Source organism: Cupressus sempervirens, chromosome 3 (genome assembly GCF_028749045.1).
Source record: "Cupressus sempervirens isolate cs-2001-9-10 chromosome 3, ASM2874904v1, whole genome shotgun sequence".
In the NCBI taxonomy this organism is placed as follows: Eukaryota; Viridiplantae; Streptophyta; class Pinopsida; order Cupressales; family Cupressaceae; genus Cupressus; species Cupressus sempervirens.
In genome coordinates, this window is record NC_143120.1 from 1,121,439,242 (window position 1) to 1,121,583,420 (window position 144,179).

Genomic DNA, 144,179 nt, shown 5'->3' on the forward strand with positions numbered 1-144,179 from the left:
ATTTAGTAGTATGGCACAATCAAGATGTGTATTGAATACATAGCACTAAACAAGATATATCATCAAGAATAGGTATTTGATTTCTAAGATTTAAGAGCTTATTAATGGTTAAGATTGATCTATGATCACGATAACACCAAATCCATGTGAGAGATGAAGACATACATAAGATAGCATTCATATGGCATTTTGGGCACTTCAAATTATTTAACATGTTTTTCAACTTACATATGCTTGAGCCACTTTCCAATCACATATGAATTAGAATTTCACTAATCAATTTAAAAATTATATTTTTATTTCTTTTAAGACTTATCAATTCGTAGCAAAACATGGAACGAACACTCAAAGCATTTATAAATAGCCCTAACAATATTAGAGCAACAAAGTCTCTTTGTGAAGGAACCGAAGAATTAAGTTTGGGATTACAAAGCTTTTGTAAAAATGGACTATGTCATTAGTGTTCAAGGCATTAGAATAGTGTAGGAGCATCGAGGTTCATAAGTGGCCCTGTACTGCCCAAAAATGTTTCTCAGCGTTATTTGGGTTTTATAATACTAGATTTTTGACGGTTTTGTTTTAGATTATGTTTTCCAGTTCCATTTTATTCAAGAACTTCACCGAGTAGAGGAGCCAAAAGATATCTCAGGTATACCTACTTCAAATCTAGTAGAAATTGGAAAACTATTAGACGAACTCATGGGTAACTTAAGATTTTAAAACCAAGAACCAAATTGGTGTTCGAGGAGTTCAAGAAACCTTCAGCAGCTCTGATTTTTATTTTCATCCTTTGAGAGTATATTCTCTTGCTTTTATTCTCTTTTCTTTTCTTTTTAAAAAAGGTGCATGTTTTGTTTACTGAATTCGTTGCTTATGGCTTCCATAATTTAAGAGAGACTAAAATGAGTAAGAATTCTAGGGCCATGTGGCTGTGTTATGAAAGTAAAAGATCACAAGAAGATAAACTATGAAATAAAAACTACCAACAACATGATGTTAAGATCTCTTAGATTTTTTATGTACGGATTATTCCAGCTCATGAAGATTGTGTTCCCGTACACTGAGCTGCTATTCATGAAAGATGGATTACAGTTATTGACCTGATAAAGAGCATAATTTATTGTCCAAAAGCTATAAGTGATACGAAAAGTTCTTACTCCAAAAGCTATAACTAATAAGAAAACCTCTTGAATGTATGTGTGCGGAATTTTGAATCCATGTTTAACCAACCATAAGCGACCTCAGCTGATGGAAGCGTTTAAGTCTTACGCGTCACTAACAAATAAGAATGGGATGTCATATATACTGCGTTTCATTATGGTAGAAAGAGCACTCATAAACACTGTTTTACAAGGTAAAAAGTTGTTTTTAAAGTTTTGTCCTAGAAACTTAAAAATATATTATTAAAACACACTTAGGTAGTTATTAATAAGATAAGTGATTTATCCATAATCAATTGTCTTTCGAGCCCAAGCGGAGTAATCCTCTCTCTTTCAGGCTAGCAACCGATTCCTGAATGGCCTTCTCTATAGGAGTGAACAAAAGTCCCAAGTCGATAAGTTTTTTAGCTGCATCTTTACATCTCAATAATCCTGGTTGAGTTTCTTCTGTGAACCTGCAATGCAAATGTTGAAAAATATATAATTATGCCTACTTAATTATTTATTTCAATACCACGCATTTACTACTTTACCTTTGTCATAAATAATGTGAAAAGGTACTTCAATAAAATGATGGGGTCAATTTTCCACAGCTCATGAATTAGAATTATTCGAGTTAAAATTACGTGTGCTTATTTGATTGGCATTTAAAATCACATCCAGTGATTCATGATGGAAGAAGAATAAAAATGAATTGCAAAAGGAACCTTATAAGGGAGGGAGAGCACAAATTAGAAAAAGGAGAACAAACTAGAATAAAAATTTAATAATCACCATTCTTAAGATAAATAAAAAAACTAAAATGGAACAACATATTTAAATGAACAAAATCTGGAAAAGTAATGTGAAAAATTGTTATAATTATTAATACAAATGTATGTCTATGTTTGTTTAAAGTCATTTATAAAATTAAACATTACAGCTTAGTTAATAGATTAAATAATGAGATTGTTTATATTTTGAATCTCCTCTTAATTTAAACATTGTTACCCAAACATTTTACAGATAGTTTAATTATGTTAATTAATTAGAAAGAGAGAGATTAATCTTTAAAAAAAAATCAAACTTTCTCTCTCCCCGTACTTTTCTCTCTCCACGTACTAAAACTTTTAGAGAAAAGTACAGGGTTTGAGTTGGAGTTTGATTCCCCTTTTCACAACCCTCTCTCTTCACGTACTTTTCTCTCTCTACATACTCAAACCTCTTAGAGAGAAGTATATGGTTTGAGTTTGGGTTTGGGTTTTCTCTCTCTCTTCCAACTTTGCTCTCTCCACGTACTAGCCATACTCTCTCTCCCCGTACTCAAACTATTTGCCCTAATCTTAACCTGGAGGTTTCAAGAACCCAACCCGAACTCTTATTTTCAAGAGAATAGAATGTCATTCATAGTGCAGGAGAAGAAAATGGTTAATGAGTGCATTCATAACACATGCAGGCTGCATCATTTTGACAGGATTGCTGAAATCAACGAGCTACCGTAATTAATGTTTTCAAGACATTCATGAAGCAAAGTTGTTGATAATACCATTATCACAACATATTTGACTGAACTGGAAAGCCAAATGAATTCTTTTGTTGCACGATCCTGTTGTTGGAATTCCTGTGACAGAGATGATCAACAGATTGCACTCAAGGAAGGATAGAATGCCAATGAAGAAGTTGAGGGTATACCAGTGATGTATAAAATAGAAAATCTGGAACAGTAATGGCAGATTGGACACAAGGATATCTCCTTAGGCTACGTTGCATATCAACCTGCCACCTTGATTGATATATTCGCAACCTTTAAATTTCCTCACAAATAAACAGGTTTCAAATACACCAAAAAGCCAAAGCGTGGACTATTTTTGAAAATCAGAGGAAACACATCCAAAGCCTTATTCCAGCCCACAAAGATACTACACGGTGTTAAGAAATTGACAATTCTTTCTTCTGATGAGTTCAGTATTTCAATCGTGTGAAGGTTTGAATATTAACTCGGCGAGAATGACAAAGCACGTGAATTGTTTGACAGAATGCCAAACCTGAATATGTCCATAATCATCTGGTGTAAACTTTTAAGTATCCACCATAAAACTAGGTCTCCCTTCATATGTGATGTCTGTGCCATGGTAAGCACATTTGTAGAGCCCAGATCAAGCATGGTGACAAGACAAAGAGTATCAATGGAAAGACCTGGTTGATGGTCTTGGGTTTAGATGAAATGCGGAAATGGAAAATGGCTAAGGCTCTAACCCATGTCATCTTTGGTTCCTATAATGGTTTTCTACATAATAGAAAGGATAAATGGATCATCTGAGCCGAATGTTTGATCCCATGTGAGTAGAACCGTTTGAAATGCCAACTGGTCATGATTTATTCATGGGATATCTGACAATTGTGCGACATAATGCTTCTACACTTTATGAAGGAAATTCATTCCCCCAAATGAGTGGACAATGAAGACGCAATCCAACATAAGGGAATCATATGTGAACCGCTATCAATGGTACCAACCCAACATGTGTAATAAGTTATGAGAGTGGTAATCAAAAGTGATAAAGAATTCCTCAAGCAATACCGTTGACATCACAGAGAAAGAACTAAAGTAATTGAAAGAATGCTTCAATAAGATGTGGCCTGGGCCATGATAAAAGCTTTCGAACATCACAATAGAATATTCATACAATTTTGTATCAATTATGGCAGTTGTAGCTCGTATAGTGGCAACTGACAGTACAGTATTGCAACCAATGCCATGACATAGATGGACAACAATATTTGATGTGACCAAAATGGGTGGAGTGGCAGAGGATGCTAACACCATCGTGGCTATTGGCAGACATTGTTCTATGGCTAGTCGTGAAATCATCTATGGTACTGTGCATTATTGGATAGAATTATTTCAAGGAAATGAGGACTTGTAATATACAAATATCAATTCAAAATTACCTTGTCTAATCTATTCGGAAGAATGTCTCATAAGGTTAATTATGAGCTATGAGTATGATTCTAGACTCCTGTGTTCCTCCAGTCATTCAAGGTTTAATGAGGAGATCAATTTAATGGCTCCAATGACATGCAGTTTAAGGTTAAAGTGAAAGAGTGCATATGAATCACCGTCGAACTACAGAACAAATATTCAGTCATCTATTGCAATTGAAAGTGTCATAGTTGACATGTAATCAAAATATAGAAGCATATGGGAGAGCACACACGCAGTCAATATGCATAGCATAGACATGAACTTTAGTATCGATAGAGGTACCATCTTTCCTACCCAAGTCATAGTGGAAGCACTCAAATGATGTTTAGGGAGCCGTTGGAGGACCTTTATAAAGAACTACATTTGAAAAAGCTCAAGAAAGTAATTATGATCAGTGTTTGATCAAATTCTACCACGCAGCAAGTACTTAAATGAGCTCATCCAAGGAATCATCCAATATGATTAATGTCATAGAAGACTACCTCAGTAAAATCAACATTGTGGTCTCTTCTCTGAAGTAGAATTTTAATTACCTTACAGTGAAAAGTGACCTATGTCACTTATTGTAACTGCAGTTAGGATCTAGAGTTTTAGTGATACAAGTTAGAGTTAGAGTTAGTTACTTCAAATGCATGCCAAATTCAAAACTCTAACTTTTGAGGTAGTTACGAACCCGAAAAGTTGGTTAATCTAGGATTGGCTATAAATTCCTAAATCTCAATGTAATAAGGGACTTTTTGGACTTGGATACAGGGAACACTTATGCTCTGATCACAAAGCAATTTTTGGAAAGTGTGTACACTTGTTGTTTTTGTGTAATCAGTTACTTCTTTCTTTCTTGGTGCAAGAAATAAAAGGAAGTATATTTGGCGTTCTCTCTCCAAGGAATCTGAATTGTTAAAGTGTTGATTCATCTATGATTACTTTCATAGTATGATGTGAGTATTTGTGGATGGTTGAATAAGCATTGTGTTGGTGAAAGTTCTCATGCGTAGTCCTTGATAGCTCTCATTAATAGTTTACATCATTTTTATGAAAACGTTGAAGGCGTGTGGTGCATTCGCTATCAATGGTTTTCTTTTTTATTTCCTAAGTTCTTCTCATCTTTATTGAAAAATCACATATTTTTATCTTACGAGGGAGCTGCCCCTCTAAACGCAGAGGAAGGCCAGATATCAAAGGCCTATCCAACTGTTGTGAATGGTTTGCCACACATTCCATTGGGCAAATTCTACTATGACAAATCTGTTTACCACCAAACATCAAAGAAAGCATTGATGAATTCAAACACGTCCCCGTCCCCTAAAACATCCCCGATCCGGAAACTCCGTAGAGCATAAGATTACAACAAAGTAGAGTTGGCATGCGCTTCCATCAGTAGTTGTCAAACTGAACGTAGTGGAGTAGAAAGAGCATGCAGTAGGATTGTACTTCTTCAGCACTGCAGCCAATATGTGATTCACAATTCATCTAGTCCAAAAAGTGACCTGTGTTGTATTTACACTGATTTCTAATTTGGAAAGTTTTCGGTAGGTCTTACAGTTCAGTTGCAATAGAAAATTGTGAAAATTTTGTAGACATTGGAACTTCGTACATTTTCTTTACTTTTTTGTTTTTAGCTCTCAATAGAATCTATTTCTAAATTTCAAAGAATGAAAATATCAAGATGCTAATGAAAATAAGTGGATTGGCTACTCTGTACAAGTTCTCATAATTATTGCATAAAAGAAGCAACAGGTAAATTGTGCATACAGAACCTGAATAGTTTTTGGGGTTTCAAGTTTAATTTGTACTTGTGCTAAGCTATCCATTCCACCGAAGACGAAGGAGGAAAAAATGGCACCTTAATATAGTCAGTAATTTGAATAACATATCTATACACAAGGAAGCTTTTATTCCTATATAACTGTGAACAAGAGGACTAGCAAATAATAGACATGCTAGATATTTCACATGACATTAGCATATTTGCTAAACGGTCCCATTAGATTGTAAGAAAATGATGTCAAGGAGAGAAAAGAAACCTTGGTGATTTACAATTTCCAACTAGAGTACATATGGATGCTCACAAACTTAGCAAGAATGACAATCCCCATGGTCAAGCATTCAATAAATAAGATGAATATGGGATATTTCCTCATCACATCACAGGCTTATACAGGTGTTCTTGAAATCCTATATGGTCACTGAGGCTGAATTGACAGAAATTTTGTGACCAGCATATTTGTGTTCTCTGCAGTAAGTGGTTGATTTAAAATTAAATTGAACTCAGAATCACTTGGTTCACACAGGTATTGAGAAGACTAGATTATTTATTAACAAGATTGACACTTTCTTATCAGAATTATGTATCTTAAGTGATATAATTACTTGTGTCCACTAATGGAAAAAGGTTAGTAATACCTGTAGACAGGATATTCAGGACAGATCTTCGTTACCACCTCTGCAAAATCACTATAATGAATTATGCCATTGGTGCAAAGATGACGACCGGATGCTGATGGTGTTTCATATAACAAAACATGTGCCTTTGCCACATCTTCCACATGAACACATCCTAACCAGTAATTTGACTGAGTATCTTGTGAGCCTGCACAAAAGAAAAATGTTAAGTTCAATACCCATCTATGGTGTATGTCAATGCCAAACTATCAAGCAATCAATAGCTACATTCCATAGACACTTGCTACTAGTTTATAGGGAAGATACATCTCCACTCGATATTGGGAAGTTAAAAATTTTAGAAATATCTTTTCTTTGATTGTAAAAGCTACTTTTGAGTTGGTTTTAAAGAGAATTTTGACCCACTAAACAGCAGGTCAGGTGTTGCGTTTTCTCACTTACACATGTTCTCCTTGTGATCACAATACTCATTTGATCTAAATATCTTTTAATCAAGAATAGTTTATGATGCAATTTTCAAAATACAATAATAATAAAAGGTGTAGTTGGAATAAAGTAACTATTATGTTAGTACTTGTTAAAGCTAGTCGGGTTTGGGTAGTTAGGTGGTGAGGACATGCATCAGTTGGTTTCCAACTAACCGACCCTTCTATAAATATTTGGAACATTGGTATTGTACTCATGTTGTTTTTTGGTATTAATAAAGAAATCATTTCCTTGCCTACTGGTACTGTGGTATAAATGGTATGTGCTAGGTTTACTTCTTATGTATCGATTGAACCATTTTGTGTGATTAGCATATCTCTGTATTTGTGAAACTTGAGTGATATTCCCACTCTAAAAGGGCTTCCATTTGATAGTTGGAAAAAGAACCTGTCAAACAGATTCAGTCATAGATGATAGGTCCTCAATACAGCATCCCAACATGCACATGGCATGTCCTATATTCAGGTCTTAGCTAGTGCAGAGAAAATAGAATGCTACTAGAGGCAAGCTAAGAAACCCAAGCACCAATGTAGCTCAAGAGAGGGGTATTAAGAGAGAAGGGAAAGGGAGGCAGAAGCCTCAAAAAGGGTAGTGGAGAAATAAGTTACACCTGAACTGTAATAAGGAGGCTGTCAAAAAGATCCAGTCACAAACAAGTTTGTTAGCTCAAAGGTTGAACAACCCTACATGCACATGGGAGAGGCTAGGTCAAGTCTTAGCCGACCCATGGAAAATAGTACTTGCATTGTGAGATGTCTTCGGTAAAAAGGCTGACTTCAACCAACATTTCTTCCTCCAAAAGAAATAAACATCAAAATAGTACTAGGGTAAAAGGATCTTAGATTATGGAATGGAACTGTAGTGACATAAATTGTAAGCACTTACAATTTCGGTCCTTAGTTAGACCCTATCTTGGTGTCCAAGGGCCTCCATGCCCGTTATGCTTGATCACAACTCGATTTTGCACACATTTTCGGAATACTTGTATCAAAATTGACCCCCAATTAAAATTTAAGTCTTTTTAACCTCATAAAGGGAAAACTTGAGACATATGGGGTGGCCCAATCTGTCCCATACTTGGGAAAATTTGAATTGGAGCTCGATCTTTTAATTTTGGGAGGAATTTCAAATTTTGGTAGGCCCCCCTTCAACTTTTGAGCCCTGAAATGGCTAATAGAGGTACAAATACAAAGCTAACTCCCTCAATTCGGGGAACAATAAATTAAGGAAATCAATCCTCAAGCAAGCATCCATGCAATTCAAGTATTGGAGTAATGTCTAGATCCTAGCACGTGTGAAGGCATTCACGTTCTTCCCATCCTAGATCCAAGGTCAAGACTACATCAAGACAATTTTCATACATCTTCATGAGCGATTCAACACTCATGGAGGTATAACATCTTGTCAAGCCTCTGCTACTAAGAACACACTTTTTCCTCTATGCAGTTTCAGTTCAATTTCAAGATTAATTCATATACAAGGGTGTGACTGAGGCAAACCCCTTTCTCCCAATATCTTCCCTGTTTTCTGTGTGCAGGTGATGGGTGACAGAGTTTCAAATCTAGTTACAAAAAGGTATAACAGTCTACTTCTAATCCCTGGCATTTTCATCTCCATTTGGCAGAGCAGGGGTGACTATTGCAAGAAAGGGTGACTCTACTTTTCCCCCTACGCTCCAGCTTGTCCTGACACATAGATCCAGCTGGAACTTTGTGTGCAGGTTAGTGGCTTCATCTATTTCTCAGATTTGGTTCCAAAATTTGCATATTAGTTTGTTATCTATCTGGATCAACAAATTTGTCATCATTGTATCCTATTTCCCTCATTCTTTCATTCCCAAATACATCAATCAATCCATTTTTTAGTGGAGAAAACCCTACGACCATTCAGCACATGAGTTTTCTGAAGTCTAGTAGGTACCTTCTCCTTCTTAATGTAATGCAAAAGAAAGGGATTGAATTTGGGGTGTGAAGTTCCTAGTTCAATATATATCCTAGAGAACATCCTCATCGCATTAATATTCCTATCTCCCTTTTTCACCTTACATTTTGGTGTATCCGAGATCATTATATTTCCATTCTGATTTGATCTCTACACCTAATTCGTATGCATTGCATCTATATTGTCAAGTTTAATGAATTTACATATCTTATGTTGTATGAACTTGATAAATAGTCGCATTGTCTTTATCTCTACATTTCGGATCTGATTTTACATGTTTATAATTTACTTCATGGAATATTTAAATGATCAATTGCTTGCTAGTTTGCATTATTTAGACCATAGTTTGCAAACTCTACAAGTACTCTAAGAGTTGCTGACTACTCTCAATTATTTTTGCTAGCTGAATAATCTCAAGTATAACTCTTGCATCCTTATAGATGTTAAAAAATGTAGGTAAAATGGTTGATGCGGGTAAAATAATAGTTAAGATGCATTTTTCACATGATGTTAGTGCTATAGAACTATGCATTTTCTCTATCGAGATGTCAATTTCTAATTTAATACATTCTGTAATTGAATTCTGCAAAACATATGTTTCTTTTAAAAAAATCAATTTTTAGCTTTTAGCACTTTCTAAGTTGCCAAGTTGAAAATTTTAGGCTTGTATAGTACTCTAAGTCTGAGTTTGCAAACTATGATTTAGACATCTCTTTCTTTCATTGCTTTGTATGACTATCATAACCTTGGGCCCTGCATATAGAATTTGTTTGCCCTGTAGGGTAACAAATTAATGTTTAAAAAGTATATAGTAACAAAAAGAAACATAATACAACACAAAGTATCAGAGAACTCACAAATCTTTCTTCATTAGCATCAGTTAGTGTTTACAATTATCTATACCAAATGTACTCATAATGCAAACACAATTATTGCTCCACAATAATGATTTCTCTCGAACTTAAGTACATGCCATATATAAGTGGCAAAAGGGTGTGACTACCAACCATTGTGACCACCCCAAACTGCCTACCCCTTTGACTAACAAACAATTACTAAATTCATGATTACTCAAAAACATCATCTCCTGCCAAAAGAAATTTGTCCCCTAACGACACACAACTAAATGGGACAACGAAAATCTACCCCAACTATACAAAAGAAAACAACTTAAGAAGTAGAAGGGGGCCAAGGAAGCGTCCCTAGGGAATGTGTTGTAGATGGTGTAGAGGACACAATTCGTGCTCTCAACTCATGCCCCTACTTCGTCCTAAGGACAACCTCTCTTAGCATGCATTTGTAGCTCTTGTGCATCCTTCCCCATGTAGGCATCTTCCTGAATCCCCTTACTCTTATTGTCAATCTCCTCAAGAGATGCCTTGAGCCGACTCTCCAAAGTGGCTATCTGCTCGTAGTGTTGCTTTTCCAAAGTAGCTGTAATAACCCTGCTTGGTTATGGCTTCAAATAACATCAACTTTCTTTCACAATTCAATAGTTTGGTTTTTCGACAAACATTTGGCATGTAACTCTTAGACCACCTTAATTTATATTTCAACCTTGTGAATTTTATCAATGAATTTCGCAATATAATAATAACATCCTACTTTCAAATGCTAGCCAATACTATGCCCAAAAAGATAGAATTACAATAGTGGAGCAAATACCAAACTATTGCTATGCTGCAACTATAATATTGAATTATCAATTAGCTGTAAATTCCACAACATACATAGCTAATACACGACATAACAGCATTTATTGATTATATTCAATAATGAACCTGAGGGTGATAATCGCAACCTCCCAAATATTGCCAATCAAGCAGCCAGCACTCAGAATTCAGAATTACAAATGTCCCAGGTTGCAGTAAATTCCAACGCCTCCAAACTCCTCAAATTCTAGGCCCCCATTGCAAAGATAGCAGACTGTAAGCACCAAACCGAAAATCGCATCATGTAATAAAGCCCAACTGTTTGTTGTATCATAATCGCAGGTGGTGGCAGATGAGAGGGACGTCCAGAATGTGTGTTAGTTGCAGCTCCAAGGTCTGCTATCTCTAGCTACAGCACACCCCAATCCTCCATGTCAAAGCTGGAACAGAAAAACGGCATCCAAGTGTTATCAGCAAGCAAAGGGATTGACGTCAGATGTCAATCAGAATTCGCAGGTGGCATACACGATTTGCTGGGTGGAAAACCAATGCCTTACTAGCCACAGCCAATGCCCAAACCAAATTCGTGAATGATATTCGCTGTCCAGCTGAATTCAGTGCCACACGTGAATCCAAGGTTACAAACGCAGCCAGCAATATTCATAAACAATGGCACCTTAAATGCTAAGTGTCGTACTTCAATCTAAGCTAATACCCTGCAACAATTGTCTCCTTAACCACAGTTATCACAGCTAGAGATTATCTAACAAATATTAGATCCACTATACTTCAGCAATGGAATTAAAACACTTCTCAAATACAGTGATGAACAATAGAGAAGTTAGGCAATCTTAGCTATATCTCAGCAGCTAAATTACAGGTGTGATTCACAGAATTTTCAACCCTCATACATTAGCAAGGGCATACAGTTAAGAACCCAAGAAAAGCCACAAAGGCACAAAATCAAATATATAATCAAACGTGCTTTTTCCTGATGAAAGACCTCTCATTTATAAGCTTTTTGTTGGCAAAAGTTTTCATAAAATTCCACTTCAGAAAATGTGGAAGTTTCCCAAAAGAACTCAACACTAGAAACTTTCCAACTTGCTTTTTAGAAATATCTCTTTAAGCCATTATTATAATAATATAAAAAGTATTATAACAATGCAGCTCAATGAATAAATAAATAAGAGCTCATGTAATTATTAACTTGATCAACTGCAGGTGACGACCAACTGCCAAGCCATCCACTGCACTGCTAAAAATAGCAACTACTCATAATAGACTTACTAAAAATAGTAAACAATCAACTGAGACCCCCAAAACACCTTGTCAGCTCACGAGGGATGCTATGATGAGCTAACTCAATCAACTACACAAACTGGCCAAAAACGGGGACATTATAGTAGCCATCACAACCCTGTGCTATGCCTCTAGATCTTCCATCTGATTTTGTCGTTGTGCTAGCAAGTCTCATCTCCGGTCCAACTTTGTTTCTACCTCAATCGAGTGGCCAATTCCTCCTAAGCTATTAAATGGTCGCTCGCTTAGACTTAATCACTACTCTAAAGTGCTCAACCCACGAAAGCTCATTGTACATATGTTTAAAGATTTGATCTACCTGTCAAAGGAACCCATGAACCTGACTTGAACCGTTGAACATAGGTACTCTCCATTCCGCCAACATACCTAGTGCCTCTGGAGTAGGCCATCCTTTGAGCACCATATGTTACTCAAACTCTCGTGTGCATCTTCCTATTACAAACTCCAACAAATATGTCACAAATTCATCCACCTTCCCAAGGGCCTCTACCTCTACTAAGGCTGGAACCTTTCGTGCTCCAACCTTTGCAATGCTTTGTACACTCAACTCTATCTCCCATAGGAAAACCTTTATGGCACTTGCCTCATCCTAAGAGGGAGGTGCCAATCACTGCAACAGTTGTGGTTGTGAGACCCTATTCTCTAATGCCTCGCCCTGCAACATGGCCTCCTCCCAAGGCACATCCTCCACACCTCCTACACCTACAGCTTGCATCTTAGGAATATCTATCTCTAAGGGTTACTCACCTCCTTCATTGAGATCCACAATCTCTAAAAGCTCTTGCCTATGTGGCACAAAAATGGGAGGCCCAATAGGTGCCATGGGTGTAATCTCAAACTATGTAAGCCATGAGTCCAGTATAGTTTCCTTGGGGCCCTTGGACCCTATTGTATTCCCCTCATAGCTCCGCCAATCCATCCCTGACCGCCATTCGCACTGACTGGGCTACCCACTCAATCGCCTCATAGGGCCTGTCCACTAACACCGCAGCCTCAACTCTCTCGACTGATGGTCGTAGTCCAACGTATTATGCTCCTACTAGTATTGGCTTCGGTTCTGATTTTAGAGCTAGTACGACCATACCCATATTAATTGGGCACCTCAACTCTCCAAATGTGCGTACCAAAATTATTGTTGTGGTAACAAATAATGGAGGCGGCATCAATGAAGCTACTTCTGAAAGAAGTGATCAAGTAAACAAAACTTGCATAGGAGCACCACTCAAGGATGTGGGTGTGACCTTGCCTGCAGCTATTGGAGAATATAAAATCTCTCCCTCAAACACCTGGCTCTTTTTGTTAACCAACTAGTGGCTACCTCCACTCACTCCAGACATCTCACTAGAATCCTCCCTGCCACTGTCCACATCCTCCTACAACTTAGACTATAATACCACCTGACACTTTCGTTTGAATCATGTCAGCACACCACCTATGTCAAAATGTCGCCAATATAGAATAGATGGTTCACCAGGAGCCATGCTACCTTGCGGCTTCACCTTCAACTCGTTGCATGGTATCTATATATGGGTGGTGTCTAAGAACCCAATGGCATAGTGGGGCATGAGGAATGTCTTATTTTGAAGCATCATAAAATCATACATCTTCTCAGCCAACAAGGATGCCTAGTTGTAAATGATACCATTCTTGATGATCTTCATCAAGATAATCTGTGAGCACAAAGTCAACACTCTACTAGAACTCGTAGGCGTACTCTCGCCACATCCATGAAACAATGCCACTTGCCAAGTTCAATGAAGGATTTCTTAATTTCGCGGTTCTTAGAGGTGTTGGTTATGGGATCCATAACTCTCTAGAAATCATTTTGATCAGCTTCTTTTTCTCCTTTGTGGTCATGATTTTTCCCTTTAGATAAATCTTCCACTGTTTCCTTCTTGGAACATCAAAAACCCTCAATGAAGGATTTCTTAATTTCGTGGTTCTTAGAGGTGTTGGTTATGGGATCCATAACTCTCTGGAAATCATTTTGATCAGCTTCTTTTTCTCCTTTGTGGTCATCATTTTTTCCTTTAGATCAATCTTTCACTCTTTCCTTCTTGGAACATCAAAAGCCCTCGTGAAATCCACTGTTGAAAAATAATCTTAAGGTTGTGCCCAACGTAGCTCTTGCAACTATGTCTGTCAAAGGTATCCACCATCATTTGAAGGACACCCTCACAATCCCTAATGCAAAAGACTAGCATCTACATTTCCAATGCACCTCTGCACACTTCATATGCAACTTCACAATGTCATTCTCAAGTATCTCTTGCCACCAATTCCTACACTTTGACCCATTTAAGCCTTCAAATACAACATTTTTTTTCTTAATATTATCCTTCTGGACTTGGGCTTACATCTGTACATTTAACCTCACCTCTTCCTTCTTTCCTAATTTCATATGTGTTCTTCCTACAACTTTTACACCTGATTACAGTACTCTTGCATCCTTGTTCATATCGAAAGAACTACTCAATGGTGATGTTGATTGCAACTATGTTTTCCAATTCTTCTTTGTTCCTAAATACATGAAACCATTTTTTTCGTTTTATGCAAGCAATTGGAAATAAAATAAATTATTCCAATGGTTATATGTGAATCGCCTCCTTGTGGGTTTGGTACGATTGCCTTCACTAGATGGGTAATGCAACCCTTGCAAAAGAAATTCTCTATAGTCATTGTTCACTAGTTATACTTGCATGGTTGAGCTGAATTACTCTATTCTTTCATTGTGTGCAATAAATTAGGGCCACTCTTCATTCACACAGTTTTAAAAAATTGTTTATAGGATACCAGCGTGGCGTATGGTTTGTTGCAATTCTCTTTTTCCTCCACTAGGATCTCTTCCTAGATCCAACAGCTTTGTGATTACAATTCACGGTCTGGTGTTTTGTCCTTTGAATATATTGTTGGGTTTTCCAATGCCTCCAGCAATCAGTTTTATTAATATTGCTTCTGGCATCTATTCGATGACCTTGGGTATGGACAAAGCCTTCATATGTGTTTACTTTGCACTTGATCTTTTGGTATCACCGTAGGCTTGTTGAGTTTTCCCCATTGTAGGCTCTATGTTTTCCTCTTCTATGGTCATGCGGTAAGGCAACTTGCTTTAGTCTCCTCCTGATGGCAGGATCCTTCACTATAGGCTCTACTTTCTTACACTTCATCCACCATATGTTTGCTTTCCTTGGCCTTTGTCATAGGCTTGTTCTTCCCCTACATTATCGTCTTCTGTTCCTTATTGTAGTCATTTGAATACACTATGTGCTTGCATTTTGATGCATTTCATTCCTACTTCACTATATGATGCACAAACTCACCATTTTAAACATGTTGTAGGGACATGATATATTCCACCATAGGGAGTCTTCTGTTGGTCGGTCATTGTCCTTGTCTGCATCCCCTACTTTGATGATTTTATATGTTTGAAGTGTCAATTCCATCACACAATATTATATTTGCATGTTTCACCCCACCGTATGGTTTGGTCTTCTCTATGGGAGTTCTTTTGCAGTCCGTACAGTGATCTGTTTTCATATGGTGCCATTGTTCAACAAGCTACTCATATAGTGACCCGCTGCACAGTGGTGAGTTTTTATTTTATTTTTTAAAATTATTATATATTTTATCCTTTACACAACATTCTCTGCTAGACCAAGTATTCCCTCCTCTCGTCTCTGTCATTCACGAGGCTTCAACTTCAACCCATTCACCTTTTGGAACCTCTTGCCCATCCAATGTTCGCAACTTGATTGCTCCATTCTCTGTCGCTTATGCACTTTGTAGGGACCCAAGCATCTAACTTTAAATTTTATAAGTTTTATTTCGTTCCAACCATTAGACTTCAATACAATTTGTCCCAAAGTGAACTCCATTCGCCTCAAATACTTATCATGCCACACTTTTCTCCAATGTGACATCATCCAACTTATTTAGAATGTATAGTCTTTCTCTTAGGCTTTCCATGTCCCCTAATCTATTCTCAATGACTATCTTAAGGCTCGACACCATGTATTCAACAGGTACAATAGCTTCTTGGCCATACATCAGCAGAAATGGTTTCTTCCCTGTGGTTAATTTGTAGGTTGTACAGTAAGTGTACAATACCGAAGGTAGCTTCTCCTCTCTATCCTCCTATTCTAGCCTACATGACTTACAGATTACTAACATCAAAATCTTGTTCATCGCTTCCGCTTGCCCATTTGGTCTTGGGTAGTAGGACTAGACAAGGAATAAAAATTTTAAGCTTTGTGGTCAACAATCTTATAACATGGTTCCCAAAATGGCTCCCTCAATCACTTGCCAACTGTATTGGGATGTTAGACTATGTAATGATTAGTTCATAAATTAGTTTTATCATATTGAGTGTTGAATTGTCAAGTAGGGCCCACTCTACTACCTATTTGGTGAGATATTTTGTTGCCACTACAATATATCTACATACACTCAATTGACCTTCAGTGGTCCAATGAAATCTAGTCCCCATCATTCAAATTATTCCTGTGCATGTGAAGGGTTCAAAGGCATGACGTCCCTCTTTAAAGGTTTCCTAGTGTTTGGCAAGTATCATAACCTACGATCTATTCCTTGGTGTCACATCCCCTTTTCCCGAGGCTTAACCAACAACTAGCATATCATCAAAATACATGTCATATGAAAGAGATTAACGGTTACATGTTCATATGAAAGAGATTGACGATTATAATCAGTTTAACTGAAATATCATATCTAACAATTGAAGGCATAGTTAAATTGAGGATTTTAAGTTTGCAATACCCTAAATTCCGAAACCGAAATCTGCCTAGGGCATCATCTGCAAAACCCAAGTCAGTCCACATATACCACTTAAGGCACAAACAAATATACCACTGTATCGTAATAACCAATACCATTTAGGGAAACAAAACCATTGTAACATTCCCTTTTTACCATTACTAATTATGACAATTAAATGTAAATATAAGATATGTTTATATTCATATTCACGTGAATGAAGCACAGTTACAACAATCATCAAGTAAGCATATCTCATGCATGCAGTTACATTTCATGTTCAATTGAAAAATCAACTGATTTAATTAATTTCTAAGCATTAAAGGGAATAACTGATTAAACAATATTAACCATCTATCATATCTTCAACTTGAAATTTCAAATTCATAAAACTTGAATATCTATTACCAGAAGATATTTGAATGCAGATTATATATTTGTCATGTGCAAGCCTTGGCATCTAGTGGAGAGGAGAAGCATTGTCAAGGGCTTAACCTCCCAACTGTGGACCCTTAAATATCCCCACACAATCTCATCTGAGAAAGGCCCTCCCTGCCCAGGAATAGACATGGGACACCCTGTCCAGTCATTGAGCATTTTAATACTAAAGTATCAACCCATTGCTTGATTGGACTACAAGATCTAAACATTGGACTACCATGAGTTGACTCAATTTAAACTCTTTTTATTACTGGCTTATTTGTTACTGATTGTTCTTTCTCTTATCATACAGGGATGTACTCGTGGTTTAATGAATATCAAAACACACCCTTCTTCTCGACCATGCTGGTCTCCCCAGATGAATGTCTAGGGTGATTTTCCTTAACATTATATATTCACAGCCATGCATGTTGTCCAACCTGGGTCTGTGGCTTCACCAAAAGACTCATAATATTTGACTTTCATAAGAGTACTGAAACATTTATTCACAGCCAATGCATTATGCCTGACTTGGGCATATGGCTTAGTAAAGATTCAAATTGATTTGAAAATTATTTACTGGTTCTTGATAGTGCTGACCCTTATCTCAGAGACATGGAAAATGCCTCTGCATCAGCTTGCACTAAAATGAATTCTTCTCAAAACAAAGTTCTGATATGAAATCATTATTCTGATATAAAATCAATATTTTATTTTATAACATGCTCTGTGATACTTAACCTTGTGTTCAGCCACCACGGGGAAAATAAAATACTTCTTTTGCTTAAATTTTGAAAGAATATTAAAATGCATGACTAGGTTAATGTCACCGCCTCTAGGTGAATGTGGTTGTTGTGCAAAATAGGCCCCCTACACTTGTAGACAATGGACTCCCAATAATAGAGCTTCACTCTTGGCTCACAACACTTAAAGAAAAATCAAACCTGCAATGAATCTGTCATTGGTTATGTGGCAATTAGCACAAAGTAAACTAGGAAATGGTGGTTGCAGTCAGTGTCTTTGGTATAATGCTAGCCGCATTCATGATTTTATAATGTGATCATATAATAGGTAACAATTAAAGGTAACCATAGAGCTATACAGCGGTGGAAGCATATATCACAAAGTTGTATGGTGGTGGAAGCTTATATCACAAAGCTATCATGACCGAGAATGGTTGCAATAACAGAGCTTCAATGCTTGGTAAGGACTAATATGTTATTGAGGGTGTCCTAGGTAATGAACTCGCTGCCTATATGATTTCTTTGACCCCATGCTCAGTTATTGCAAGGAAAAGAAAGGGTGGCGGAGAGTTACAAAGGAAACAAAGAGGCATCAGCTTGAGTGGTAAACATATAATATTTAATTTGGCCACCACAGTGACATAAGGTCCAATGAGACAGTTAACAAGGTGACCGCTCATGAAAAAAATTAAGGCCACAGCCAAGGTGGAAAAAAATAATAATAGCTTTACCCACTTGATGTTTTGATATAAGGACATCGTCGTACTTACCTATACTCATAGGTGTACATACACATGCATATATGTGTCAATCCTAAACATAAGTATCTTATGTATACATTCAAAATAGGTGTATACATCTTAATTGACTTACGCATATATACATATATATGCATGTGCATGTATAAATATATATAGGTACCATGGTGTCATTATATTAAAACATGCTTTGCACAACAGAAGGTTCTCGATTTATTAAGGTAACTAATTTGCTAATGCTTAGTGATTCTCCTTTATTATTTAATGTTTAAGATAATTTGTTAGCCTATAGTTATCCAATGTACACTCTTGCTTGCCTAGCCATTTACCCTTAGCAATGGTGGTTCAAGACTCGTACCTATTTGCCTAATGATAGGTAGTGCCCCTGTGCCCATGATGCAGGAGCATCCTGGGTTTCTTGCAAATCCTACACTCTTTGTTCATTTTTCCCTGTTGGTGCCGAGTGATCTTTTGGGTGCCGAGTTCCTGTTGGTGCCGAGTGATCCTTTGGGTGCCAAGTGATTTCCTTTGGGTGCCGAGTTTGTAGTTGCTATCGAGTGATTCCTTTGGATGCCGAGCTCATGTGGATGCCGAGTTGTCTGTGTCTGGTTCCAATTTGGGCCGACTCTACTTGCATTTAATTCTATTAGGTAGCTAATATTTGTAAAGAACCGACTTATAGCCTTTCTATGTTCTAGAATCTTTTGTAAGCCGTTTTGGCAAGTATAAATAGAGTGTTTAAGCTTAGAATTAGGGCAGATCAGCTAGTGGAGGAATCCCTAGAGAAAAGGGAGGAAGATGCGAACTTTGAGGATCGAATTTGAATGGTAATTCTGATTGTTATTGGCCATAACCCAAAAGGCCTTACAGTTGGGCATGTATGAAAATGTTTTGATGAATCAATAAAAGTATTTCTCTTCTTGAGGTTGGTAATGACAAAGTGACAGCAGAAATTGTAGAATTGATTGATGAGTACAATGATATTGTTGCTGATGATATTCCTTATGGTTTACCTCCAGTAAGAAGTATAAGTCATTGTATGGATCTGATTCCTGGAGCTAGTTTGCCAAACAAAGCATCATATAGCTTGACACGTACAGAGAATGAAGAACTTAACAGACAAGTGCATGAGTTGTTGCAAAAAGGTTTGATCAGAGAATGCTTTAGTCCATATGCTGTACTTGTTGTATTAGCACCTAAAAAGAATGGAGAATGGAGAATGTGTATTGATTCCAAAGCCATTAACAAGATAACAGTGAAATATAGGTTTCCTATGTCGAGGATGGATGACATAATGGATTGTTTGAGTAGAGCAAAGTTTTTTACCAAGATTGATTTGAAGAGTGGCTATCATCAAATCAGAATCAGAGAAGGTGATGAATGGAAGATTGCTTTCAAAACAAAAGATGGTTTGTATGAATGGTTGGTTATGCCTTTTGGTTTGACTAATGCACCTAATACTTTCATGAGGTTGATGAATGAAGTTCTGAAAAGATTCTTGGGTAAGTTTGTGATTGTTTATTTGGATGATATTCTGATATTCAGTAAGACTAAGGAAGAACATCTTGAGCATATTAGACAAGTATTGCAGAGGTCGAAAGAGTAAAAGTTGCTGATTAATCCAAAAAAGTGTTCTTTCATGCAAGAGGAAATTGTGTATTTAGGATTTGTGATTTCAGCTGATGGTTTGAAGATGGATCCTGAAAAGGTTAAAGCAATTTTGGAATGGCCTACACCTGAGAATGTGGGTGAGGTAAGATCATTTCATGGTTTGGCTAGTTTATATAGAAAGTTTATAAAAACTTTTAGTTCTGTTTGTAATGCTATGACTGAGACAATGAGGGGAGATAAAAAGGACTTCAAGTGGACGCATGGAGCTGATAAGAGTTTTGAGACTTTGAAACAAAAGGTTGTTGAATTACCTATATTGGCTTTAGCTAATTTCAACAAAGTATTTCAAGTTGAATATGATGCAAGTGGTAATGCAATAGGAGTTGTATTAAGTCAAGAAGGTAAGCCTGTTGCTTTCTTTAGTGAAAAGTTGAATGATGCTAAAAAGAAATATTGTGTATGATCAAGAATTTTATGCTATTGTTCAAGCTTTGAAGAAGTGGTGACATTTTTTGATTCCTAAGGAGTTTGTGTTGTATACTAATCATAAAGCTTTACAATACTTGGAAAGTCAACATAAATTGAATCAGAGACATATGAAGTGGGTTGAGTACTTGTAGAATTTCACATTTGTTATTAAGCATAAGAGTGGAGTTACTAATAGAGTTGTTGATGCATTCAATAGAAGATGTTCTTTGTTGACTAAAATGAAAGTTAAAGTTCTTGGTTTTGATGAAATGAAAGAGTTGTATGATGCTGATCCTAATTTTTCTAAGACGTAGAGAGAGTGTAGAACACCAAATCTAACAGATTACATAAGTATGATGAGTACTTCATTCAAGAAGGTATGTTGTTCAAAGGTATTCAGTTGTGTATTCTTAGAAGTTCTATGAGGTCGAATCTAATTAAGGAAAAGCATGGTGGTGGATTAGCTGGACATTTTGGAATTGATAAGACATTGAGTTTGTTAAAAGAGAAGTATTATTGGCCACAAATGTATGAGGATGTTCAGAAATTTGTAAAGAGTTGTGGAGTTTGTCAAGTTGCAAAAAGGGTGAGTCAAAATACTGGTTTGTATACACCTATTACTATTCTTAAGAAACCTTGGACTGACATTAGTATGGATTTTATTCTTGGATTGCCAAAGATAGTGAAAGGGTATGATTCCATATTTGTTGTAGTGGACAAATTTTCTAAGATGGCTCATTTCATACCATGTAAGAAGACATCAGAAGCTGAGCATGTTGCTGAACTTTTCTTTAAAGAGATTGTGAGATTGCATGGATTACTAAGAAGTATTATTTTTGACAAAGATAATAAGTTTGTTGGTTATTTTTGGAAGACTTTGTGGAAGAAGATGGGTACTGAGATGAAGTTTAGTTCTACATTCCATCCACAGACGATGGACAAACAGAGGTTGTGAATAGAAGCGTGGGTAATTTGCTAAGATGTTTAGTTGGGAATAAGCCAAGTAATTGGGAGATGGTATTGGCACAAGCTAAATTTGCATATAACAATTCTGTGAATAGGAGTACAGGGAAGACACCTTTTGAGATTGTTACTAGAATGCATCCTAGAGGTATATTAGATTTGAGAGATGTTGCTGGTGAAGAAAAGAAAAGCATTGCAGGAGAAGAATTTGCTGATTTTATGGAGTCTTTGCATAAGGAAGTAAAGTTGAGGTTGGAACAAAGTAATCAGAAGTATAAGGAGAATGTTGATCAGTCTAGAAGACAGCATGATTTTCAAGTTGGTGATGAGGTGATGATTCATCTGAAGAAAGGAAGATTCCCAATTGGAACATACAGTACGCTGAAAATGAAGAAATTTGGACCTTGTAAGATTTTGAAAAAATTTGACAATGGTAATCCGTATGAAGTTGAGTTACCTGATAACATGGATATATCTCCTATATTCAATATTTCTAATTTGTATAAGTATCATGAGTCAGAGGATGAAGTTGTTGTATCAGATGATTATCCTAAGAAGCAGATTGAAGAAGTTGAACAGATATTGGATCAGAGAATTAGTAAGAGTACAAGAGGGAAAGATTACTATGAGTATTTGGTGAAATGGAAAAATAGGCCAATTGAAGATGCTACATGGATTTCTCAATCTGAGTTGGATTCAGGTTAGGTTGTGATGCTTGCATGATTCAAGAGAATCATTTTCTCTAGCGCCGATTGTTTGATGCAAGAGCATCCTGGGTTTCTTGCAAATCTTGCACTCTTTGTTCATTTTTGCCTGTTGGTGCCGAGTTCCTATTGGTGCCGAGTGATCCTTTGGGTGTCGAGTTCCTGTTGGTGTCGAGTGATCCTTTGCATGCCGAGTGATTTTCTTTGGGTGCCGAGTTTGTAGTTGCTGTCGAGTTATTCCTTTGGATGCCAAGTGCCAGTTTTCATTTGTCGAGTTGTATGTGTTTGGTTCCAGTTTAGGCCGACTCTACTTGCATTTAATTTCTGTTAGGTAGCTAATATTTGTAAAGAGCCAACTTATGGCCTTTCTATGTTCTAGAATCTTCTGTAAGCCATTTTGGCAAGTATAAATAGAGTTGCTAGGCTTAGAATTAGGGAAGATCAGCTAGTAGAGGAGAATCCTTAGAGAAAAGGGAGGGAGATGCGAACTTTGAGGATCGAATTTGAATGGTAATTCTAATTGTTATTAGCTGTAACCCAGAAGGCCTTACAGCTAGGCATGTATGAAGATGTTTTGATGAATCAATAAAAGTATTTCTCTCTTCTTCCTTCTTTGGTTGTTGTTCCTTGTGTTTTCTTCCGTTGTGTTAACTCTTGCAGAGTGGTTTGGATAGTTGGGTGAGCCTTTGGCCCTAGTTATTCATCCCTTGCCTGCATCAGCCCAATTCCTTTATGGCAATGCCTCCCCCCCCCCCCTTCGACATGCTCCTACAAGGAAAGAAATTCCCCACGATAATATCACATTCCTCAATATCATCACAATTACTATAAAAAGTTATTATTCATAAACCATCATAATGGTTAACCACCATTTCACTTCCCATGAATTTATGATGAATAACTAACTTTCCAAGGTTTCAAGATAACAATATCAAAACATCATAACGATTAACTAACATGTCATCTTCATATGAAATTATAGCAATTAACCCTCTTACCATTTCACATGATCATAACTAATTTTACCTATCAACTAATTTCATATGAAACCTCATCGGCTATATGAACATTTTTAAATTGAGCCAAAAATTGAGATGTAACACTTAATGTCGTTGTATAGTGTAGGCCACCGCAAACTTGCTAGAAATACCTTTCGTGAGGTTGTGTCAGGTCCCATGTGTTGCTGGTCCTTCATATGCTTCCCTAAAAACACTTAGTACTTCTTCCTCCATAACACATCTTCGCAACACCTATTTGGGTCCCATTTTATACAACACTCCATTTGTCAATTAGAAAATTCAACTCCTGAGGACAAGCTTCCTCCTCTCACCTAGAGGCATATCCCTCAGAAATTGTGATGTGGACAGTTACTCATACTTGTGTATCATTACTAAATAGTTAAAAATGATTTTAAATCATTTATAGACAATTCAACACGATTTTTGACAAGTTTTATTGAATCTAGTAGTTGGAGCTTATTTGAGTTTGTCTACACAAAGAAGAGAAACAAATTTACTCAAGAATGCCTCAATGACCTTGTTTATGTGTAATATAATCTTAAGTTGTGCATAAAAAAGGCACAAGATGTAGTAATTGGTCCCGTTGATTTGGACAATGTAGATCCTTATTCTAATTGGATGGCACAAGAGTAGGGTCCATTGTTTTCAGAGGATGAAATCATTGATTTAGAGAGGCAAGCCATGGAGGAGGGAGTGGACCAGATTCCACATTGGATGACATTAAGGAGGATGATGAGGAGTCAAATGACGATTAGACAAGGAGTCAATACGAGTGCTAGAAGCAGGAGATACATCTAGGATGGAGAACGAGTCAATAAGGATACCACGCAAGGAGGCACAATCACATTCAATGTAGGATTCCTCTTCTAGGACTAGACCCTCTCTCTTTTATTCTAGTAGAGCTAGGAAGAGGAAGATGTGATTGTAATGATGTATTTACTTCTAGTTTGAGAAAAACTATATACTGTTTTGCTTCCTACCATTAGCATTCCGCATGAGAATGTGATTTTGTGCCCACCTTGCATTTATATATATCTGAACTATGCTTGTTTCTTTTTTGTTCTCATTAACTAACTCATTGGATGCATCTTCTCATTGAATTTTGCAAACAAAAAAAAAATCATTAAATTTAAGCGATTTTTTAGGTTTTCGAGTTTTCCCTCAAGTTTTTTTCTAAATTGACCAAATTTCTCTAGAGTTTTTTTTGCAGGGCTTGGCAATTTTTTGCCAATTGAGAGTATTCCACCTATGTTTTGTACCATCCTAATGGACACCCTTGTAAATGGAGGGTCAAGCGTCAACATACCACCTAAAAAAACATGGGAGAAATTGGGGCAGCCTACACTCCTACCACCAACTTTTCACCTGTGGATGCTAAATTGACATCAAATCAATTGGGACATTAATGGCACAAAGGGTGACGATTGACACTCAATCATTTGTCTTGGACTTCATGGTAATCCCCTTGAAGAAGAAAGGCTACTATGTGATCCTTGGGAGAGGGTGCTTGGTTACAACGAAAGTGAACCATAATTGGAAAAGAAACACCTTATCAATGGAAAAGCGTAGGAGGAAGTTTGCAATTGATCTCAAAACACAAATGGTGAGCGAGGATCTAGCATCCTTTTTGGAGTCCCAATCTGAAGGAGGAATAGATGGAACAGATGAGGGAAAGCAGTAGAGGGAACCAAAGGAGGAAGGTGTCCTAGGAACTGAGGGTTATTTGGAGGATGAGCTGGATTCTATGAATGGAGTCTTCCATTTGCAAATAGAAGACTAGGAATTGTTCCACTACAATATGTTGCAAGCAAAGGAAGAGGTGGAAAAAGACTTGTTTCCCCCATAGTACAAGTATAAGGAGAGACCCGAGTGACTAAAACTCCCACACACAAATTTGTTTCCCTATCAAGACCATATGGTTATGGTAGGAATATGTGAGTAAAAAGTCTAGAAACAAGCCAAAGGGCTCATACAAAGGTATCAAATAAGACAAAGACACAATCAAATAGTGTACAGGTAGGAAGCTACATGTGCTCTAACTAAATTCCTATCCTTTTAACTGCAAAAGGACAAATCCGTTATTGAAGGATTCAGGAACAAAGAAAACAATTGCATGTGTCACCATTACCACCTAGAAGTAGTTGTTTGGAAAATAGTAAAGACAAAAGAGTGTTCCCAGCAGGAGTATTCATATAAAGGAAGATGGATACAGGCAAGGAGATCAAACCAAAGGTACAAATGCAAACTCAAGAAGATGTCACACTTTGAGTGTAAGATGTGGTAGCAGAAGAATGTAGACAACCATCCTAATAAGGAAAGTCAGAGAGATGCCCAAGTGCACTAGGAAATAGAGATGATGTGTTTTGTATCCAAGATTTTGAAAGGGCATTACGAGCACTAAGAGTTTACCAACTCAAACATGACATCGCCATTACTTTTACAATAGTTTACCAAAGTATTTGGCATTCTAGGGCCTATGACATTCTAGGGCCTATGAGAAAAATATTGAGAGAATGGTGAAAAAGATGACTAAAAAAGAGAAACAAAGGCTTATAAAGTTAGTTTCTTGAAATTTGACGAAAGCAAAATTAGACTCATAGCTAATGCCACTATAAGTTGTGGGTTGAATAAGACTTTTATTGAAGCAAGTAGAGGTGTTTGATGGACGTCGTCAAGAGCCATGGTGCACACTCGAGTTGAACCTCGGATATTGCACTACCTCAGATTGTCTTGATGAATGGTATCAAGAATTGGATTGTCTACAACTGGGCATCCATACATGCTAACAAAATGGATGAATTCATGACGCTATAGCATGACATTTTACATGCCACATTATGCCATCAGGTGTTTTCTTAAGGTCACTCGTACATAGATACTTGTTGAACAATTGGAGTTGAAGTCGCAGGGTCGGGCAAAGCCTACTCAACTGCCTATTCTATATTGGCAACACTTGGACATAAGTGGGGCATACTTGGAACAAACAAGGAAGAGAAAGGTTGTGGTGTCTAAGACTGACCCTAATGGAAAGGTCGGCGATGACAATGGTCATGAGGAATTGGGTGACACTTCAAGAGTAAGTGGAGATAGCTTAAAGATGGTAGGCCAAGAAATTTATCTCACCAAGGGAGATGTTTACCGTACAGGTAAAGAAATCAACGCATACAGACAATAATAGCAGAATAATATTCGCATACGCTAGACATACATTATGCTTCATAATATTCGCAATAGTAGATGATTGATTATTTACAATGATCTCAGACGGGATATAAATAATACCGCCGAACCTTCCCGAAGGAGTCCGTCGGCCACAACATTACATCCGCTACAAACTATTTACCGATGACGTCGGCTACAGAATACAGAAACACCACCGGACATCACCCCGTCGGCTACAAAAAAACCGCCGGGACCATCCAGTCGGCTGACAGGAGAGACAAAAACTCAAAGGTAGGATACCCTCGGTCGGTGACAATTCGAAGGTCCTTTTACTCTATTGCTACTATTTGGAACCCAAATGACTTTCCCTACTTAATTTGGTGTGATGATAGCAACAGTTCGCATGCCAAGCTTTCAACAATTGAGAGCCCTGGTTACTATGACACCTTAGAGTGTGCAGATGCCAATGGTTAGTGATGGAGCCAGAACCTGTAGTGACAAAGTCTTCCTTAAGCATGGTTGAGCGGTCATTAGTAGTCGAGATAGCCTAGGTCGCAAAGGAGTTGGTACAAAAGGAGCTACGAAGTGAGGCGTCTAAAGTGATCGAGACAAAGGACATGGCACGGTAGGGACAGAATTGGTAGCTATAGATCAACTAACAAGGACATTGACATATGTCGGCAAGTGGTACTCCATCAAGGTAGACATGAGTGCTTGGCTCAACAACTTCTAGCTTTCAGCTATGACACCGCTTGGACCAACTATCCTCTCACTGTGACGACACATATCATCTCATGAGATAGTGGGATCTGCGGGGGGAGAGTTCACCTATCATCAATGTTGGTTTTTCTGAGAATTGTTGTAAATGTACTAAGCACTGCCATAATTTTTGGTATGTGTTTTCCAAATAACAGCATCCTCTTGTATTTGTCCGAGGAATAAACCAAGGGAAGAGACATGTCCCTTCATTAGACATGTTAATTCATCAATATAGTTAATATAATGGAAAATTTAATTATAGTTGTATATATATATATGTGTGTGTGTGTGTGTGTGTGTGTGTGTGTGTGTGTAATTATATTTATTTTTCTTTGATCTCACAAGTTTATCCTATTAAAGCTACCAAAACATCAACACTCCCTCTTAGCTAAGGAAGATAAAAACAGGACACATATTACACCATTGGTAATATTGGGTATGGAAAATTTTAAACATATCCTTGATCAGAAGATATCCACCCTTTTGATATCACATATGATATCAAGAGTATTGGCCTACAAAATATCAACATATGATATTCACCAAAACTCTGAGTATTGGTCTCTAGAATATCAACACTTGACATTCACCATGTATTCAATAAGGCAATGATCTCCAAAATATCAACATATGATGTTCACCATTTTGATATCACATTTGAGTATTGGTCTCTAGAATAACAATATAAGATATTCACCAAATACTCTTTGAGTAATGGCTTGCAAAATGTTGAGATGCAAGATATTCAACAAACACTGTGAGTAATGGTCTCATGAACATCAAGTTGCATGATATTCACCAAGTACTCTATGAGTAATGGCCTCATGAACATCAAGTCGCATGATATTCACCAAGTACTCTGTGTAATGGCCTCCAGAAGATCAATTTGCATATCATTCACCATGTACTCAAAAAATTTATAGGGTATGTGCACACACATTCTCATAATGCATACCATGTAAACATCCACCATGCAAAGTATAATCTATCATGATCTGAATAGACATCGTAAGATATCCATCATGATAGAAAATTAAGTTATTATAACATCGTCACCTTTTAATAACTTCTGCAAACACAAGTGATAGTCCTTTGGAAGTCCTAACTTCCTCATGATGTACACAGGGGATAGGCCCATTAAGGTCATACAATCACACACACAGACTTTCGAACTCCCTCTAAAAATCAATCATCTGAGCTCCTCAACCAAAGTTCTCTGTGGTGAAGTGTCATACTTTGTAACATACCAATTTACTAAGTACTTAATTCTGAAATTTATAACTTGAACAATTAACCGGAAAGACGTAAAGTAGATAGGAAGCAATGCATCTAAACTATATTTTCAAAGTAAACATCTATTACAAGTCATTTCATGTAATGATAATTGAATTAACTTTCAAAACTAAAACAACGAACTAAACTGATTTCAATAACATCTAAAAAGGAATCTAAATCATTTCAATATATTCTACAATTTATACAATAAGTAAGATAAATATACTAGCAAGAAAAGATCCAGACAACATACTGAAACTAGCTTGAAAATTTTGAAGATGTTGTTCAAGCCTCAACATTCTAGTAAGAGGAGACGCATTGACATAGGCTTAACCTCCCAACCATGGACCCTATAAATTTGCACACAATCTTTTAACAAAAAAGGCCCTCCCTGCCCCGAGTTAGGCTTGGGGCACTATAGTTTAACCATCTGAACACACGAGCGTTTAGAATGTCCACTACAAAATAGGTGAGCATGGCTGATAAACTGGCACCACCGACATCTTGTGATCAAATTAGGCAAGTGTGCCTCTAAACGACCTTGGCTAAGGATTTAGATGGGTGTTTAATATCCAATCACCACCACTCGACTTGACAACAAAGTAAATATTGGACAATCATGAGCTATCTTGGATGTTCTTTTGAAAATCATTATATAGTTTACCATGTTTATATATTGAAGTTCTGATTTCTATTACTTTTCCCTTGCATAGATTCCCTCCTCTCCACCCTCTTTCATTGGCTAAACCAGCTAGGGTGAGTTCTTGGAGAATGTAGTTTCATTCTGATATAAAACCTCATATTGATCATGGATTGCTATCCATTGGCAGAAGTACCACGAGCACCAATCTCGTGCAATGTTGTGTTTTGTTCTGATTACCAGACTTATATCACTGTATTTCTCTAGAATGGAATTCGTGTGATAGAGAGGAAAGCAAATGAATAGTGAAGTTGTGTGACAGAGAGGAAAACAGATAAACAGTGAAGTTATGCTCTCTGCACTACGAGCCTATAATTGTTCGATAACAAAAATGAAGAGATTCAAAATAAAATAGGCCATAAAGAAATCAAATGCAAGGTCATAGAACATAACCTGGTTGGTAACGATTGTGCCAAGAAGACCAATGCCTCAGATCCATACGGCTTGATTGCCAATTCTTGTTGGTGTCTAAAGAGATTTCAAATGGAAGCCCAAGCAATCTGAGAATAAGAAGTATTTTTGTTCTGGTGAGATGAAGGTTGTCCCTCATCTGATGCCAAATGTGTTATAAATATATCTTCCCCCCCTCCATTGGCTCAAGCAAGTCGCGGCCTTAATCATCCAATTTCCTCAAGATGACAGTTTCAAGGTTACCGAGTTTGAAAGGTAGCACCAAGTGTACATGGTCGCTTCTCATGAAGAGATTATAAGTTTTGAATTATTAAAAGTTCCCTTTTCTCAATCATTTATATATCTGCATATATATGTGTGTGTGTGTGAGTGAGATTTCATCATGCTATTATTATATCTAAAGTTGCACCTATAAGTATACGTATATCTATATACATGTGTAGTTCAGAGAAATATGGCTTATTTCTAACATTGTATCCTTTTGATATATGCACATATATATATATATATATATATATATATATATATATACACATATATTAATAAGTACACTAGATATTATCTTAATATCATGGTGGCATCGTACATATGTGTGTGTGTGTGTGTGTGATGATAAAAGAAGTAGAGTTGGCATCCCAAAACAACAAAGGTAATGGTTTTGAATAAGAATTTTGGATAATGAATGTTATTTTTCTATATGTCTGCCCAAGTAGCTCATGACTGTCCAATGGTGTACTCCATTGTGAAGTCACTAAGTCCTTATCAAGGTAGTTAGAGGTCATGCCTGGCAATCAAACAATGGACTAGGATAGTGCCCCATTCCTTGAATCTCATTTAGCAATGCTTTCTCCCCTTCGTCGGCTTCTGCAACCACCAATGCAACATCTCCAAAATAATAACAAGTCCTCCCATTTAAATCAAACATTAGAATATGTCACTAATAATTGTAACAACGGCTAACTACCATTACAAGTAAACATGATAACAATTAACCGATTCCATTATAACTACCATTTCCACATGAAGTAAACAGTTAATTATAGCTACCATCATCAATAAGTACATATAGTAAACAATTAATCAATTTCAAGTTCATCAAATTATAACATTTCAATTTCACATGAAATAAACGATCAACTATAATTTCCCTTTTCACATGATCATGACATATGATAGTTCTAACTAATTATTGCAACGGCTATAAACTTATTCTTAATTGGGTCAAAACTTGGGATGTAACATACTCCCTCTAAATCTGATATATGATCAAGATCTTCGAAGATCAACGGAAACATATCCTCTATCCGCTCCTTCAGATGGATGTGTCAACTCCCTCTGAACATAAATCTTTTGAGTTCCTTTAGCTTTAAAGACATGTCAAACTCCCTCTGAATTCCTACAATAACATTCTTGGATGAAAAGATCAAGGTAAATAACTCTTAATATAATGAAAATCACATTTTATAATTATTCTCAATAATAACATTATTATATTTTAATTATAAGGACATGATGAATTAATTCTATTCCAATATTTGAAATAGTTATTAATAAATTTATCGTAATTTATTTTCAAAAGCATATTATACATCGATACATATATATAATCACATATGCCTACATAAATTTATCTCAATATACATATTTGACATCATAGTAAAGATGAGGGATCTGTACCTCACTTTCTTGCATAGATCCTATCTTATGTGCTTGCATGGATTGAGCATCGAAATCCAAATTAAGGAGTTTAGTTATGAATCAAAACAAACAAGCAAGACTATGTTGTCGATGGCATTACATCTAACTTTGTGAAAATAGTCAATGTTCAAACATGTTCATTATACTCTTAAACATATATTTATTATATGTCCCTTCCAACACTTAACGGTCGATGATACTATGTAAGTGTATGTGTATGTTCGTTTTATTTAAGGACTTCTAAGGGTGACTAATTGTTTGCACGGCTGACGTGGTGCAATTCACATAAAAATCTTAGACAATCAAACTAAGGGAATTGCCCATTAAATATCTTCTCTCTACAATTTATCTCTTCTTCCTCCTCATATCTCTTTTCACAGTGGGAATTTCCCTTATGTTATAGATGTCTTATACCCCTCACAAGTTGACTGGGGTGTGCTACCCGATGTGCATACTAGATGCCCATATTCACATTCACATGTATGTTGGATGCATATGTTCACATTCACATTCACAATTCAACTGCCTATAGTTGACTGGTATTATCATTTATTGATGTTACCGATTCTTCCACAACAGTGGCTTTAAACTTATCCTCTTTCACACCAACTATCCTAAATATCCGCTCCTTATCTCTCTATCATGATGCGGCTTTATACCACCCTGATGTAAGTGGTCATGACATGTCCAAGTTAATAGTCGGCCATGTATCTCATACTTTAGTCGTGTTAATTAACTCCAAAATATTATTTTAGAAGCTCTCAGTGGGCGGACAATTGGCATTGTTTGCTAATCATAAAGAAATTTAAAGGTAAACAAGACCGATAGGGTTTGATGCATCTTGTCACTCATGACACCTAACTTGTCAGCAGTGTTAGTGATTCAAGATGCGATGATATTCATCGCTACATAGAGGTAGTTGATTGAGAACCTTTAAAGTTTCCCTAAATGTATTCAAAGTCGCTACATAGAGATAGTTGATTGAGAACCTTTGCAATCTCCCTAAATGTATTCAAAGGCAAGTTGAAAGTCTTTGCCCCCACATTGAAACTTCATTATAACTTGACACAATGATGTGGCACCAATGTCGAAAAAGATTGAGTGCCCCATTATCACAAGTTGGAGAATAACTGCTTTTGTAGAAATCACACTCAATTCCTAATATATCAGATGAAGTATTTCCCTCCCTACACAACATCACTTACACCTAGAAAGATAATTCATTTATGATCTTTAAATCTTCCAATAATATAGAATTCTTTGACTATCTCATTTAGTCTCACATGTTGTGTATGATCTACTTACAAAGATCATAACCTCTACTTGTCTATCATTGTTGAGTGTTTTTGGTTTGGATTATTTTATTCTTGTCAATGATGTACACAACCCTGTTTGAATTTGGAAGGTGTATTCCTTCGATGCCATTGATCCTACTATCTCCTGTTCATTGATTTCTCATTTCTCCTATGTGCTTCGAACATTTATTCTTTAATTTCCCTACATGCGCAATGTACATCATACATGGACTGCCACTATCATTTCTTATTTCATCTTTGTACTTGATGTCCATTGACCTTGTGTCTTTTTTCATCTCTTTCCATTTCTAATTATATGTTTGATATTAAATAATATCTCACGGGCTAGTAAGGAACCTGCTTTGATACCATGTTGCTTTTCCAAGGATTGCTGCAAATGTACTAAGCAATGCCATAATGTTTGGTATGTGTTTTCCAAACAGTAACGTCCTCTTCTATTTGTATGAGGAATAAACCAAGATAAGAGACATGTCCCTTCATGAGACATATCTATTTATTTATCAATATAATTAATATAATGGCAAACTTAATTCTAGTTGTATATATATATATAATTGATCTCAAAGATTTGTCCTACTAAAGCTACCAAAACATCAACAATCGGGAAGTTGGAGAGAGAGAGAGAGATCATTAGTTAGAGAATTGGCGATGATTCTTTGACATGATCATGACGTAGGCATACCAAAGCCTCAAAGGGATCATGATGGATGGTTACTTTATAGTGATTGGTTGAGATACTTACTCTACATATCAAACAACAAGGTCCATATTTTTATTTGGGATCTGAGTACTGTCATGGAAGATCCATTGTTTCTTATGGATCTTGATGAGTTGCTTCACAAAATTTGGAATAAGGTTGGCATTATTAGAGTAGCATAAAAGATTGGTGGAACATTGTTCCTAAGGTTGACATGCGATCCATAAATTTTGGCTCAACAACAGGTGCAGATTGCTTGAGGGCAAAAAATCCTAGGAAAGGAGGACTTTAATGTGCCTTCCTTAGGTAGTTCAGAGTAAAACAGAGGTTGTCCTAATCAAGGTTCCCAAAGGTTAGTAGAGTGGTTATGGGACCCAACCAAGGGTTGTGGAGCTTAGCAAGGATCTTCACAAGTTGTTTTGGATAGTTTGAGATAGTCTCCTATTTTTAGGTGGGATACCTACTTTTTGTGGATTCACTAGGAATTGTTTGGAAGACATCAAGAGACCTCAAGGATCATTCTAGAGGCTTTGGTTGCAATTCCTATTTTTTAGTGAGGATCTCTAACTTTTAGGACAGGGCTATCAATTTGCCTACTATATTTAGACATCATCAAGATGACATGCACATCATCAGTTTTCAGTTAGCGATGACCAGGTGATGGGATTTGAATATAAAATTACAGTATTGACTTTAATATCCAATAGAATAAAATAAAATGATTAATAATATAACTTTAAAATAAATTAATAAAGCAATAAATAGAGTCCATGTCTTAATGAGATAAGCTTGATTTAAAAGAGGGCCGTTTAGGGGTATTAACACATGGACAAAAAATGAATACTAGATGCATTATGAGCCCAATTTCCATCAGCCATCTCAAGGAGACATTATTTTATTATAATTTGGATAAATAAACTTTATTAAAATGAAAAAAACGTGACCCTAAAATTGAATTAGGGTTTGAGACAGTAAAAGAACATTAGAGGAAGCCATTTGATCATTCAGTTATTCATTTTCACAGCTATGATTTGAGTTTGAGGAGAAGATTGAAGCTTCTAGGAACAAAACATTCCTAAAGAGCAGGATTGATGAAACCCAAGCTTCCCTTTCGAGGTGAATTCATCTAGATTTTACAATTGAGCGAATAGGCAGCAGTAGCATCACTATTGGCTGATTTTGCAGCAGTTAGTGGGCAATTTGGATGCATTTGAGAAGGCTGGGTTCATCCCTACCAGCCATAGCTACCTCAACACTAGTCGTACATTTTCTGGAGGTCGATTTCATTCTCCTACAGTTGTGGGCCCTAAATCATAAGTTGGAATTTGTGCACCAGCTTCCAAATCAGATTTATCAACAGATCAGTTGTAAGATTCATTCAAACAACACAGAATTATGATGGATCCATTCTATGCACATTGAGGGTTTGTCAGTTGACAGGGTGATCTTGCCTGCAGTCCATGCCTAGGGTTTAGAGTTTCCTGCATATTTGTTTTTAGTAATTATCAACATTGCAAATAAAACTTGTTGGCACCATCTTGTCAGTTGCACATCATTCTTATTGTTCAATAAAAACCCCATTCTTGAAGTAATCGTTGGACTTTTCAGTGCCTATTCCTATTGTGGTGTTTAGTTCTTTCGTTTGAATGAATGCATATTGTTGTTGGTAATAAATCAAAATTATGACCTTTCACATCCGTCATCAAACTTTTTGCATCTGAAGTTCAAAAATTGTACCTATTTGCATACTTCACCTGGCCAAGTTCAAACAAATATTGGCATTGAAATTTGGCTGAAAATTACTGCAAACAAATCAAAAATATCTCTCAACAGCAACAGATAAACCAGGTAAAAATTGGTCAGATTTGGCAGAGGATCTTTCAGAAATTATCCTGCCAGCCTGCGGTACAAGCCTACTTTAACCATTGTCTAATGAGGGTTAACCATTCAGCCCTCTCCTTAAGTAAGTTAGAAACAAAATCACATAGGTCATTAATGTGCTTCTCTATGTGCCTTAAACTACTTCATGTCCAACATAAACATGCTTACTCCATGTGTATTTTATATGCATGCTCTTCACATGTATTACTAATGATTTTCCAAAATGCTGGCTCTATGGGAACATTCCTCATATATGCTTTGTGCATTTATGTATTTGCTTCACGCCTTACATGTCTAGCATGTATTACCTGTATTGTTTCATGGCTTACATGCCTAATGTGTATTAATGATGTATTGTTTCATGCCTTATATGTTTGATGTGAATTTATATGCATTGCTTGTAACTTACATGTCTCACATGAATTTGTGTATTTACATGACAATGAATATATGTATATTAGCATATCTGACATGTAACTATGTATAACGATTCCTTTTACTTCATGCCTTGCCTGTATTTATATTGATTCATGTCTTACATGTATTCATTCATGTGTATGATTCATGCCTTGGGGATATTCATTTGTATGACATGTATTCATGTGTGTGATTCATGCCCTACTTGTATTCATATGTATTAACATGTATTTCTTCATGCCTTAGATGCCTTCTATAGATACTTCATGCCTTATGTGTATCTAAAGTGGATGTTTCTTTCCTTCACACACATATATCCATGCCTTATGTGTACTTATATCTATTCTTTATCTGTAGATCTGGATATGCTTTGTATCTTATGTGTTGTTCCATGGCTGTCATATTTTCAGCATTATTAGTTCAAGTGTATTTCTGCCATTCTAACGTATGCCTTATGTCTTGAATATGCTTCACATAATGTCTGACATGTTTCCAGCAATTCTATTCTCTGCATTTTATGAGTACTTCTAAGTGTTCAAGAGCTATATTCTTGCATTTAAATTAAGATGGGATTAGACGTTTTTGATAATCAAAATTCTTCTTAAAACAGACATGAGTCTCACTGTGCCTTAAATAAAATTGGTAAGACACTGGTAACAATAACATAGGCATTGTTGGGTATGGCAATGACATGAAGATTTATAGGGTGTGCACCAAGGGATAGGAAGGAAGAATACAAATACTCTAACACCATGAAGTGAGAAATCTCTTCCATTTCCTAACCCTAAACAGGACTTTCATTTCACAAACTACTGCTCAAGCATAGTAGAACATCACTGAGGCCTTATTCAAAGAATGATTGAACATAGTAATCTGTCACTATTTCCATAATAGTCAATCTCATGACCTTTTCCAATTGTGTTAAGAGTGTAACTACTATGCAAACCATGGGATACAGTGAACAAAATTCCTAACATCATAAGGCCTCCATCTTATGAATTATAGTTAACATAACCATTTCACACTCATATCTGCTCTTCATGACTATTTCATGTATGATGTTGTCAGTCATCATTAAAGAAACTGAAACACATCTACGAAAAGGATTACTTGGTTCTCAAGCAAAGTTTATTATCCAAAATAAGCATTATTAATTCCTACCGCCTATGAAGAGATTCTACTGTAGATAAATGAACAATTACCTATTAAAGAAACAAGGAATTATTCTTAAGAAGATAAGTTGATGTCATCAGAGATAATATTTGCATCTAAGGAAAGAAAACAAGCATTAACAGAAAACATCATCAATTAAGGTCATAGATGTGTGTCATGCTTGTAATCCTTATCCAAATATATAAGTTCTTTCCATAACCTTAAGAGATATCGACAATGGTGGGAAAACATAGGGACAATCTAACCACTTACAAAGTGATGCGAAACGAGAGAGAGAGAGAGAAAATGCCAGTTTTAAATTTTGTTGTTATGGGTTAGTTCGAATTGTAACTGAAGTAACATCAGAGTTGCGCAGCAGAAGCTAATCACACCATGCACTCTAAGGATTGATACGGATTAGAAAAACTCTAAAATTTCTTGTGGGAAAGCAACTTTGGGAAGTGCAGACCGTCATGACCTCAGCTCTAACATATCAATCATCAACTAAACACAGAAAATTGTCTTACTCCATAAGACTTCAGAATTGTCCGTAGTCTATTCAAGCGAAGCAAATAGAAAGGAAACACCGACTATACCTTATCAAATTCTATTTCAACCCAAATGCTTATGATGATATATACACAAATGACAACTGTGGAGCAGCAACTTATTACTGCAGTCAGTGATAGAGTAATGTTTGTTTATCATGCGAGCTGACATGCTTATGAGCAGGGATAATATTATTCACATTTCAATCAGCAACTTCTCTTAGTAAAAAATACTATATTAATCAAGACAAACTAAAGGTGATGACAAGGACAAATTTGAAGGCATCATATATTAATATATGTCCCCACACATGAGTGATGATTAATCTAGCACATGCTATGCTATAAAAAACCATTGGTTAGAAATGCTTGACTAATAAAACCCAAAAGTGAAAGGGAAATGGTTGGGAGGTGTATCTAGAAGAGATGCATTGAGATGGAGGGACTCAATCCTATGCTAAAAATAAAGCACCAGTCAGCACTGGAGGCAGAAAAAAGAGGAGGAGAAAAGGGAGCATTCAATCAAATAAAAGACTACAGAACACACATTGATCATATAAGCAATCATTTCCTAAACACATGAAGAAAGAGTTCTTATTAAATATACAAGACAGTCATAATCTGCAAATAAAGAAAGATTGATCAAGCCAGGTCTGAATAAATGAATCATATTCAGCATACAGTCCCTGTGCCTTGTATAAGTGGTTGGTCTAATGCATGATGCACAGACTTTGATCTTGTAGATTTGCTATTTTGTCTACCAAATAGGAATGAAAGTAATAATATATTTATATATTTCTGTTATTGCTATTATGGTGTTAGCATAAGAAATTATTTAGTAGAGTCCGAAATAGTTCATCCAACAAAATGCTTTGTTACAGACATGGGATATGGTACAATCAAGGAATACAAGAAGTGTAAGATTCATTCGAGTAGTGGTGACCCGAGAGGAAATGGGAGGCCAAATGGTGGGTGTCATTTCAAGTTCCTGGGCTTGATGGACAGACTCAAGGCTCATTGTGTGATCCCTCACTGTACTTCATAAGGTGGATGAGTTATTGGGGGAGATCTTAAGAGAATCCTACTTGTGTATTATATTATTAAATTAATAATAGTAATGTTTACTATAACATTGTGGAATTACATACATCTGTTTATCTTTTATAATAGTGACTAAACTAGTTGCAAGCTCTAATTCCAGATATAAATTGACAATCTGCATTCTTAAACATATTCTACACCTTATCACCTTAGAGTTAAGTCGAACAAATGCAGTTTGGAGGATTAATGCAAATTCTAAGTTAATCGCCCATGTTTCTCAACTCCAATTTCAGTATTGAAATGTCTGGAATTTATATAAGACTGTCATGACTTAACTAATTCCCTGTGAAAAATAATCCAGGTACAGAGCTGCACTTTCAGGGTTGAACAGGTTGCAATGGTGGTAAATGGATAAAGTATTAATAGGTGAATTCCTTGGCTGATTCATTGACAATCCTAGACCTGATTCCATATTCACTTTAAGAGGTATATGACTAAAAGAATACCTGTGATCTGTTCTTTTTCTACAATTGAAGGTTGCTTGGTTTTGGTTGGATTTGTGGAAAGTTGATTTCCATTCTGAGAGGAGTCTTTAGAAGTTCTGTTGAAATGTGTTTGAAAGAACTCAACTGCTGTGATCTGTACTACAATTTATACAATCTGCCTTAAAGCTGTTATGTGTTGTTGAGTACATTCAGGGTGGATGATCAACCACAGATGTTCTACCTGCTAGAAGGTCAGATAAATTAAATTTCTAAGAACCATGCTAGTTCTACCCCTTTCAACTGGCTCTGCTAGATTTTGTTTTTAGCAACTTTCGTATTTTTTTCTGTGTTTTCAGAGTTTTATGCTCTATTTTGGTATTTTGAAGATATGAAGATATACAGTGCAAGAAACTCAAATTATTTTCAAACCATGCACAATGATTCCTTTATTTGCAACTCAAGAATTTGAATTTATTTACAATGATGAACAATGCATTGAAATATAACTTTATTTGCAATATCAAAAATCTGAAGATTGTCACAGCTATAGAATATTGGCACAAAATAGACACTGGAAATATCTTATGTGATTTTCTGCCCTTAGCCACCAATGAGGAATGATCTGTTGACACTCGAAGTTCCTAAAATGTGCCTTCCCAAGCATTAACATCACTTGGTGGTGACTCACGTGGCTATTCCAGTCCCTGCGGCTGCCTCGATGCTTTCTCACACTGTCTTTAAGGGGCAGCAATCCATCTTATTCTCAAACCTATCAACCTCTAGAAGAAAAACTGAATGTGTTCAATCTACAAACCACAATTCTCTTCTCCTTGAAACACATGCATGGCTTCTGATATACAGCCATTGCCAAGGCATAATTCATTGGTTATTTCACCAACTCAAAGTGTTGAAGCTATGAAAAATTCCAATTCTCCAAGCAACGCTGAAACCCTTGGCAAAAACCAAAGACTTCTCAAAGAAACAACCAAATTCAATAATCCATCACAATGTTTGATGTTATTTCATTTTCTTTTCTATTCCCACAAAATGGTTTGAAGTTTGAAGCATGAAGCTTATTCAAGAAGGCACACTAATGAGTATAATATTTGCTTTTTTGCCATCTGACTTAGAAAACTCTAAGTCTTGGGCACCATTAATTAAATGAACACTTAATAGCATTTAATGGTGACTTTGGCCCCATTAAAATTATAAACTTTAAAATACCCCTTTAAACACTTTATGCCCAATCCACTTCCTTTGAGTTGACTTTAAAAACATTAATATATTTGCTTTCCAATGTCTCATGTTTAGGATAATGAATAAATTGGCCCCCACATTATGATGTTTTGTCATGTCCCCTCCCATCGAGTGATCTATGATACTACACATTAGCACTTAGCCTATTCCCTTCTAGCATCCCAATAGGCTAGGGGAATTAATCAAACGGGATGTTGGAGTAATAATGGAGATTATTATTATTTTCGTCGGATTACTATGCTTACCATTGTTTAATGCAATTCCATTACTCACTCTTTGGATTATCGATATGTGTATTGGAATCTTAGCACCTTTCTAACGCCATGTGGGACTTGATCATTTGACTAGTGTAGTGCATTCCCAATTCATAATGGGCAGATTCTCATGACAATTGATGCTTGAGTGCATCGATTCAAATTCTGGCTTCCTCGCCACTTGCTACATAGCATCTCCTTTGTAACGCTCTACATTTCGTTGAATGCATTTGTAAACGAAAATGCTCAGGAAAGGAGATTCAGGAAATCTTGCTAATGTAAATTGTTGTTCTCAATTTTCTCTCGAAAGATGATAACCCTTCTCTTTTTGATCTAGACCACACACCGATCACATTTTTTATTTCACCGTGAAGTTGTTGAGTATTCATTTTGGTTGCAGAATCACCATGAATATAAAAAGATTGTGTTAAGAAGATAGAACGAGCAAGAGGCTCGATATTTTATGAGACAACAAGGTTTGGAGGAGGTGAGGATTGTTAACATGGACATTAGTATTAGAACAAGCACGAAAGATTGGGTACACCACAAACTCCCATTGGGTTGCACAATTGCATGGAACCAGTAAGAGACGGCGAATACCATTCTATGGAGTGGAAGTCATGGGTTCAGCCGATACTCTAAACTACCAAACTTCTAATGTATCTTGGTTGAGCGAGCTAAGATAGGTGATCGGGTTCCTTGTTATTCCAACTCACATATGTATGCATGCAAAGAGCTTTTAAGGTTTTCTTTACTTGACAGTGTCTTTGATTTAACTAGTATAAATTTGTGATCTATAAGGAGGATGTCTAATACTATTTAATGGTTTATGTATATTGCTAGTTGCTTCTAGTATGCTTAGTTTTTGAAGGATTTGTTTACATGCTTCCTATAGATATATATTCATACATATGTTGTATAATTGAGTGTAGTCATAGCTTATACAAACCGTGATACATACCACAGACCAAGTCTGTAATCATTCATACAATTAGATAAAGGGAAATTTACAATCGAAATCGGAAAGAGTTATTATATGTTCATTCAATGCACTTATAAAGTTAGTTGACCCCATTTAAATAAAATCTTAATATTATAATTGTTAATAACTAATTATTAAAATAAATTCTTTATTAATAATTAATACCTTGAAGTTGAGCCAGTAAACTTATTCCACTTTGTCAACTTATGAACTCTCTATTAATACCAAGTATATAGGCATTGCCAAAAAAAGCAACATAGGCATAATTGGCTTACTATAAATAGTAAGTCTCTAAATGAAAGCTCTATCAACAATACGAAAAACTTCATATTGCCACCAATTTGTTCAGGTGCCCTACTAAAGATAGAAACTCTGACTTTCTTGAAAGAGAAACTTACTATAAATAATAAGTCTACCAAGTAGATCCAAACAAAGACCAATCCTGAACATCCTTGACCTTTGGAGTGGGAATTTGCCTCTGGTTCTGCTAACTAAGATCCTATCCACCAAACTTAGCTTGTCCTGGGCCAATGATCGGCTAAACTAAACAAACTTTGATGCTTACAAAAAGGGGGACATTATAGTCTATCCTCCCTAAGATTGCTTGGGGGACGTTACAATCTACCCTCCATACGATTGCTTCTCCCCAAGCAATCACAACTGCAAAGAAACTCAACTACGCTAGAAGTTTAAAGGAAGCTTGTGAAATGTCCCACACTCAAACAATTCTACAATAGCACTAGCATAACCACAACTACACAAAAATGAATAGCATCCATCTATCCAATCTTTTTGCAATGAAACTATGCATTTGAAACAAAGCATGTACATGAGGATCAGAAGTGGAATTGCAAGTAATCCACACCATGTACACATTGCAACACTCCTCGGCAAACCCAAACTGGATCCTCAATGCACAGAAAAGATCACGTCACACTAAAAAGTGTCCAATAGGATATAGATTGATTCAAAATCCTAAAAAAAAGCCTGCTAAGAAGAATAAACTTAGACTTCTATTGCACTAATCTGATCACATCACCATGCAAATGATGAAGTAATCCAACGAGACCCATCTAACTTGCAATGCTAACCCTATTACCACCTGGATTCCGATATAAATGAAACTCGCATTCATTCATCATAAGGAGGTGAGAATATATGGAAGCATCTACTATACCAAATATTCCTCTAGGCTCCATCCCCCATGGGTATGAAGTCCACCCATACTATGGAGATAAGTACTCCCAAGAGTATCTGTATCACAACTATATATCCATCCTCCGCTAAATTGACATGGATGTGTTGACTCTGCAAGTAGTCCCCCACTAATTTGCAGCTAAACTCCATCTACTAAAGGTGGTGAATATTCATCCCGCCGAGGAGGGTATGATCTCAAAGCCAACCCACACCGATATGTGTGGTTTAAAAGAAAAATGATGAGCACTCATCAATATGTAATTATGGCAGAAAGCTCCAACCTCTATCAACAAATCATCACTAACAACTCTAGAATCAAGAGATGGCTCCAATCCTTGATCATTGATTAGGTAGGGTTGTTGTGACCCTCTCTGTGAACTCAACCACAAAATCTCTGTAAGGAAGTAGTCCAAGTATCTATGATTGCTCCCACCAAATGTTGAATGTCCTATGAACCTCGGATAGGAGTAGCCTTAGTGACTCCAAACTATCCCTCTTGAAACTTCAAACTCTCAAGTAGGTACTCAATTAACATATCCGTGGAGTAAAAACAATATGAGGCAGAATCACCTTGTTCTTTTATAAGCCTAAACTGATCAATCTGACTATGCAACACAACAAGTATGCATCCACAATCAGCTGAATGGGATGAAGCAACAGATTTGCTTCCAATGGACGGAAAAAAATCTACATGAGTCATATTCCCAGCCAGATGACACTATGCGAGTCCCCTATGAATATGATGAATTGCATCGTGTACTAACACACAGCTGTTTGCAGAATCCACCCTTGCCACACGAGAGCTATTAGCAATCTGACTTGTATTATTTGTCATGTACTAACCTCGAGAGATCCTAATGCAACAAGTGGTTCTCTACTACTATCAACCAAAAAAATCATCCCATTGGAGACTACTGCACCTACATCAGCAATGGATGTAGCCACATCCTCAACCCACTCATAGCTATAACTTGTGGATATAAGATTATCACCAAATTATACTGTAATAGATTGTACTACATCTATAGCTAGTGAAGACTATGCTAAACTCAACTCCACGGCAAGCTCCTCTTACCATGATTGTGACTCCTGAAGGGCCAACTGGATGCTCTCTAATGAGTCTGTAGTCACCTCAAGCTCATGAATGAGCTTGTCAACCTCTTATTCCTTCCCCTTCAATGCATCATAGTAAATACAATCCCCCTCAAGAAGAATGTCCCTATCAGCAAGTAGGTGCAAGTAATTATGTTTCAATAGGCCAATGGCTTCTCGAAGTGCATGGAACTCTGCCAGGGAAAGATTGCTATCAAAATGCTCACTTGTCATAGTATTGCTCCAACCAAAGGTAGCCAACCTCTAACAAGCAATATCAAAATGCTCTATGGTTGTGGCAACCATATTGTAATTAACCTTAAGTCGCCCAACCAAATGAAGAGGACTCTGAAACCAGTGACCCATGCAAGTGTGCTGGCTCAATATCCACACTGTAATATGAGGTTGTCTCTACATCACTCACCTCATGGTCAGTAGAAACATGTGTGCTTGAAGGTACTGCGGCTAAGCACCTCAATTGATGGCTCAAAAGGTAAGGTAGAAGCTTTTGATATGACAGCATCTTCACACACTTCCACTTCCAATGTAACTACATCATCATGCAACTCATGATCCTGGGATCCCATGCCAATAAATGATTCTTCTAACTTATTTTCTAAGGTCTGATCTTAAAATCAGACACATTATGACACGAACCTTCATCAACCAATGTATCATTAATACTCAAAACTGAAAAACCAACATTAGAAGACCCCACAATACTATTATCCTTATGTGAAATGGCTTCTATCACCTAATGATACGAGGAAACAGGACTGTTGTTGCAAAGATGAGAACTGTTATGGGTTAACATTGCATGTAATCTTCATTTTGTTGAAAGCTACAAGCTAATACTTGTTGTGAAAACATAATTTTTTGCTGGACATTATTCAAGATGTTCTCCACAATTGGCTACTCAATTTGATTTTATATTTTGCCTGCCGCAATCTATCTGATACTCCAGATAGCACTCAAAGGAAAGATCATTTATAATATGTGGAAGTGCGAGGTACACTTTATGAGGATCCATAACATCATCCTTGAAACCCATAATTCACAACTGCATCAAACTGATCCTGTGTTCTAAATCTAAGAAGTTCCCCAACAGGATGGCAGGAAACCACCCCAATACCACTGTAAGAATCCTTTTGGCTCTACTTCTTTTAACTGGCTCTGCTCGATTTTGTTATTTGCAGCTTTTCTATTTATTTTGTGTTGTCAGAGTTTTATGCTTTTGTTTTTTGGTATTTTGAAAATATGAAGAAACACAAAGCAACAAACTCAAATTGCTTTCAAACTATGCACAATGATTCCTCTATTTTCCATTTAAAATTTTTAATTTATTTGTAATGATGAACAATGCAATGAAATATAACTTCATTTGCAATATCAAAAACTTGGAGATTATCGTAGCTATGGAATATTGGCACGAAATGGACACTGAAATTATCTTTTGCAATTTTCTGCTCATAGCTGCCAATAAGGAATTGTCTGCTGGTACTCAAATTCCCAAAATGTGCTTTCCCAAGCATTAACACCACCGGCTGGTGACTCGTGTGGTTACTCCAGTCCCTGCGGCAGCCTCTATGCCTTCACACACAATCATTAAGGGGCTGTGATCTGTCTTATTCTCAAACCTATCAACCTCTGCAAGAAAAATTGAATGACGCCAATTCTCTTCTCCTTAAAACACAGTCAGGGCTTCTGATATAAAGCCATAGTCAATGCACAATTCATTGGTTATTTCACAAACTCAAAGTGTTGAAGCTGTGAAGAATTTATCCAAGCAATGCTGAAACCCTTGGCAATAACCAAAGACTTCTCAAAGAAACAAGAAAATTCAATAATCCATCATAATGTTTAATATTCTTTCATTTGTTTTTATATTGCAACAAAATGGTTCAAACCATGAAGCTTATTCAAGAAGGCACGTTAATGATTATAATATTTTCTTTTGTGCCATTTGACTTAGAAAACCCTAAGACTTAGGCGCCAATAATTAATTGAACACTTAATAGCATTTAATCTGACTTTGGCCCTATTAAGATCATTAACTTTAAAATGCACCTGTAAGCACTCGAAACCAAATCTACTTGCTTTGAGTTGAGTTTGAAAACATTAATACATGTGATTTCCAATGTCCCGTGTTGACATGGGATGATGAATAAATTAGCCCCTGTATTATGATATTCATTTAATGCACTTATGAAATTAATTGACCACATTCAACTAAAAAAATTAGATTGAACTTTTAAAAATTAATTATTAATAAATAATTAATAATTAATAATTAATACTTTGAACTTGAGCCAATAAACTTATTCCATTTCGTCAATTAATGAACTCTACTAATACCAAGTCCAGGGGCATTGCCAAAAATAGCAACATGGGCATAATTGACTTACTATAAATAGTAAGTCTCTAAGCTTTATCAACAATACCAAAACTCCATACTACTACCTATTTGTTCAAACACCCTGCTAAAGATAGCAACCCTAACTTTCTTGAAATAGACATTTATTACAAATAGTAAGTGCGTCAAATGGCTCCAAAAAAAGAGCAATCTTGAACATCCTTGACCTCTGGAGTGGGAATTTGTCTCTAGTTTTGTCAACTAAGACCCTCTATCCACCAAACTTAGCCTACAAGGGCCAATGATAGGCTAAACTAAACAAACTTTGATGCTCACAAAAAAAAAGACACTATAAAATTGATGTAAAGAACTCTATCAAATTTGAATCTGGAGAAAGCACAAATGATTTTTGCTGATAGGTGTTCTATGGTGTTTTTGGTGGCTGAATTACATGCAACAGCCTTACAGTGGTTCTATAATCAAATTTCAGACCTGTGTTGATACATAAAACAGCCTTCTGAAGAATTTAGAAGACCTGTGATCCATATCATCACCGTTGTTTAGCGTATTTTGATGCTGCTTATATATCCTATGCATTGGAAGATCAAATTTGTATGTGATCCTCTATGAAACTTATGACACAGTTCATGCACATTGAAATTCATAATCATAACTTTATAACAGCAAGAAGCTCCATTTGTAATGTGTATATTATGTTTTTTTCGGAGTGTTCACAAAAGCCACATAATCTTAATACTCGTCTCAATAAAAAGAAATCGGAAAAAGATAAATATACTAGCAATTGCATTCTAACTGCCTTCACATTCAAAGTAGCCCTAATTTCAAATTTAATCCTAATTATTGTAGAAAAACACGCAGCAATTGATCCTGACCCTTAAGCTAATATGCAAACAAAATCTACCAGCCCCTGTGGTATTCAATTACTGCAGCCCAACTATTCAACAAAAAAATTGGTGGCTTACTGAGGAAATGAATATCAAAATTAGCTGTTTTAGCAAGGAAGAAAGGGTTTGTTGTAGATTATTATCATTATATAAATAAATAAGACAATGCACTAATGAGAATCTAGATCTTATTGAATCTTGTAACACGGGTAATCATCTTTCATTAGTTATCCTGGAAATAATAGGTATGTGCAGCTTGTTCCAGAGGGACCAAAGCTTGCAATCCCATAGCAACATATCCTTTTGCTGTCCTGTTTTGTGTTCCATTTTTCCTCTTTTTTAATTCAATATGTGGGGAATTGGAAGTATTTGCATACTCTAGAACTTATTTCTCAAATTTTACTTCGAAGATGTGTTTTAAAAATGGCAAGAGTCTACAACACAATGGTAAATTGTGAGCCTCTTATTTATTTGGGAGGTGTTGGGTTCAAATCTATTCGACCTTAATAAACAATAATAATAATTAACCACAACACATAATAATAATTAATCTTGGCTTCGGCAATGTATTTTAAGAATAATAAAAGCAGCAAAAGAGAGAACCAAAAAAACAAAAAATTAAGAAACCTTGTAATAGATCCAGTAGAACACCAGAACTCGCATTCAATTTGGATTGTAAAAGAGGTCCTAAGCAAGTGGAAGGATGAACAGCCACCATGTCCATTTTGTGGGTTTGGACATACTCCCATGCTTCTTTCTCCGCAAGAGTCTTTGACACTGGATACCAAATCTGCAGCAGGATAGTTTTTATGAATTAGATTTTACCCTTTGATCTTATTAATAAAATTAAAAACCTAAACCAGCCGATTATTTAATTCGCCGCAAACGATTATTCAAAGTTTACACAATGTTCTGTCAAAGAATTATAATTGTAATGATAAGCTTGAACTGCAATTAAAGCATTGATAGCAACGAAACGTATCCCTGCATGTGGCTAAAGTTATGGGCGTCGTGTTGTCCGATATAAGCTTCAACAACATTTTTTAAATAGATCGCCCTAAAATGTACATAAATCTTGAGTGATGTTACTGAACAGAAGCTTTTGAAAACATGTAGCCCAAATGCACCCCATAATCAATGGCCTTAGCTAGAAACGTAGTCAAACTTACGGGAATGAAAGAATTTGATCTAACTGGCCATCTTGTACCCAGTGACTGACAGGATAACCCCTTGGCCATAAATTCTAAACCAAAAAAGACTAAGGCTATTTTAGTATCTTTGAAAATAAAAGAAAACTGTATGCTACATTCATATTCAATCGAATAGGTTAAGATGTGCTGGAAGTTTAAGGCAGAAATTTTGACGGTACATTCGTATTCATGCCGAAAGGGTTAAGTAGTGCTCGAAATTGAAGGCAGAAATTAAGGAGGAGCGAGCATTATACATTATCACGCTTACAATATTCGATATCCGTCCAAGAATTCTCATCAATCACAGTGTTGGGAGGCCAGGTAGGATTGGGAACCAGCGAAGAAATCGAGGACGTTAAAACAACACGTTTTACATTGGCTCTTCGACATGCTTCAAGAGCGTTCAGCGTCCCTTTAATGGCTGGGTCCAACAGCTCCGCCTGCATTAGTTAATGCCGATTAAAGTGAATTAAGACTGTAACTTTGGGGAAAAAGTAATGAGAGGGTATAAATTGAACTATTTTCTTAACCTGTGGATCTTTAATTTCCTCAAGTGTGCATGGAGATGCCAGGTGGAAGACCCCCTCGCAGCCATTGATTGCAGCAACCATTGCATCATAGTCCAAAACATCGAGTTGAAATAGTTTGAGTCTTTCATTGGCTCCTTCTAAAGCTTGCAGATGGTCTTTTTCATTCGGGTCTGAAATGTTTTGAAGAGTTGCATGAACAGTGTATCCGCGCCGCAGCAATTCCCGAACCAGCCATGATCCTATGAATCCACTTCCTCCCGTAACGCATACCCTCCCTTTCTCCATCTCGACTATGCAGAGAGCATAAACGTGAAAAAGCACCAACCTTTTACAACATTTACCAATAATTATAGTTCCCCAGTGTAAGCTTTATCCTTCAACATCCTGTAACGATTGCTACTCCACTTTGTTATATACAGTTCCAAAGCACTTTACGATAATCACTATCCTTCAACATCGTACAAGTTTTAATTGGATAAGGAATAAAATAGCAGTTCGCGGAAAATGTATATGAAAGAGTGAAGTGAAGTTCAAAAACAAAGCTGTCAATTGTTTTATTAAGAATTAACTTTTATTTTTATAAAAAAATAAAAATAAGTTCAAATTTCAATTGAGGAATAAATTTTTTAATAGAATTATTATGAATTAAATTTTATTATTTATTTTATTAGAATTATTAATGAACTAATTTGTATTATTTAGAATGTGAAATATGTAGACTAATGAGTAGCAATTAAGGAAAATAAGAAAAAAAATCTCTCTTTCTAATATAAAAATAATAGTAATACATATAAAGTTATACTTTTAATCATGGATTGTTGTGCATTAAAGAAAATAGAAAAAGATGTTTCTTTTATAATATAAGAGTAGTCTACATTATAAGAGTAGTATAGTAGTCTACATATGTATAGAATGAAGTTATATGAATTTTTTAAAAGAGGACAAATTTAAGTAGGAAATCTAATAATCAAAATTCATTGGGGAAGCATATAGATTGAAAGAGAAAGTATAAATTACTCAAAAAAAAATTAGCATTCTATTTTGGTCACAGAGATCAAATCTCCACAATCCATTATAATGGAGAAGCTTTCATTGTAATTCTATTTTGGTGTACTCTTATGGATCTTTAGGCTACTCATGAACATTATTAAAGTCTTTCATTCCTTACACCCTTTTTTTGTTTGTATAATAAGATGTTATTGTCTCTCATATAACTGCTCTCGAAATAAGAAATCTACATATATCATCATTAATGTAATAAAAATAAAAATAAATCTGATTTCTTGAGAAAACCAATTCAGTCAATAGACTTTTGGTCTATGGTGTCTTTAGTATAAGAGGTTCAGATGTAAGACTCGTGCTTTGTATGAGAGAGCTAAAATAATTCATTCAGTCATAAGAATTATCAAGATAGCTAAAATGATTTCATGAAACACCTCCATTAAAAAAAATTCAATTTTGATTTTTTGTTCTTTTTAAAAATATAAGTTCACATGGTAGATCAGCTTTTTACATTGTTTGTACCCACCTTTCATAAACCCTAGTGCTTTGTAATGGATATTGATAAAAACTTCGGAAGATCTCGAATATTTATATGACCAGGCGGGCATACAGACTTCAAATTTTAGGGGAAAAAAGAAAAGATTAATCCGTAAATTTTAGATATATGCACTAATTTTCAAAGGAGATAGACGAGGATCATCCTATATATAAACAACGCATTAAGAAGTCTGATTGACAGACTGGGAGCTATTAAACGCGCAAGGGGATTAAGATAATCCCATAGGCGAGGGCATCGCAATAGTATCTTACCCTCAATCAAAAGCATCGTCATGCATGGATACAAACCGATATCTCTGTACAAACCATCAATAAATGTGTTGCCACTATGTAATGATTAAATTGATCCACAGCCCAGGTGGAGAACCAAACTGGATAAACATAATCGCTAGTTTAAGGCGTTCAAGACCAAATTGTGTTCCACATATTCAATGTACAAATTAGAAAGGCATCCCACGTTAAGATAAGATCACTGTTTAATATTTTTGGTCTGCATTCGTCTACAATCAGTAGTAGTTAGTATGTGATGATTACAACTAAAGATTCAAGACCAACTTAAGACCATATTTTGTACAGCACATATTGCATATTCAAATGCATCCCAAGCTCAGTCCTTTAACCAACTCTTTCCAATATGCAAGTTGATCTGATCTGCCGGTTAGATTATTCATACATCAAGCACTAATTCAATCTGAAAATCAACGGATACACAATTCTGTTTATCGAAGATTTTGAAGATCCAAAATAAAAGTTCTTATGTTATACTGATAATGAAAGAAATAAAACATAAACAATGAACAGCAGAGATCAAAATTAGAACTCTATTTTTATTGAATGCATCTAATTCTGAAAATACAGAATACATTATAAAGAAAAAAATTAAACATCTTATCCTTGTTCTCTGATGTGAACAAACTCATAACAAACACAGCATATCAATGCAAACTTGAGCGCTGAAAACTCCAGGCCCAACAAGTCTATTTATAACAACAAATGTAATAAATGTACAAAAATCTCCAGAAATGGTTTTTGGTGAATTATTAATGTGAGTAGTTGGCAGTTGGAGGGATGGCCGCACATGCCTCTGGAAGCTTCTTGGTCGGTGCTGACCATGCCTTGCGGTGTAATTAATTTACGTTGACATCCTCCCTAAATTAATTACAATAGCTATACTAAATATCTACTATCTAAATATCCCCCCATAATCTACATATGATGGGTCCTGGCCTAAGGCCTTGTTAGGTACCCATTTACAATCTGTTATCTCCTAAATTCAATGGTTGGAATTCATAAGAATCCCCCCTGAATGACAACCATAATTATGTCACTGCTCTTAAGCCCAAAAGATGTCGAAGAGATACAAACTTAGCTTCACTTAAAGCCTTGGTGAATAAGTCAGCAATCTGGTCCTCTGTCTTGCAATATTGAAGATGAATCACTTGTTGTTGGAGAAGATGCCTGATATAATGATGATAGACTTCAATATGTTTGGTGCGAGCATGGAACACTGGATTCTTAGACAATGATATGGCACTTTGATTGTCACAATGAAGTAGAGAAGGCCCTGCATGATGTTGCCTAAGGACTGATAAGATAGCTCGTAGCCAAGTGATGTCTTTTGCTGTTTCGTTTGCTGTAGTATATTCAGCTTCTGTAGTGGATAGAGCTATGGTAGACTGCTTTTTACTGCACCAAGAAACGGGACCTGCACCAAGATAGACAAAATAACCTGTAGTGGACTTATGATCATCCATGCATCCTGCCCAATCAGAATCTGAATAGCCAATAAGGGAAATATCTCCATGAAATGAATAATAGATGCCCATCATTAAAGTCCCTTTCACATATCTTAGTATTCTTTTAGCAGCTATCCAATGTGGGACTTTAGGTGAGCTCAAAAATCTGGAAACCACACTAACTACAAAAGAAATATCAGGACGAGTGTGTGTTAAATATACAAGACTACCAACCAATTGCCTATATAAGGTAGGATCAACATCTTCACCTTCCATGTCCTTGCTTAATTTCAAACCTGAAGCAATTGGAGTAGATACACTTTTACAAGTTGTCATTTGAAACCTCTTCAATATGTCTAGGGCATACTTAGTTTGAGAAAGATAAAATCCATCATCTTTTTGCCATACTTGTATACCAAGAAAATAGTGTAGAAAACCAAGATCTGTCATCTCAAATGTATTTTGCAAGCTTAACTTTATGTTACTAATTTTATCCATGCTATGTCCTGTGATAATAAGATCATCAACATAAAGCACAATGATTATGATATCACCACTAGCAAATTCTTTCACATACAAATTTGGATCATGTGGACTATTATGGAAGCCTTGAATTTGAAAATATTCATCAATTCTAGCATACCAAGCCCTTGGAGCCTGTTTGAGACCATATAAAGACTTCCTTAATTTGCAAACCAAATGTTCTTTCCCTTGTATTTCAAATCTTTGTGGCTGAGTCATATAAATCTCTTCATCAATTTCACCATTCAAAAATGCATTTTTAACATCCATTTGGTGTAAAGGCCACTTAAAATGAGCTGCTAATGCTATAATAACTCTGACAGTACTAATCTTTGCTACTGGGGCAAAAGTTTCTGTGTAATCAATCCCTTCTTTTTGTGAATACCCTTTGGCTACTAGTCTTGCCTTATGTTTTTCAATACTCCCATCTGACTTGAACTTGGTCTTATATACCCACTTATTGTTAACCACATTCTTACCTTTTGGCAACTGTACCAATTCCCAAGTGTTGTTCTTTATCAATGAATCATACTCATTTTTCATAGCTTCTTCCCATTCATGTTTTCCTTTGGCTTCTTCATATGTCTGAGGATCATTAGTTTTCATTATGGTGGTCATCAAAGCATAATTAATTTGATGAGTCCTTTGATAAATTTCTTGAATACTCTTGGTCTTTGGAGAAGGACTAGATTCTTCATCCATGTCAAAGTGTTCCTTAGAACTTTCACCAGTTTCAAAATTATTAGGATCTTCATGATTCTCAATGGCCACATGTGGAATAGGAGTGGATATTGGCATATCATCAAACCCTTCATTAAACTTGACATCCCTACTTGTAAACACATCTTCCACACTAGGATCATATAACCTATATCCTTTCCTTTGGTCATCATGCCCCACAAAGATGCACTTAATGCTTTTTTTATCAAATTTCTTTTCTCTAATCTCATCTGGCACATGGGCATAGGCTTCCCATCCAAACACTCTAAAATACTTAACATTAGGTTTTCTTCCACTCCAAGCTTCTTCAGGAGTAATGTTTTGCAAAACATTTGTGGGAGATCTATTCAAAACATGAGATGCGGTATTAATAGCTTCAGCCCATAGAAACAAAGGAAGATTCTTAGATTGTAGCATACAACGTGCCATTTCCACTAAAGTCCTATTCTTCCTTTCAGCAATACCATTTTGTTGAGGAGTATATCTATTAGTCATCTCTCTTTTGATCCCATGATGATCACAAAATGATTTGAACCTATTAAATTTACATATTCTCCACCATTGTCAGTTCTAATTCTCTTGATCTTATTTCCACTTTCATTTTCCACAAGAGCTTTAAATATTTCAAATTTATTAAACACTTCATCCTTTTGTTTCAAGAAATAAACCCAAATTTTCCTTGAAAAATCATCAATAAATGTCAAGATATACCTAGCTCCTCCCTTTGATGTTGGATTCATAGGACCACACAAATCACTATGGATAAGTTCTAGACTTCTCTTTGCTCTCCATGTAGACCTCTCAAAAGTGTCTCTATGTTGTTTACCAACCATGCATCCTTCACACACATTTGTATTTAATTTTATCCAAGGTAATCCATCAACCATATTCATCTTTGAAAGCATAGCCAAACTTTGATAATTTAAATGACCATGTCTTTGATGCCATAATTCACTTAAGGATGATCTTGTAGTGATATAAGCCTTCTTAGCAACACTAGCTTGAAATTTATATAATCCATCATTCTCAACTCCTCTAGCAACTATTTGTATCCATCATTAATATTCTTGATTAAACACTTATTTGAATAAAATTCCACCTTATATCCATGTTGAGTTATTTGACTCACTGATAGAAGATTTTTGGCCAACCTAGGTACAAAATTCACATTAGTTATTTCCAAATTTTTACCATCATTACCTTTCATTGAAATTGTACCTATTCCTTCTATGTCATGTGAACTATCATCACCAAGAAATATTTTTGCACCTTTTGTTGCTTCTAAAGAGCTAAAGATATTTTTGTTGTGAGTTAGATGTTGGCTAGCTCCCGAATCAATATACCATGCATTACTTGAATCACCTTGAGCAGCCAAAGAAGCTATCATTATATGATGATCACCCTCTTCTTGAACAAAATTTGATTGCCTTCTTTGATTAAATCTCTTTTGCCATTTCTTAAAACATTGATCACTTTTATGCCCTTCTTTTCCACACTTGAAACATTTGATAGTATTTGCTCCTTTGAGATTATTATTGTAATTTCTCCCTTCATTTTGTGGCCTTTGATAATTTTGCCTATTTTGATTATCTCTTTGTTGAGACCATTGTCTTTGATTATTTCTATATTGATTCCCTTGATTAGGTTTTTGATTTTGATATGTTCTTTCTTGATTATAATACTTGTATTTCCCTCTAGCTACAAATGCTTGACTCTTGCTAGACTCACTTGTAAACTTGTGAAGCCTTTCTTCTTCATTTAACAAAGCACCATAGACTTCTTGCAATTTTATATTTTCAAATTTGTTAGTTAATTCTAAAGTGCGAATGAAATTATTATACTCCTCTGGAAGACTTTCAATTAAAAATTCTATGATTTCGTCATCTTCGTACTCAACCTTCATCATTGCAAGCTGATTTCTTAAGTTTTTCAATCTAGCAATATGATCATTCATGCTATCTCCTTCTTTCATTTTCAAATGAGTTAATTGCCTCTTAATATCCATTGCTTTTAACTTACTTGTTCTTTCATACATTGTTTGTAAAGTTTCCCATATTGCCTTTGTTGTTTTTAAACCTTGAACATGAGGCCTAATCCCTAGACTAATTTGCCACAAAAGTGTAGCACGTGCATTCATATCCTTTTTATTCCATTTATTAAGTTTATCTTGATCCTCAAGTTCTTCTTCTGTGACTAGTTCCCATAAATCTTTCATTTGTAAAATTAACTCCATCTCACATTTCCAATTAGCATAATTTGAACCATCCAATTTTTCACTAACCACAAGATTAGACATTTCACCAGCCATAGTTAATTTTCAATCAATTACCAACACACATGCACACAATCACATAAGCATCAAACATCTGGCAAAGACCACACCTTGATATTGGCCTTCTTAAGAACCTATCAAACAAGGACTTATAATAACTTTATCAAAATTTTCTTTTCTAAACAAAGTTACCACTTTCTATTTTTATTAACCACTTCACAATACATCTTCAATAATACTCCTTAATCTCATAAAAAATCTCCACACACCTTGAGACACACACAATTTATATCTTCCAAAGATACTCTCACTTCTCAATCATATATAATGATCAAATATTTTAAGCTTCATGAAATAAAATACAATCCAGTTTTAAGCTTCAACAGTTTACAAAACAATTTTCCCGTTCAAAAGATACCCATCAAAATACCAAACAGCAGGGTAGAAACAAAATGACCAAGTTTGAACACCGATATGTCAAAGCTACCAGAGCACCACCAAAAGGCAACACCACAATTGAATAAAATAGAGTACTGTCAAAATGTCAAATCACATTATCATCATAATGCCCATCAGCATAGCACTACCAAAGCTGCCCAAAATCACCACCACCAAATACCCAAAAGTATCATCTCTAAAAAAATCAAACTGTCCAAGCCACACAACACTACAAATATGTGCAACCGTATAAACACCACCAAGCTGCCTAACCACAGCAGAAAACCAGATGATACCTAAAATTTACTTATTCCCATAAACCCCACTTCAAAGATTTATTGATTGATATTCAGCCTTCGTATACAAAGCCTTTCATAAATGAAAGTAAGAATACTTTAGTTGCACCGCTACATTATTATATTCCTTCCCGAAATTCAGACTAAAGAAAACTTACCTTTTAATATCTTTGTATCTCGCATCTTTCTAACAGCAAACTCTCTGGGGCAGTCTTCTCACAACAGCAGTCTCTAGCAAATCATTCATTGCCACTGGCTCCTTACTAATGGCTCTGATACCATGAACAAACTCGTAACAAACACAGCATATCAATGCAAACTTGAGCGCTGAAAACTCCAGGCCCAACAAGTCTATTTATAACAACAAATGTAATAAATGTACAAAAATCTCCAGAAGTGGTTTTTGGTGAATTATTAATGTGAGTAGTTGGCAGTTGGAGGGATGGCCGCACATGCCTCTGGAAGCTTCTTGGTCGGTGCTGACCATGCCTTGCGGTAGATAGAGTTTACTACAATTAAAAATTCTAAACAATAATATGCAAAAAGATTGCATGATAACAACTGCTTTCAAACGATACAATCTAATTTTAAAAAATCTAAAAAATGACGTCTTCAAGGCTAACTGCATACATGCAGTTTTATTATGCATGAAATAACTAAAACAATCTAAAAAAATACATGCAATGGAATTGAAATCTACGGTGGAATTAACACATAGTGAATGCATGGCTTGACTTGAGCGGTGAGCAATGGTTGCAGCACATAAGTTCTTGAGCGGTGAGCGGTGCATGCCTAATCAAGAACAGGTGCCTTCAGATTTGTACCTATTTTTTCATCTTTGATGAATGTTGTAGTCAGACATGCTCCAATAAACGTGTAAACAAAATGCAGAAGCAAGGAAAGGTAAGTGAATTGTTTAGACAACGCAGGTAAACTGTCTGACAGAATGCCTCAAAGAAACATGTCCTCATCGAATTCTATGATTTCAAGATCTTCGTGAAATGGATTTGTAAAGAAAATGTAATCGACAGAGCTAAAGCCAGAATCTATAACCTTGTCCAACCTCCTCGTAACCTGTGTTGAATGGTATATTTGGAACAAGTTATGGGCATCCATCAAAGCAGTCAGTGGAGGACTTTTGTAAGATTCTTTAGTTACAATCGTTTGGTAGACATGAATCCAAAATGTGGAAGCACTAACAGTGCCGGATGGGGTTGGGTGTGTCAAAGCATGTATGGGAAGACCATCGTACGGTGTGTCTACCATATACTTAGACATCATACGGTGTATGGATAGCCCAATGGTGAACCGGGCCAGCAGTGGAGCATATGGACATGTGAGCTTTTTGGATGGCTACGCAATTTCATGCCCAATGGCGAAGGAAGTGACTCGATGCCAGAGGGACTAACCCGATGCCAAAGGAGTGTCTAAAGCCGAAGGGACTGAGATGATGCCAAAGGAAGTATCCAAAGCCGAAGGGACTGACTTGGACGGGTACTCAATTTCGTGCCCGATGGTGAAGGGAGAATCCAATGTCGAAGGAAGTTCTGATGCCGGAGGGACTGACCCGAGGCCAAAGGAGTTTCTCAAGACAAAGGGACTGACCCGAGGCCAAAGGGAGTGTCTAAAGTCGAAGGGAGTGTCTAAGGTCGAAAGGAGTAACCCAAGGCCAAGTAGAGTAACTATAGGGACCCAAAGGAATTGATCATCAGATGGAGTGACCATTGGGACTGTCAAATGGAGGAGTGTCGAGGCTGCTAGTAATTTTTTTGTTCTATGATAGTTAATGCACCAAATTGCATAACGAATTGCAGTGTGTATAAATTCTTGCATGTTTCGTTGGGATGTGCATGGTGAAAGTCAAGTTGATTGTAGCACAATCTGAGCCTATGAATCGGAGTTTGTTGTATATAAATTGTATACTATAATACGAAGTTGCTCAAGGCTTTTTGGGTGGTGGGTGGTGGGGTTTTCCCTAAAAGGGTTTCTTGCATTAAATTTGGTCTCCTTTGTTTATCTTGTGTGCATTGTATTTTCTATTTTCTTGTTTATTTTGCTTATTTGAATGTTTTGAAGTTGATTCAAATAACTCTTTGTTGTTTCCCCTATAAATTGGCATTAGGAAGGTGTTTTTGCATGTAGCTTTCCTAACAAGTGGTATCAGAACCTGGGCAGTTGTATTATCTTTGTCCGGTAGGGTTTGGTTTTTTCTGCTAATTTGGTTTTAGTTGGAGTCTGCAAAAAAAACTTCTGTAAATCTGAGATGGTTGGTATATCAAGAAGAGTGGGCATTGAAAAGTTGAATTGCACAAACTTGAGTTGTAAAAACTTAAATTTGAAGATATATTAGTTAATCAAGATATGTGGATCGTTGTGTCTAGCAACAAACGTTCGGGTGTGAAACAAAAGATTCCAGGATCTGGTGAATCAAAAGACTAGAGGATTGATAAGGCTGAGTCTTGTAGATTCTACTCTATTAAGCATTCATAAGGCAAAAATTACACATTCTTTGTGGAAGAAATTGGGAGATATTTATTGAATGTGTGCACCAAGATGGTGCACAATTTAGTGGACACCACAAAAAAAAAACCAAAAATGTCAAAAACTCGATTGGGCTATTTGAAATTCCAAAAAGCAGCTAGGCTTGGTTACCAAGCCTAGCCAAAATACATAAAAAACAAAACCGGATCAGATTTCTAAGATGGAAAATATCTTCAAAACTTAATCATGTTTTGAAGAAATAAAAATAGGCTCCACTCTAGAAGCCATAACTTTCAAATCTAGAGTCTGATTGACTCTATTCAAAATGTGTTGGAAATCTATTGAAGATATCAACAACATCATGCAACTAAAATGATACTAGGAAATAAATATTTTCTTTGCCATCCATTAGATTCAATCATGGTCTAAAATAGGTAGTCATTATTTTCCAAACATGGAGTAAATAGGTAAGTATGAGTGTGATCATAGTTTTTGTCTTTCTCTCACCTCTCCCTCTCTTACTACCTCTCTCACTCACACACACAAAATCAGTTACTCATTCACTCATCAACTCATAATCTCTCTCTCTCTCTCTCTCTCTCTCTCTCTCTCACACACACACACACACACAAACTCTTAACCTCTTTCATTCTCACACGAACTCCTAATATCTCTCTATATAACTCATAATCCTTAACCTCTCTCATTACCACACCAACTCCTAACCTTTCTCTATATAACTCATAATCCTTAACCTCTCTCTCTCTCTAAATAATCCCTACCCCATCTCTGACTAACCTTTAAACCCTCTCTCTCTCTCTCTCTCTCTCTCTCTCTCTCTCTCTCTCTCTCTCTCTCTCTCTCTCTCTCTAAATCTCACTCTCTCACACACACACACACTTATTCACTCTATAACTCCTAATATTTATCTCACCGACTCCTAACCTCTATCTTACTCATAATCCTTAAACCTCTCTCTCCAACTAACCCCACCACCCCCCCCCCCCCCCTCGCCCTCTCTAACACACACACACAAATAAAAAATTAAAAAAATCATAAGATCTCTCTCTCACTAATTCTTAAAATCTCTCTCTTCCATACACCACATTGTACTCATTAAATTCCAACATTTCTCTCTCACTATCTCGTACTAATTCTTAACCTCTCTAACGATCTTACTAACTCATAACCCTCTCTCTATCTCTCTCTTTTTTAGATAGATAGAGAAGTTAAGTGTTACAAGTTAGAGAGAGAGAGAGAGAGAGAGAGAGAGAGAGAGAGAGAGAGAGGGAGGAGTTAGAAGCTAGTCAAAGAGAGGTTAGTATTTAGTGATAGAATGAGAAGGTTATGAGAGAGAGAGAGAGAGAGAGAGAGAGAGAGAGAGAGAGAGAGAGAGAGAGAGAGAGAAATTTGGAGTGTATGTATGAGAGAGATGGAGAATTGATTAATTAGTGAGAGATTGAGAGAGTTTAGTATTTTATTTTATTTTGTGTGTGTGTGTGTGTGAGAGAGAGAGAGAGAGGTGGGTTAGGGTTTAGTATGAGATGGGGTTATAGGTTAGTTAGAGATAAAGGTGAAATGTCAAGAGTTATGAGTTGGAGAGATGTTATTAGTTAGTGAGAGAATGCAAGAGGTTAGGAGTTACTGAGTGAGTGAGAGAGAGAGAGTAGGGGATATAAAGAAGGAGATGAGATGGGACACAGAGAGAGAGAGAGAGAGAGAGAGAGAGAGAGAGAGAGAGAGAGAGAGAAGGGGATAGGAAGAGGCAAAGGAGATAGGATTGAGAGAGAGGGGGATACCATGGAGAGAGAAAGAGTGGGGAATAGGAAGAGGGAGGGAGGGAGAGAGAGAGAGAGAGAGAGCGATATCATGGAGATATATTAAGGGATATGATGGAGAGAGTGAGAGAGTTAGAGGGGATCCGACATGGATAGAGAGAGTGAGATACATGGAGAGAATGGGATAGGATGAAGAGAGATAGCAAGTGATGAAGAGAGAGAGAGAGAGAGAGAGAGAGAGAGAGAGAGAGAGAGAGTTGATGGAGATAAAGAGAGAGGGGGGGATAGGATGGATAGAGTGATTAAAGGAAAGGAGGGATATATATATATATATATATGGAGAGAGAGAGAGAGAGAGAGAGAGAGAGAGAGAGAGATTAGGGGATAGGAAGAGGAAGAGGGGATAAGATAGAGAGTGAGAGAGATGGAGAGAAGGGGATAAGATAAAGTTAGAGAGAGAGAGAGAGAGAGAGAGAGAGAGAGATTTTAGGGGTTAGTAATAGAGAGGGGGTTAGAGGTTACTCATAGATAGAAATAGCTTAAGGGTTACCAGTTCAAGAGAGAGAGAAGTTAGGAGTTAGTGAGAGAGTGCAAGAGGTTAGGAGTTCCTAAGAGAGAGATATTAGGAGTTAGTGAGTTATTGAGAGAGAGAGAGAGAGAGAGAGAGTGTGTGTGTGTGTGTGTGTGTGTTTGACAAAGAGAGAATTAAAAATATGTTAGCATTTGTGTTTACTTATTGGTTGCCTATTTTAGAAATAATGACTACCTATTTTAGACCATGTTAAATTCAAATTGATAAAAAAATTGATCTCATAGGATTGGTTTATCTACATCATATTTTAGATCTATTCAATACCTTTCCAATGCATTTTGAATGGATTGGACTTTGTATGTGAAAGTTATGGCCTCTAGAGTAAAGCCTACTTTTAGTTCTTCAAAACTCGATTAGGTTTTGAACAAATAAATTTTTACTTTTTGAAAACCTGATCAGTTTTCATAACCCAATCGAGTTTTGAATGTAATTTTTTATTTTCATAACCCGATCAAGTTATTTGAATCCTAGAAGTCGGATCAGCTTATGGCTTGGTAATAGCCTAGGAAAAGAACCCAAAGGCTTAGAAAACTGCTTTGCCTCCATTTTTTTCCTTTAGACATATTTTCATCTTCTAAGATGAATTCTCATATTTTCCTTCATCAAGTTTGCTAATGGTGAAGTGGGTGTCTCTAAAATCATCACCATACTCTTACATCTTCTAAGCTTTCTAACATTATAATTTTTTCTATTTTTGGACAATATTAACATTGTAAACTTCAATTATTTTTACCAACATCTCGACAATCCTCACTTACATATGCCTACCTTTTTTTAATAACTTTTGATATGGTTCACCAAATTCAAAATAAATTACATATTATTTTTCTACACTTGATTCTATACACTTTTTTAAAAAATCTTTCCATTTTCCATTATTTTGATGCAAGTTATGCTCAGCACATGAACATGTACCAAGATTTCAAGATATAGTCAGTTAAATTATTCATTAAAAAAATACTTATCAAAAAATTATGAAAAAATACACAACTTCTAGATATCACTCTTAACTATTATCCTACCAAATATATTTATAAAATATTGAATATAACTATGTATTTTATGTAGCACACGAAAACAACTATGTTATGTTTTCTAAATAATTCAAGAACCATTTTTTGTGTGCGCAAGGTTTGACCCACTTGATCTTATCCATCTTGCAAAAATTCTAGTAGTTTAGAAGGTAGATTCAGAGTGCTAATTTTTTACATATTTTATCATTTTGAGTGGATAATCCTCAAACGTCTCATCCAAGTTGAGGTTTACCTGATTTTAGAAAAAAAAAAGTGTCCACTTATACCTCCATTTTTGTACACCATCTTGTTACACTTACCTTATCAGGGAAAATCCTTGATAAACAAGATCTTCTTAAGAAAGAAGTTGTACTCTATGAAGATAGATGGAGGAATGGTTGTGGCAGATCATTTAAATACATTCAATATGGTGATTGCAAAAATCCGTTGGTGTTCGTTAATGAAGAAGAGTGTTCCATGTTACTACTATGCATGTTACCTAATTCATGAGATCATCTTGTGAAGGCCATTGGAAGTACTACCACCCAATTTAAAATGGATGAAGTAGTTGTTGCACTTCTATCATAGGAGATGCAGAGGAAATCTTCTGAGTTAGATAAAGAGGCTATTGTTGTTTGAGACAAATTGAAGGGAAAAAAACAAGGACATGAAGCCTGAATGTTCTGGAAAGAACTCCAACGTGAAGTGTTGGAATTGCGAGCAAGTTGGTCATATTTGAAATGGCTGCAAAGAGAAGATGAAGAAGAAGAAGAAGAAAATACAGAGTTCTTTTGATTCTAAGTCTTCTCAAAGTGATGATGAAGTTTCCAACAATACTACTTTGGCTAATCGATCATCTGATGATTGACTAATTAGAGTAGTTCAATCTTCATGTGGAAGATGCTTGTCATGATAGCATGTGTAACTCAATGCCATGGTTTAGTGGGAGTTGTTGGTAGTGACATAGTGAATGATCTTCATTAGTTTTGCATATATTGTAGGCATGAGATTTTGATATTGCAAGGATCTTTTCATATTTGTTGAAGTATTATTTGGAGATGTTAATCTTCATGTGACTGAAGTTGTTGTTATCTTGAGGGCCCAAAAAAGTATTTGATAAAGGTGTAGATTATGGTATGCTCATTTGGATCATGTTATCTCTTTGGTTGAGATGTTTTAGATCATGGTGTCATGTGTATTGTTGCAGGAGCAAATCAAACATATGCTACAAGAACTAACATGGTTCAAAATGCTACAAGAAGTGCAAAAACTATGAAGAAAGTAAATGTCGTGTTCTAAAGTGTGTTTTAATTTTAATGTTTGTAATAAAGTCCTATGATGTGGTAGCATAAATGGATTAGTGATTCAATAAACTCTCCAAGTATAGCCACTTAGGACAAAGTGAGTTTTCATTGTTAAGATGAGGCAGTTTTCTTTAAGTGTGTTTTGTGTGTGTTTAATAATTAGGCCAACTATGTAGTCGATGACTATAGGAAGTTGGTGGTAGATTCTGATGTCTAATTCATCGTGATTCAAAAATGGTTTTCCTTTCTTCTTTTTGGACTAACATTTCATATTCCTGATAGAAGAGAAGGGAAAGTATTGAAAAGGTAGATTTTTATGTAATTGAAGAAATCGAATACAGAGAAGAGGAATATAAAGTTTTGAGTCTTATATTTTGATTTTGTGGTTTTTGATTGGAATGTGTAATTTCTTGTTTATTTTTCAGAATTTGAAAGCCTAAAATTATGAGCATAGGTTGATAATCTAATGACTGCATAACAGATTTGCATTATGTGTTTTGTATCTAAACTAAGCTTGAGGATTTTCACAATTTAGTATAGACATTTCAATTGTCTGAGTTGTGAATGTGAGCATTTTTTGTTTTGAGGGTCGTAGCAATCGATTAGAGTCCTTTGAACTCTCTATGATCGGTTTCTGAGATCGTGGAGGGGTTATGTATCATATTGTTTTCATTTTCTTTTGTTTTACTATTTCAATGATCTCTGTTTATACCCACGCAAAACGAAATTGGTGAATTCGATGAATATCCTTATGTATTCACCAATGTGTTGAAAATCACATAGTCAATATGTGATAAAGGAAAAAGTTGATTTGTATATGGAATTTACAGAAATTGTAAGTGTTTGAATAATTCAAGGTTGGCGGTCGGTTTGTGCTTGAGTTTAAATCTCGCATGCAAATAGGTGGTATAGATCCAAATGTAGTTCAATGTCCTTAGGTAGTTAGTTTTTATTTTGTTGTGGCATTTAGTTTTACATTCGAAGGTGATAAAGTTTATCCATGTCTTTCAAATGCAATGAGGAAGAGTCTGGTCGATTTATATTAAGCTAGTGCAGATTTCTCAATGCTGCTACAGGAGGTCAAAGAAGTTCTTGTCGCATGTTAGTTTATTAATTGGTACGAATAGAGTCAATTGAATAACAATCTGAGATTGGTTTAAAATTCATCCTGGAAGGTGTATGAACCACTTGATGTAGACTTAGTCAAGTGATTTATTTCCTCCTAAGTTTGCCAAGGTGAGGCTCTACATCATTTATGTTCCTGAGGCCATGGTTGGAACTTTGACATTGATCTTGGTTTAGTTTCTTTGTATTGAGTATATTGATTATTTGTTGGATACTTAGTGATATTGCAATTTTTTTATGACTTAGGGGCATCCCCACAACCTAGCCCAACGCCTAGAAGCTTGAAGCAAGCTGGGGCAAGGCTATGATATTGCAATGTTGCATTTGGAATCAGCATGGATTGATCAGTTATAGGTGCTCGTGGATACTTAGAGACTATGGTGATGTTGTTAAATGGATTCATATCAGAATGACATTACTTATGCAGTGGGAGATTCTTGGTTTATATGTGGAAAATTGGCTAAGAGGCTTGAGACTCTATGTTACAAGTTGTATGTGTTGCTGATTTTGAATTCATGTTGTATACCTTGGAGATATCAAAGTGAGAATAATTAAGTTCGACTGGCAGACATGGAAGTGTTGAGTAACTCTGTGGATATCAGTATTTACTTTGTCAAGTAGGAGATTGTTGGGTGTGTTGAAGCACGTACAATACTCAATGTATGGTGAGACCACCATACAATGTGTCCATTGTATACTTAAACATTGTATGATGTACAAATAGCCCAATGGTGAAGCAGGTCAATGGTGAAGCATATGACCATTTCAACTTCTTGGACAGGTACTCAATCTTGTGCATGATGGAAAAGGGTGTATCCAATGTCTAAGGAAGTGGCTCAATGCTAAAGGGAGTCTCGGTGCCAAAGGGACTGACCCAGTGCTGAAGAAGTGTCTAAAGTCAAAGGAACTAACTCGATACCGAAGGGACTAACCCAATGCCCAAGGGAGTGACCCAAAGTTGAAGGGAGTGACTTGAGGCCAAATGGAGTAACTATCGAGACCCGAAGGAAGTGAGCATCGAATAGAGGATTGACCGTTGGGACTATCAAATGGAAGAGTGCTAAGGTTGCTAGTAACCATCTAGTTATGTGACAATTAATGCACCAAATTGCATAATGAATTGCAATGTGTATAAATTGTTGCATATTTCACTAGGTTATGCATGGTGAAAGTTGAGTTGATGGTAACTCAATTTGAGCCTATGAGCCTGTCTGTAACCCAAAGTTTGTAGTATGTAAATAAAGTTGCTTGGGGGTTTTTGGGTGGTGGGTTTTTCCCTGAGATGGTTTCCCACATTAAATCTAGTCTCCTTTGTTTATCTTGTGTGCATTGTAGTTTCTATGTTCTTGTTTCTTCTGCTTATGTTAATGTTATGAAGTTGATTCAAAGAACTCTTTATTGTTTCCCCTATAAATTGGCATTTGGAAAGTGTTTTCGTGTGTAACTTTCCTAACACATGGTTATTAGGAAAGAGATTTGGAATCTATTATCAAAGCTATCAATAAAATAATTTTACTAAGAATTTATTTATTTATATACTTTAAAAATATAAAATAGAACTTAGAACTTTAAACTTATGATACTTAATATATTTATTTATATTAAAATTTTAAATTAGTAAACTTAAAATGATATTTTGTTGTCTAAGTATGTTTATGAGTTGATATTCATTTATAATGTTTTGTTATTAAATGCAAAGTTTTGGTTATTTCTTAGTAATAAGAGGTACATATAAAGGGAATATAAATAATATTGATGACTGTTATGTAGATAAATTATTGGGAGATTTGTTTTTGAGAAAGTCATTAAGGATATTAATGATAAAACAATAGGGTCAATTGGGTTGTGGTGAAGTGTTTAGACCATTGAGATTTTATACTTGAGATCACATTTTGGATGTATAAACACTTTTTGTGGAAGATATCTCATGCTTATCAATTGATGAGCTTAAGGGGCTAGAGATTACTTTAGTGGCGAATATTTGCCTTTTGGTGATCCTGTCTCATGGGTCAATCATCATTTGGCGAATAGCGCATGCAACATAGGCCAACCACATCACTGAATATTTATCAAATTTGGGTTCAATGCCTGTGGTAGTCGCTCATTAGTTATCACATGATTGGTCAAAAATATCAGTCTAATCGCCAATTCAATATACATTTTGGACACATTTATTTTAAACATTTCGACAGCTTTTGCATGTTTGTTTCTTATTAGCCCACATTATTTTGCCATTACTACAACCAAATAATCTTCCCTTAGGTTGGGCGTCACCTACCATTTTCTCGACATGTGTTGACCACCAGCCCCATTTAGCCAACTGTTTCATATTGTGGGCTTGCATAGGAAAGTGTGCTTCGCCTACATTTGACATTCCCGCTTGTTAATCTCACGTAATTTGCCAACCTATATTAGACTATAAGATATTATTATTCTACACAATTCGTTATTTTTTGGTCTACAGACTGGCATTTCTTATTGTCGCCAAAGTTTCAGAGTGCTGAGTGCATTGCCCATTAACTTGTGGACCCTAGTTTTCATAAAAGGCAAGTGATTTTTAAATATTTTTTATGTCGATAGCGGTACTACCATACTGGTACAGTGGTACTGATTATTTTTTAGTTTTACAACTGGTGACTAGACATCTCACATGCTAAGATAGCCTATAGGATTGCGAATTATATTGGGTAGCACTGTAGCAATAGTACCATTTTTTGGAGAATGAATCATATTATTGTTATTATATGTAGTCTAGTAGTCTAAGAATAGATCATTAAAAACACCAAAAAATGCTTCTTAAAAGAACTACATAGATTTCTCTTCACCCAAGTTCCACAAAGGCGAGGGGAGATGATATGTCTATATAGCCTTTTGAGATTAAAAATGATAGGATAATCCAAACACTTAAAATAAAAGGTTCATTTTAAGCAGACAAGCACATGGTTCTTAGTCCAATTAGAAAGGAATTGTGGTAGAAAACACAACTTTATTGTTCTTTTCCTTCCTAATTAGAATTGCATGAAAGTTTGTTGTTCATTAACCCATTAAGAAAGGAAGTTTGACAAAATATGAAAATTTGTTGTTCTTTTCCTTCCTAATTAGGCTAAATGAGATTTGTTGTTCATTCACCTCCTAATTAGATCTAAGTGACTTTGTTGTTCATTTGATCCCTTAAGAAAGGAAAATTTGAGAGCATAAAAGAGAAAAATTGTTGTTCTTTGATCCTCCTAATTAAGCTAGATGAGATGATGTGATATTCATTAACCTCCTTATTAGATTATGACTTTGTTTGTCATTTTAATTCCAAAAACAAGAAATTGCACAAATGAACAATGTTAGACTCCAAGAGTTCCCCAAGCTTTCTTCTTGCACCTACAAGCACACAAGAAAAAAAGATTAGCAAAGCATGTTTCACATCGGGTTCACCAAATGTAGGACTAGAAAACGAGTAAATTTGCATAAATGAGAGAATCACTAATCTCATATAAAACAATGCAAACAAAACTAATCTAAACATAAAAGCCGCTTGAAATATAAAATAATTTAAAATAGAAAAACTCCCTTCAAGTGTAACTCCTATGCTCTCCTTTCTTCTCCATAAATTTGAATTTTTTTGTAGCTCTTGATCTTGACAAGATGTACTTACAATTGAAAGCAAGATGATGATATGATATGACAAAATGACAAGATAATGAGAATAATAGGAGAATGTGATTTGAAGAATGTGGTTGAAAGAATGTGGTTGGAAGAATGTGGTTAGCCAAAACAAGTGCAAAAAGGCTCAATTTATAAAGTTTGAGAGCCAAAATACAAAAATGGAAGGAAAATGTGCAATTGGAAATTGTCATAGTTAAATCGCACTAATTGGAAAATTGCCATGATTAAGAGATTTACAATAGAAAATGTGTCATAAAATGGCACATTATGACAAATTATAAGAGATGTACATAGAAACATGCAAAAACATTAAATAGAAGAAGTGGAAAATGAAAGGGAAGGTGTAAGAAAATGAATAGAATGTGTAAGAGTTTGAAAAGAGGAAGGTGTCAGAGTGGAAGCTAGAAAATAGGAAGTGGAAGCACAATAAGTGGGAATCTGTGAGAGTTACAATTTTTGAATTTAAAAACTCATTAATCCCTTCAAAAATGGAGAATTATAACTTAGGAAATAGAAAATTCTAAAAATTCATGGAAACTTATTAATTGGGAATAATTAATAAAAGAGGATGGATTACTAAGATGAGATTGATTAAATAATTAAGACATAGGAATAAAGCATGGGTTATTTATTCCTATAAGGAAAATTAATAGAAATGATTGGCCAAATGATAAAATAAATACAAGGAATAACCCTATTAAAGGATTATAATGAAAATGTAAATCAAATGTGATGACATTGGATTGAATCAAGCACTTGATTAAATTGATGAATAAATGATGCTAGATGAAGGAAATGAAATGATGACTTGTCAAGGACACATGACAAGGATTGATGATGTTGATAAGGCATTGAAGGATGTGACAATGCGAAGGATCGAATTGATAAAATGAGAACATGCCAAGGACACATAACACATATTAATTAATGTTGATAAGGAATTGAAGGAGGTAACAATGCCTAAAGGATCAATGGTGATAAGATGACATTGAAACGGTTTTGAATTGATTCTGACGTGATCTGCATTTTGATTGAATGATGATCAAGTTGGCCAAGAGATCAAAGTTAGTGAAATGATAAAATGGGACAAGTTGTGATGTGAAGGTGATAAAAGAGTTCGAAGTGAACATGATAATAAAATGACTTTTGTTTTATCATCTAATGGTATACCAACTGAAATGAGTTGACTAGCTAATGTATTAAACTCATTCAAATGATTCGATATTACACCCCCTTCTTTCATATTTAGATTATATAGCTTCTTCAGTATAAAAACTTTATTCAATGTTGAAGGTATCTCATACAATGAAGATAATTTCTCATCTAGCTCTCTAGTTGTCTGCTCAGCTGAAACGTTAAACAACATGTTAATGGAGAGAGCTAAGAAAATTGTTGCCCTTGCTTTCAAATCTAGTTTTTCTCATTCTGTGTTTGTCAATGATTCTTTGCCCTTTGTCTTACCAAGCAACGCAGGTTGTAAATATTGTTTGATGAGCAAAGACTCTATCTGCACTTTCCATAGCCCAAAGTTTTGCCCAGAAAAACTTTTTGATTTTCCACTTGTCTTCCTCATCCATGATGTCTGTAAATATTTATTGGTTTCTAGAAAATCAAATGAGCTTAACCAACTTTGATACCAATTGTTGACCTAAAATAAAAGATACAAAATTTAAAGTAAAACTGAAAACTAAAACATAATCAAAAAGATGCAAGAACAAACACATAATTTATAGTGGTTCATCCAACTAGTTTGAACTACATCTACTCTTCAAGCAGGGTAATTTCTCTTATTCGGATAAATCACGAGTTACAATAGTTGTCTTTTCTATTTTGTATCAATCACACTCAATGGAAGACAAAAGCATTGAGAAGACAAAGAGTCGGCAATTATTGGACTACACAAGTAGAGTCATTACATATTCCCTTGTCAGAATCGTTACAAAGGGCATTACAACCTCTCTAAGATAAGGAAAGTTAACTTTGCAGCTAAAAGTTGCACAAATACAATTAGGAGGTTGTGGCTAAGACATTTGACCAATAGACTTACATTTGGAGCATATACCAAACTAATTGGGACAATTAGAGCTATGGAAGAGAGTTTGATTCAAATTTCAAATTTTTTATTAGATAAGTTTTGCTTTATCAAATTTTAAGCACTTTATATTTTAATATAGATCTTGAATTTGTTACCTTACTAGGAATAGAGTATAGCATTGATCTCCATATTCAATGCAGGATGCAGGGCAATGCAAACTACATGAGGACACTGCTTGTTGTCTTGGACTAAATTGATGTTGAGGTTTAGTAAGAGTTTGTTGCTTATTTTTCTTTAATCCCTAGTGTAGTTCTGATAAAGATAGGAAAAATCTACTTTATTCAATAGTGATTTAACTTATTATGTGAGTTGTAAGTGATACGTGAAAGCAGGAGTATTGTCAAGTGTTTAGAGTTTGGAACTTGTGTTGGTTATTTTTTATTCGGTTATGCTTTGCAAGTATTTCAGACTGGGTGTGTGTGTGCGTGCATGATTTCTATGATTTGTCATAATCTATGGGCATGATTACTAGTTAACAGAGGCTGAAATCAATATTATAATCATGTTGTGATTCTCGGGAATAGAGGCTATTGATTATTAGCGTGTAAATTTTGTTGGATCAATGATCAGCATTTGTGTATTTTTTGTACATCTTCATTGTTGTCTGCATGTAGAGTTACACTATGTGTGTGTAGAGATTTATTGAAATAATGGACTATAGGTTGGCATCAACATAAAGATTAGTATCAATAATAAAAGACTTTGTTATATTATTATATGATATCAATTGCAAGATGTTGTATGATCTTTTGAACGAACAACCTTGCATAAGAGGTTTTGATGTTTGGTGTTGTCGGTTATGATTGTATCATGTATATGCTAACTTGACTTTGTACGAAAGCTTGTGATTAGACTGGTAGGAAGATCTTAGTTCTCATTTTCCTTTTTGATAACATCTTTATTGAGTAACGCATTTCTGTTCAACAAATTCTATAATTATCATATGAATGTTGGGCTACACTTTTTTATGTATGTGTATTGAGATCAGACTTCAAAGAGATAAAGTATTCTATGATTTTTGTATCTAACCACAAAGAAAGTATATCATTGCATTGATCTCTATAATAAGTGGATCTTATGAGTTGTTATAAATCTCTCTTGGTTGCAAGATGCAATGGGATAGTGAGAGATTTTGCATCATTGTTTGTAGTCTTGATATTGAATCTGTGGCATATTATCTTCATTAAAAGAGGAAGATCATGTTTAGAGAGATTATTCAACTTGAGAGGGATGTTACATGATAGAGGGTGATCTCTAACCCTTTGCAAAAGCTTGTGTGATAGTAAAACACTTAAAACCAACTTCCTTCCTTATGATGTTTATTTTCCCAGTTGAAAAAGAGTCTCTGTTAAGAAAAAATGTTTGTGATTACTGCATTCTTCTATGGAAGAAATTTGAAGTGAAATCCCTTGTTCCATCCTCTATGAGTAAGTACGATGGACCACCTTGTGCGAGGAGGCATGGTGGAAATGCATTATTCTCAGGAAAAAGTTTGAGAAGAAAGCCCTCTTTCCACTCTCTACGATTAGGCATGGTGGAAATGCATTCTTCTCTAGGAGAAGTTTGAGGTAAAAGCTCTCATATCACCCTTTACAAGTAGGTATTGTGGACCACCCTCTGCATGTAGGCATGGTGAAAATGTACTCTTCTTTCGGAGAAGTTTTAGGTGAAAGCTTGCGAGTAGTCATGGTAGAAGTCATGTATGTGCTTATGAAATAGCTATGGTGGATTATGTTACGACTAAGATAACATGTGTTATGTGAATTTATCATCTTTCATTGCAATTGTGTGTATCTCTCTCATTAAAGATCTCTCTCTTGCTAAGAGAGAGTGTTGAAGATGATAGTTGCAATAGAGATAATTATCTCTGATTTAATGAAATGGAAGTATGTTTGTTATGATTGTTATGATCATCTTCAACTAAAGAGACATTTGTAGTATTATTCAAGTTAATATTAAAATAAAAAGGGCATGTCATACATCATGTGACGAGGTGTGCATATGAAAATATTTAGTGTTGAAAAATTGGAAATATGCATATGAAGGGTCTTACATTTGGAAATTGAATAGACCTTCATGTGTAAGAAAAAGACTCTAAATTCAATCTATTTATATGATTGCTTATTGTATTGTATGTCAATCAAGTGAAAGCCTTGTACTAAGAACTTATCTTGATCAATAAAAGAGATATTTTTACTAGCGTGGTTGGTTTTTCCCCTTAAGTGGAAGGGTTTTCCCAAAAAAATGTATAAGTCTTTTGTGTATTATTTATGTTCTTTGGTTGTTTATTTCTATTTCTAGGCTAAAAACTTAACAAGACATGCATATCTCTTTTCATAAATGAAATGTGTCTCGTGTTTTGTGATAGAATGAATATACAAGGTAAGGATCTAATTTGGAATCATTATATGGCACATTTTGCAATCATATAAAATGAATTGGTTAATTGTACGTCATGAGTCCATCTAGATAGACATAAGTGGTGCAATTTCAACTTTCTATCTAGTGGACAAGCCCTGGCATCTTTAGCCCTTTCCTTCAGCATACAAACAATGTTTCCTTCTCCATTCTATTTCTTTGATGAGATTGATGCTGCTCTAGATACAAAAAAAAAATGTCCAACTTGCTACAAAATATATCAAGGTGGAATGCCCAACTTGTTGCAAAATATATCAAGGAGATTCCATTTGTGTATTATTTATGCTCTTTGATTGTTGTTTATCTCTATTTCTAGGCTAAAAACTTAACAATACATGCATATCTCTTTTTCCTAGATGAAATTTGTCTCGTGTTCTGTGATAGAATGAACATACAAGGTAAGGATCTAATTTGAAATCATTATATGGCACATTTTGCAATTGTATAAAATGAATTGGTTAATTGTGTGCCATGAGTCCATCTAGATGGTGCAATTTCAACTTCCTATCTAGTGGACAAGCCCTGGCATCTTCAGCCCTTTCCTTCAGCTTGCAAACAATGTTTCCTTCTCCATTCTATTTATTTGATGAGATTGATGCTGCTCCGGATACCAAAAAAAAAAATTCCAGCTTACTGCAGAATATATCAAGGCGATCCCATTTGTGTATTATTTATGCTCTTTGATTGTTGTTTATCTCTATTTCAAGGCTAAAAACTCAACAAGACATGCATATCTCTTTTTCATAGATGAAATTTGTCTCGTGTTCTGTGATAGAATGAATATACAAGTTAAGGATCGAATTTGGAGTCATTATATGGCACATTTTGCAATTGTATAAAATGAACTGGTTAAATTGTATGTCATGAGTCCATCTAGATAGACATAAGTGGTGCAATTTCAACTTTCTATCTAGTGGACAAGCCCTAGCATCTTTAGCCCTTTCCTTCAGCTTGCAAACAATGTTTCCTTCTCCGTTCTATTTCTTTGATGAGATTGATGCTGCCCTGGATAATAATAATAAAATGTCCAGCTTGCTGCAGAATATATCAAGGTGGAATGCCCAGCTTGCTGCAGAATATATCAAGGCGATTCCACCTTTGTTCCCTCAAGTATCTCAATGGAATACTTCTGGCATTTGTTAACTAACAAATTATGTGACTTTAACTGACCATTTGTGCATTTTACAAACTTCAGAATCACACTTCTGCTCAATACAGTGGTTTCACATCGACCTGAGCTATATGGGCTTTCGACATCATTGGTAGCAGTTAATCATTACAATTGGTAAACGGTCAACATTTAAAACCCACGGACAAAGATGCTGCATCTTTATATGCCATGTATCTGTGGACAGTTGATATTGTCGTTCCATGCTTTGAGAACCAAAATGGAAGAGTATGTGACAATGAGAATATGAATGTTGAGAGGATCAATTATGCTATTCAACAACATTCTTTCCTTTGAAAAAATTGTTGTTTCCTTTCTGAGAATTTTGCACAAGAGACTTATTTTGAAAGCTCTAACACAAATTACGTGCAGGGCAGACTTCTTGATTTTATTTTTGATTCAAAGCTGATATAATGCTCGAGTAGGAAGCAAGTCTAACAGATAGACCGCCATCATTCATTAGTATTATATAGTCTTATGCCTTCTAAGACGATTATTTGCACATATTGGAATAATAGAGTCTATTCGAGCATACTGGTGGTAGCATGAATTACAAATGTGCCCAGGACTTGTTCAACTATTTTATTTTATCGCAGTTGTATTTTAATTTGTGCTCGTGGAGGACATGCTTCATTTTCATTTTGTGTGACATATGGTTCATCTATTAACCTAGGTTTTGTTCACCGACTTTAGTGATGATAAATCATGATGCATTGATGCATTAATCTCTCTCTATATCTATCCATCTCCATATATATTCATCTTTATTGGATCAGTTTATTCACTCTCCCTAAAATTAAGTTGAGATGCTCAATGGAACAAACTGTAGACACACATTTTAGATAAAAATAAGCCTATGTGAATTCTGACATAATTGACAAATGCATCTTTACCGGGATCAGTTTATCCACACTCCCAAAAACTAAGTTTCAGATGTTCAATAGACTCACGGACAGGATCAATTCTTTTGAAAATTTACTCGAATAATTTTAATTGATAGAAAGACTCAATTCTTCTAATTTCATTTCACAAAATAAGCAATATTTAGATTTTCAGTTGTACAACAATCAAGAACATTTTTCTTTCCCGATCAAGAAATAGAACATCAATGCAAGATCACGTCAAATGTTTAATTTAGGATGCACAAAAAACGCATTGATACATCACAATTACAAATGGTTGATTGGACATCATGACTTATTTATGTCAATCGGTTTTTGCAATGGATTTCCTATTATTCCTTCACATGTAAAACCAATCATTACTCTGGACTTCAGTCCATACGACTTACACTTCAAATTTTTTAACTAACGGCTTAGTTTTAATTCGGGAACATCATTTTTGGTACTGCTAAGACGGGCAATTTTATTCAGTCACAATGATTAAAAATGGTCTTTTAATATAAATTTTCTTTGGAAAATAACTTAACCAGAAAGAAGAATAATTATGATCATCAATGAACATATCTGATGTTCAATTGTTCGAAAAAGCTTTGCACAAATATGTGCATTTTTCCACAGGCCAATGTGAAATGATACCCTTGTGATCTTGCAAATATCTAAAACTATTGCACATCTAAAAAGAATACAATGACGTCCATAGCGTATGCAGAAAGTGTGGTGAGCTGTACCTTAAAAACAAACACGTGTCTATTTAGCGGTTTCTTAGTACGCTGCAATATTGAAAGGATAAACTATCTGTCATTAATTGTTGCAGCATTTCCAGCTTCTTTTATTATTTCATTAATAAAAAATATTTTTATTCAAAATAAAGGCTAACATTTACTTAGGACTAAATGTGTTAATTTTAAAATAATCGTGTCTAGAATTTGGATTTCATTGAAAAGGCAACTATAAAAGAAACTTCACTGTAGTAGCGCTACAATTTATCTTTATTTGGCTTGAAAAATTCAGGTTTCAGTTGAATGATAAATATAAAAGAAAATTCATCTTGGTGGGGCCACAAGTTCTCAAATTCTATATAGATAGGTAGCCAAAGCCAAATCTTGAAGGACATCATAGTGCCACAATTTGCTCCCAAGGCCAAAATCCATTGGAAATTTACTAAGGCCTATCTATAAAAGTTGGATCATTTCATCTAAGCACACCAAATAAATTTAAGCATATAACACAACCCAGCAACAAGAGAATCTTCAATACTAATATTTAATATTTATGGCCGTGGTACAAGGGGCATGATCTAATGATATAATCTGATTGTTATACTAGTGAGGATGAGGTGCAAGTTCTACGATCCAATCGAAACCAACACAACTTAATGTAAATTCTATGCTCTAAATGAAACCAACACAACTCGAACATGCTTCTACATTATTTACTTGCTCAAGAGTAAGAAACTACATATTATAACTTTCAAATCAACCCCTAAAGAGAAAATTTTACGCCTTCATCATCTGTTGATGTTCCTTTAAACAGTACAGCTTTGCCACGTTGTTCTAACAACTTCAGAGCACGATGTAGAATAATGTGATCAATACCAGCAAGGTCTGAAACCATTTGATCAAATAGTAAGAAAATGTAATCTTGTCTAGCAGCATAACAAAAACTGTAAAATAACAATATGATAACATGAAATAGCATTGTGGCTTACAAACCTGTTCCTCTTGATTCGACACCTGACCGGATTTCTTCAACTGTCATAACATTATCTTCCAGACCATTTTCTCGGACCTGCCATTTTCTAACACTTAAATAGAGTATATTTTACTGAGATTGTAAAAAAATCCAAAGAAATTAACCTCAAAAGGTTTCCTTCCATGTAAAAAAACAAGATTCTGATCTCTCACGAAAGAGGCTTTTATTATTATCAGCTCTATAATTTATTTATTTCTTATTGCATTGTGCCATTTTCTAACACTTAAATAGAGCATATTTTTCCAAGATTGTAAAATCCAAATAAATTAACCTCAAAAGGTTTCCTTCCAAGTTCCATGTAAAAATACAAGATTCTGATCTCTAACAAAAGAGACTTTCATTATTATCAGCTATATAATATATTTTTTTCTAATTACATTGTATGTCATACTTTAGTTTCAGGTTTGAGTCGATGAAACAATTATATTCAAATCACCTTGATGAAATATTTTTTTCTAATTACATTGTATGTCATAATTTAGTTTCAGGTTTGAGTCAATGAAACAATTATATTCAAATCACCTTTATGAAACTTCTACCGGTAATTTACAAAATTCTGTTACTACAGTTAGAAGAATTCTATCGAAGATCATTGTGACCAATCAAAAAATCTATTCACTACATACAAGCTTTATTATTAGCTGAAAAAAGAGAGGTGGAGATAACATAAAGGAATATTATTAATAATTATCAGTAAAGAATAAAAAGAGAATGCAAGTAGTGGCTCTCAAATATAAAGATAAAAAGTGTTTGTATGGAATGAGAGTGTCATAAGTAGATTTTGAACTAAAAGTTGTATTTTCGTTCTCCTATGAAAAATGCACTTGTTTTCATTATTGAGATACAGGCCTAAACTTACAAACTGTAATATATACTCAGCCCAATCCTGTATTCGACGCCAAAGAATCAAACATTTCTTTCGTCCTTTATCCAGCCATTCAGCTCGACCTATTCAAAATATATTTAAATTTTAAGATTCAGCTGGATTGTACACCTAATTAAAGATATTCAAAAGGGACAGTGTAATTCAAGAGGTCTCAGAAGAATAACCTTCAGAAACTAAAGCTTGAAGGAAGACCACCTTAGCTTCATGGCTTAATTTTCCTTGATATAATCAACAAGGCAAAAATTTAACATTTTGGAATTGACGTGAAACAAAATAAAAACTACATAGATGCTCTCCATTGACCAAAAGTACTTAATTGGATTAACAAATAACCAATTTAATATAAGAAAACCCCATGTTGAACATTGGAATTCTGAAAGTGAAGCATTAATGTGCAGTGGAAATGACAACTTAAATTGTGCCAAATGGGTGTAAAAATATTCAAATCTTAGATAAGTCTTTTGAATTCAAAAAATACTTCAATAGACATAAATAAAACATCAGTAATACAACTTTAACAGCTCAGGTATTTAGCACACATTTAATTTCATTTCTTATGCACTTGCTAATAGCAAAACAAAGGATATCAATGCCATAATTTTGTAAATATTCTGTCAGATTTGAGATGACTTACTATCAATTGCTGTATTGGAAAACAAAGCAAATTCCTCTTCTAAATTAATAATAAAAATTTTGTGCTGCTTGCAATAATTAAGTATCAACTCTTTCCACAACTGCACTTGCTTCTCCTGGGTATCCTTCACGGGCTGTAAACTGCACATGATGCACAACAAATGAATAGAACAGCATAGGTTGTATGAATCAAATTGACTTATAGTCTTGAAAGGAATTGTGATCATAAGCAGAAATTGACAAGTTTATAACTCAAGTTTCAAAAATTAGATTGGAACTACCTACAAGGACAAACTGTAACATCAAGAACTGGCCTTTATTAAAAAGGGAACAGGAAGAAAAAAATCCATATGCACAGAAATATCTAGAGTAGGGATCAAGATTAGTCCATCACTTCCAAGATTTTCTCTTGTAAAAGTCAATGTAATGGCATTTAATCAACTGCTAACCTATTAAAGTACTGAGATTAGTGATACCGTTGGAAGCTAGGGCCAAACTAGGATTATTAAAATACATTCTAAAGATTATGAAGGATAGCCTGCAACTAGTGTAGGACAGAGTTAGAACAGATGAAGATGTAATATAATACAATGGCATTGTAAGCGAATTGAAGAACTTTTTATGTTACCGGATCTTTTAAATTTCTCTCTCCATAAATGAGTATCAATACTACCACTTAGCATAAATCACTTTTGAAACATACGACATTGTCAATATTTTACAAATCTGGAGCTGCTAGTTTGATTTTTTTTTTAAATTCCACATTTTTGGATCTCTTCTAAGCATCTCTGTCCCCATTAAATTTTCAAGATGCAGGAATACCTTGAAAATGTCTCTGCCCCTATCCAAACAACAAACATTAATCCTTGGATAGTCAGTCAAGTTATGAAGCAAAAAAATGGACAAAAAGTAAAGGTGGTGGGGCCCACAAGGCCCCATACATTACTTTTGAAAACCCTAGATCTAAAAACAAACTCACAAGTTAAACCTTAGAAACATAAAACACATTCATTTTGCCATTTCTTGAGAAGAAACAAAAGAGGGGCAGAACAATGAAAAGAAGAGAGTAGAGTATCAAATGCTTCGTCACTAGAGTTATGTTTGGTGTCAAATGTTCAATTTTAAAATCCACTCTAGTTTTTCTTCTTCATTCAAAATTTCAAACCCTGAAGCATTTTTTCTCCAGGTTCCAGCAGTAGTTTAAAAATCTGAGATCATAATTTTTAAGTTCTAATTAACATTATGTCTTTGTAACATGGCAGCACATTTTTGGGTCTTTTCTAAGCATCCCCATGAGAATACGTTCTAGCAGAGGAAAGAGGAACACTACTGGGAATAAGGTAGGGACAGTTGTAAGGAAGAATCAAATGATGTAGTTGCTGAAAGGCTATAATTGTCATTGACTTTGCAACATCAAGTTTACAGTACACAGAGCATAAGCCCATTTCAACAAAGACATACACACAAGAATCTATTCACAGATTGAAGAGTTTATAACATTAAAATATAGAATGATTGTACGGCAAAGTAAATAATGATTTCTATTATTAACCAACCAATTTTGTAAAACCCAACAGAAATCAGTTATAGAAATCAAACTTTAGTTTTGTTTCCTTCAGTCATATCCAAATTCCACACAATCCATTCTCATTGCTTGGGGATATTCAAACATATAATAAATTATTACTTTAAAGCTACAAAACCTTTTTGCAATTTCTTATATGCTTCAAAGCATTAACAATTTTAATCCCTAACTTCAGTTACAATACTTACATGACCAGGCAAAGATATCCCTCAAACATTATAGAAAGCTTATGTAGTATGGATAACAACCAATCATGAAAATGGGAAAGTGATTACGTGAAGTAAGGAGGATAATTGAAGAAATACGGTAGCTTGAAATCCCCCATTTATATCTTCTTGTTATACTGCAACTAAGTGTTCATTCTATTGCATTGATCAGCTAACCTGTCAGACTCCTGAACCAGAAAAGCTTTTCCTGGTAAACTTAATCTGTGAAGCATTCATTAAAAATTCTTATTAGAAGTCTGACTGAAAAAGTTCAGTGAAGAAAATGCTTATATAAAAAGTTTAATTTTACAAAAATATATCATATTCCTGAAACAATTTTGCAGATTGATACCTTCCCCGTTCCTGGATGGCATGTACATTAAATCTAAGCCACCATTTAGTATCACTTAAAACCTTGCTAGATTATATGCATAAGTCAAAACAGCAAGCAGGGCTATTGTGAGCGAGCAGAGCAGCTAGCAGCGAGCAGGAACAGCAAGCAAGCAGGAGTTCCTAAAGTCCGGCAGATCGTCTTGGAAGAAGGTTGGCCTTTCTCCCCCTTCTCTTTTTCTTTACTGTGTCTCTTCTGCCCTACGTTGGCACAGTAACTTCAAGCACTCTAAAAGCAGACACAATAGATCCTATACTTTTCACGGGAAACACAGCAAATTCAGGGGGTACTTTATACTGGAAATAAAGCAAGCTCAGGGGATGATGAACATTGCATACACAAGAACCTTTGACCCAGTTCTAACAGGTCCTAGCACACACGTTCTGGAGGCATGGCTCAGATGGGTAGGCCAAGGAGGGCAAATGAATCCTGAGAATCAGATGATGCAGATCAAAGACAGATTTTCAAGGAAGGGCCACATGGCACAGACAGAGCCCATAATAAGGCCCTTGAGATCGAACTTTCAGTGGGCAGATGCAAATGAAGGCAGTGGAATGTTGATTAAAGAGAGGTTGACTTTTGTCAATGCAAAAAAATACAAGGGGCTCTTAAGATGCAGACAAATACAGAAAAGGAAGCTGTACATGATCCTCCCGAAAATAGTTAAAACAACTATACTGCTACCCCACAAGTAACTCATGTCCAAGACAGTGAACAGGAGCAAAGTGGAAAGGAACAGCAAGGAAATGAGGCCCTGTCTATTCAGGAACAAGATAGGGCAGAACTAACTAAAGATATCGTAACTGAAGAGGAGAAGATGGAAAGAGAGGAGGGTTACCATGACCATCAGAGAACATATAGCCCTACAACCTCCCCTCTTCTACGGTCCTTTGAACTATATGTCAATGAACTGATGCTGCTTGAGGAGGTAAGCATTATACAAATAAAGGACCAAATTAGGGACTCCTGGATGAATGAAATCACAGAAACCAACAGGAACTTAGAAGAGGAAAACAAAATGCTCAAAGAGGAAGTCGCAAAGCTACAGAACAATATGGCGAGCGGACAAGAGAAGCTACTTGCTCTAAAACAGGAATTACATAAAAGCAGATCGGCAAAAGAGATATTAGAACCACTACATAGGGGCAGCGCAAATCAGATGGAAGAAATCAAATAAGCAGTGGAAGACATGAAGAGGAGAGAAAACAGCCTAAGAGAGAAAATAGAGGCAGCCAAATCTTGGACACAAGTTGTAAATGGGGCTCCCAAAAAGAAATCAAATGAAAATATGAAGAAACAAATCAGGAAGCAGTTAATGGAAGAAAAAGATAGAATAGATAAAGCTGGGAATCTCATTATCAAAGTGTTAAAAGATCTCGGAGAAGAAGAAAGAACAGACATCTTAGTAAGAGACTTTCTAGAGGATCAGATGAGGTGGACAGGTAATATTCAGCATGCAGTCAGGATCAGTAGGAAGCTAGATAATAGCAGACCTAGACATATAAGAGTCACAGTAAAGAACACAGAAGACAAAAATGCAATTCCAAAAATGAGGGGAATGTTAAAAAGCACACAATTCTATTTGGATGATGATCTAACGTTTGCACAACTGGAAGAACAAAGAAAGGAATGGGAAAAGGAAAAGGCTGCAAGAGAAAAAGGGCTCTGAGCTGGGCTAAAAAATGGCAAAGCTCAAATCAATGACAAATCTCCATAATAAATAGGGATGCGGACCCCCCCCCCCCCTCCGGAAGTCTCTACAGGTGGTGAGCTGGAACTGTAGAGGTTTTCCGTGGAGACAAGGACCGGGTTTGGGGCCAATAGCCGAAGCGAAAGACGTCATTATACTTACAGAGATACATGAACACAAGGGCTGCAAGATACCAGATTTTGACAGTTATAGAGTCTCGGTATGGAACAAAAGATCAAATTCAGGTAATGGACATGGGGGGGTTGCAGTCCTAATCAGAAAAGAATGGGAGGATACTATAAAAATTGAGAAAAAAGATCCTAACAAACAATTTATATGGTTGAAATTAGTGGCGAAGGGTACAACAATTTGGTTGGCTGGGTGTTATTTTGCTCCAAAAAACTCCAAATTATATAAGAAAAATGGTTTTGACAACGAGGACCCATATGCTATGTTAAAGAAAGACATCTTGAACTTCGGCTCTATGGGAGAGATAGTTTTAATGGGCGACTTCAATGCAAGGACAGCAAATAACCAGCCAATTCAGTTGAGCAGCGAGAGTGGAGGAGAGGTTAATCCTATTTGGTTAGAGGAAGATATAGATCACGCATGGAAAAGGGTATCACAAGACAGACAAGCAAATGTGTCTCACTTTGGGATGGAATTACTAGGTCTTCGCAGCTTGCATGGTATGATCATATGTAACCGTATGGAAAAATGGCCAGGGTTAGGAGGTGTCACATGTAAGACGTACGATGGTCACAGTGTGGTAGACTGTCCTTTGCTCTCAAACTTCCACATCTAGAATTCTGGATTTTCAGATTGGAACATGTCCTATTGAGCTGAAATCTGATCACATGCCGCTGCACATAAACTTGGATATTCACAACTACAACTTGCAGGCAATAGATGCCAGCTTGCCCAAAAACAATAAATCTCAAGGGAAAATTATCATGAACCAAGAAAACCAAGAACTATTTGTGGCTGCCTTAAAGTACCATCTTCAAATAGCAACAGATGATCATTCACAAAAAGGAACAAGGGAGCATGAACAACATATCTGCAGCAACCTGCTTGTTCCGATAATCCACAAGGTTTTAGAGGTTTGCAAAAGATCTCGATCCAAGAAAAGGGACAGCAACACTTTTCCATCAAATCCATGGTAGGATGAAGAGTGCAAGGCAGCAAAGAAAATGATCAAGGGAAATGAATTAGACAAAGAGAGACAAATAACTAATGCGAACCTAATAAAAGCAAAAAAGGAGAGATTCATCACCACAAGAAGTGAGGAACTTATTTCTCTGGGGAAACTTAACCCCTAAAGGATTTTGGAGTGAGCTCCAACAAAAGAAGCTGCAACTAGAAAACAATATCACAAAGGGTCAATGGTTAGCATATGCCAAATCTCTCTATGAGCGAATTGAAGATAGAAACATCCCCCTAGAATCAACACCTCTGTTGAACTTTTTCTTAGTGGAAAATATAAAACAAGGAATAAAGAATTTAGCAAATAACAAAGCAAAAGACATTGATGGGCTGCAAGCTGAAATTTTGAAATGGGGAATGGAACTTCTTGCTCCTCGCATCCAAAATATTTTCAACTAAGTGAATCATAGTGGTTTCCCGACAAGCTGGACCACCAGTGTGGTTATACCTCTTCACAAGAGTGGAGACAGCAATAATCCATCTACCTATTGTGCAATCATGGTAAGCCCACTCCTTGGTAAATTATTTGGGGGCACGATAGAGAGTGGAATCAATAGCTGGTCAGAAAAAGAAGAGGAGAGCAAAAGAACAGGCTGGCTTTAGACCAAAATACTCCACTATTGATCGCTATGTCACCCTTAGACACCTCATTGAGAAAGTCTAGGATACCAAGGACAAGGAGATTTCTCTTGTTCCATTGATTTCAAAAAAGCATTTGACACAGCTCCTAGAGACAAACTTTGGAAACATATGGAGGATCTTAAAGTTCCAAACGAGTTTCAAGCGGCTGTCCATAGACTTTATGAGCAGGTTAGAGCTAGAATCAGAACAAAATATGGCATATTTGAATGGTTTAGCAATGATGTTGGTGTAAAATAGGGCTGCCCCAAACCACCCACCTTATTTGGATTATATATTGATAATTTAGAAGACTGGCTAAACAAAACTTCAGGAGGCGGAGTCCAACTTGCCAAGTATGTGATTAAACTACTCTTCTATGCAGATGGTTTCATTCTATTAGCTCAAACAGCCAAGAATTTTAAGGAACGGCTAAGAACATTGGAGGGTTTTTGTCAAGAAGTTGGGATGCAAGTGAACACTAGCCAAACTAAAATTACAGAGTTGCATGGACACGGGTACGGTATCGGATACGAGTACGGTATCAGGTACGGGTACGGCCAATTTTTGAGACCTCTTATTTGGGAACGGCAAATACAACATTCTTAAAACATATATATATATGTATATAAAACAAATTTTTAGAGTCATTAAAGAAGTTTTTCATTATAATGAAAGCAATATCAACACATAATTGCGACATATTCCAAAATACTATAGTTAGATATAGTTTTATTATTAAAACGAAATTCAAATACAAAAATAGTTTGGTAGAATCACATGCTATCAAAAATATCATCACTGTTCTCTTGAAACTCGAGATCTAGATCATCAATATTCTCCAAAGAGTTAGGATAGCTAGATTGAGTACAGCCACCACCTAGACTCTCAGAACCCATTAACGATTCAGCGAAGGGTCCTCTAACCATGTCAGAATTCTCAACATTGAGGTTGAGATGTGTCAATGCATTTATGGATACATCAATGTCACTTATCTCAGGTTGTACATCCCAAGTCTATTAAGTACTTTGATGTAGTCTGTGGAGGAATGTGACAATAGACGAAGATTAGAGTGCACATAGACAAGGTCCTCTGCTTTGCTCGCTACCAAGCTATTTCGTTTCACAGAGTGGATAAAGCCATATGTACTCCAATTCCTCTCAGATGCAGAAGAACTAGAAACCTGCAATAAAAGAGTTTTATATTACAATTTATAAGTTACAATTACAAAGACACAAACAATCAAAAACATTTGAAATAAGAAATAATTCTTATTAGAATAATCAATATAAAATCAAACCTGTGATAGAAGCTTGATTGCTAGCATTTGCAAATGTGTAGTCATGGCACCATGGAAGTTCCACCACTTTATAGGATCCATTTCTTTTTTATCTGCCATTGCATCAACATCTGCATAAGTTCCATCAGAGGAAGCAAATGTCCAAAACTCATCTCGAATCTCTGCAACAACTCTAGGCTCTGTAAACATTTTCTTGAAAGCTTTTTTATATCCTTCACCAACCTCAACATCCCTATTTGGTGCTGTCCTATTTGGCAATGCTAACATATCAGCATGGTAGTACTTAGGGTTTAAAGCATATGCCAAAAGTTGCAATGGAGTTGGCATTTTATCCCATCTTTTTTTTATTACATCATATATTTGCTTATAAAAAAATTCAAAGGGATCTTGCTCTTTTCCTATAATAATATCTCTAACTTGCTCCATCATTGTATCTATGCAATCATAGATGTCACCTAATATTGGCTTATCGGTATCACACCGATGGATCAGGGTGTATATTGGCTCAGTGAAAAATAGCAAATAATCTATTTGAGCCCACCAATCCTCATCAAGAATTAACCTCCTGACATCATTTGCTCTATCTGTTTGTGATTGTCTCCATACTGCCCAAATGTCACTAATCACCATACTTTTCAAAGCTAGTTTGACATCAACAAGCCTTTTGAGAACAATGTAGTGTGTGGCAAAGCGTGTCTCAACCACCTTCAATAAAAAAAAACATTTTAAAACCATATAAATCTTAAATACATTTCAATAAAAAAACAAATTGAATATTTTTGAGACAAGACATTTACCCTTAACAACTCTAGCTTAGCGAATTGTCTGTAAATGGCCTGTGACATGTGATGATTACAAATAAACATCTGAATCTCTTTGGCTTCTTCATAAATCTTTTGTATCCATTGAATTTTGCCAATTTTTTGTAGCATCAAATTCAAAGAATGAACTACACAAGGAGTCCACCAAATTTTTGGATATCTTGCCTCCACGACCAACCCAACTGCTCTGCATACTTTTGCATTATCTGTGATCACTTGAACAACACTTTCTAGCCCCACAGATTCAACTGCTTCAATTAGAATGTTGGCAATAAACTGTGTATCTTTCTCTTCAGCATTGCATTCCACTGCTCTCAAAAACATTGCCCCCTTTGGGCTCATTGCAACCACATTGATTAGTGGCCTATTTCTAGCATCCCTCCATCCATCACAAATGATGGAAACTCCTGAAATTTTCCATGAATCTCGAATCACTTGCAACTGTTTATCAATAATCTCTTTTTCTTTAATCAAAAGAGTAGTACGAACCTTCTCATACCCTAGGCTTTTGTATCCTTTTAGAGCTTCATTAATAGACCTAACCATCTCTTGCCAATATGGCGAGCGAACCACGTTAATGAAATTCCATTTGCATATAGAGAACGTGCAATACTTTGATCTGTATCCTCTTGACTTTGCAAATTAAATGCCTTTTCAAGAGGTCCTAAATTATGCCTCTTGTCACCAGCAGATGTTCCTGAAGTTGGATGCGAAGGAGGTTTATTGAGATTTGACCTTTGTGTTGACTTTAGAACTTGACTATTAGCTTCATCCTCTTCTTTTTGGTACTTTGCAATCTTCTCGCGTGACAATCCCTTCCCTGGTTGACCATCAACCTTAGGACCAGGACACACTTCACATCTTGTACCTTTTATGTGACAGAGGTGTCCACGAACCCTGGTATAAGAACCGTTATAATCAATCAGACACTCATGACACCTCCATTTAAAACCTCCACCGCCTTGAAATTTCTCAATGATGGTTACACGTTTCCATAATGGATATTTAGCATTTGGTTTGATCCACTTGTCATTTTCTAATTCTCTAACATCTGTTGACGATGACGCCATGATTAGGTTCCTGAAAAAAATAAAAAATTAGTAAAATTATGAAATCAAAACAAATTTGCATTAAGCTATAAAGCACAAATTTAAAATTAATATAATAATTTATAAAATGGTTAAATTAAATATATGTGCAATAATTTTTATTTCAAATTTAATTTTAGAAGAATATAACTTTGAAACTTAAATCTAAATTATTTATTAATTAAAAATAAATTAAATATACTCATAATATTAATTAATTTCGTCCAAATATAAATTTAATATTCTAATGGTAACTCTAAAGTCTATGACAATTATTACGCTTTATGAATTATTAAATATTATTACTATAATTAATAAATTATAATTTATAATACTATTTAATATTTATTAATTTTTACGAAGTTTAAATTTTAAAAAATAAATACAAATATAAATATAAAACTAGTTTAAATTTTAATAATTATAATTGTAATTTTAATAATTAATTTTTATTTTATTTTATTTTAAAAACTAAATAATATTGATTTATTAAAATTAAACTATTAAATTTTATATTTATTTATATTTGTAAAATAAAACTTAGCAATGTAATTTGTACATTTTATTTGAACTATATAGAACACAATCATTAACATATAAATAGGGTTATATCAATATGATATAAACATTAACAAACATCTACAAAATAAAACTGAAACATTAACAAACATCTGAAAAATAAAACTGAAATGAACATTAAAAAAAATTAATCTAAAACAATTACTCTCGTATTGTGATGACGATGAACCGCGCGCAAGTATTGGAGGCCACTCGTAGGAGAATTCGGAGATGGAGGCCAAGCACAGGAGTATTCAAACCACGTGCAGGAGTAACCAGACCGCGCAGGAAAAATTCATTCGTTATTTGAACGTTTGGGGTTTATTTATAGCTGCACGAGTTTTGTTTTTCCCAACGATTACGGGATATTTTTGAATTTTTCCCAATTTTTTCTAGTGATTACGAGTCTAACCGGCAGTCTAGTAGATATTTTCTTTAAAACGACATGAAAACGCGACATTCTATAAAAAATTCGGCTCAAATTTTTTAGAAATATGTCTTCATCATTTCTAACACGGGTTCGAAAATGGGATCTTTCCAAAAACGGGCGGATACGATTTTTATCCGTATTTCCTCCGTTTCGTCTGCGTATCCGTATCAGATACGGCCATACGCATGTCAAAGGTTGGGGGGTTTTGTTTCCGGTAACCTTGTAAAATTATGATCTTCTCTTTGAAAAAGAAACAATAGCAAGTTTTTTTTCTTTTAGAAGGAAATACTCTAGAGATTGTGGAAGAATACAAGTATTTGGGCATTAGATTTTAACAACAAATTCAACTTGGCAACGTGCAAAACCAAGAGTATAAAGGAGGATGGAAGGCACTCTTTTTGCTACAAAACAGGTGTGGATAGGTAGAACACTAGGATTGGAAAACCAAAAAAACTCTTTTTGGGTCGTTGGTCACTCCAATTGTGTTTTATGGTTGTCAAGTTTGGGGGGGCAGCCTAACCACTCACAAATGGAAGTAGGTAGAAAGAATACAGAAGCACCTTATCATTACTACACTTTTAAGTCAAATCAACCGTACCTTGTGAGATACTCTTTGGCGAAAGCAAGAATGTTCCTGATGAAACCTCTGCGATTATTCGTTTGTTAAATTATTTAAATAAGGTTGAAAATATGAACGATCAAAGCTGGCCCAAGATGGTGGTTAAAGAGAAAATAGACAGGAGAAAAAAAAACAAGGATGAAACAGAATGAAAAGTGGTTAAGTGGGACATTGACATCCTAAAGTGCCCCAACACAAATGAAGGGATAAAAAATTATGTGCGGGAAAAATTTAAAATTGCTATGTGGACAAAACAAATGGGGAGAAGAAATACACTGTGAAAGAGTTCAACCCCATGTGGTGCCATGAAATAAAAGACTACCTCTAGATAGGCATGAAAGATAAAAATAGGCTGCTGATTGCACAGTTAAGAACGGGATCCCATCATCTACAATGTGAGATAGGAAAATGGACGATACCCAAGGAGCGTGGGAAGAAATAACATGCATCTTTTGCAATAAAGGATATGTTGAAACGGAATGACACCTTATACATGAATGCATTGCACACCAAGATATTCGAGTTAAATACGAGGATGCTTTGAAGGAGGGCCACTTGCACCAACTCTTTGCGGGTACCAATCTACACAAGGCAGCTAGTATCCTGGCACAAATACATAGCAAACGGGATAACATGGGAAAGAACATGCATATGGTCCCATAGGCCGCCTGGCCTCGTAGACGCTATTAAAATTCATTCAATTCAATTCAATTTGAACTCCAAATAGCAAAATGAAATATTGCAGTCATGCTAATACGTGTATACTCATGAAAGACCATCTATTGTACATAATGAAAGATTGAAATCACTAATATGTGTATACTCAAGAAAGACTCTATCTACTAAGTATTCAATAGCCATTTTCTCAACTAGAAGTATATATCAGTTCCATGAAGGCACGAAAAGAATATTACACATCTTCACCAACGGCAAAGACAATGTAATCCACAATGTACCAGTCAAGCATTGTTCTTGCGAGGCAAATAACAAAAAAAATGCACCCAGCAAAGATAATTTTATCAGTATTATCCCTAATCACCTCAAGAAAATAGACGAGGTTAAAATGTCACATGGAATCTAAGTACTCAATCTCTTTGTCTTCACCCAAAAAAACCTTTAATCCATCCAAACAAGCAATTGAAAATGTGCAACCATAATCAACTGGGAAGAGAAGTTTCTCAAACCCAAGCAACATTGAGGATTTCAAAAAATATATCAAACCAGTACTAATATAATGAAAGTAGCAAAGGTCCAATTCAGGGGGCAACAACTGCTTTGTATTGTGCACCAGTGGATCATAATCTAGTTGCAGAAGTAAAGATTTAGGGCTCAAAACAGAAGAAAAAAAGGAAAATCTAATTGGCATACCGTTCCTTTTTACTGCTTTGTCAGGATCGAACCCTGGTCTGTCATGGCTGTGTTATATATTTGGGTGTCTGAAAATACTCACGTCTCTCTTTTCCTTCTGGGGAGAAGACCAATAAAGTACCTAAATTTGACTATATGGAGTTCCGTATCATTATGCCGTAGGCGTTTCCAATACAAGAGACACAAAGCATCATAGTTCCTGCCATATGTGTGGTAATTGTATTGTTGTGGAGCAGCGAAGGGAAGGGTTGGCATTAAGTAATAATCAGTTAACTTGAAAAAGCAAGAAATGTACTTAAAGCTTTGTGTCCAAGCCAAACAGCAGTACAGAAATCGACGGAAAAAATACATTAGGAAATTATAACCCAGGCAAAAAGTAAACTACCAACACACGCAGCATGTTTAAAAAGATCTCAATCTGTTTTAGTCATAGAATGTAAAAAGAAATAGTTAAAGACAAAATGTTTTGAGCCACTCTAAGTAATTACCATACCCACCTATGTTGGGCTGCCATTACCAAAGTTCATGGGTGCCAGATTTGAAAGCTTCCCTACAGAAAAATGATGTCCTGTAATCTAAAACTTCGAAAAAATCTACATTGAATATTAACAAGTCAGAATTAATATGAAAGAGCTTCTACAGGACTTGAATTACAATGATAGCCAACCAGCACTAAAAGTGGATTCAGTTATCATTTAGATTAACTTTACTCCAAGATATGAAATACATCATGAGTTGCTAAGAAAAACTTCACAGAAGTTGCACATAATACAAAGAAAGCCAGTTTATATTGTGTCCTCTAAATGTCACCTTCTAAATATGGTTTCAGTGTCTTCATACTCGAGTTGTCTAAAAATGGAAACAATTTCCTAGCATACCATGAATGCAGATATGGATGAAGCCTCAAGCCAGCTTTTCAGTAGATACTTCCGCTGTGGTATAATATGTGGCAACTTGTAAACATGGAAATAAAGGTCAAGTTCTCAAGATGCATTCACCTAGATGTCACAAAGAGGATATGTCAAACATACACCACTTCTCAGTGGGTCGAGATGAAAAAAGATGCACATTAACATTGATGCTCTAGCAATTTAAGTATCAATCTTTTAAGTGATTTCATCTAACACTTTTGATCAGCTTTAACAGCAGCCATTGACGCTAAAATGAGAAAGAAAGAAAGAGATAGGGAGAGACCATTAAGCTCTCTAAGCTTGTATGCCTCTAGCTAGCTTCTAAATATTATATAATAAACACAAAAATGGAACAGAGTGAAGCTCATGAACCTTCAACATCTGTAAAAACATTTATACCATAAATCCACTCTCTGCTTGGCTTTGTTTAAGCAACTACGCTCAGTTCTGGATCATTCAAGAAGCCTGTCCTCAAAAAGGAAAATCTAGTTAAATATAATTGAGGCACACACCTCATTAAATAGTGAAATTCTAGTTCAATTAGAATGTCTATCTAAATCCAAAAATAGACACTTCCACGGAGCTGAGAACTAGTATGGCTATAAAATAAAAGTATATAATACCACACAGGAGCATATTAAAAGTAAACTCAGTAACATTTAGAAAAATTCACGTCAGGAAAAATGGCTCAAACATATAGCACAATAAACCAGTTCCATATCAATAGCTACATCACAAATGCTATTTTAACATCCAAATCAGATAAACGTAACAAGCATGCTACATTAAAGCCAGAAACAATCCAAGAACAGAATACTGTAGGATGTTTTATTACCTCTCTAGAGCCCTTTTATTAAGTGGCTCCTTCATGAAACCCTGTGCTTTCTGACCTATCGCAAATGCACAGAAGACTACTTGCATAACCTGCAAAACTATCAATCTAATGTTGTATGTCGATCAAATGAAAAAACTGCTATACTTTAAATTTATCATGGCATGCTCTAACAAATGAAGCTGAATAATATGACCAATAATCTATTATATTGAAAATCTTATGACAACTACTCGAAATTGAACAATGGCCATGTACAGTGTACCTTTTTCAAATGCAATGGGTCCTTTTTTTAGTACAAAGGTTCAAAACAAAATTTACGTTTTAGTGAAGTCAGCCTTTTACTATCATCTGCATTGAAATTTACTCCATAAAAATCAACCAAAAATAAGGCCAACAGTTACATTACACTCATCCTTTATTACACTGAATACTCTTAACTTCATATGGTTCTCAATGCAATTTCATCTAACCCATCCATAGAAAAGCTACTCAATGCACACTACAAATCTATTTTTTATCCTTCGAAATGAATTTTTCTCAAACATGTAGCGTGTGAAGTCCCTGATTTACACTTAAACTCTATACAAGCAATCATTTTTCTCCTGAGACCTGCTCACATACCACCATATGCATTACACTCATTAAGGATTCACAATGGCAATTTGTAGGAACAATAAATTTGAAGGGAATACAATGGTAATTTGTAGCAGCAAGGTTATGACTTGAAAAAATATTGCTGCATGCAGACCATAGATAAACATTTTAAGGGCCGCCATACAAAGCAGTGCATCAAGAGTCAAGACCTTTAATCCAACAATATAATGAAATCTTAGTATACAAGTGATTATAACAAATTACAACCAAAAAGTGTTTGCAAACTAAACATACTATAGCATTTTATGACTAAAGAGAAAAAGTTATTAAAATATAGTAGGAAATGCTGGTAAATTATCTTTAGCCTTACTTTCGGTTATTAATTTTTTCAATCAAAAAAGGGCGCTTCAAGAGAGTATATTAATGTAGATAAATGATTGAATAGAATAGTTGGACTGTAAAAGTACAGCCTGCTTATAGTGGAGAATTGTTGCCTGATTGATTGAAATGATCTAATAGGTCGATGGCACCGCAAAAGTTTACTTGGCTCGATGAAGTTGAGGAAACAAAGTCAAATCAATGGTGGCCTTATTCTTGCAGCGAAAATTAATATTTAATACAGTTTCTCTTACTATCTGAAACAAAATTCTACGTCTCTAATTCAGATATAAGAACTCAAGGAATCGTGACCAATTCAGCTATAAGAACTCAAGGAATCATGACCAGGAACAAAGATTTGAGAATATATTCGTTTGCCTGATCTCTATGTATAAAATCTAAATTGAACTTTTTCCCTTCAGCTCTTCGCATCCTTCTGTTCCTTTGTGTGAATATTTCCAAATGTTTATCTTGTGGATGCTGATTGCCGTGTGCCCAGCATGCTCTTGCATTAGATACCTTGGATATTTGAATTTTATGAACTTCTGCTTAAGAAGTGGTTAAAATGTGGCCAAACAATAGAGGGGTGAAAAACAGTAGTCTCTAGCTAATTATCTTTGGGATCTGTATCATTACCTTTGAGAAAAATCAATAGGGTTGTCATCATGTTGATATCCAAACAGCAAACTCTAAAGCAAAAACATTAAATTTGCTCCAAGAAGGCATTAGTGGTCACCATGTGCAAACATAGGCAAAACCAATTCAAATTGTTGTACAATCAGGAGAATTTTGAGTGAGAAAAAAAACATCATATGCCCCAGCAGATATATCATAAAAGCACACGTCAGCACTTGGATGAGGAATCAGTTATATGAGAACAGATTTTTGAGTGTAACAAAAGATCCTTGTATAAAACATAAAGCTGATTTGACATAAATTATTAATCTAAAATATAGCACCGATACCAGGACATAAAGAACTTCTATCCACAAAAAAAACCATCCCTGAACCCCAACTTACGAAATTCCGATCAAACAAACTACCCAGCTCGCGCACAATTTAGTCTCACTTCACTGAGATGCATTCACACTATTAACCCATAAAGTAAAAAATTTCTAAGCAAAAGAGGGGCTATAGATCATTCCATATGTTATTCTTTCATATTCAACTTACAAATAACAACATACTATACCATTTATAGCATAAACCACTATAACCTGCACGGGCCCTGATAAACTTGAATCGAAATTTTAAATAGTAACAATCTTTACATCTATTTTATGATAGGAGTTCCTATTAAATCCCTTCAAATGTTAAAATCTACATTTCGAATCTTCAGAAGGATAAGGTGAAATCATATAGTAAAGCAAAGCAAGCATTACTGAGAAATCTGAAACTTGAATCCATATTTGAATAATACAATAAAAATACTTTACATCCATTTTATGCAAAGATTTCATATGAAAACCTTTTGGTGAAAGAAAAAAGATAACATGAAATCACTTTCCAAACAAGAGCGAAGCAAAATTGAGGAATCTTAGATTCGAAAGGACACTTGAAATAACATCCATTTAACTGGTAATATTACATCCATTTATCTCAAAATGGAAACAGGTAACATGAGATCAAACCTCAAAATCTCACTATCACATCTCAACGCAGAGCAAGCAAAACTAAAAAAATTTAAACTTAGATTGACGTCTAAGAACAAAAAAATTAAAAACCTTTACATCCATTTGAAAACTTTAAGTTAAATTTTACAGTCAGAATCTTAAGAAAGATTGAAAAAAACAGAGAAACCTTAATCAACATTTAAATTACCTATGAAACCCTTATATATATATTCAGTGAGAATCTTAAGGAAATGCTGATAATGCAAAATCAGGTACAGTCAGAATCCTAAGAAAATGATAATAACATGAAGTCACATGCCAGAACAGAAAAGCAAAGAACTGAGAAACCCTTACCAAATCAAAACCCTTAGTTTAAATTTACAGTCAAAATTCCGTGAAATCAAATTCGAAAGCAGAATAAGCAAATCTGAGAAACCTTAAACTAAAATCGGCTTATTAAAATTCAACAAACTCAAAAATATTTACATCCACTTCCTGAAAAAATTACAATTTGAAACCCTTTCTTACATTTACAGTCAAAAATATTTAAAAATCACATTCGACAGCGGAATAAGTAAATCTGAGAAACCTTAAACTCGAATCGGCTTTCAAAAATCAACAACCTAAAAAAATTTTGAATCCACTTCATGAAAAAATCACAAATTTGAAACCCTCACTTGTCATTTAAAGTCAAAATCTTAAAGACAACAAGGATATCACGAAATCACATCCACAGCAGAAACAATAAAAACTGTAAAAACCCTTACCACATCCCCGCGACAAATATTGCGGAAAGCTAGAGCAGAGGCCAATTGGCGGCACGGTTTAAAGGTCCAAGACCATGTGAAGCGAGTGGTGTTCTTCAATAATTTTACCTGGATGAAGAAGCTTTTACTGACAATGCCTGGTACAATTTACCCACTTCACCCGAACGCACCAAAACGCTGAGAGAGAATGAATCACGTTATGTGGGCGGCAGGAGGAGAAAAATAAGCAATGACCAAGGTCTTCCAGTTTTCTATACGAACAATCCCTGTCCTCCCAATGCACGTGTCAATTAACAGGTTCACACGAAGATGAATGCTCATTTAATTCAGACGGACATCAAAGAGGCTTTCATTAAATGATATCAGACTTTGATCTTTTAAAAAAAATTCTAATTTCGGATTGCAAAAAATATTTTTCTTCCTGCCTTTATTGTTCGGAGCCATTTAAATAAACTTGAATCCGGACTAACGGAGCGAGAGACATCCGGGCCTAACGGAGCGAGTTCTCGTGGGTCTCTGCCGCAATGGGGGCGATTTCACCTGTTTGTCTTTTTCCGGGAAAGGAGGGAAGAGGAAGCAGATGTGACCCGTGAAAGAGGAATCTGGGTGTTGAATTTCAATTTCTATTCAACAGCGTGCAGGAGCCAAGGTAGGGTCAGCAACAGCGGCAATCAGTGCAAGGGCAGATTTGGTTTGGTCGGCAGTTTTGGCAACCAGTGGGCCCAGTCATCCAGTGCGAAAGGCTTTGCTATTACTAGTGGATCCATATTTATGAGATTCTAGAGGTAGATCCCAAGTACGCCTTTTCCCTTATTCTTACCTCTTACATTTCAGTCTACACCTGTTCAGGCTTCCTGTATTACTTCCCCTGGCTTTGGTAAATTTACAACAGTAAAACTACATAAAGAATCTACATCAAGGCACCAGTGGGTATGATATGGTCCCCATGGAAGGAACAAACGAGGAAATCATAGAAACACCTACAGAGAAGACACTTGTGCAAGTATCATTGATTGATCAACCAAAGATAATAGAGGCGCAGCCAAAACTAGGTGGGTCCACCTTGCAAAACTGTCATGCCCAAAATGTAAGGGCAAAAACACACACATTTTTTTTTTTTAAATTAAGTCTAGTTTATACTTAACAACTTCATACAAACTTAACCCAAATGAGATTGTACATCCTTAGAACAAAGTAACATGAAATGCCAGACAACTATCATGATATGTCTTCAATACTTTAAGTTGAACCTAATGGTCAAATTCAACCTATAACCGGCATTAACCCAAGTCAAATTCAAGATACAAAAATGCTATCTATTATTAAAAACACTATGATCACTCATATCCTACTAATAATGGAAAATTAGCTTTCTCAGATTATAAGTCAATAGCAAAAGATACCAACATCCATACACTAACTTAATAACATAATAACTAGAACTAAATCTATCCAGTAGCTAACTAGAGTATTAACTAAAATCAAATTACACTAGTTGAAAGTACATCTTAAAGCTACTAAGTGATTCTTATTATTAAAGTATCCAACGAAATAATTTAACTTAACTACTTACATATCCACAATTTCCAACACATTATCTTAACTATGTAAACAAATACTAATCTAGACTTTATTTAGAATTAGAATAAATTCAACTCCACATTTATAATGCCAACATTAGAGTTAAACTAACTATCTCACCATTTTGAAAAAACTAATTAATGACATAAGATATCTACTTAAATCTAAGAAATAATCTTACAAATAATAAAGAAACGACTACTAACAACATTAATTAACATTCTAATAACGTGAAATAACTAATACCAATTAAAACATTAATCGAATGATAGAATCAACAGCACCAACTTGATCTCTATTATTACTAACTAAAATCAATTTAAATAATTAAAACAATTATAGAGTGACATATACTAATACGTGAAATAAATAATTACATTACTAATCAATTGAAAAAACTAACTAGTAAGCCACATTACTTGACAAATCCTAACTATTCATACAATTTAACTCACTAACTCAGACTAGCTTGTCTAGTAACATATCTAAAACTAACTTAGACATCAATACTACTGTCTAATACTAAACTAACAATCCTATATTATCCATTAATAACATAACTTTATTAACCCTATATCATTAAACCCCTAATCTAAAACTAAACTTATGTTTCACTATAACTAATAATTACTATAAACCGCACCACCACTAACTAAACTACTAACTCACACCCACCCAAGACTTAACCCCAAACCATACCCCACCTAAGACTTACCCTAGCCATACCCCACCTACCTTCACGCTACCCAAGCACCAACGCGCTGACCAAGGTCTATCAGCGCTGACAGACCTGTCTCCATTGTCCCTTGCGTGCGTGAGGGCAAGGCTTTGTAATACGTATGGAGATGGAACAAGTGGCTAGACGGTTGGTGGATAAAGTTTAGGTGGTTTAAAACGATTTCCAACCAAGCCTTCTTCATTCCCCACACACGCAGCGCGCTGCCCAACAATGATATCAATGGTACGTGGGTTATGAATAAGGGTTGGGGATTTAAGAGAAATCCAAGAGTCTCTTAATTCGATATTGTAGAGACATGAGATAAAGGTGGTGACATGGGATATTCAACCTAAGATTTTATTAATTATTTTTATATTGCTTGCCCCATTTTTGGTTAACTCTCACTTCAACTCCCAATCAATACAACTGACGCCTAGGAGGACGTGGTTAAGAGATGGAGAAAAGTAGAGTAATGAGATAGGACATTTTTAGGGTAGTTATTACTAAAGTTTTATAGTTGAGATAGGATATATGTCATATCCAATTTAATTAAGGTTTGAAAATTAAGTTATTGCATTTGAAAGAAAATAATAATTAATAAGGAGTATCCAAGAGAATATTCTTTGTGACAAGGATGTGAAAATAAAAACTTTCCCATACATTTTCCAGAGAGGGTTTATTTGATCTGGAGATGCACATTTTTAATGGTGAGTCCAATTGACTAAGTGATGACATAGATTTTTTTGTCATATATTTATCTTTATCTCAATAGTGCATTCTAATCTAATGACAACATGGATTTTCTTAACAAGTATCATGCTCCAAGGTTATGTAAAGAGGATATGTTTGTGTCTTACATCTTATAATTTATGATTTATTTGTTCATTATACCACAGGGTAAGTCTTTCTTCCTTTCTGAATTCAAGAAAAAAACATGATCTCTAGCTCAATTGATTATATTCAAAATGAAGCTTAGCAATGAAGGTGTTAACTTTGTGATTGCAAGTAGGATTTCTAATTCATCTAATACTTAACCATATATTTGAAACTTCAACATATCAATTTGCATTTTAATAACATAATTGGAAACTTGGAGATTTATAATTTAAATGACATTTTCCATCAATCTATTTTCTCACAACATATGCAAAAATTGAAATCACATGAGATCAATACGAGGAGGTATTCATAATCATTTTCTTTTTCTATTATTCATCCTGGTTCAAGGCTCCATCGAGAAAGAACCAGTAAGAAAACCCGATGTCTTTGCCACTATATCAAAGTCAATTACAACTTACATAATATTACAATTCCTTGAGTTTTCTTCAAGGCTTGCACGAGAGAAATTTTATCAAATGTCTTCATTGCATCAAGGAAAGAAAAAAAAGGAAACATGGAAGAGACAAGAACCAACATGGAGATAAACAACACAAGGAGATAAGCAAATAGACATGCATTCCCACCCGGTTGCACAATAGGTCCAACGATGAACCAATGTAGGGGAAAGGTGGATTTTCTCAATAGGAGAAGTCAATCACCATACCATCACATAGCCCTTTCGGGGCTAAAACTTCAAGAACTTCCATTCTTTCACAAGGCCCTTTCGAGGCTATATCCACAAGGATTTTCATTCTTTCTACATTCAAGAATTTTCAATAACAACAAGGTATGGGATGACAAATAGGAGCCCATACACCCTACCCTTTACTCCCTCCTCTCTCTATGAGAGGAGATTCTACACTATTGAGGTCCAACTAGTGCCCTTTCCCCAAGCATGGCCACTTCTTCCCTATCCAAGGGTGAATGTTGCCAAAAACATCCCCATGAAAACCTTTCAAAACAATCAAAACACCAAGAAGGCATATGAATAGCATCAAAAGAAGACAAGATGAAATCCCTCCCAAATCCACCCCCAACACACAACAAGAATGCAAAACTACATAATGTCTCCAACATGATTCAAGCAAGATTCAAAATATGAACACACATGAAGAACCATTCATGGAGTGAAGAACTCCTACCTTCATCAAAGAGTTATGGCAATGGTGGTTTGAGAAGAGCTTCCCTTTCTTCCTTCAATCTTCAAGACTTCCTCCAAAACTAGAGGATTGGGTGACAAAAACTAAACTCCCCCAAAAATGCCTCTAAGTATGGTCCTTAACTCCACTAAGCTTCAAGTAACTCAAGATGGAGGTTTGGTTTCACTAACCCAAGTAAAGAGCAACCCATTTTCGAAATCAACATATAATAGGGTTTTTAAGAGACCCTAAGAGTCAACCTAGGAGGCTAAAGGGTTGGAAAGTACCCCCACCCATACCCTTACCCATAGGGGTACTTAAATTTAATGTTTCTAAGCCTTTAAAGACTTATTAGGAACAATTAAAAGTTAGGAGAATAGTAAAATCAAATTACAACCTCTAAGGAATTACAATACAAGGTTAGCACAAAATTAACAAGAAATTTAGCTCCATTTTTCCATTGAGTTGTCTCGGCTAATTTTCCTGCACACTCATTGCACACATCAGTAGGTCCAAAAGCCACATGCATAATGTGAATTAAATATTAGAGGAATTATATAAATTAAAGCATCCATTTCTTAATAAATAGTTATTTATCTAATTCTACTCATATTTCTAACCTTCTGACTTGCATAACCAAATGTGTTAGCATTGCATACATTTTCTTCATCATTATACATATTTATAAGCATTAAATGGCAAAATCAAATAACTGAAGTAAGCATCACACATCGTAAAATAGCATAACAATGTTCAGTGTATCCAATAATGTTTTGACATAACAACATGAGTATCAAAATAACAATGTATCATCGGTGCTAGGATGGGTCGGGGCGAGGCCTCACATCCTCCCCCACTAGGCATGAACTTCCTCCTGGAGTTCATAAAAAAGATAAGGGTACCGCGATCGAATTTGTGCTGCATCCTCCCAAGAAGCCATAACCTCATCATAGCAATCCCACTAGACTCTAACTTGGTCTAGCTCTCGACCTCGAAGTGCTAGGGTTTGTCGGGCAATAATACGGATGGGCTATAGTGCTAACTGGCCATCTGACTCCACCTGCAAAGCATCTCAATCTATAATATGAGACTCATCATAAATGTATCCTCTAAGTACGAAAATGTGAAACACATCGTGGATGCGTGACAGGCTAGGTGGCAGGGCTAAACAGTAGGCAACTGGTCCTATCCTCTCTAGGATCTTGAACGGTCTGATGAACCGGGGTGCCAACTTAGAGCCCTTTCCGAATCGAATCGGACTCTTATGTGGCCGCACCCTCAAGAAAACTCTATCGCCAACCTGATACTCCCGATCTATCCTCTTCGCGTCTGCATACTTCTTTTGTCGATCATATGCCTCTCTCAGGCGCTGTCTAATCAGAGTCACCTATAGCTCCATCTCCTTAACCAACTGAAGGCCAATAGATACTCGGTCCTCGATCCTATCCCAACTCAACGGCATCCTGCAAGGTCTCCCATATAAGGCCTCATAAGGTGGCATACCTATGGAAGAACGATGCCCATTGTTATAGGAAAACTCGACAAGATGTAGGTATTCCTCCCACTTGACCTGATGGTCCATCACATACATACGCAACATGTCCTCCAAAACCTGATTCACTCGCTCGATCTGCCCATCGATCTGAGGATGGTACGCTATACTAAAATTGAGCCTAGTGCCCAATGCCAACTGCAACTCTCTCCAAAAGGAAGAGGTAAACAATGAGTCCCTATTGGAGATGATCTTACGAGGAATGCCATGAAGTCTGACAATATCCCGTAGAAACACCTGCGCTATGTTTCGTGCTGTGTATGCAGCACGGACGGGAGAGAAGTGGGCAACCTTGGTCAACGTGTCAACTGTCACCAAAATGGCATCATGGCAATGAGACGACAAGGGGAGACCAACAATAAAGTTCGTAGATATAACATCCCACTTCCACTCAGCGATCTCGTGAGGCTGAAGGAGCCCACCGGGATGCCGATGCTCTGCCTTCACCCTTTGACACTCGAGGCATCTCGCAACTATGTTAGCAATCTGTACTCTCATGCCTGGCCAGTGATATAACTGTCTCAAATCTGCATGTAACTTCTTAACACCGAGGTGCACTACATAAGGTGCTCTGTGAGCCTCAAGTATAATGAACTCACGCAATCCCCCAGTGGAAGGTACATACATACATCCTATATGGCGCAAGAGTCCATTAGACTCCAAGGAATACTCTGAATACTTCCCTTTTAAGGGTCTCTGAGAACGCACCACCTGACTAACCTCTGCATAAAGCTCATCCGCTGGCAAGTGCTGAAGAATCCTCTCCCTCAAATCAGTACAAGTAGTCATAGATGATAACTCATGGCGCCTTCTACTTAAGGCATCTACAACTACATTCTCTTTCCCCTTGATGTAATGAACATCAAAATCGTACTCACAATGGAACTCCATCCACCTTCTCTGCCTAGCATTAAGGTTTGGTTGTGTGAATATGTACTGTAAGCTATGGTGATCTGAATGAAGCTCAAATCTATGACCCAGTAGGAAGTGTTGCCACCTCACTAAGGCATGAACTACTGCCGCAAGCTCTAGGTCGTGGGTAGGGTAGTTGAGTTCATGAGTCTTCAACTTCCTAGACTCAAAGGAAATGGGTCGGCCATCCTGCATAAGGACTGCCCCTATACCATCCAAAGATGCATCTGTGCACACCACGAAGTCCGCGGATGGATCTAGTACTGCAAGAATCGGTGCACTTGTGAGGGCCCTCTTAAGCCATTGAAAAGCTCTATCACACTTCTTTGTCCACTCATACTTCTTTCCCTTCCTCTGAAGAGATGTAATGGGATGCGCCAATCTAGAGAATCCTGCAATGAAGCGTCGATAATACCCTGCTAGACCCATAAAGCTCCTCACCTCAGTGACACTGGTGGTGTCGGCCAATCCATGATGGCCCTAATCTTGGATGGGTCTACTGAGACACCATCGCCTGATATGACATGACCCAAATAACGTATCTTAGGTCTAAAGAATGCACACTTGGACAAGCTGCCAAACAATTAGTTCTCTCTCAATTTTTACAATACCTGTCTCAAGTGCTCTTCGTGCTCCTTCTCATCACATGAATATATCAAGATGTCATCCAAGAAAACAACCACGAACTTATCCAAAAAGGTACGAAATACTCCATTCATGAGGCTCACGAATACAGCTAGAGCATTTGTGAGGCCAAACGGTACCACGGTGAACTCGTAGTGGCCATACCTAGTACGAAATGCAGTCTTAGGAATATCACTATCCACAATCCTCAACTGATGATACCTTGACTTGAGATAAATCTTCGAAAATACTCGAGCGCCCTGCAACTGGTCAAAGAGGTCATCAATCCTAGGAAGAGGGTATCGGTTCTTCATGGTTACTTTGTTTAATTGCCGATAATCAATACACAACCTAAGTGATCCGTCCTTCTTAACGAAGATCACTGGTGCGCCCCAAGGTGACATACTAGGTCGAATATGCCCCTTCTCTAAGAGTTCCTCCAACTGAATCTTAAGTTCACTAAGCTCGTGAGTAGTCATCCTGTATGGTGCCCTTGACACTGGCTCTGCTCCTGGCACAAGGTCAATATGGAAATTCACTGCTCTAGGTGGAGGCTTACCAGGGAGCTCTGAAGGAAAAACATCTACAAACTCCTGCAATACAGGAAAATCATCAAGGGATGGCTCCCCCTCTGGATTTTCCTCTCTGTCGCTGATGGTGATCGCGAACAACTGACATCCTTTTCGCATGCACCGTCTAAGCTGCATAGCGAAAATTATGCGAAGGGATATGGGTCTCTTAACCCCAAGGATCACTCTAGAGATACTATACTCATCCACACATTCCACCCTCTTTTGTCAACAATCCATCTTGGCGCTGTGGCCATACAACCAATCCATGCCAAGAACAACATCATAAGAACCTAGAGGGGTAATACGTAGATCCGACATCGTGGACATGTCTCCAATCTGAATCGGGCAACTATGCACCGTGGAACTAACTGACACTCTGGCTCCTGAGGCTAACTCTACCTCCCAGCTGACATCCTGACTAACTGCCACTAGCCCGCAACGCTCCACGATGAAAGGAGATATAAATGAATTAGTAGCTCCAGAATCAAATAAAATAGTAACCATGCTACCTCGTATACTACCTGTAGCCTTAATAACCGTGGCTTGATGCTCGGCCTAGCGGTTGTCAACTGCTACAAAAACTCTGTGAGATCTGCTTACGTCGCCAACTGTCGGCTCTGAAAATGCCCCTCTCTGACCACTAGAGGACTGTCCCTGAGAACACTCTCTAGCAATATGCCCCATGCCACCACAAGTGTAACATGGTCCTCGTGTATAGGATCAGGCACCCTGTGATCCAGACTGTTGTGGGCCTCCTGACCTGCTAGATCCACTGAATCCACCCCTAGAAGACTGTTGAGTCTTCGCTGGCTATGACTGTGGGGCCTGAACTTTCTGATCCTGCCTCAGACCCTATGAATGTCACTGCTTGGGCTTGGAGCCCTGATAACCCTGTAAGGGTTTCTGCTACTGCTGGGGTTTTTGTTGTTGAGACTGTTGGCCCTTAGAGGGCCTTGCTGTGTAGTTCCGATTCCCTTTCCAAGGGGGTTTCTGCTGGGTAGAGTTTCGGTTCTGAGACCGATCTCGTGACTCCTGTCTACCTCGAGTGTCCTCTGCCACTAGTGCCATCTCAACAACCTGTCTGAAGGTGGTAGGAAAGGCCATGCGAAATGGACCCTGAAGTGAGAAATTCAGGCCCATGATAAATTGATGCACTCGCAGTTTCTCGTCCTTCATGTACTCGACATAAGGAAGGAGCTCGAGAAACCTACTCTCATACTGAGCCACGGTGAGACCCCTCTGATGTAGTGAATGAAATTCCTCTATCTGCTTCTGTTTGAAGTGCTCAGACAGGTACCTCTCCCTGAACCTCTCTAGGAATGACTCCCAGGTGAGGGTATCCATGCTCACTCCTCCAATGGTATCCTCCTGATGACACCAATTAGAGGCATCTCCTCTCAAATGATGAACGGCTAGTCGTGCCTTTAGATTACTCCCATACAGACGTAATCCAAAGCACCGTTGTAGGCTCTGTAACCATGCCTCTGCTACTATCCCCTCAGTGGAACCGATAAATAAAGGTGGCCTGAGTCGAATCAATTCCCTGATATTATCTCCTATATGTCTAGGAGGTCTGTCAAGTGGGGGTCCTCTCTGGTGTATTGACTCTTCCTCGTGCTCACCCTGTCCCTCTAACTGTCTCGGTGGGGGACTCCTAGTCCTCTCTCGGACTCTGGGTCCACCTCCTCCGGGTCCCTCTACTTCCACAACTGGAATCTGCTGACTTGGCTGAACTACAGGTACTACTCTCTGCTGAACTACACTGATCAAAGTTTGAAGTGCATCTATAATGTCCTGGTTCGGGTTCGGTGGTGGTGGAGGTGGAGGTCCATCCTCCTGTCCTGCTCTACCACCTCTCGCCCTACGACCTCTACCTCATCGGTTGCTCCGTGTAACAGAAGGCATCCTACACAATTAAAGTTTTTAGTTAAGTTCAGAAGCATAATGGTTTTAGGTTCCTAGTGTTGAAACACGGGCTCTGATACCAAAATGTCATGCCCAAAATGTAAGGGCAAAAACACACACAATTTTTTTTTTAAAAATTAAGTCTAGTTTATACTTAACAACTTCATACAGACTTAACCCAAATGAGATCGTACATCCTTAGAACAAAGTAACATGAAATGCTAGACAACTATCATGATATGTCTTCAATACTTTAAGTTGAACCTAATGGTCAAATTCAACCTATAACTGGCATTAACCCAAGTCAAATTCAAGATACAAAAATGCTATCTATTATTAAAGACACTATGATCACTAATATCCTACTAATAATGGAAAATTAGCTTTCTCAGATTATAAGTCAATAGCAAAAGATACTAACATCCATACACTAACTTAATAACATAATAACTAGAACTAAATCTATCCAGTAGCTAACTAGAGTATTAACTAAAATCAAATTACACTAGTTGAAAGTACATCTTAAAGCTACTAAGTGATTCTTATTATTAAAGTATCCAACAAAATAATTTAACTTAACTACTTACATATCCACAATTTCCAACACATTATCTTAACTATGTAAACTAATACTAATCTAGACTTTATTTAGAATTAGAATAAATTCAGCTCCACATTTATAATGCCAACATTAGAGTTAAACTAACTATCTCACCATTTTGAAAAAACTAATTAATGACATAAGATATCTACTTAAATCTAAGAAATAATCTTACAAATAATAAAGAAACGACTACTAACAACATTAATTAACATTCTAATAACGTGAAATAACTAATACCAATTAAAACATTAATCGAATGATAGAATCAACAACACCAACTTGATCTCTATTATTACTAACTAAAATCAATTTAAATAATTAAAACAATTATAGAGTGACATATACTAACACGTGAAATAAATAATTACATTACTAATCAATTGAAAAAACTAACTAGTAAGCCACATTACTTGACAAATCCTAACTATTCATACAATTTAATTCACTAACTCAGACTAGCTTATCTAGTAACATATCTAAAACTAACTTAGACATCAATACTGCTATCTAATACTAAACTAACAATCCTATATTATCCATTAATAACATAACTTTATTAACCCTATATCATTAAACCCCTAATCTAAAACTAAACTTATGTTTCACTATAACTAATAATTACTATAAACCGCACCACCACTAACTAAACTACTAACTCACACCCACCCAAGACTTAACCCCAAACCATACCCCACCTAAGACTTACCCAAGCCATACCCCACCTACCTTCACACTACCCAAGCACCAACGCACTGACTAAGGTCTGTTAGTGCTAACAGACCTATCTCCACTGTCCCTTGCATGCGTGAGGGCAAGGCTTAGTAATACGCATGGAGATGGAACAAGTGGCTAGAGGGTTGGTGGATAAAGTTTAGGTGGTTTAAAACGATTTCCAACCAAGCCTTCTTCATTCCCCACACATGCAATGCGCTACCCAACAATGATATCAGTGGTACGTGGGTTATGAATAAGGGTTGGGGATTTAAGAGAAATCCAAGAGTCTCTTAATTCGATATTGTAGAGACATGAGATAAAGGTGGTGACATGGGATATTCACCCTAAGATTTTATTAATTGTTTTTATATTGCTTGCCCCATTTTTGGTTAACTCACACTCCAACTCCCAATCAATACAACTGACGCCTAGGAGGGCGTGGTTAAGAGATGGAGAAAAGTAGAGTAATGAGATTGGACATTTTTAGGGTAGTTATTACTAAAGTTTTATAGTTGAGATAGGATATATGTCATATCCAATTTAATTAAGGTTTGAAAATTAAGTTATTGCATTTGAAAGAAAATAATAATTAATAAGGAGTATCCAAGAGAATATTCTCTGTGACAAGGATGTGAAAATAAAAAATTTCCCATACATTTTCCAGAGAGGGTTTATTTGATCTGGAGATGCACATTTTTAATGGTGAGTCCAATTGACTAAGTGATGACATAGATTTTTTTGTCATATATTTATCTTTATCTCAATAGTGCATTCTAATCTAATGACAACATGGATTTCCTTAACAAGTATCATGCTCCAAGTTTATGTAAAGGGGATATGTTTGTGTCTTACATCTTATAATTTATGATTTATTTGTTCATTATACCACAGGGTAAGTCTTTCTTCCTTTCTGAATTCAAGAAAAAAACATGATCTCTAGCTCAATTGATTATATTCAAAATGAAGGTGTTAACTTTGTGATTGCAAGTGGGATTTCTAATTCATCTAATACTTAATCATATATTTGAAACTTCAACATATCAATTTGCATGTTAATAACATAATTGGAAACTTGGAGATTTATAATTTAAATGACATTTTCCATCAATCTATTTTCTCACAACATATGCAAAAAATGAAATCACATGAGATCAATACGAGGAGGTATTCATGATCATTTTCTTTTTCTATTATTCATCCTGGTTCAAGGCTCCATCAGGAAAGAACCAGTAAGAAAACTCGATGTCTTTGCCACTACATCAAAGTCAATTACAACTTACATAATATTACAATTCCTTGAGTTTTCTTCAAGGCTTGCACGAGAGAACTTTTATCAAATGTCTTCATTGCATCAAGGAAAGAAAAAAAAGGAAACATGGAAGAGACAAGAACCAACATGGAGATAAACAACACAAGGAGATAAGCAAATAGACATGCATTCCCACCCGGTTGCACAATAGGTCCAACAATGAATCAATGTAGGGGAAAGGTGGATTTTCTCAATAGGAGAAGTCAATCACCATACCATCACATAGCCCTTTCGGGGCTAAAACTTCAAGAACTTCCATTCTTTCACAAGGCCCTTTCGAGGCTATATCCACAAGGATTTTCATTCTTTCCACATTCAAGAATTTTCAATAACAACAAGGTATGGGATGACAAGTAGGGGCCCATACACCCTACCCTTTACTCCCTCCTCTCTCCATGAGAGGAGACTCTACACTATTGAGGTCCAATTAATGCCCTTTCCTCAAGCATGGCCACTTCTTCCCTATCCAAGGGTGAGTGTTGCCAAAAACATCCCCATGAAAACTTCTCAAAACAATCAAAACACCAAGAAGGCATATGAATAGCATCAAAATAAGACAAGATGGAATCCCTCCCAAATCCACCCCCAACACACAACAAGAATGCAAAACTACATAATGTCTCCAACATGATTCAAACAAGATTCAAAATATGAACAGACATGAAGAACCATTCATGGAGTGAAGAACTCCTACCTTCATCAAAGAGTTATGGCAATGGTGGTTTGAGAAGAGCTTCCCTTTCTTCCTTCAATCTTCAAGACTTCCTCCAAAACTAGAGGATTGGGTGACAAAAACTAAACTCCCCCCAAAATGCCTCTAAGTATGGTCCTTAACTCCATTAAGCTTCAAGTAACTCAAGATGGAGGTTTGGTTTTACTAACCCAAGCAAAGAGCAACCCATTTTCGAAATCAACCTATAATAGGGTTTTTAAGAGACCCTAAGAGTCAACCTAGGAGGCTAAAGGGTTAGAAAGTACCCCCACCCATACCCTTACCCACAGGGGTACTTAAATTTAATGTTTCTAAGCCTTTAAAGACTTATTAGGAACAATTAAAAGTTAGGAGAATAGTAAGATCAAATTACAACCTTTAAGGAATTATAATACAAGGTTAGCACAAAATTAACAAGAAATTTAGCTCCGTTTTTCCATTGAGTTGTCTCGGCTAATTTTCCTATACACTCATTGCACACATCAGTAGGTCCAAAAGCCACATGCATAATGTGAATTACATATTAGAGGAATTATATAAATTAAAGCATCCATTTCTTAATAAATAGTTGTTTATCTAATTCTACTCATATTTCTAACCTTCCGACTTGCATAACCAAATGTGTTAGCGTTGCATGCATTTTCTTCATCATTATACATATTTATAAGCATTAAATGGCAAAATCAAATAACTGAAGTAAGCATCACACATCATAAAATAGCATAACAATGTTCAGTGTATCCAATAATGTTCTGACATAACAGCATGAGTATCAAAATAACAATGTATCATCGGTGCTAGGATGGGTCGGGGCGAGGCCTCACAAAAACACAAGATCTGTCAGTAACAGGGTGGCAGAGAATTTGATAGTCAGCGTAACAACAGAACAACAAACTAATCTGGGAGAAGCTATGAAACACAATGACATCTCTGGTAACAGTGGCTTGATCCTGACATACGGGGATAGTTTAATGCACAACAACATCATCAAGTGGAATCAAGGGAGCTTCCTCATTCTTCCAGGACCCTCAACCGAACACGCGAGTTCATTCAATCTTGGAGGGACAAATGGTAATGTACCCACAAACACTTTGAGCCTCTCACAAGCCAGTGGAACACCCATAGGAGGAAACTACACCTATGTGAACGCCAAGCAATATAAAAGAATAATTAGGCGGAGAAAGATATGAAAGTTTAAAAATGCAAAAAGAGGGAAGTTAGCAGTTTTACTTCTGAAACCAATTCCACATACCTCAGACAGCTCAAGGGAGGGAGAAATAAATCTGAGGTTGACTAAAATCTCTGAAACAATTAAGCGGTTTGATAATATCAGAGATATTAACGGCAAAGAGAAGACAAATAATTCTCAGGTGATAGACACGGTGGAAGATGGGCACGATTTGGTAGCTATGAAAGAAAGGGTGTGGGCACTTGAAGAGAGGAGCCAGATAGAAAGTATCACAATGAAAAGAGTTACTGAGGATAACTGGAAATTGGCAGCGGAGGTCAAGTCACTTAGAGAACAAATTCAAAAATTGTAATTTAATATGGAAAAAGGAGAATATGAATTAATATTGTTAAAGAAAGAAGTAGGAGAAAAGAGGACAGCAACAAGTACTACGGGAGAAGGAAAGGCTATAGAAGGAGATAAAAATCTGCAAATGAAAAATATACAAGATGCCATGGCCAATATGGAAATAAAAGAGAATCAACTCAGAGAAAAAATTGAAGAAGTTAGATCATGGGCTAACCTAGTAAAGGGACTAGCAAACACTCCTATTGACAACATAGAAAAGCAAGTTCGAAGACAGATTAGAGAGGAAAAAGAAAGAAATGAGAAAGTAGCAAATATCATCATCAAAGGGCTACGAGACTATGGAGAATAGGAGAAAACAATGGATTTAGTTAAAGACTTCTTTAAAGACCAATTAGACTGGCATGGAACAATCATACAAGCAAAAAGAATTAAAAAATGGATTAGAGGAGGCAAAGACAGACATGTTACAGTGACAATGACAAATACAAGAGATAAAAACAACATTTTCAGCAAGAGGAAGTTTCTTAGAGGCACACACATATATCTCGATGATGACCTCACCGTAACTCAGCAAGAAGAAAGGAGGCAGGAATGGGAAAAAGTGAAAACAGCAAGAGATAACGGCAAGTGGGTGTGGCTACAAAATGGCAAAGCCCAAATCAATGACAAAATCACACGCAATAAATAGGAACTCGGGCCCAGCCAGGAACATTTAACTATAGTTAGCTGGAACTATAGAGGTTATCCTTGGAGAAGAGGGCCTGGGTTAGGACCGATAGCTAAAGATAATGACATCATTATGCTTACCGAGATGCATGAGCATGATGGATGTAGGGTTCCAGATTTTGAAGGGTATAAGAAGGTATCACTGTGGAATGAGAAGATAGATAATGGTAAGGGGCATGGAGGCATTACCATTCTAATAAAAGAAACTTGGAGCAGATTTGTAAACTTAGAGAAAGAAGATGTAAACAAGCAATATATTTGGATTAAAATAACAGAGAATCAGATTTCTACAAGGGTGGTTATCTGTTACTTCGCCCCAAAAGGCTCAAAAATGTATAAAAGCATAGATTGGATCGAGAAGACCCATTTGTTGCACTCAAAAAAGACATAGCAGCCTTTAGCTCTCTAGGGTAAGTAATGATAATAGGGGATTTCAATGCTAGAACAACAAACAACCAAACTCTCAATCTTAAGGAGAGTTACAATGAAAGCAGAGACCCAATTTGGCTTGAAGAAGAAGGGACACAAAAATGGGAAAGATCTTCACAGGATAGCATGGGACAGATTAATCATTTTGGTGCGGAATTACTAGGTTTATGCTACCTATATAAGATAGTCATATGTAATGGTTTGGAAAAGTGGCCTAAATCAGGTGGAATCACATGCAAAAGATACAATGGACAAAGTGTTGTTGACTATGTAATATGCTTGCAAGAATATGTCGCAAAGATAATTAACTTTGAGATAGAGGACTGCCCCATGGAGCTAAAATCTGATCATAACTCCATCTTGATAAGGGTGGCCACTCACTTTAAAGATCAACATATTGTCCCAAAACCTTTACAAAAGAGGAAGATGATTTTGATTGGCAAAGTTTTAATGACACAAGAAAACCAGGCTACCTTCCAAAACTCTCTTTTGCAGCTGTCTAGGTTTCCAGGAAACCATCTTGAGTCTGATAAACATCATTTCATGGACAAGGATAATCTTGTTCTTACTATCATTAAAGCACTAGAGGAGTGTAAAAGATCTAGGGCCAGAAGAGAAGCCAAGAACACTTTTTCGGCCAATCCGTGGTTTGATGAGGAATGCAAAATAGCAAAAAAAAATTGGAAAAAGAACATAAATAAAGAAGGTAGAAAGGAGTATGATCAGCTGATTAAAAAGAAGAAAGGAGAGTATGTAAACAAGAGAAGAATCAAGTTGATTAATCTTGGTAAAAACAAGCCCAGAAAGTTTTGGAAAGAACTTCAGCAGAGAAAAACTCAGATAGAGAACAACATAACAAGAACCAAATGGTTGGAATATGCCAAGACTCTCTACAAGTGTGATCCAGGAGAACGTAGAACCATGGAAATAGAGACTACAGGGGAGTTATTCATCGAAAAGGATATTATCCAAGGCATAAGGAGGTTAGCTGCCGGTAAAGTGCAAGATATAGATGGGCTTCAAGCTGAATACTTAAAATGGGATGCTGAAACCCTCACACCACACATCACTAAAATTTTCAACAGTATCAATATAGAAGGTTTCCCTATAAAATGGACAACAAGTGTGGTGATCCCACTCCACAAAAGTGGAGATATAAATAATCCATCTAATTACTGAACCATCATGATCAATCCACTATTTAGCAAGTTATTTGGCAGCTTGGTAGAACAAAAAATCAGCAACTGGGCTGAAACGAAAGGCAAACGTGCAATAGGGCAAGCAGGCTTTAGACCAAAACACTCTACTATAGATCATGGCATCACTCTTAGACACTTGATTGAGAAAGTTTGGGACACTCTGGGGAACGAGGCTTTTTGTTGTTTCGTGGACTTTAAAAAAGCATTCGACACAGTGCCACGTAATAAATTATGGGATAGAATGGAAGAGTTGGAAGTTCCTAAAGAACTTAGGTCAGTGGTTTACAGATTATATGAGCAGGTCAAAGCTAAAATTAGAACGACAGAAGGGCTATCAGAAAATTTTGACAGCAACATTGGGGTTAAGCAAGGGTGTCCGCTATCTCCAACATTGTTCGGGCTCTATATTGACAAGTTAGAAGAGTGGATAAACAAGACCAATGGTGAGGGGGTGCAGTTGGCCCACTTTGTGATAAGATTGCTCTTATATGCAGATGATCTCATAATTCTTGCTAGAATAGCTAAAGGTTTGAAAGAGCACTTGATAGCACTAGAAAGTTTTTGTCATGAAGTAGGAATGCAAGTCAACACTAGCAAAACCAAAATTATGATCTTCTCATTGAAGAAGAATAGGAGCATACAAGACGAGTTTCTATTTGAAAATAGACCACTTGAGATTGTGGAAGAGTACAAATACTTGGGCATCGATTTTAATAACAAACTCAATTGGGATACTTGTAGATAAAAAAGGATCCAAGGAGGCTGGAAGGCATTATACTCTTTACAAAACAAGTGTAGGAACGCAAAATTATGGGATTGGACAACCATGAAAACTCTTTTTGGTTTGCTGGTCACTCCGGTTATTCTATACGGATGTGAAGTGTGGGGAGGTAGTATGTCCGAACAGAAATGGCAGCAAGTAGAAAGAATTCAAAAACACTTCATCACGTGCAATCTTAAAGTCAAGACCACAGTTTCGTATGAGATCCTCTTGGCGGAGGTGGGTTCCTTTCCATTAGAGGCCGTTGCTTTGGTCCGGATGATAAGCTACTTAAAGAAAACCCAAGGGCTAGAAACACAACGTTGGCCCAAGTTGATCATAGAGGAAAAACTTGTGAGGCAAAAAAGCACATGGATGAAGCAAAATGAAAAATGGATGCGAAAATGGGATATCAACATCCAAACTTGCCTAGATAACATTATAGAAATAAAAAAGTTTGTCAATGAAAAATTTTGCAATATTCTGTGGACAAGACGCATAGGGCGGAAAAAATCTTATTACATTAAAGAATTTAATCCCACTTCTAGTCATGATGAAATGGCCTATATAAGAGCACCTATTAACTGGAAAGCAAAAATGTTGATGGCACAACTTCAAACTAGTTCACATCAGTTGCGATGTGAAACTGGTTAGTGGCAAGTTCCAAAGGAAGAGTGGGTAGATAGAACATGTTTATTTTGTAATATGGGAATAGTTGAGACAGAGCAACACTTTGTCAAAGACTGCCTGGCTTACAATGACATCAGATCTGGTTATACAAAAATACTGCAGAACAAGGACTTCAACTATTTATTCGAGGAAGATCAAGTGAAGAGAGCAGCGGATTTGATTACCAAACTTCAGAGAAGGAGAGACAAGTTAAGCAGAACTTTACAACTGACTAGTTTCGCTCTTGACTCGAGAGGGTGATTGCATGGGTCCCATAGACTACTTTAGTCTCGTGGACATCATTAAAATCTATCATATCATATCATATCATTAAATAGAAAGTATTTTTATTATTTGAAAAATATGTTAAAATAATAGACTTTGTAATAGACTATAGAACTGGAAAAATCGGAAATAAGTATCTTAAGAGATGTATAAATATTCCTGCCATGGGTAGGAATTAATAAAGTGAACCCTCTATTTTGCAAATCAAAGATTGAATTCACACCTAAGGTTGGACGACCATCCAATACATCTCAGCCATTAAATAAGTTGTTACATAATTTTTGTTATTGTGTACTTTTCGACCAAACTTTTCTAGAGAAGGGAAAAAAAAACAATCCTCACCTGTTATGAAAATCGTCACCCATAAAATTCATGTGACAGGAAGAAAAACTCGCAGAGGATCTAATGAGGACACCAATAATCCTCAATTATTCGCAAGTTAGATATTTAAAGCAGCAGTAAGTTGTAGATCTTTGTCGACAAAGATAGGCCTATTTAAAGATAAAAATTATTAACATTGGAATTAGTGAATGTATGGTGGGAAGAAAAATTGGCTTGCCAATTGTATAGAAATATCATATCGGTCACAACCACCTGCTTTTAGTACCTGTATTTGGCATTTTGTGTATAGACGAACTCAAGAAACTTTCATAGTTTGTGCAGAATGGAGAATATGAATGTATGTGGGAATAGGAATGGCTATTCCAATAACAACTATTTTTTGGAATGGGTATAAGTTCATTTTATAGACAAAATGGGAATATGTATTCCTATTCTCTATTCTAATGGACGAATCAAATGGAAAATAGAAAATTTATTTTAAAATTTATATTCCAATTCCAACAACCAAACAGGCCTTATAAATGAGAAGCAACTTTATGGATGTAGTTCATGAAAATTTAAAATTTATAATAAATCAAATTGTATATTTAGGCTATGTAATATTATCTAAAATGGGGGTAAAAAGGACCATTATATGAATTTAAGCTAATGTGGGTCTATGAAGAGAAAACATACATAAGACCAAATATCAAAAGGGAAGGTAAAATGCTAATAGTACAAACAAGCTCTCATCATTTGCTGATACCCATTCTTTTCTACAACAAAGAGTGGTGGAGATCGAGCGACACCTTCTCATGGAATGCCTAGCATACAATGACATTCAAATTCTTTTTGCAACACAAGAGTGGTGGAGACTAAGCGACACTTTCTCATGGAATGCCCAACATACAATGGCATTCAGGATATATTGGAAACAAGTAATTTAGGTACTCTTTTTGAGGAAACTCAATTGGACGGGGTAACAAATGTAGTGGTCAACATTCATTGTCGAAGCACTGACTTAAAGAAGCCACTCAAAAAAACCTAACATTCTCACATGATTTATCTTGTAGGGGTGCTTGTCTTTTGTCTAGTGGGTCTCATAGGTTGTTTTGGCCTCAAGGACATTATTAAAATGTTTCATCAATTTATTCATTAGATACCAAGGGAGATTTAGGCACAATTTTATGTTGAATTTATAACCAAATTTTATCTTAAAATTTAGGGTCTGCCCTAAAGTTGGCAAGGGAAGAAGATAAATGTCTAATTAAGAGGAGTTTATGGAGACACTTTTATAAGATGATAGAGAGGGTTTAGGTTTTATTAAAGTTTTCTATTTTCTAATTTATTTTTTAAGGATTTAGGTTTGTATCATAATTGATTTGGAAAGAAGATTTAGGTTTTGTATAAAATTGACTTGGAAAAAATGGTTAGATTTTGTTTATTTGTATTAAAAAGATTTAGCTTTTCTTTATATCTTTTTAAAAATGATTTGGGTTAGTTTTATTTATATGTTCATATAAAGAATTTAGGTTTTATATTATGAATTGGTTTTGAAAAAATATTTAATTTTGCTTATTTATTTTTGAAAAGATTTAGAAACTAGTGTTGTTTATATTTTCTTTAAAAGATTTAAATTTTGATTTATGTACTAATTTTTTAAAAAATGTAAGTTATGTTCTTATTGTAATAGGTACAGAGAAGAAATATGGTATGGGAATATAAATGCGAAATTTGAAATCAATTTAAGGAAAGTGTTGCCTAATGTGACTTATAAACAAGGGGCACAAGTGCCAAAGTTCCTGCCTTTGGTGTGGTAGGTTATGGTGTAAGAATTAGGTCATCTTATACATTCACTTGCAAACTTGCAATGGAATGGGGAATGGGCCAAAACAACCAAGAAATGTCTATTAATACATGTGTCACACAGTAGCCAAACCCTCACCTTTGATTTAATTTTAAATGTATGAATATATAATTATTATAAATTTATTTCTTTAATCTTATTTAATCTATTAATAAAATTAATTCTACAATTTAATTATTAATACGACTATCGTTAAATTACAATTATGCTTAAAACTTGCATTAGATTAGGTTAGATTAGATTTATACTTTAGAATTATGTTAAAGATCAATTAGAAATATAATTAAGTCTAATATTCATTAACTTTTTAATTTTATAGTTATAGCAATTTTAATATTAAAAATATATCTAATTCAAATTTCACCGGTGTGTAGGTGTATATATATATATATATATATATATATATATATATATATATATATATATATATATATGAACTTAATATTTTCTCAAAATAATTGGTTATAAAATCGGTAGAGTAATGTGAAGTGTAATATGTTATATATAAAAAATTTGACAACAAGAGCTCTTACATGAAGGGGTTTGTAATATTATTGTTGATGAAAAAATTAATTGTTACCATATAATGTAATGCTAAGTATCTTGTTATTGATAGAATAAAGTGTTTTGTCAAGTTTATAACTATATCAAACTTTTAATTTATTTAATCTAATGTATTACATTATATTACAATACTAATTACAAATTAAATTATTAAATAAGATTTTTTTTAAAAATTATAATTACTAAATAATATTAAATTAACTATATCAAACTTTTTATTTATTTAATCCAATGTATTATATTATATTACAATATTAATTACAAATTAAATTATTAAATAAGATAAATATTATTTTTATAATTACTAAATAATATTAAATTGATAAATAAGTATTTTAAAATATTATTAAGTTGCTCTATGATTTATTTTATAATATTAAATATACATAAGTGGAGTTATTTGGTAGAAGTTGATGAAAGATGGGTTAGTGCTTGCAATATCAATGTATTAAATATAATTTTAATAATATTTATTATATATTAACTATTTAAATTATCTAGTGTTATGAAAATAATATTTTTTATAATGTAAAATATAGTCAAGATAGAATATATATATATATATATATATATATATATATATATATATATATATATATATATATATATATATATATATATATATATATATATATATATATATATATATATATATATATATAAAATTAATTTACAAATTTAGTTATCAAGTAAAATGAATACTATATCTTTGTTACTAAATAATATTTAACTGATAAATAAATAATTGAAGAGAATACCAAGTTAAAGTTAATGTATAAATTATTGTACAATATTAATTAAATTAAAATTAGATTAACTTAACATAATTATATTTAATATTAGAATAGTGAATAGAATTGGTAGTTTTGTAATATATCTCTTGTCCATAATATAATTACATTTTTAAAAAAATATATATTTATTATTGATAAATAAGATATATACAATATTTAGAAGTTATATTTTAATGTTATAATCTGGAAATTTCCAGTGATTTCTACATAATGGAATTTCTCCCAACTAGCAAACCCCAAAACCATTTGCCTTGTTTCCACTCATAAAACCAGGAGTCGTTACCAACTCAATGGAAAATTGGCACCCACAAAAAAAATGGGGGGGAAACCAAATAGCCTTCACCACCACCACAGAAGCAATTTCTTTGTTCTCTCATATTTACAACCTAGAGCAGCCGCCAATTTTCATATTTGTGCATTTACAAGTAGGAAATTTTGCATTAAATAGAGAATTTTTTAATGGCAAGTTTGTTGTTGCCGGTATGAGAATATCTCAGAAAATATCACGAGGAAGGTCTTGGTACTACAAATATAATTCGATTGGTCAAGCAATAGACTCCCATGGAGTTGAAGCTAGAAAGATGAAATGGCCCCTAAAACACATAGTTAGAAGAAGATAACTTTTCTTCATTAATGGAGTTCAAATTGTTTTTCAGAATGCTTGTGTCAATTAAGCTTATGCAATTTTCCATTGTAATCGAGCTCGTATTTGTAAAGCAAATGTAAAATTATAAAACCTTTAAAAAGTGCTCCTATAATAGTGCCAAATAGTGGATCTTTCTAGTGAATTTTGATGTGTGTCTTTGTTGTCCCAGTTTTGGATTTCTTGTTATTATCTAATTTCGAGAAAAAATCCAGTGACTTAGATAAAAACACAAGATCTTGTGATCTAAAAAGTTACTCCCCTTTTTTAAATCTGAATTTAACTCTGCTAATTGAACAAATATTTGCAGAGCTTTGGATATCTCTATCATAGAATCCACAATTTCATGGATTTGTGTGCCTAAAGAGTGGAGTTAGCATCAAAGCTTCCCAGCTTAATTTCGGACTCGACGTGATGGGAAATCCCAATGCATAAACCCTAGCGCAAATTTTGATCCCCAATCCAATGTCCCAAATTTAATTTAAGCATATCCCTCAAAACACTTTACTTTCTTTAGTGAAACCCCAGGTGGTCGTGACACAAGCGAAATCATCCGTTTTGCTAGATAAATCCCTCAAAATCAATGACGACTAGATTATAATTGTGCTTTGCAAGGCTATTAACTATTGGTCTAGCATTATTTCATTGGCTTTTAATGCAATAGAAGATTTTGATTCTATGGATGTCTAAATCTAGTTTTCAATGGAAATCATGGTGACAATCTAGCTTTTTATGGACCACTAAAGAGTTTAGGGCATGGTGACAATTTGGCTTTTGATGGACTGCTCAAGAGTTTAGGACACACTTTTAGTTTGTAGAATGGAAAAATCCTCTTGGATGCAGAGGAAATGGAGTTTGAATATGGATGAAGAACAACTGAAGAGCAGGAGCCATGCCTTCATCTGCTCTTAAGTCTTACTTCATTTGCTCTTAAGTCTTGCTAGTTCTTTATTTGGCGTAAGTCTTGAAGTTTCCAAATTGCTGGGGAGACTTTTTTTTTTCTCTAATTTTTTGAACTAAAAAATCAATTAATTTCCTAGCAAAATCAGTTCTAGCCAATGATAAAATAGAGATTATTGAATAGAATTTTATTTTAAAAATAAAACATTTTAAAATTTAGACTATAAGATCTTTTAATCCTAATGGATTAATAATGTGAAGTTAAACCCAAAAAAACAACAATATGTGAAGTTAAACCCAAAAAACAACAATTCTAATATATGATTCAATTAACTGTAGTCCCAAACATACTGAAAACAAATGTGGTGTAAAAGATGGAGAAAAATAAGAAACGTGCATGAAAGCCATGTGTGTATGGATAGTTCACACACCACCATTCTCTCACCACGTTATTATAAAATGAGGCATTTGGCAGTAGGAGGGCAGTTACAAATGTTTGCAGTGTGCTCCTTACCTGGGATCTTGGGGCTTGTGGCAAAATAGTCCATCTGTTGTAAATGTAGATGGCAAGCACAAAGCCAAATTCAATAGCCGCAAATGCAAATGGCAAGCGCAAAGCCAAATTCAACAACTTTTCCCAAAATCTCTCCATTTGAGTTAAAACAAAAGTTCTTCAAAGTGGGTATAGATGTAATCCTATGAAAGAAGAGATAGATCATGGTAGTATCCTTTTAAAATGTGAGAAGAACAGAGCATTGGGATGTTACAAAATTCCAATTGGGTTTGCAAAATGGGGACAAAGTAAGATATTTATGATACCAATTTCAATTTAATCAGTTAGAGTAGTTTCAGATGTATTTCTTCTTTGGTGGGCCTAGAGAATTCTAAGTACGAGACCTCTTCAATAGCTTGGAGGAGAATCAAAGACTTATTGGGAAGAATAGAAAGGTAGCATGAGATTAGAGAATCAAGTTGCCACTGCTGAAGTAACAAAAGAGAGAGTAGCTTGTTCAAAGAAATGAAAGAAAATCACCTACTTGCTTATTATGACTGAAAATCAGTTGCTTACTTATTTTAATGCTTGTTGTAAAGGATTCTTCCTTCATTTCTCTAACAAATACATGCATTTTAGCATCTCTGCAAGAGTAAACTAGCTAAATTCCTCTAAATGAATCGAATTCATATGTTATGTATCAATTCCTTACCTTCATATGTTGAATGAATTTTTTGTTGTTTTCTTTGTGTTAAACCAATTTGGAAATGTCAAAAGCTAATAGTGGATTATGTTTTTCGTCATGGTATTTGTCAGCTCTAGCCTTCATAGAGACTTGTAGAAATTGATATATAGAAAACTTTACAAGTCTCTTTGGTAGTTTGATTGATTCTCTGTGCTATAAAGAGCAGGTTCCCTCTATAGTATGATAGAATATGGTTAGCTTTAGAGTCATCCAGTGCTGAATTTGGACCAATACTACTTCATCTAGGGTAGAGAGAAAACTAGCCTTCTATGGAGGTTTGATCTTATTTGCAAGGCATTGCCTGAGCTTCAAGGTCAAGGGAGAATATCAAGTTCAATATTTGTGTCCAACCAATTTATACATAATTAACCAGAGCTCACGCAAGTGGACTCATAAGGTTTGGCTTGGGTTGGTTCCATGCTCTCCTTGTGTGAAGCTGGGTATTTCAGAACTGAAACCGCACCCATCTCCATCACCCCTAATGTCTGCACTTAAAGTAGAACTCTACCTTGCCCCCAAACAAATCAATGTAATGTCTGTAGATTTTTCCATCACACCAAAAGCACGTACTGATAGTGGAGAGGGATCTCATCGAGGATATAGTTGTTGCACCAACACCCCCCACACGATGGAGTCAAATACAACCATTTATCATGTGGGATTTTCACCCACTACATACCATGTTGATAATCCAAGCCTATGTGGACGAAGGGTCAAAGGGTTTGAGGGACTCAAATCGGTGACCTACACTCTAATACCATGTAGATTTTTCCATCACACCAAAATCACATACAAATAGTGGAGAAGGATCTCATTGGGGATATAGTCACAATGCCAACACCCCCCCACGTGATGGAGCTGGATACAACCATTTATCATGTGGGATTTGCACCCACTACATACCATGTTGATACAGTTGATTGCTTCAGCCCACAGTTTTGAGGGAAGTGACCTAGCATGCAACATGCAACTAGCCATCTCCTTTAAAGATCAATTTTTCCTCTCAGCTACCCCATTTTGTTGTGGAGTATATGGAACTATGTTCTGCAACTGTATTCCTGCTTCATCACAAAGATTTTGGACATCATTTTTCACATGCTCCCCCTCATTGTCTATGCGGAGGATCTTAACCAATTTTCCAAATTGTTTTTCTACATGGGCTTTGAAAAGCTTGAGATTCTCAAACACTTCAGACTTGTATTTAAGAAAGTATACCCATGTGTACCTTGAGTAATCATCAATGAATGTAAGGACATATCTAGCTTTTCTCATGGAAGGCTCAAGAAAGGACCCATTAAATCACCGTGAACAAGCTTTAGAGGAGAAGAGGCTCTCCATGAGATTCCCTTGGGAAACTTTTCTTCTAGATGTTTTCCAAGAGCACAACCTTTACAAATTCCATTAGAGAATTCCATGGTAGGCAAGCCTTTTACCATTCCCTAATTGCTAAGTTGTTACATGTATCTAAAATTCAGATGTCCAAATCTTTCATGCCAAATTCTACTTTCATCATTTGCATGTGTTAGAAGTAAAGTAGAATTTGATTTTACAACAAAATCAAAGAAAGTGTACAAATGAGATTGATGATTCACCTCACCAACAACAATTTTGGAGTTGTCTTGCATGTCATAGATCATGACTGAATCTAGTGTGAATTCAACTCTCCTCCTAGTTCTAGTATGTGTCATTTGATACATAGAAAGTAAATTTACAGAAAGTTTTGGGATATGCAAGACATTCTCAAAACTTCCAATTCCAAGCTCTACCTTCCCAATTCTAGTTGCTTCTATAGGAGATCCATCTCCCATGAGAATAGGAGAACCAAAATATGGTTTCAAAGATGAAAGAGCATCTTTTGTGGCTACCATGTGATGTGAAGCTCCAGAATCTATGATCCATGCATTTGAGGAAGAATGAATAGCTTTCAAGGCATGAGCATTGCCTTTGGTTTCTCATGCTTTTTCTTTCTTCTTCTTGGCACTCTTAGGAATAAAACCACCAAGATTATGCTATTGAAGTGTCTGCACCATGAGATCAATGGTCTTCTTCATGCATGATGATTCTGGATGATATTCGCAGTTGCAATAGGTGCACTTTGATTTTCCCTTTGTGTCCTTTTCTTTTGAACCTGTGGACCCATCTGAAGGTTTTGGATTACCTTCTTTTCTTGGATCTGAATCCTTCTTCCATTTTCCTTTAGATTGCTAATTGGATTTAGAGTCATTCTTCCCAGTTGTATGCACAATTAGTGCATGACCTTTGGAATTCTCCAAGTACCCATCTTAATAAGCTTATCTTGCTCATGTATTAAAGACTCAATGAAGGCATTGAGTGTGGGCATCTTCCAATTTGCTCCTATTGTGAGTCTGATTGTGTGGAAAGAAGAAACAAATACTACATATTCTAGACCCAACTTTGATAGAATGGCAAGAACTAACGTACTTTCTTCTTTGGATTTATCAATACCACATGCTTTCAACTAAAGCAACAAAGCTTTGAACTTTGTGAAGTCAACTTGGATATTGTCAAAATTTATTGGATCTAATGAGATGAGCTCATTTTCAAGGATATGAGCCTACATTTCGTCTTGCTTTCCAAATAGGGTCTCCAAGGTATCCCAAACTTCACTTGGAGTTGTGCATGCCTCAACATGGAACAACAGTTCTTGCGATATGGAAAAGCATAATAGACCAAATGCTTCATCCATACGGTTGAAGTATTTAGATTTCTCTACTGTCAAATTGGGCTCAACCTCTTTATTCTTAACTATTCAATAGAGACCTTTACTTCAAAGCTTAAGTAAAATTTTAGGCTTCCAATCAAAGTAGTTGTATGGTGTGAGAATAATAGAGGCTAGAGATTCCATTTTTCAGTTATGATTTTCTATACCTGCAATAGAGAATATTATATTTTTCCCTTTCCTTTAACCTAGTTTGATACCATGTAGAATTTTCTACTCATGGTAAATCTGAAATTTAAAGAACGATCTTGCTAAAAGATAAAAGCAAAAATTACAGAAATAGAAGGAAAAAAATAGAGCTGGTTAATAATGAAATTCTATTATTCATTCATTGTGTATCAATTACAAAACGTAAGCATTTATGCAAAACCAATCACCCCATAGAATAGGAAATCACAATCAAATACCCAAAAATAATTGACACATGTAAGTTTTATCTCCAACTAACATAATGCAATGTGGAAATAGTATAGTTTCACCGTCCAAACTAGAAGTACACTAGAAGTTAAGATTTAGAGGAGTATGAGTTGTTAGTTTGAATTAATCACCAAAACCCCACTTTAATTCTAACTAAGGAGAAAAGAAAAATCTAAGAAGAGGAAAGAGGGAAAACCCAGTAGGAATAAAACCCCCCCTTAAAATAGATGCTAATAAAGCAATAAAACTACCATACTACAATTTCTTTGACCCCAGGAAGATCTCCAAGAAAGTGAAATGGAAGAGAAGATAGAGGCCTCCATGGTGTGTAGTGAATGATAGATGCTCGACACTATGTGCAGAAGGTGGTCCATGATGTTCGAACAATATTCTGCCCTTTAGGAAGAAACATAACTGAAGATGTATGAATGAAGTCTTCCCAATCCTGAAAGGAATATGTAGGAAGAAATCTCCAGATGTATGATGCCTCTAACAACTGTGTCATGGTCTCTATATAGATCTTGAAATGGCTATAATCTTTTAGAAACTATCATAGAACATAATCAAAAGACACATTTTTCACCTCAAAAGGCAAATAGATCTCCTTAGAATGTTGTGCAAATGTATCCAAACTCGTATCAATTTGTGAAGAATGACTATGCAAAGAAGGAAGAAGAGGGCTAGGAGGCCCCCTCACAAGAACTAAAGAAGAGTCACCTTCGTCAGAATAAAATTAATGCTATCATCTAGATCCAAAATGAGGGATTCTACAAACAAAAATGATATGCCTGGTAGAAATCTATCCCAATGAACTAAATCTGGAAGACACAAATGATCCTACTGCAAAGAAACATTGGAAGCTTTTGATGAAGCAATTCTAATATCTAAAAAAAAATAGGAGCAACAGGGTTATCAATAAACTGATCATCCATAAAGGATGTGGTCACACAAGATGAGGCAACTTAAATCTTAGTATCACCCATAGAAGCTTGGTTATCCAAGGAATCATCACTTTTAGATGAAGAATCAATGTCTCCATACAATTGTCGGATGATGGTCCAAGCAATGAAAGGGCACTCGGTGTGCTTTATATGATATAAAATATCCTCGAAAATAGTAACACATATTAGTCTGTAGACAATATCATTACTATTAAACCATGTAATTTTTCATTCATGCTCGCTTGGCTCAAAAATGTGTCCAAGGAGATAGGGCATTAGATCATGCTCAATGCAATGATCCTCTATCCCTTTTTTCCAAGACAGATAATTTTCTGAGGTTAGCTTGACAACAGATGGATGAAAATACATACTAGACATCATTGATCTCTCCCAAAATGAAACTTTTTCTCAGTTCGTGATTACAAATAGAAACACATTAACAATCCCCAATGTAATGAAAAAATTTCATTCTAAACAAGAATTAATTTGCAATACCTACAACAAAAAGAATACTTCTTCTTCTTCTTCTTCTTTATTCTTTACTATTTGATAGAGACCTTTACTTCGGAACTGAAGTAAAATTTTCGGCTTCCAATCAAAGTAGTTGTATGGTGTGAGAATAATAGAGGCTGGAGATTCCATTTTTTAGTTTTGATTTTCTATACCTGCAACAGAGAATATTATATTTTTCCCTTTCCTATAACCTGCTCTAATACCATGTAGAATTTTCTACAATCTCGCTTTCACCACTCCTACACGTCTTGCATTTCTCTATTTCTAGCTTACCACACTTCAAAGTGAGATGACCCATTTTACTCCATCAGTGCACATGCCATCATTTGCTCTTATGGCAGTGTTGCTGCCATTTTTACTATTAAAATCATATAAGGAGTTTTTAAATTAATTTTTTTCCAACTCTACAAATCTAAGATGTTTGAATTGAATGCCCCAAACACCAATTTGAATATAAGATCCAAGCAATAAAATTTTGTGAAAAACAACAAAGATCCAAACAATAGGGCTATAGGCTAGGGCATGAATATATGATTTTTTTGTTATTGTACCAACAATCAACTATGGAGAGAACAACATAATCTTCTTACTTTTTGCTGTTGTTCACCCTATAGTCTACTTCCTGCTTTCTGTTGTTGTTCACCCTATAGTCTGCAAGGCCCTGACTTTAGAGTTTTATGAAGTTCCAAGGTGTTTCTGGAAGTTCTAGGGTGCTTCCAGAAGTTCCAAGATGCTTACACCTATAGAGGACTTACCACGAGTCTAGAATTTTCTAGATTAAAGCCACCACTTGTCGTTCGATATTAGAAGAAGCTTTTAAATTGTGGCATAGAATTTTAATTTTTTTTCTGAAGAAAAATATTTTTCTCATTGCTCTAACCAATTAGAAATCAATAAAATCACATTTTCAAATTCTTCATTATAAAAAATAATAATGAACTTTAATAGTTTTGGGGATTAAATTTTAATAGTTTCATTTGATTGGTTGGTTGACCAGTCTAATAAAAAAAAGTGGCCTAAAGGGTTCCATTAGTTAAAGTGGCCTAAAGGATTCCATTAGTTACCTGCCCACGGCAAGAACTACTGAAAATTTGAATTGTTGTTGAGCTATTAATTACAATAATTTACAAAAGTGAAGGTATTTTTTGCATGTTCGTTGTTGAACAATTTTCATGCTTTACAATGAGCATATTGATTCTTAATTGAACAACATAAAGAGAGAAAATGTTGACAAACATATGTATTGCATTAAATATCTAATTATTTATAAATAAAATCTAGATTGCTCAAAGAATTTACATTTGATAATTTTTTCTACCATGCCTCCTCCTCTTTTTGTCTACGGTGATTTGAGTGTATGAAAATAATAACAATTCATTTTGAAAATTCACACTATAAATTAGATTCCAAATGATAGGAACAAGTAGTCAAATATTTTAACAATTAGTACTTACTAAAATAATAAATAATTAAATAGAAAAAGAAAAATCAAGTTTGTAATTTATTAGAATAGATTCAATGAACGAGAAATTAAAAAAATTGGTAGATAAATTCAATATTGAAAAATAAAATACAACTATAATATCAAATATAAAAATCATTAAGAATTACAACCATACCAACATATTCAAAATAAAAAAATAATTTAAAAACTCTATTAAAGCTAAAATTATTACAAAATCATATATATATATATAATCATTTATTTATATATAATAGTTAAATAGTGATACTATAAATCTCTCTATAATAATTATACAAAATGTAAAGTAATGTATTTAAATAAAATTGAATCTTAATTTCTTTATTTGTATATTAGTTTTTTAAATAAAACTAAATCGGTTATTGTAATATAAGGCATATAAGTCATCAACCATGACAGGGAATCATTGATGGAAATAAGAATAATATGAAATAACTATCAATATTTTAAATAGATAATCAGAATTGAGCAACACTAGAAAGCAATGCCTTGCAACCATAATCAAGTCCATTTGTGTGGTGAAACTAGGCTAGAAGAAGCCCTTCCATAAGCTTGATTTTCCAAATCCATTTCATGGCTTCCTTCACCTCTACTCTCCCTAAGAGGTATCAAGGCCATTATCGTCAATAATTTTCATGCACTAGAAACGCAATGCATCCATGTATTACTGCACAAAAATGTCAAAGAATTTGACTGCTTACTGTCTATACTTGCATCTTAATACCTTTGAAATCTACTTTGCTTGAATTTAGGAAACATATCTTAGTGCAAATTTCGCCACTAGCAACAAACATAGAATAATTTTATAATGCAATCTTTGAATCCTACTACTATGAAAGGTTCTTCCTACTCTCAATATTTAGAACACATTTGTTGTATCCTTTAAGTTTGTGCTTTGGGATAATTGTGATGCTAAAGTAGTTTTTGTGTTTCTTGTACCACTCTTTGAAAGTCAAAGTTAATGCCCTTATTCGTCACTCTGTTTAAATTAAAAGGATGTAAAATATGGAGTTTTTTCTAATCAATGTAAAGCTCTCCTTCATATCTAGCCCTAAACATTAAGACATTAGAGCCATAAGCCATTGCAATTACACTAACAAGAACTGCATCGATAAAGATATTTGGGACAACCTCAAGTAAGCCATCTTCTTCACATGTATGCAAAGAGTTATTGCACCAAGGACGTTGGCCATGATTTGAATTATGATTGTAGATTACAACACCTGGTGTGACACCTATGGTATTGTTAATTCTAATGGTGATATAATAATTTCAATACAATAGATTATGCAAGCCAAAAGTGGTTCATTTCATTCAAAACTCAATTTTATACGATGTTTGATGAATCTTGACGAGCCACCAATATCCTTTCGAAAATAAATGAACAATTCACATAATTTTTATTACATAATAAAATATTAAAACTATGAAAACTATTTAAAAACTATTTCAAATTTTATGTCTACTTGTAGAAGTCATAACTTTTAGCACATAGCTTGAGAATGTATGCCACTTACACTGTTGGAAACGTAATCAAATTGTCTATCTCCAAATTTCAAGAACATGTTTATACTTCTTATTGGTTTGCTCCAAAATCTCATGAACATGTTGTTACAAATGGTGAATTTTGTCAATGAACTTCATTTCTTTTTCCTTCTCTTTATCCAAGCATGGGGTCAAATTAGGTTGCATAGACAGGATAGAAATATTTATTAGTGCCAATGGATGATATTCAAGACAAACTTCAAAAGGGCTATGACCAGTTGAACTATGAATTTCCACATTGTAGCTATGGTGTACATAGGGAAGACTTTCATCCCATGTACGAGGATGTTTTGAGTGATACATACACAATATTTGAATGATCATGTGATTGACAACCTCAGGTTGACCATCTGTTTGAGAATGGAATGTAGTGGGCTTTGTTAGTTTTGTGTCCATCATTTCCCATAATGAAGACCAAAATCTACGTAGAAACTGACTATCCCTATTTGAATAATACTGCTTAGTAGACCAAAATGAACCCAAACATGCTCAAAGAAAAGCTTTGCAATGTCTTTTGCAGAAATTGCATTTCTATAGGCTACTAGGATTTCCATTTTTGAAAATATATGCACAATCATGCAAATGTCTAGTGGTAGGAAGGTCAGACATGAAATCCATAGAAATTGAATGTCGAGGCTTATCTGGGATGGGATGTGGTAGATATTTAAACCATATTTATGATTCGTAGGCTTTGCAATGCCACATGCTTAAATGTATGCAATCACATAATTTTTCATTTTTGGCCAATAAAAATATCTTTGAAGTATAACAGTAGTTTCACCTATTCCAAAATATCTTGCAACCTTGTTGTAGTAAGCTTACCATATTAATTTTATTGCGTTCTACCTCATTTACACAGATTTGGCCAATGCGGCAAAGCATTCCATCTTGAAAATAAAACTCATTCACATGTTTACCTTTTATAAGTTGAGTATATACATCAGAAAATTCAGTATCATTTTCATATAAGTGAGTCCAATTTTCTATTTCATACCCACATGATTCTAACATCATACTTACTCTTGCAATTGGGGGCCTTCTCAAACAATCTACTACTTTATTGGCGCTTCCCTTCTTAAATGTTGAGATGAAACTGTTGAAGATAGGCTGACCACCTTTGATGTCTATCATCTACAATTTTCCTTGTGTCTACAAAATTGAAGGGGTTTGTGATCTGTGTTGATAATGTTTTCCTTTCTTAGAATGTAATGCTTCCATTGTTTGCAAGCTTGAACAATGACATATAATTCATTATCATAGGTGGGATACCTACATATTATATCAGAGAATGTTTCATTATGGTAGGAAATTAAATGCCCATGTTGCATGAGGATTGCTCCTAGTGCATATTATGATGCATCAACTTATATTTGAAAAGACTGTTGTAAATTTGGAAGAGATAAAACTGGTGTTGGACATAACCTTTGTTTTAACTCCTCAAATACTTGTTGATGAGCACTTGTCCATTTGATTTTTTCTTGCATTCCTCCTTGTAGTAACTTATTTAGAGGCCAAGACAAATGTGAAAACCCAAGTACAAATCTATAATAAAAGTTAGCCAACCCTAAGAAGATATGCAACTTAGTGAGATTCCTTGGAGAATGTTGGTCTTTGATTACTTGTATCTTTTCAGGATCAACATGAACACCCCCACTATCAATAACATGGCCCAAATATTTAATAATTTACATACCAAAAGAGCATTTTTCCTTGTTAGCATAGAGTCCACGACCTTGCAAGGTAGAAAGTACTTGTTCCACATGTTGCAGATGCTCTTCCCAATTTTTGTTAAAAATGAGAATGTCATCTAGATACACCACTACAAAAGAACTAGTGAATGGCCTGAGTACATCATTCATCATCCTTATAAATGTGGTTGGAGCATTTGTGAGGCCAATTTAGGCATTTCCAACCATTCAAATAATCCCTCCTTAGATTTTAAAGTGGTCTTCCATACATCTATTGGATCAATTGGCACTTGATGGTACCCATATTTTAAATCAATTTTAGTGAAGAATTTTGCCCCTCTAAGCTGGTCCAACATATCATCTATCCAGGGAATTTGATATCTATTTTTTATAGTGATCTTATTCAATGCTCTATAGTCAATACAAAATCTCCATGTTCCATCCTTTCTCTTTTCAAGTACAATTGGGCTACCACAAGGAGATACACTTGGGTGAATATGCCCCTTCTGAATTAGTTCTTGTATCTGCCTTTTGATCTCATCATTTTCTAACATGGGTCTCCTATATACTAACTCATTAAGAAATGGTGTCCCTGGAATCAAATTGATAGAATGTCTAACTTGGTAGTGCGAGGGTACTCCTATTGGTAACTCAATCACATTTTGATATTTTGTCAAAATTTGTTCCATTGACCTTTGTTGTTTTGTTGTGATGGACATGGTGGTATTGAATTATATACCATTATTTTCTCTTCCTCAAAAGGAATCATTGATAACACAAATGTACCAGTTTGGGCAATGAATCTTCTAATTTGTTTTGCACAAATCAAAGATGCAGATTGAGTAGGACTTACCTCTAGTATATTCAATTGGATTATCACACTTCTTGGCCTAGATTTGTACACCCCATGACATTGATACATGTATGGTTATACCAATAAAATATCACACACATCAAGAGGAGCTACATCACAAATCACCTCATCATTGAATAGTTTTATGGAATATGAAATACAAAATTACTTGTTTACTTGAATGTCTCACCCTTAGCTTATTCATCCCATAGAATATGTTTGTGGGTGTGGTGTTATCTTCAAATTTAGTCTTTTTACAATCTTAATAGATATCAAATTATTTTGGCTACCACTATCAACAATAAAATGCACAACTTTTCCTCCTACCCACATTTGTGAATAAAACAATCTCTGCTCATCGTCCCAAGAAAATACATTTGTAGTGGTCACTATGGCATATGGGTCAACCTCAATGATTTTTTCATCTTCCTTTTGTTTTCCAAAATCTATCACCTCATGTTCAGTAGTTTCTTCATGGGTTTCCATCATTATATTATTTATAGTTCTACAATCTTTGGTGTTATGAGAGGGACTTTTGTGAACTTCACACCACATACCTAATTTTGGCCTATTTTCTTCATGCCCCTTGTCTTCTTTGTTGGTGAATTTGGAAAATTTTCCTTGGATATTTGTTTCCCTATAATTTTATTACCTTCATCTTTCTATTTGTTGATCATTGGGTTTTCCCTTCTCCCTTTTTGTTTGAACTTCTCCTCAATTTTTAATGCACATTTGAAAGCACTCTACGGTGTCTCTATATTCAAGAAACCAATTTCAGTATGGACGTATCTATGAAGACCATTCTTATACTTCAAAACTTGATGTTTTTTCTGAATCTTTGATACCAATAATACAAAAAATCCATGTTCATCTTGGGATAGTTGCAGGGCTTCTTTAGTTTCTCCATAAACTTCCCATGCCAACTTCACATGATTCTAAGCTTTTAGGAGGATGACGGTGATTTTTTCAATATCCAAGAAATTATTAACACAAAAGTACCTCTCCAATTTTGACAACCAATCATCAATAACACCTGCATCAATTTTCCCTTGAAAGTTTAGGATATCAAAATTTAGTTGTACTTTAATTGGGGTTTTCTTGCCAAATGTTGAATTCCTTGGATTAGCCTGTGACTCTTGTTTTCCCAACATCTATGAAAAATGCTTCATCATTTCTTCCTATTTTTTATTCAATGCATCTTCCACTAGTGTTTTGAAGGAGTCTTCCATCTCGCCAGTGTGTTGCTTTTCCATCTACGATTATGTGCATCTCAAAAGAAGATAATCTGAAGGATCTCTTGTACCCAATCCCAACCTTTGGTAAGTTGATCATGTACGATGGGATATACATGAGAGAAAAAGCTCTGATACCATTGATCCAAATTATGATTCTAGATTACAACACCTGGTGTGATACCTGCAATATTGTTAATTCTAATGCAAATAGAACAATAGCAGTACAATAGATTATGCAAGGCAAAAGTGGTTCATTTCATTCAAAACTCAAGTTTATACAATGTTTGATGAATCTGAAGGGCCACCAATATCCCTTTGAAAAGAAATGAATAGTTCACATAATGTTATTACATAATAAAATATTAAAACTATGAAAACTATTTAAAAGATATTTTAAATCTTATATCTACTTGTAGAAGTCACAACTTTCAACACATAGCTTGAAAATGTACGCCGCTTACACTCTTGGAAAGGTAATCAAATTGTATATCTCCAAATTTTAAGAGAAATGACTCTTGGATGCTTTTAGGACCCATAAATGCTTTGAAGGCCTTTGAAAATGCAAAATACTAAAATATAGAAAATACTAGAAAAATAGATTTCTATGTTTTCCCATTTGTACTTTTTTTAGCCTCCTTTGGATCATCATGGACCATGTTTTTTATTAGGCCAAGTATTTGAAAAAATGCAAGTATAAACTGGTTACTTCTGGATTATTATAATTTCACTTCATGCCTAGTGTGGTAATATCACACTTGCGTATTCAAATTTTAATGAAATGTGTGCTAAAAATATGTTTCCTTGGAATTCCATGATTGATGTATATATCAAATGTAAAATTTAGAGGACGTGCAAAACCTGTTTGATGAAATGTGTCACAAAATATTTTCTCATGGAACATGATGATTGCAGGTGATGTGAAATATGGGGTTTTGGGATTTGTGCATGAAATTTTTGACAAAATGTTTGAACAACACATAGTTGCTTGGAGTTGCAATATTGTGGGATATGCTAGAAATGGACTGGCATATCAAGCCTTGCCACACTACTAGGAGAGTCAAAGTTTAGGTTTCAACTATTATTTGATTGGTTCTTGCACATTCTTGATCATATTGGAGTATAACGATGAATTGAGTTCCTCTACTAGCCTAGTTAGATATGGAGGAGAGGAATATCCAGAGAAGAAAATGGATAGAGAAAGAGAGAGAAGAAAGGAGTAGATAGAGATGACAGAGATAAAATTATATAAAGAAAACATAAGAAAAGAATGGAAGAGGGAGAGATAGAAAGATGAAGATTGAGATAGGAAGTGATGTGTGTGTGTGTGTGTGTGTGTTGATCTCAGATTAGTTTTGACAAATGAGTGTCTACACACTTAAGTCATTATAAGTCTTTTAATTAGTTCATGCCAAACAAGTAATGCATGTCGAGCATAACATGTTAGATAGAGCATGCTGAGTGAGATACTTAGTAAGTGTCGAGTAAATAGTTAGTGTCGAGTCACTTAAGTATCAAGCAGATAATATGTGTCGAGTGATTTAAGTGCAGAGAAAGAAGTGCCTACCGACTCATTCAGATGCCGAGTGACAGCATTGAAGTTACAGTTGATGCCAACTAGGGACTTCAAATGTCGAGTGATACAGTTTTGACATAGTTTTTTGAAATGACACAAACTCTTATGTAAATCATTTTTGGGCCAACTTAAGATTTATTTTGAGATCCTAGATGATACAGACAAATCTTAATTGATTATCCCTATGCATTACATGCATCCAATTAGAAAAAGGGAAGGATTAAGGGCAATATGGATGAATCACGATCATTGATTCATACATAACCAATGTCACAAATATCTTCTTAAGGAGGGTAAACCCTAATCCACAAAACCGTTAGCGAAATGTGGTGTGGAAGGAAGAGAGAGAGAGAGAGAGAGAGAGAGAGAGAGAGAGAGAGAGAGAGAGAGAGAGAGAGAGAGAGAGAGAGAGAGAGAGAGAGAGAGAGAGAGAGAGAGAGAGAGAGAGAGAGAGAGAGAGGTTTGCATGTAGAGCCATTGCAAACAAAGAATTTCAGAGTGACAAAGGAATAGTATTCAAGTGAAGAATTTCAGAGTGACAAAGGAATAGTATTCAAGTGAAATGAATTGTAGAATTAGTTAGATGAGAATAGAGGAAGAGGTGAAAGGATAGAACATAGAGATTTGATCGGAGAAGGATCAAGGATACATGCAAAGAGGTGATCTCTTATCTAGAAGTAGAGCGCTAACTGTAGGATCATTGCTGAGACAATCTAACAAGTGAATCAATTAAATCTCTTAACAAAGTAGTCTTAACAGGGTGTGTTGAAATCCTCTAACAAGGTGCTTACTTCTTTATGAGTTAAAGTCCTCTAATTAGGTACACTTCTAACAAGGTGTTGAATCCTTTAATAAGGTGAGACCTAACAGTCTTTGTAAGCCCTTAGCAAGGCAAACCTTTCACAGGGCAGAACACATCTTATGTCAAACAATTGTAACCTTAATTGGATACACTTTATAACTATAGTAGTTAAGATTTATGGGTGTCATCCCCACCTCAGTTTTACCTTCTCATTGGAGGGTTTCTGGGTAATCATATCTTGTGTCATGTATGTGTGAATGTTTACTTATTTACATGCTTTAGATGCATATGCTTAATATGGTATTTCAATTTACATATTGAATTGTGAGATGGATATGAGGTGAATGATTTTATGGGTAAAAGTTTGAAGCACTGATTCACCCCCACCCCCTCTTAGAGTTTACTTTTCCTATTGTATTTCCAACAATTAGTATCAGAGCCTTGTTCTCTCAAAGGTAAAAACTTTGAAAATTTGAGGAAAGATCATGAAAATGGAAGTCTACAAGTTGGGAAAGACTATTGAGAATCAAGGGATTGAAATACAACTTGCCCTACATCAGCTGAATCAATCAAGCAATAACCTAAAGAGTTCACTAAAGAGAAGGAAAGATATGGCTACTAAATAAAATGACACACCTTACAGAGAGATTGACACTACTTGACTATTTACTAAAGGAAATTCAAGTGAATTTGATGCAACAGTTACAGATATGATAGAAAAGAACAGAACCCTAACTGAAGAGGTCAGAATGCTAAAGATAGAACAAGAAGTCTAATCAGCATTGCTATGTGAAGTAACAGAGTAGAAAAAGAAAGTTGAAGAAGAGAAGGTCATGATAGAAGATGACAAAAGGATACTAACCAATAGATTGGAGGAAAGGACATTAGAAGTTCACATAATTGCTAACATGCAATTGGAGATAATGACTCAAGTCATGATTGCCAATCATGAATTGAATGGTAAAGACACTATGATCATAGCCCTAAAATTATAGAATGAACAACTAAGTAATGATCTAAAGAGAGAAAGAGAATTTTCTGAAAGTTTCAACAAACCAAGTGAAGCCATCAAGTATTTTGAAAGATTGATGAGGTCTCCTAGAACCAATGATGATACCACTAGATTAGGTTACACCAGCACTGAAGAAGGAGAATCATCTAAAAGTGGTGAACAAAGTAACAAAGATAAGAACTCAAAATCCACTTGTCATAATTGTAGAAATTTGGGACATACTGCTAATGTTTGTAGGAGCAAGACTACAAATCAAAATGTTAAGTACAAGTACATGGGTCACTGCCATAAATGCAACAAGCAAGGACGTTAGGCAAATCAATGTAGAACGAAGGCTATGAACACATAAAGATTTGAAGGATATTGTTATAACTATTAGAAGTATGGACATAGAGCCTTTGAGTGCAGATCCAAACCCAAGTGGTCATAAAACAAGCAGACAAAGGTAAAACACAATGGCAACTCTTATAACTGGGATTATAATACTAGTTACAGTTGTCACTATTGTCAAGAGTATGGAAATGTTCTTGAGAATTGTATTAAAACACATTCAAAAGTGATTACAGTAGATGGTTAAGTCAAACTACATGTTTTAGTTGTTTGAAGACTACTCACATAAGTAGACATTGCCTAACAAGGTCAAAGGCACCAAGTAGTGAGTTTAACAAAGGCAAAGGAAAGGGAGATATTGAAGATGTCAGAAATTAGATGAACAAGACATGAAAGAAAAGAGAGGATTGCAGTACAAAAAATGTAGAGGAGGTCACTTCATCCAATGGATCAAGTGATCACATCATCTCCAGCTAGGAAATCAAGAGGCATGTTGGGACTGATATTTAAAAGACATATTATACATCATTTCCAAGGATTTAGTGTAGAAAAGGTTATATATGCATGAAGAAAGATGCAAAGTGTTGATTATAACCTAGAAGAAATCTTTAAGATTTGATAGTTTTCATGTCGTTATTGAGCATGAAGAGTTTCACTATAGCTGGCAAGTGAAATGCTAGTGGATGTCGAGCTATTGAAGGTGGTAGTGTTGGTCGAGCTCATAGTAGCTGCCAAGCATGAGGAAAATCATATGGATGTTGAGTGAGCCATAAATTCTATTGAAGCTGAGATTATAGTTGTATAAGCACTTAGCATTAAATGCGATGTTTTAAGGGCTATTTGATTGATTTTTGCTCATTTGACATCATTCAAAGTTGAAGTAGATCACGAAGAGCTAAAGGCAATTTGAAGAAGTCATTCTAAGTGCTTGCAAAATAGATTCAATAATTGTTCGACATCATCTCAATAGGATTAGAAAGGTATTTATCGTGTGTCGAGCTACGTAGTTTTGAATTTTGCAAACCATAATTTTATGAAATGGCATCTAGTTCTTTAGTAGCTAAGGTTGTAGAGGGAAAGGAAGTCTTGAATGTACAATTGATAAGAAATGAGATCAAACAACAATATTTTAGAGCCATTCTTGACATCGCTTATAAGAAAGATCTGTTTGGTGCGTTATCAATGATATCACTGAAAGTTTTGATGATTCAAGATGTTAGCTACTGCTACACATGCAAGGTTGGTAGCATAGGAGATATGGAGATAAGAGAAACATATGGAAAATTGTGTGAAAATGGGAAATTGAAGGAAGAATTCAATATTTTAGAAAGGAAAGGATTAACTCGTGCCCTAAATTTCCCCAATGTCTTCAAAATAGAATTGATTAAGATTGTTTTATGTAGAATTTGTAGCAATTATGTATAGTTGGAGAATGGACCAGTGAAAATCAGTAAAAATATTATACACAAAGTGATAGGGTATCCAACCCTAGACTGACCTAAAACAATGAGAAGTGATGCAAAAGAAGTAATTGAGAAGAATGTAGGGGTTGTATGGAATACAAGGGTTGTATGGAATAAAAGAGGGATGACTATTGATACAATCACAGATCCCCTAATTGCTTTTGCAGTAAGGATTATAGCACATAAGTTTTATCAATCCAACATGCTCAACAATGTACCTTGTATTGCAGTTGACATGGGCTACAAGATAGTCAAGAAGGATTATACATATGATCTTGTCGAGTTGCAGTTGCATCAATTGTCAGAAAATTTGGGAGCAGTAAGGAAGACTAAGAGTGCACAATGCAAATTTGGATCTATTCTTGTATGTATATTCTTTTATGTATAGAATGCATTCCCTACCTTTGGCAAAGTTTCATGGAAGGTAAACAAACCTATTGCAGTAGAAATAGGTGAATTTATTCAGCAATAGGGAGACAATTTTGAGTCAGGTATGACTAGCTACTTTGAAGATTTCAAGCAGTCAATGAAGAAAAGATAGAGGATACCAGTTTCACTAGTAGAGAAACATTTTAATGATGTTTGCTTTCTAGTTGATATTGATTTTACGTATGTACAAGCTGTAGTTCCAAGAGTGAGAGGGTTGAGACCTCTAGGCTATGAAATCAATGTGGATGAAGCCTCTACAACAATAACAACTTTACTTGTAAAAGAAGTAGACAAGGAGGCTACAACATTTGGGAACTATGATGTGGCAAAATATAAAATCACAATGGATTTGAAGACTGCCTCAATCATTAGAAAGAAGAACAAAATGTTCAAGAAACTTAAGGGGAAATTTGGTGAAGGGGCAAAAGAAGAAGAAGAAGATGAAGACATGCCTTCCCAAGCACCACTTTCTATTGCTCAGGGTCAAGGAGAAGACCAAGAAGCTGAGGTAGAAATTGAAGAAGGTGCCAAGGGAGAAGAAGCTAGTGAAGCACCTACATCTACTGAGAAGAAGAAAAGGAAAGCAAGAACACCAGTAGTGAGCAAGCCAAAGAAGGTTGTAAAACCCACACAACCTAAGCCTGAAGTTCCTACTACAAGTGCTAGCACAAGAGCCACTGCTCAAAAGGCTAAAGAAGTTGAAAAGCCAAAGGAGAAGAGAGCTAAACCAGCTAGAAAGGATGAGAAGAGACAAAGGAGAAAGTATGTTGCCTACAGAATTTGATGAAGAGAAGACTAAATCTGATGACAAAAACCAATTCCAAGTGGCAAGTCATAGTTCTTCTTCAAATTTAGACAACTTATGTGAGAACATTAGAAAAAATGTTGATTTATCTGGATTTTCTCACATTGAGTTTGACAATCTTGGGAAGATTGAAATGAATCAAGTTGTTGAGTTAGTATATGCCATTATGGAAACATTTAAGAAGACTCCTCTTGAACTTGCCAACTCCATACCTAAGAGTTTGTATGATAAAGTTGAGTGGAAGTGGCATTATTGTTTAACAATTGAAAGAAAAATTAGAGAGACAACACTTGCATAGGTAATGCCAAAACTAAATAAGGTTGCAATGGAAAAAGCCATTAAGAAATACACTAGAAGATTTGTTCCAAAGTATAGAGCATCTAGTATACCACAAAATGACATTGAGGATGTTATACAAAAGTCCACACAAATATGGAAACTGACACATGGACCGTCAACATCTAAGGAAGCTGTGCAGAAACCTATTGAGGTGAGAGAAGAAAAAGATGAACAACATGAGGTAACTAAGGTTACAGGAGAATCCACTGAAAAGGATGCAATTGAGGAAGGAATTGAAATGAACTTAGACACATAGGCACTAGCTAAAGCTGAGCAACAACAAGAACAAAGTGTACTAGATACACTAGTACTGAGTGCCAATCCTCAATAAGAAACAAGTGCAAACACTAAAACAATGAAGATTAAGGATTTTTCTGAGAATATCACTTAGAACATCAACCCCCTTATAGAGGAAGACATGAAAAAAATTCTAACAGAATCCACTACCTAGGCTAAAATTTGTGAACATCCTGTATTGGTGAGTGTTGATGAGATTGAGAAGGTAGACAAGGCATTTGTAGGGGAGAAAGTTTGAGCCCAAGAATTTCTACATCCCCTCCTCAATCTATCATGATACAACCTACATTACCTATTGTGGTGTATCATAGGAAGGAGCCAACAACTTCCATTGTCAGTACATTGGTACAAAGAGCTCCAGTCTTAGGAGATCAAACAAAAAAGACATATGACAAGGATGAGACTATTGGAGAGTAGAAGGATGGAACAAAAGATCAGAAGGATGTGACCATAGACAAGCAAGATGGAACTCAGGTTCAAATAGTTCAAGATATCACTCCTGAACCTACAACACAAATTCAAGGTGCCACTGGAAATGTAGAGAAGAGAAAGACAAGACTACATAGCAAAATTGACTACAAAGCCAGAGGAGCAATTAGCAATACAAGCACTGATGATTTTATCAGAATCTGCTACTCCTCCCAGTCAAGCTCTTTAAAGGCCAAATATAGAAGCTACAATGCTACAATCATCAAGCTTGAGTCCAAGCACATCTAAGGTAGTTGAGGTACCATCATTTGGTGATGTGAACTTAGATGAAGTGATTGTGTTGCCAAAGTTTTATCTTGCAACAATCACTATTGAGCAAATGAGCATACTATAGGATGCTCTTGCCAAGAAAAAGCACCAAGAACTGCTTTGAAGGGAACTTAGATAGGAGTAAGTATTGCAAGAGATCAAGGAAATTTTTCTTGATCCATTCAAACTACTAACCCTAGAGGAAACCAAGCCTATCATAGAGAAGTTAACCAACTTAGTGAAGAAGCTAAATGATACAGACCTTGATTCAAATGTGAAATTGCTTGAATGGTCTAAGAGAAAGTTACAAAATAAGGTAAATGAAAAGATATCAAGTGCTATTGTAGTATCACAGGTTGAGTTAGCAACTAAAATAAAAAATGTGAAGAAGGTACTATAGAATATTTTCTCTCTATACACCAAATTGTGCAATATTACACTCTTCACAAGGGAAGTTAGGAGCCATATTTGAAATTTGGAGAGTAATATGCAGAGATTTTTCATAACTCTACCAAAGTCTCTAGCCCAAAGTGAGAAATACTTTAGCACTCTACTACACTCCCAGAGTTAGTTAGTAACACTACATGTAGATGAAGCCAACATAAGGGCCAAACTAATCAGCATCCAACCAACATTGACTCTACATATGGAGATTCTACATAAGGAACTAGCCTATATTGAAACTTTCATGGAAAAAGATCCTCATCTTTCTACTCATGAAGTCTTAGTACACCTTGCAGCTAAGTTGGCCATCCAATTCAAGTCATTAGAGGTAGCTTGTGACAATTGGGATGCAACTTTAAAGATCATACTTGAGGTCGATAAACCATTATGGGAAAACACACTATAAGTTTATAGCCCTTTGACATAAGTGTCGAAAAGGGGGAGTAAGAAGTATGGGGAGAATAAGAAGATTGGGGCAGATGGAGATGGAAATAATGGGAGAGAAATGAATAATAAAAGAGATAAGTATGTGGGGGAGATAACATCATAAGAGGAGCAAATGATATGAGAAAAATAATATGAGGAGATACTATTTTTGAGGAGAAAGAGAGTCAAAGACCAAAAATATAGTTCAGCTTATATACAAATCTACTCAACAAGAGGAAAGATTTTTGGTTCAAATACAAAATAAAGAACAAAACAATCAACTCAGGGGGAGTTATGAGTTATGACATTTTGAGGTATGATTGATAAGTCATATTTTGCAAAATTTTAATACTTTTGAATTTTTTTATAGAAGTTGAACAAAGATTAGATATCTGAGTTGTACTCATAAGATAAGGTCATTAATGCATGACCAAGTGCTTTTGACACTCATTTTAATGAAGGGAGATTGTTGATCTCAGACTGGTTTTGACAAATGAGTGTCTACAAACTTAAGTCATTATAAGTCATTTACTTAGTTCATGTCAAACAAGTAATGCATGCCGAGCATAACATTTCAGATAGAGCATGTCAAGTGAGATGCTTAGTAAGTGCCAAATAAAAAGTTAGTGCCAAGTCACTCAAGTGCAGAGTAGATAATATGTGCCAAGTGATTCAAGTGCCGAGCAAGTAGTGCATGCCGAATCATTCAGATGCCGAAGGACAACATTGAAGTTACAGTTGGTGCCAAGCACTAGGGACTTCAGATGCTGAGTGATACAATTTTGACATAGTTTTTTGAAATGGCATAAACTACTATGTAAACCATTTTTGGGCCGACTTAAGATTTATTTTGAGATCCTAGATGATAAGGACGAATCTTAATTGATGATTCCTATGCATTACATGTATCTAATCAGAAAAAGGGAAGGATTAAGTGGCAATATGGATAAATCATGATCATTGGTTCATACCTAACCCTATGTCACAAATATGTTATTAAGGAGGGTAAACCTAATTCACAATAGGGTTAGTGAAGTGTAGCGTGGAAGAGAAAAGAGAGTAGAGAGAGAAGTTTGCATGTAGAGCCATTGCAAATAGAGAATTTCAAAGTGATAGAGGAATAGTATTCAAGTGAAGTAAATTTCAGAATCAGTTAGATAAGAATAGAGGAGGAAGTGAGAGGACATAATAGAGAGATCTGATCAGAGAAGGATCAAGGATACATGCAAAGAGGTGATCTGTTATCTAGTAGTAGAGTGTTAACCGTAGGATCATTGTTGAGACATTCTAACATGTGAATTAGTTAAATCTCTTAATAGAGTAGTCTTAACAAGCTAGTTTGAAATTCTCTAACAAGGTGCTTACTTCATTGTGAGTTAAAGTTCTCTAATAGGGCACACTTCTAACAGGGTGTTGAAATCCTTTAATAGGGTGAGACCTAACAGTCTTTGTAAGCCTTTAACATGGAAAACCTTTCATAGGATAGATCATATCTTATGGTCAAACAATTGTAACCTTAATTGGATACACTTTACAACTATAGTAGTGAAGATTTGTGGGTGTCATCCCCACCCCAATTTTACCTTCTTATTGGAGGGTTTCTAGGTAATCATATCTTGTGTCATATATGTGTGAATGTTTACTTATTTACATGCATTAGATGTATATGCTTAATATGGTATTTCTATTTACATATTGAACTATGAGATGGATGTGAGGTGAATGATTTTATGGGTAAAAGTTTGAAGCATTGATTATGCCCCCCCAACCTCCGCCACACCTCTTACAATTTACTTTTTCTATTGTATTTCTAACAATACACACACACACACACACACACACACACACACACACACACACACACAAAGAGAGAGAGAGAGAGAGAGAGAGAGAGAGAGAGAGAGAGAGAGAGAGAGAGAGATCTATTTTGTGAAATCTGACGATTGACATAATTGGAAAGGAAATGATTACCATCAAAATGATCTTGTCATTCATCATTTTACTTAAAATATATCATTTGCACCTTCAGACTTAGGCCCACAAAAAGCCTTTCCCTCCTTTGTGTGGACATATTTGTAGACCTATGATGTATGAAACAATTTTTTTATAAAATATTTCAATTTGTCTATTTATTTATATCTTAATAAAAGTAGTTTGTCCTTATATTTTATTTAGTTATTAGTTCATTTAGATAATATATATTAGAATTTAGAGGAACAAAGAGATAACAAGATAGAGATAGACGGAGTGGGAGAGATAGGGGAAGAAATATGGAGATGTAAGTATTCAAAGCTATATGATAAGAGTGATCGAGAGAATGAATAGAGTGTGTGATATGTATCTAGAGATGAAGTGCTGAGAGGAAGATAGAGATAGGAGAGTTGGAAATGTGTCAAGAGATGGAAGATAGAGATGAATATAAAGAAAGAGAAAGAGAGTGAGAGGTAGAGATAGATATAGATAGCGAGATAGATTGATAGGGAGACAAGGAGATATAGAAAGGGTGAGAGGGAGAGACAAAGAAAGGAACAATACTTAATTGACCTTTCATAACTTTATGGAGTACCCATTGCACACTGAAGTGTGATAGCTAGTTTATTTATCTTTCAACTTTGGTTAGAAGAAGGTTGTTAAAATAATAACAGTATTTTTGTCTTTAGTAGACATCTGATAAAATTTGAAATAATTTTATTTTTAAAAAATTATGTAAAAGATTTGAAAGATGAAGGTGATTATTTTATTTGTTAAAAAAAACATAATATATTTTATTATGCTATTATTATTCTAAACTGACAATACTAATTATAATAGTAATAGATCCTTAAATTTTTAATCTTAGATTATTTGTATATAATACGAACCTTTAATTCGAATGCACTAATCATTATCACAACTAAACTATAATCATAATCAAAGCCCTAATTGGTTCCTATTTGTATCACATAGGGCCTTTATGGAGTACCCATTGCACGTTGAAGTGTGACTACTAGTTTATTTATCTTTCAACTTTGGTTAGAAGAAGTTTGTTAAAATAATAGCCATATTTTTGTCTTCAGTAGACGTTTGATAAAATTGAAATAATTTTATTTTAAAAAAATTATGTAAAATATTTGAAAGATGAAGTTGATTATTTTATTTGTTAAAAAAAAATAAATATATTTTATTATGCTATTATTATTCCAAACTAACAATACTAATTATAATAGTAATAGATTCTTAAATTTTTAATCTTAGATGAATATGTATATTATATGAACCTTCAATTCAAATGCACTAATCACCATCACAACTGAACTATAATCATAATCAAAGCCCTAAATGGTTCCTATTTGTACCACATAAGGTCAATAGTAATCTCAACCTTGTATGAACCCTAAATCTAATATATTGATAATCATAATGATCATAAAAAATTCGTATCACAATTATAACTTAAATGTAATCCTAATCATATCATATCATATCTTTATCCAATTTAAATTTCTATTTTATTATTAGGTTTTATTTTATATTTTTTTATGCATTGATTGGGCATAAAGGAGTCATTCAAAAAATATAGTTTGGAAGAATGAAGGCTAAAATACATGCCTTGTAAATAGAGGTGCAACAAGTCTAGAAGAAAGCTACAAGTACTAGGCACACATTTATTGGCACCTTATGACTCATAGTCAAAATTAAAATTTAAAAAAGCATATATATCGAGAAGTGGGGATGCCTCACTTTTAGAAAATCTTAATTTAAGAATCATTTGGTGCTTGGGTATTGATGGTTTTCTTCTTCTTTACTTATGCCCTTTCATGATTGGTGTGAGAAGCCTCCCTTCACATCACTCAAATTAATCAATGGATCTTGAGAGATATTAGAGTTTGTAAACTTTAACATTGGAGAGTCAATATAACCTCTCCATAAGTATTGATTGTGTGAGTTTCCTAGAAA

General features: G+C 35.4%; 3 protein-coding genes across 29 annotated transcripts; all 3 read right to left on the reverse strand.

The window, feature by feature from the left end:
• Window positions 1-1,276: 1,276 nt before the first annotated feature.
• Window positions 1,277-49,013, reverse strand: LOC149570743 (NAD(P)-binding Rossmann-fold superfamily protein). Its single transcript, XM_089823262.1, has 5 exons — window positions 48,692-49,013; window positions 48,416-48,601; window positions 47,599-47,761; window positions 6,529-6,715; window positions 1,277-1,615 (listed from the first exon to the last, which is right to left on the reverse strand). The coding sequence occupies exons 1-5, from the start codon at window positions 48,974-48,976 to the stop codon at window positions 1,453-1,455; spliced, it is 984 nt and encodes a 327-aa protein (XP_089679388.1). The 5' UTR covers window positions 48,977-49,013; the 3' UTR covers window positions 1,277-1,452.
• Window positions 49,014-76,003: 26,990 nt separating this feature from the next.
• Window positions 76,004-95,437, reverse strand: VPS25 (E2F/DP family winged-helix DNA-binding domain-containing protein). 27 transcript variants are annotated; one of them, XM_089823274.1, is made up of 12 exons: window positions 95,018-95,437; window positions 91,928-92,013; window positions 91,666-91,754; window positions 91,230-91,295; window positions 90,798-90,917; window positions 90,417-90,469; window positions 79,900-80,052; window positions 78,041-78,180; window positions 77,571-77,624; window positions 77,380-77,468; window positions 76,481-76,556; window positions 76,004-76,372 (listed from the first exon to the last, which is right to left on the reverse strand). In XM_089823274.1, the coding sequence occupies exons 7-12, from the start codon at window positions 79,947-79,949 to the stop codon at window positions 76,251-76,253; spliced, it is 531 nt and encodes a 176-aa protein (XP_089679400.1). In that variant the 5' UTR covers window positions 79,950-80,052; window positions 90,417-90,469; window positions 90,798-90,917; window positions 91,230-91,295; window positions 91,666-91,754; window positions 91,928-92,013; window positions 95,018-95,437; the 3' UTR covers window positions 76,004-76,250. The 27 variants fall into 27 exon arrangements, with proteins under 27 accessions (XP_089679400.1, XP_089679401.1, XP_089679397.1 ...); XM_089823275.1 differs by having other exon boundaries at window positions 90,417-90,512; XM_089823271.1 differs by having other exon boundaries at window positions 91,203-91,295.
• On the reverse strand, window positions 84,599-85,920 carry LOC149570745 (uncharacterized). Its single transcript, XM_089823263.1, has 2 exons — window positions 85,036-85,920; window positions 84,599-84,918 (listed from the first exon to the last, which is right to left on the reverse strand). Exons 1-2 carry the CDS (start codon window positions 85,768-85,770, stop codon window positions 84,727-84,729), a joined length of 927 nt encoding a protein of 308 aa, XP_089679389.1. The 5' UTR covers window positions 85,771-85,920; the 3' UTR covers window positions 84,599-84,726.
• Window positions 95,438-144,179: the final 48,742 nt, after the last annotated feature.

Excerpts from the sequence above, each read along its gene's own strand:
- LOC149570743 (XM_089823262.1), bottom strand. The coding sequence starts at position 48,976 with ATGGAGAAAGGGAGGGTATGCGTTACGGGAGGAAGTGGATTCATAGGA. Across the intron at positions 47,762-48,415 it reads AATATTGTAAGCGTGATAAT|ATTTGGTATCCAGTGTCAAA; the intron begins GTATAATGCTCG and ends ATCCTGCTGCAG. Across the intron at positions 6,716-47,598 it reads TCTACTGGATCTATTACAAG|GCTCACAAGATACTCAGTCA; the intron begins GTTTCTTAATTT and ends TCTTTTGTGCAG.
- VPS25 (XM_089823287.1), bottom strand. The coding sequence starts at position 79,949 with ATGGGGGATTTCAAGCTACCGTATTTCTTCAATTATCCTCCTTACTTC. Across the intron at positions 77,625-78,040 it reads TTCCAATACAGCAATTGATA|GAAAATTAAGCCATGAAGCT; the intron begins GTAAGTCATCTC and ends GATTATATCAAG. Across the intron at positions 76,373-76,480 it reads TGTCGAATCAAGAGGAACAG|ACCTTGCTGGTATTGATCAC; the intron begins GTTTGTAAGCCA and ends AAATGGTTTCAG.
- LOC149570745 (XM_089823263.1), bottom strand. The coding sequence starts at position 85,770 with ATGGTTTTAAAATGTTTTTTTTTATTGAAGGTGGTTGAGACACGCTTT. Across the intron at positions 84,919-85,035 it reads CAATCAAGCTTCTATCACAG|GTTTCTAGTTCTTCTGCATC; the intron begins GTTTGATTTTAT and ends CTTTTATTGCAG.